This window comes from Neofelis nebulosa, chromosome X (assembly GCF_028018385.1).
Source record: "Neofelis nebulosa isolate mNeoNeb1 chromosome X, mNeoNeb1.pri, whole genome shotgun sequence".
NCBI lineage: Eukaryota > Metazoa > Chordata > Mammalia > Carnivora > Felidae > Neofelis > Neofelis nebulosa.
The window spans coordinates 41,897,159-42,030,688 of record NC_080800.1 but is presented as its reverse complement, the minus strand read 5'-3'; the positions used below and the strand labels follow the sequence as shown (position 1 = coordinate 42,030,688).

The 133,530-nt window shown below is 47.6% G+C and overlaps 4 protein-coding genes across 6 annotated transcripts; 2 read left to right on the top strand and 2 right to left on the bottom strand.

Moving 5' to 3' along the window:
• The first annotated feature begins 2,726 nt into the window (after window positions 1–2,726).
• On the top strand, window positions 2,727–8,143 carry CFP (complement factor properdin). The gene is made up of 9 exons (XM_058714860.1): window positions 2,727–2,886; window positions 2,965–3,115; window positions 4,346–4,521; window positions 4,956–5,126; window positions 5,263–5,454; window positions 5,650–5,823; window positions 6,063–6,254; window positions 6,411–6,522; window positions 7,912–8,143. Exons 1-9 carry the CDS (start codon window positions 2,808–2,810, stop codon window positions 8,075–8,077), a joined length of 1,413 nt encoding a protein of 470 aa, XP_058570843.1. The 5' UTR covers window positions 2,727–2,807; the 3' UTR covers window positions 8,078–8,143.
• A 4,315-nt stretch (window positions 8,144–12,458) lies between these two features.
• On the top strand, window positions 12,459–64,091 carry SYN1 (synapsin I). Of its 2 annotated transcripts, none has more exons than XM_058714647.1 (13): window positions 12,459–13,002; window positions 23,943–24,000; window positions 24,103–24,194; window positions 26,508–26,664; window positions 26,840–26,929; window positions 58,113–58,175; window positions 58,916–59,058; window positions 59,153–59,227; window positions 59,330–59,432; window positions 60,651–60,797; window positions 61,167–61,254; window positions 61,342–61,933; window positions 62,973–64,091. In XM_058714647.1, the coding sequence occupies exons 1-13, from the start codon at window positions 12,626–12,628 to the stop codon at window positions 63,106–63,108; spliced, it is 2,121 nt and encodes a 706-aa protein (XP_058570630.1). In that variant the 5' UTR covers window positions 12,459–12,625; the 3' UTR covers window positions 63,109–64,091. The 2 variants fall into 2 exon arrangements, with proteins under 2 accessions (XP_058570630.1, XP_058570631.1); XM_058714648.1 differs by having other exon boundaries at window positions 12,460–13,002; window positions 63,011–64,091.
• TIMP1 (TIMP metallopeptidase inhibitor 1) lies at window positions 49,748–53,814 on the bottom strand. The gene is made up of 6 exons (XM_058714652.1): window positions 53,660–53,814; window positions 52,683–52,811; window positions 51,592–51,671; window positions 51,281–51,407; window positions 50,870–50,994; window positions 49,748–50,022 (listed from the first exon to the last, which is right to left on the bottom strand). The coding sequence occupies exons 1-6, from the start codon at window positions 53,799–53,801 to the stop codon at window positions 49,852–49,854; spliced, it is 774 nt and encodes a 257-aa protein (XP_058570635.1). The 5' UTR covers window positions 53,802–53,814; the 3' UTR covers window positions 49,748–49,851.
• ARAF (A-Raf proto-oncogene, serine/threonine kinase) lies at window positions 64,083–75,385 on the bottom strand. Of its 2 annotated transcripts, none has more exons than XM_058714649.1 (16): window positions 75,255–75,385; window positions 73,805–73,999; window positions 73,531–73,634; window positions 72,443–72,545; window positions 72,195–72,349; window positions 71,990–72,088; window positions 69,707–69,848; window positions 69,576–69,603; window positions 69,334–69,485; window positions 69,039–69,241; window positions 67,109–67,285; window positions 66,946–67,006; window positions 66,352–66,456; window positions 65,982–66,113; window positions 64,861–64,995; window positions 64,083–64,663 (listed from the first exon to the last, which is right to left on the bottom strand). In XM_058714649.1, exons 2-16 carry the CDS (start codon window positions 73,898–73,900, stop codon window positions 64,529–64,531), a joined length of 1,827 nt encoding a protein of 608 aa, XP_058570632.1. In that variant the 5' UTR covers window positions 73,901–73,999; window positions 75,255–75,385; the 3' UTR covers window positions 64,083–64,528. The 2 variants fall into 2 exon arrangements, with proteins under 2 accessions (XP_058570632.1, XP_058570633.1); XM_058714650.1 differs by having other exon boundaries at window positions 73,805–73,959.
• Between the last annotated feature and the right edge of the window lie 58,145 nt (window positions 75,386–133,530).

Genomic DNA, 133,530 nt, shown 5'->3' with positions numbered 1-133,530 from the left:
TGTTTCATCGCACTTGTCAGAATCTCTAGAGTCTTGTTGATTTCACATATTTATTCATTCGGCGCCTGTTTATTGAGCCCTGCGGCCACAGCAGTTACCAAGCCAGGCACAAATCCCTGCCCTTTGGAGAGCAGGCATTTTAGTGACGGTGATGGTGATGGACAAGAAAGAAACAGATAAATACATCATATCAGGCGGCAGTGCAATAATGACAAGAATCTCTCACTCCGTTGAAATAATAAATCTGCAGAGCCATTTTATTGCCAAACGTGGGAGAAGATGGAAGCACCAACACCCCTCTTCCACAGGGAGTCCTAGGAGTATACAGTTTAGGCACAAAGGAACTATCAATTCTATCATTATTACCAGGGCAACGGGTGATTAGATAAAACAGCCAACCAGAATCACAGGTTTCTTGGGGAGTTTGTTTCTGCAGGATTAACACCTCGCTGATGTTTGAGTCTTGGAATCTTAACAAGATCCCTTTGTTCAAAGCATACTTTCAAAGACAGGCTTATGTTCTCAGGAAACAGTACATCTGTAACGGATACAAATGTCAACATATCACCCATAACACAAGACCAACATCCTTGCGAAAGTTCTCTTTTAACACCTGACCCGATCAAATTCTATTACCTAGTTTTAATTTGCAGAATGGTACCTCTCCCTCCGTGAATGCAGAGGAAATGACACCCGGCCTTCCTAATTTTCTTAGACTTTTTTTAATGTTGATGTATTTTTGAGAGAGAGAGACAGCACATTGTAGGGGAGGAGCAGAGAGAGGGAGACACAGAATCCAAAGCAGGCTCCAGGCTCTGAGCTGTCAGCACAGAGCCCAACGCAGGGCTCAAATTCACGAACCCTGGAGATCATGACCTGAGCCGAAGTCAGATGCTTTACTGACTGAGCCACCCAGGCACCCCAGACTCTTTTTTGTTAATTAAAGAACTTCCTGTTCTTAAAGTGGGCTCTGGAGTTTCACTCATCAGGGCTTATGAGAAAAAAGAAAAGAGCAGGTCCGTGGAGCTCAGTTTTACCTGCATCAACAAGGGGCTGAAGAGGACTTAATTATTAACAGTAAAAGAAGGAGCATGCAGAATTGTTTTTATAGATGAGACCTACAAAGAAAGAGGTTTCAGTGACTAGAATGGTTCTTAAAGTGTAGTCCCCAGACCAGCAGCATCAGTGTCACCTGGGAGCCTGGTAGAAATGCACATTCTTTTTGTTTTAATGTTTATTTATTTTGAGAGAGAGCGTGAGCAGGGGAGGGGCAAAGAAAGAGAGAATCCCAAGCAGACTCTGCACTGACAGTGCAAAGCCCAACACGGGGCTCAATCTCACAAATCATGAGATCATGACATGAGCTGAAATCAAGAATCGGATGTTTGACTGAGCCACCCAGGCATCCCTAGAAATCTATATTCTTTTTTTTTTAACCTTTTTTAAGTTTATTTATTTATTTTGAGAGAGACAGAAGGAGAGAGAGAATTCCAAGCAGGCCCTGCGCTATCAGTGTGGAGCCCAATGTGGGGCTTGAGCTCACGAACCACAAGATCATGACCTGAGCCAAAGTCGGATGCTTAACTGACTGAGCCACCCAGGCACCCCTAGAAATGTACATTCTTGAGTCCTACCCCACACCTACAGAATCAGAAACAGGTGGGGCCCAGCAATCTGTGATTCAACAGATCTTCCAGATAATTCTGATGCACACTAAGGTTTGAGAGCCCCTGGGCTACAGAGTGACAGGAGTGCCATACAAAAGGGTAGCTAGAGAAAGCCTCTGTGAGGGAGATGACCTTTTTTGTTTGTCTCCTCTTTTAGAGCGTAAGCCCCTAGAGGGCCAGGATTTGGGACCATCTTATGCTCTGCTCCATCGAGTGCCAAGAACAGCATCTGAGCCCCAATAGATGCTCAATACACGTTGAGTGAATGTATTTAACAAGCAGCACCTACTGTATGCCAGGCACTGTTCTAAGGACTTTTAAGAATCTGAAAGTCCCAGTCTTTGCAACAAACTCCGTGATACAGGCTCAGGGCGGGGCTTGTTACCCACCCCAGTTACTCGATGGATCGTGGTCAAGCTCGGTCCCTCCCATCCACCCCCTCCCCAGGCCCCAGCTGCCCCCACCTGGGACAGTGGATAGTCCCACTTCACTCCCACACCCTTTTTCCCATACTTTCACTTCCCCTTCTCACTTCCCTGTGCTGACCACCCTTCCCCATGCTGACCACAGGGAACCTCACTTTCAGGAAAGAGGAGGATGAAGCAATTACCTCGATCCAATGAGGAGGGACACACTGAGCACCCTACACTCATTTCCCGTCGTCCAACCCCCACTTGAGGTTGACACTATCGTTGTGGTACAGACTGCTTTTTACCGTTGGAGAAACTGAGGCTCGGAGAGGTTCAAGTGACTTACCCAAGGTCACCCAGATAACAAGTGTATGCTCCATTTCCTCTCAGTAAGGATGTGACCAGGGAGCACTGACTGAGTACTCAAGGGTTGCTGGGCAGGGTGCGGGTGCTGGGGATACAGTGAGGAGCAAAACCGGACCAAGAGTGAGGCAGGAAGTAGGGAGGGGAGAGCAGAGCAGGAGGCCTCCAGGGGAAGAGGTGACAGGAAAGAGGTTGAAGCTTCCGGGACCCTGCACGACACTCTCCCCTCCCCCCCCAACTGCCCTCCCCCTCCCAGTTCCTCCTGGCCCGGTTCCTCTTTCCCACTGATTCCAGAGCCGGGTCAGCCCATACAAAGCCAGGCCTCCTCTCTGGCGGAGGGCAGAGCTGCTGGGGTGCAGTGCTCAACATGCCCGCCCGAGCACAGGCCCCTCGGTTGCTACCACTGCTGCCACTGCCGCTGCTGCTCGCCCTGCTGCCAGCCACAGGTGAGTGGGTGAGGGCGCCCTGGGGTGCCCGGGGCCCATGACAGCCCTGACCGTGCCCCCCCCCCAACCCTGTTCCAGGCTCAGACCCCGTACTGTGCTTCACCCAGTATGAGGAAGCCACAGGCAAGTGCACGGGCCTCCTGGGGGGAGGTGTCAGTGTGAATGATTGCTGCCTCAACCCTGCCTACGCCTTCCAGAAGCCTGGCAGCAAGCTGTGCCAAGCATGCAGGTGAGGGGGCACGGGGGTTGCAGGAGAGGCCACCCACAACTGGGGCCTTTGCTCCTCTGGGATTTCCAAGGGCGACTCCAAGGCCCTGATCAGGACCACAGCCCAGAGGTTCTCAGCCTCTGTTGACATTTGGGGCCAGAACATTCTTTGTTGTAGGGAGCTGACCTGTGCATTGCAAAACCTGTACTCTGGAGCCTCCCTGTCCTCCCACTTGATGCCAGTAGCAACTCCCCCAGCCAATCGCGACAACCAAACTGTCTCCAGACATTGCCAATTGTCCCCCCACCCGGGGGCAAAACCACCCCGGGTTGAGAACCACTGCCATAGCTTGGTTATTGAGCACTTCCTGCATACTGGAAGCATCGTGGGTGGAGTACAGCTCAGGTATTCTGAAGGTAGCTCACATCCCCTAATTGTGATTTCAGCTCATACTGAATGCTTACTGTATACAGATGTGTCGTGGGGGTGGGAGAGTTTGGGGAATTGTGAGGGCAGCTCCAGGCTCCTGATTAGCCCCTAGTTATGATGACACTTCACGTTATTCGTTGAGTACTCCCAGCACACTGGATGCATTGCAGAGGTCATGGGTAGCTGGAGGATTTATGAGGGTGTCTCTAGTCTCCCAATCATGATGCCAGCCTACATGTATTGAACCCTTACTGTATGCCAAACATGTTTTCTAACAGTTTACTGTATATCCTAGATACACCCTATGGAAGGGGAGCTTGGGGAGTTTTGAAGGCAGCTCTGGGCCCCTAGTCGTGTCAGCAGTTCACATCAGTTTAGTATTATGCTGTGCAGGGAGTTGGGGATAGATCTGGGGTATTTCTGACCAGGTCTCTCTAAGCTCACTGGGTTAATAGCTCCTGTTTATGTAGCACTTCCTGTTTACCAGCTATCATGTACGGTGGTCACCTGGCAGGTTTCTGACAGCAGGTCTGGGCCCCTAGTCCTTATATTTGCTTACTGCATGCCTGGCACTATCCTTGGGGGACCTCAAAGGGTTCCAGGTCCCCGATCGTGAACGTCAATGATATCGTTAAGTGCTTACTGCGTGCCCTCCTCTTCCCATTTAATCCCTGACATCCCTAAAGAGGTAGGTACTCTGACCAATCCATTCCACATACACTCAGCCCGCACCCCTGCCCTGTGCCTGCCCACACTCTGTAGTCCAGTACATCATCCTTGCCAGCTCCAGCCAGGATGAGACATATGTGCTCCTCTCTGCAGGCCTCCACGATGGTCACCGTGGTCTGCGTGGGCCCCCTGCTCGGTGACCTGCACTAAGGGATCCCAGTTACGGCACCGGCGCTGCATAGGCTGGGATGGGCAGTGCTCTGAGAAGGTCGAGCCTGGGACCCTCGAGTGGGAGCTGCAGGCCTGTGAGGACCACCCGTGCTGTCCTGGTGAGGAGGATCCCCAAGGCAGGCGACCCTGGGAACAATCAGGACAGAGGCCCTAAGGGCAGGACTGTGCCTGATGTGTGTGAGGCACTAAGGAACAGGCCGGTGTGGCTGGAGGAGAGTTGTGGGAGGTGACATCAAAGGGGAACTGATCCTTGTGGGCTAGGCTAAGGATGCTGGCTTTTATTCTGTGGTCGTGGGCAGACGGGGAACGTGAGTGGACTTGGCTTGTGACATCCCTCTCACTGTCAGGAGGAGGGCAGATTGTATGTGGTGAGGGCTGAAGCAGAGGGGACCGGTGTGAAGGCTACTGCAAGAGTCTGGAGGAGCAATGATGTTGCACCAAGTGTGGCAGAGGATGTGGGGCACGTGAGGAAGCAAGGACCCCCGCATAATGCCCCCATTTCCATCCTGTCCCCCTCCCTTCTATCCCACAGAGATGGGTGGCTGGTCCAACTGGGGTGCCTGGACGGCTTGCTCTGTCACCTGTTCCAAAGGGACCCGGACCCGTCAGCGAACATGTGATCACCCCACCCCCAAGTGTGGGGGCCACTGCCCAGGAAAGCCACAGGAGTCAGAACCCTGCGACACCCAGAAGGCCTGCCCCAGTGAGTGAAGGCAACCACAGGGCACTGATGCAGGCACCCGGGGTGGGTCTGGGGGTTCCAGCAGGGAACTGCCAGGGCTGGAGGACTTCAGCATGCATGACCACACTTAGCATCCCCCCGCCCTGTCCCACCACAGTACACGGGGCCTGGGCTGCCTGGGGTCCCTGGGGCCCCTGCTCGGGTTCCTGCCACGGTGGACCCAGCAAACCTGTGGAGATACGAAGCCGCACGTGTTCTGCACCTAAGCCGTCCAAGGAGCCTCCTGGAAATCCCTGCCCGGGGCCAGACAGTGAACAGCAGACCTGCCCCGGCCTGCCACCCTGCCCAGGTACACAGGGATGAGGCCTCTGACACTCTGTTCTTGACTCGGGCACAGACACTCTGCCATTTCAGGGGATAGAGATCCTAGGCCACGTGACCATGGATCTCTTCACTGGGGCTTCGTTCGTCTGCCTCGAGGGTCTAGGGGCTGAGGGGAAGATTGAGGTGGACTTTCTTCTCACTTCATCCCCCACCCCAACAGTGGCTGGTGGCTGGGGACCATGGAGCCCTATAAGCCCCTGCCCTGTGACCTGTGGCCTGGGCCAGATCCTGGAACAACGGACATGTGATCACCCTAAGCCCCAGCATGGGGGCCCCTTCTGTGCTGGTGATAACGTCCGGACCTTAATCTGCAACACAGCCGAGCCCTGCCCAGGTCAGTACCTCAAGATGTATTGTCGCTATGCCTTAGCCCTCACCCATCTCTGCTGCCCAGTTCCTGCTACTAATGCCTTGTTCCTGCCTCTGACTCCCCCATTCCTGGCCCTGGTGCCTCAGTCCCACCCCTGATCCCCCATCCACACATCTGCTCACCCCCGCTCCTTCCCCCAGTCTTCATTCCTTCCTCTGGATCCCTTCACTGGCCCCCTTCTCTGGTTGCCCCTGTCTCTGCAGTGAACGGAGAGTGGGGGCCCTGGGGGCAGTGGAGCCCCTGCTCCCGTCGGAACATAAAAACTATCAGCTGTGAGGAGATCCCCGGCCAGCAGACACGCACTCGGAGCTGCAAGGGCCGCAAGTTTGACGGGCAGCGGTGCATCGGGGAACAACAAGACATCCGTCACTGCTATAACATCCAGCGCTGCCCCTGTGAGTGCCCCTGTGGACGAGCCTGTGAGGCTGGGGCCGCCCATGCAGTGAAGGGGGCGGTTCTGACTCTACCGTGGACCCCATGTCCCTGCCACCTCTCTCTCTCTCTCTCTCATTTCCCACCCCACTGAGACCTCTCATTCTGACTCCTTGCAGGGAAAGGCTCGTGGTCGGAGTGGAGTAGCTGGGGGCTGTGCATGCCCCCGTGTAAACCCAACCCTGTACAAACCCGCCAGCGCCTCTGCACAGCCCCGCTCCCCAAGTTCCGGTAAGTGAGGGGGCACAGTGTGCCCAGGAGGGGGCGGGAGAGTCTGCTCAGCTCCCTGCAACCAGGGCGTCCACTCCTGGGTCTAAGGTGCCTGCCCTGACAATTGCCACCTCTCACCTGCAGGAAGAGGAGAGAAACTAAGGAAGCAGCTGAGAAAGAGAATACTGAGGGGAGAATTGGTAGCCTCTGTGCCCTCTGAGCCTCTCATTCAGTCACTCAGCCATTCCCCCATTCCCCCAGTCCTTCCTGTGACCGTGTGCTCTCACTCTCTCGGTTACCCATGCTTCCATTTGCTCCTTCTGTCACTCAAGCCTTCATTCAGTTATTCATTCCTTCAGCCGCCCACATCTCACTCGACGTCTCACTGCCCCAAGGCACTCGAAGGCCTTTTCGGCAACAATCATAGGCCCACAGAACCCAGGTCCCTTGGGTCCCCCAAAGGATCCAGGTCAGCAGGGCCCTGACAGAAGGCAAATGTGGAACAGTTGGGGCATGGATAAGGGGCTGCCATCTTGACCCAGGCCCAGGAAGCTTATCGGGTCTCCCCTGGCAGGAGGGGCATTCCCAGTGTCAGGACTGTGTGAGCAGAGTCCTGGACATAGGTGACCAGCCGCCCGAAGTGTTTCCTGGTGGCCCAGGTGTTGGAGAGGGTTAAAACGCCCACTCATCCCTTCTGTATTTCCAGATACACCAAGCCACTAGATTGAGTGGGCCATTCTCAACTCATGGAAGACCTGCCATCTGGGAACTGGTCTCTGGCTCTGGGGTTTCTAGGGGATCTTGAAAAGGAGTTAGAGGTGTTGAGTGGAGGCAGAAAGCACTTGACAGAGTGGGGAAACGAATGGATTTGAATGAGGGGACTGGAGTGAGAGCAGATGAATGGAGTGCTTGCCTTGTGGGAGGAATAAGCCAGGCAAAGACCATTCTGGATGTGGGACTAAGTCCAGATGAAATGGAAGAGAGAGAGGTTGGCTTGGGGCAGGCATGTGGGCCCAAAAGCAAGGTCTCGAATACCAGGGCAAGGCATCTGGCGTCTTTTCCAGTGGGCAATAGAGAGAGACGTAAAGGATTTGGAAGGTAGGAGAGGGTAACTCTTGTCAATAAGGAACAATTACCAGCATTTATTGAGCGCTTACTGTGTACCAGACAGCACTCTGAGCATTTTATCTAAATTAACTCAGTTATCCTCACTCAGCCCAGTAAGGTGGGTATTATCATTATGCCAATTATTCCCATGTTTCAGATGAGCAGAGGGAAGATACAGAAATTGCCCAATATCTCATAGCCAGAAAATAGTGTTGGGCACACAGTAGGCACTCAATAAGAATTTGTTGAATGCATTCTTGCCTTCCTTGAGCTTCTCCCCTCCATTCCCCTCTAATGCCCCAGGCCCACCGTTACCGTGGTCGAAGGTCAGGGTGAGAAGAACGTGACCTTCTGGGGGAAGCCATCAACACTGTGCGAGATGCTGCAGGGGCAGAAGGCGGTGGTGGAGGAGAAACAGCCCTGTCTACACGTGCCTGAATGCATAGACCCTGAGGATGAGAAGCTCTAACACCTCTCTCTCCCACTCTGACCCCCGGACCTCCCAAACTTCAATAAACGGATCTCTTCCCCAGGAGTGGGGCAATACCATCTTCTAAGCCAAAGGGCACAGCACGGGCAGAGTAGCAGCGGCTTGTTGTGGAAAACAGTATTTTCCGCTCTGGCCATAGTTTGGCAGGAGCGAAGGCGAGTATCGGTCCCTTCGTGGCCGTCTTGATCCCAGCGTCTGCCCGCACCCCCCCCCTTCCGCCTTCTGCAGCGCCCTTGGCCAGTACAGCACGTTCCTCTGCAGAGCTCCGCGTTACGGGTTTCCTGGTTGGCTACTCGCCCTGGCAGGCACTTTCTGATTGGCCGACGTGCCCAGGTTTCTACCCGCCAGAGCCTCTCGGCTGGCGGTTCCGCGTTAATTCGGCGTTGAACCGCGGCAAAGGCGGCAGAGGCATGCCTGTGGTTGGCACCCCGCCGCTCGAACACCTGCACCCACCCACTCCCAACAGCCCTGCTCCAATGCCACAATTAGCAGAGACGAAATAGCTCCGCGAGACCGCAAGTGGGGGGATGGCCGGGGGTGGACCGAGGAAGTGCCTGTGAGGTGCTCTGAGCTGGGGCAGGAGCAAACAGAAGCTAGAGTCAGCATCTGCCAGAAGGAGCCCCCGGGACAAACCCAGACACAGATTCCTTTGGTATTTGTACATTCATTCAACACTTGATAGCGTCTACTGTATACTAGAACTAAGTCCGGGCATCTGGGGTGGAGGAGGGCTGGTAGAAGGAGAGGACATCTGAGCGAGGGAACAAAGTCAGAATATGTGATCCTTTCGTTTGAACATTTATTCAACACTTATCAACGCCTACTGTATACTAACAATAGCGCTGGACATCATGGAGAATAGAGGAGAGGAGTCAGAACGGCACGTGTCTCCACAATGAAGGGAACAAACCCAGGCACTAATACTGTTAACATTTGCTCATTCGATTTTGCACCAATTCGCATTTACTGAATTCTGAGCCCCTTGTGATGAGACAAATCCTAAGAATCATCATAACTGTGGAATTAGCTAATACCTAATGTGCCTGGTTAGTGTTTTAAGACTGCATAGCATCATGAATTCATTTAATCCACAACAAACCTAAGAGGGTCAATATTATCATCATTCCCATTTACAAAGGAGTAAACTGAAGCACAGAAAGAGAGTAGGCTGAACTTTTGAAGCCCCATGTGTGCTGTGAGTGGAGGGACCCCTCTGTGAAAGGGTTCAGATGAAAGATTCATGACACCTGGAGTCTGTCAGGGTGCTACTTTCTCTGGGTCGATTTCCCTCTGTAAAATAGGTCAGTTGATGGGTGGAAGTAAAGACAAAGTTGATGAATTTTTGGTCATCTTGGGAAGACTGAGCTGAAGTGAGTGATTCTGGTCGCTACCACAGGGTATGAGAGGTCTGTGTTTACAAGAAAGTGGAAGTTTGTGCATTATGAGACATATCTTTGTGTATGTATGATATGCAGACCTATGGGTCTGGGCAAGAATTAAGGATGTATTGAGTGTATGCAGAATGCATTTAAAGTTACAGCCATGTGTGCGCCATAACAATCTGAATTATAGATGTGTGTGTGTGTGTGTGTGTGCACATGCACGCATGTACATGTGCATTAATGTGCCATGGATATGTGCGAGTGTGCATTATAAACGCGGGTACGATACTGATTATGAACATATGTCAGGTGTGTGTGTCTCAGGGTCATTGCTCACCAATGCACAACAAAGAAAATCATTCCTGGAACCCCTTCGGTTCATTCATTCCTGCTGGAGAAGATGGAGACAGTGCAGTGGAGCTTTACCTCTGCCTCAGGGAGTTGAGACACTCTTGAGGGGAATCCTCATTCTTCTGTAAAACAATCTAGAAAACATGTATTTCTGGGAATCGAGCCACCTAGAGAAAGGGAATGATGCTGGGGGCCATGAATAGTAGAAACCTAGGAATGGGGGCCCCAGGAAGAGGCAGTCTGGAGACAGATTCCTAAGTTCCCCAACTTCTGGCCCTGAGATGAGCCAGAAAGATCTGTAGACCTGCACCTGCTCCTGTCCCCCGGAGAGGCCACCACGGGTCCAGCACACAGCCTGTTTACTTCAGTTATTGAGCAAAAAACTGGGAAACACATACCTCTACATGTTGGGAAATTACCTGACTAATGGGGAGTTCCCCATCTGGGGGACACTGGGAGATAGAATGCAGAGAGAGCATCCAGGAAAGAGAGGGAAGGAATAGCCAAAGAAAAGACCCAGGAGTGAGACTGAGGCTGCCTGGCACGGAGGAGGGAGTAGAAGAAGAAGAATTTGACCTGAAGACTGTGGGAGGCTGGGGGAAGAAGAGATGGAATCTGAGTCCTGGACGAGGGGACTTCCTGGAGACCTTGGCCAAAGATATCCTTGAGAGAGAGAGGTAAAGGACATTCCTGGCAGAAGCCACAGCACATGCGAAAATATAGAGGTCGTCTCCCACCAACACACACACCCTTACAGGTGGGTCAGTTGATCATTTTGACAGATGAGGAAACCAAGTCTCAGAGGGGTTAAGTCACTTTCCCAAGGGTATGGTGGAGGTCTAGTTTGAACTTCAAGCACTCTGACTCTAGGCTCCACCCCATCACTACCTTGTTTAAACAGGCCAAGGATTTAGTGAATAAAGAATGAACAAATGAAGAACGGGTGGATGATTCAACTGAAAATCCTGCAGGCAGAAGAGACTCCAAATCTGCCTATTTCTTACCATATCTTCTTCCACCTCACTTGGTCCACCCCCATCACTCCCTGCGGCCCACAAGAACCTGCTCAGTCTGGTCCCTGCTAAGCAGTCTGACGCCATCTCCTGCCACAAACTCCCTTGCTCACTTTGTTCCAGCCACACTGGCACCTCTTTCTAGCACATTCTATTTAAGAAATGCATGGATCACAAAGTCAACATGGCCCTTTGGGAATGAACTGGAGTTTTGGATTCCTTCATCTGTAAAGTAGCAATGTTTCCCACCCCACAGGATTGTTGTGAGGGTTGGATGAGACAATACATTAGTCAAGCATTGGGTGCTGTCAACAAATGATTGCTTTTAAATGGATTTGTGCTTTCACTGTAGTCAGGATCCTACAGGAGCTGACAGGATGGCTTCCACAGCCCACCTCTGCCTGGACTATAAAGGTCATTTGCTCATGTGGCAAACATTATTTGGCACCTACTGTGTGCATACCCTAGGAAAAGTCTGTGGAAAGTTCTCTGGTCCAGGGGAGACGATGGGCACCGATGATACCAGGTGGTTATGGTGGGTTTTGGCTTGTCCAGGGCAGAGGGATGGGGACATATAGACTGAGTGTGTGTGTGTGTGTGTGTGTGTGTGTGTGTGTGTGTGTGTAGGGCCACGGGGTGGGGAGCTAGAGCTTCAGGTGATGTGTCTGTGTGGCAGATCTAGGTTTATTACGATCATCTATGGGTATGTAATTTGTCTGGGTGTGCATGTTCGTGTGCATTTCTCTGGGTCTCTGTGTGTCAGTGTGGTGACTGTGTGTATAGGCGGATATGCGTGCATGTATGCATGCATGCACATGTGTGTTACCCTGGGCTTGTGTATGCCTACAGACCTAGATCGGTGGGTTCCCTGTACGTGCCTCCGTGTGTTTCTTTACTTTTGTGTGTGTCCATATGTTTCCCCACGTTTGTGTCATTCTTGTGTGCCTCCAGGCCCCTGCAAGGGTGTGTACCCCACCCAAGTGTCCAAGTCTGCCTATCTGATGCTGTCGATGCCGCCCCCGCATCCTCTGCCTGCCTAGCTGAGCCTGTATGGATATGGGAAGTTAATCTCCCCCCCACCTCCAAGGTACTGCGTGTGGCCCCCACCCGTCGCGGTGAGGTTATTTCTCTACTTTTGAGTCTCTGCGTGTTCTTCCATTCCCACCTCACCGCCCCCCCCCAACATGACTTGTGTAGTGAACATCAACACTGGAAATTGAGTATCTGCCGAGAATCCTGCGTGTGGCTGAGACTGGGTGCGAAGACCAGAATGAGGCGGGGTGGGGGGTCTTGCCAGGCCACTCACCCCCAATCCTCCTAACAAGTACCTACCCCGCCCCCACTCCCCAAATTGCGCATCCCCGTTCGGACGAGGGGGAGGGGAAACAGGTTGCGGCGTGGCGCGTGCGCACTGCCGCCTTCAGCACCACGGACAGCTCCTTCGCCCCCGCCTGCCGGCGCGCGCCACCGCCGCCCCAGCACTGAAGGCGCGCTGACGTCACTCGCCGCTCCTTCACAAACTCCCCTTCCTGGTCGCCTTGGTCGCGTCCGCGCCGCCGCTGGCCCAGCTGGACAGCACCATGCGGGGCGCGAGATAGGGGGGTACGGGCGCGACCATCCGCGCTGCGGCGGCGGCGACTCGGCGCTGCCTCAGTCTGCAGCGGGCAACCGAAGAGTCGCGTCGTGCCTGAGAGCGCAGCTGTGCTCCTGGGCCCCGCGCGGTCCGCCCCCGCGGCTCCTGACCAGACTGCTCCTAGGACCCCCTGCCCCGCGCCGCAGCCATGAACTACCTGCGGCGCCGCCTGTCGGACAGCAACTTCATGGCCAATCTGCCAAATGGGTACATGACAGACCTGCAGCGCCCGCAGCCACCCCCGCCGCCGCCTGCTGCCCCCAGCCCCGGAGCCACACCCGGTTCCGCGACTGCCACTGCCGAGAGAGCCTCCGTGTCTGCCCCTGTGGCCTCTCCGGCTGCCCCTAGCCCTGGGTCTTCGGGGGGTGGTGGCTTCTTCTCGTCGCTGTCCAACGCGGTCAAGCAGACCACGGCGGCCGCGGCTGCCACCTTCAGCGAGCAGGTGGGCGGCGGCTCTGGGGGCGCAGGTCGTGGGGGCGCTGCCGCCAGGGTGCTGCTGGTCATCGACGAGCCCCACACCGACTGGTAAGCCACTGCTGCGGACGTCTTCCCGCGGGCCTGGGTCCCCAGATCGTTCCACGATGAGCACTTAATCAAGCGCCGCTTGTGTGCCAGACATCTGGCCCCCTTGCCCAAACCTTCTTCGTTTAAATTATTATGCTGGGCGCTTCCTGTGTGCCCCATCCTTGCCCCCCACCCAGGCCTTCTCGCTCCATACAGGGAGCAGTTATCGGGCGCCTGCTGTGTACCTCCTTCCCAAAAGCCTTGGCTTGAATATATCCCGTGAGCATTCGAAAGCCAAATGTTCCCTGTCCCCCCAACCCTCACCCCAAAGGTCTTGTCCTTTAATGGACCCTGTGAGCATTTATCAAGTACCTGCAGTGTGCCTTATCGGGAGCGCTTCCCCAAAGCCTTTGGCTTCCATGAATTTTGTGAACGTACATTGAGAGCTTGCTATGTGTCTTGTCCCCCTCAAACCTTGCCTGAAGGACTTCTCTCTAATAGGTCTTGTGAACATGTATCCAGAATGTGGTATGTGCCCCACCTCAGCCCTCTCCCCAAAGACCTTTTAAGCTATTCAGTGAACATCGATTGCCTGCTGCGTATCCCATCCCATGGTCTCACGAAAAGTGTTGCCTTTAATGTGTCCTGTGAGCCTTTATTGAATGCCTTCTGTGTGTCCCAACTCCAAACCCCCTCTCCAAGGGCTTATTTCTCCCAAGGATCTAGGACGCATTTATTAAGTGCCTGATGTATGCCCTATCTCCAAACCCCTTTCTCGAACGTATTTTGCTCAAATGAGTCCCCTAAGCATTTTTAACCTTCTGTGTGTGACTCATCTTCAGACTCTCCCCTAAATCCTTTTCCTACGATGGATCTAGAAGGCATTGATTGAGTGCCTCATTTAGCTTCCATTCTCAGGCTACTTCAAAGACCTTTCCTTTGGTGAACCCACCTAGCATTTATCACCTGCCTGCTGTGTGAGCCTACTCTAAAGCTTTTTTCCTCCAGTATATTCAGCAAGCATTTATTGAGTGCCTACTGTTTACCCCATCCCCAAACCCTTTCCCCAGTGGCTTCAGTCTGCATGTGTTGAACACCTTCTGCATGGCCCAACCTTCTCCACAAAGGCTTACCTCCCATTAATACAGTGATCAGGTATCTAGCACTTGTTGTATGCATCATTTCAATCCTCTTTCCAGAGACCTTTTCTTTTTAATCACTCCTTGGAGCATTTGTGGAGCACCACTGTGTGCCTGATTCTGTGCCCTCTCCCCAAAAGCCTTTTATATCACAGATAAAGAATCAACATTACATGGACCAATCTTCTGCATCCCCATTCCCTTCCACAAAAGACTTTTCCTCCAGTGAATCCAATGATTGTATGCCCATCCCAACCCCCGCCCCCGCAAAGACCTTTTCTTTTCATGGATCCAGTGAGCATTTATTTATCCCCTGCCAGGTGCTCGATTCTAATCACCTTCCCCCAGGTGCCTTTTCCTCCAATGGCTCCTGTGAGCATTTATAGAGTGCCATCTGTGTGCTCTATGTTCACACCTTCTTCCCAGAATCTTTTTCTTTTAGTGGATCTGGTGAGCATATGTGCAGTTACTGTTTTGTGGAGGGAGTAGATACCCCTTCCTTACCCCTAGTAGAACCTGTGCCAGTCATAAAGCCTCTAGCTAGAGTTCTTTCTTTTGATAAATCTAGAGCCCAGTTTATAAGGATTACTCTTTTCCCACTCCCCTCGGGGTCCCTAGGATTCCCTCTCCCAATCTCAAGTCCATACCCCCAAAGGGTCTTTCTTCTATTTAAGCCAGTAAACACTTATTGAGTTCCTACTGTATAAGGGCCATTCTCAACATCCCCTTTCCAAGTCTGGAAGTTGCTGCCCCATCTCAAGAGCTCTCTCTCCAGGGGTCTACTTCAATATAAATTTATTGAGATCACCCCTCCACCCCAGGAGCCTTTACCCAGCAGCCTTTCTCTCTATTCAAAGCCATTTATTCATTCTACAGATATTTATTGCATACTTTCCATGTGTCAGAATGTGGGAGGCATTCATTTAGCATTACTATATACCAGGAAGAACTCTCCTTCAGTGCCATTTCCTTCTAACCCCAACCACCAGCTGTATTCTTTTTGCCTTTTTGTCCATTCAAGCCCACAATTGTTTAATGAGCACTTACTGTATAAGAACCCTATATTCAGTGCCTCTTTCCCTCCCCCCCTTGTACCCCCAATTCGCCCTTCAACAATCTCCATCCTGCCTTTGACATTAGGCAATCCTGAAAGCTCATAATGTGCACCTACTGTATTCTGGCTAGGTCCCTTCCCCCACTTAGTAGCCATCTTCCCACCTGCTCTTCCCCAACCAATTAATCCGAAAAGCATTTATTAATCTCTTACTGTATTCTTTTCAAACAACCACATCCTCTTTGCTCCATCAATCCATAAAGCAGTTCTTAAACACATGCTCTAATTCCTTCACCAACACCCACTCACACAGAAGCCATCTTCCTGGCTAACTTTGCTCCACTGAAGTCAACAAACCTTAATGGGACCCCTGCTGTATATTGATAACCACCGTCCTTTAGACTTCCCTTCTCCACTCCTACACTCCCAAGAAGGTTCTTTGCCATGTTTTCCTTCATCCAATTGAACATTTACCAATTGTCTCCTGGATACTGACAAGACCCTCCCCCTTTCCATAATCACAACTCCAACAAGCATTCATTGAGCACCTGCTGAATTCAGTGAAAGGTTCTTCCCTTCTCCTTCTGTGTCTCAGAACACCCCCAGCAGCTGCGCTAGTCTTTTCTTCCAGTCAATCTAGCAAATGTTTATTTAGTGTCTTCTATAGATAGGATGGGATGGACAAAGATCCCGTGTACATCAGGCTCCACGTGGCAAACAGAGACCTCTGCATCACCAACCTGCAGGCATAGCGAGTACCATCCGCACTCCAGCCTGGAATAAAGGAGGAGTTGTGCAAAGTCTGTAATGGATTGTACACTTAGATAGAGTCTGACAACTTTCCCACCAAACCTCACCCCTCTCATTCTCTCCTGGGTCTCAAATCCTCTGTGGCTTAAAGTTGCGAACTCTGAGTTGAGACTCATCTCCTCTTTTTAGAGATAATTTGGTTCAGTGTTTTTTCAAACTGTGGCTCACCTGTTGGCTTGTGACCAGCATTTCATTTTCTTCATGAATCAGTGTAAATGAAAATAGAACATAACAAGAATATGTTACACATTGTAAGTGCAATTATTATTATTTAGTGTAACTGTTACTCCAAGAAATATAATCAGTAATGTATACCATATATTATATGTGACATATACTATATAATACATTTGCTATATAATAGGTTTATAGTATATAATACATATATATATATGTATGTTTTTCTTCATGAAATGGAATAGAATAGAGTAGGAAATATCAGACTCCATTGCACACAGTAAAGGTAATTTACTAAAGCTTTCATTCCAATTATATATGTATATTTATATACTTTCTAGGTACATATACACATAGTATGTGATATGAAATATATTATATGTTATATATTATATAAGCCATACTATATTTGCTGTATAACATATTACAGATGTCATATAATATACATTACATATATAGGACAGGTTATTGTGTATCTATGTGTATAGTGGGTTATATAAACTATATCTCTTACTGTGGCTTCTTTTCTTAGACTTCCCTGGAAGCAGGCCCTGAGACTCTGGGGTTTGTGTGCAGTCTTCTTGGGGAGAGCTCTTGGGAACAACACCTGTTGCGGGGGAGGAGTGAGGGAACAGGATTTAGCAGAAGGAAAGGTTGAGCGATGATGCAGCCACAACAGAAGCCTCAGCCAATCCTCTGGGGGAGCTCTGCGGCTAGAATGACCCTTCAGAGTTACCCCAATTGGGGCGGGGTATCCAGGCTTTTGTATTCTTACATCAGTCAACCATTAGCCACAGGCTGCCCCCTGGAATGAGGCATAATCATGGGGAAGGCAAATCCCTCCTGCAGAGGCCAACTCCCAGTGAGGGACAGCACTGGGGGCCATCAGTAGCACATATTCCCAGAAGCCCGGAGAGAGATGAGTAGGCCTGAAGGTGCAGGTGGGAGGCGTGAGGTTCTGGGGGGAGCACAGAGTCTACTCCTTGCACTGCTCAGATTCACTTGCTTCTTAGAGTAAGTTTACCCTGTCTGGGAACAGCATTGCAGCCTGGGAACAGGACTGTAATTGGTCTTGTTTCCTGGGGGAAGCTTGAAAGAACACGGTTAGTGGGATGAACGACAGCCCCCACTGCTGCACGTGATAAAAGTGGCATAAATAAATGATATGCATTGGTCTCCTTCTTCTGCGACACATTCTAGGTTCCCCTCACCCCAAGCTAGCACCCCTCTTGGTCTCAGGGGCTTACCCGATGAGTGATTCATCCCTTCATCCTCGAGGGATCCCTGAGCCCTTGGTCCCCATGCCCTTCCAAGGCTGTGGCTGCTGTACTTGTTCATTTGCCATCAAAGTCATACAAGGAGTACCAACAGATGCCTAAGTGGATCACCTGGGTGCCATGCATATTCCTCCCTGCCCCCACTGTGCAATAGCAGCCCTACCTCCTCCTGATGTTCAAGGTCATGTACCCCTGCGAAGACAGTGATACATTCCTCTTCATATCCGTTTGGCATGTGAAACCTGAAGTGTCCAGGTGGCATCCATAGCTTAGAATGTAATAGAATTCTTGCCGTGTCCCCTGGTAGCATGTTACCCCTTGGAGAACCAGGACCTCTAACCTTGCAGAGCCTTGAGGTAACAGGAAGCACACATCCCAAAAGTGGATCACTGGGACTGATGGTAAGCTGGGCCTCTCCTACTTTCACCTCTGAGTTCCCGGACCCGCGTATTCTACCCATTGGGAACACAGCACAAACGATGGGTTGTCGATTTCGGGTGTTTTAGAGGATGGTGCCCCATTCTTTCGTGGTATCATTTCCAAGCTAGGATCTTAGCAGTGGCCGCAACAAGTTGTTTCAGGCCAGCACCTTCCAGGTGGTGTGGTATATAACGTCATTAGTTGATTCCACGGTCATGGGCCCATTTGGCACCTTTTTTGCTGTAAAGTGTGCCCTTCGGTTTGATGCAGTGTTATGAGAGATCTCATACTGGTGAATCAAACGTTGTGTAAGTCCTTGGACAGGGATACTGGCTATGGTCCTGCCGTCAGGAAAGGCAAACCCACATATAGAATATTCCAGTCCAAATGAATCATTAGTCTTTCCAGGGTGGAAGGCGCCCGAAGTAGTCGACTGGCCTCAATGTGACCAGTTGGTCTTCTTAAGGGAAGGCACCATGTCAGGGACTCAGTGGTGGTCTCTGTTGCTGGAAGATTGGACCCTTGGCAATAGCGCGGTAGGCCCCACTTATAGCCTCTATCTCTGCTAATGTTGCTACTTCATTCATGTGCCCATCTGCTAGCACTGCGGTGGCTGATTTGAGAGGCTGGCTGACATCATCTGGCTGACTCATTCTGTCTACCTGGTGGTTCAGTGCCACTTCCATTGTGGATGCCGTCTGGTGGGTGTTAACACACAATGCAAAGATCTTCACTCCTCACTTTTTGCCCCCTCCCATGTCCACCCCCATGTGTCCACCCACGTTTCTGTGTCCCAGACTTCTTTGTCCTGATCTTTTTTTTTTCAGTTTTTATTTAAATTACTTTCAGGTCTACAACGTAGTGATTCAATACTTCCATACATCACCCAGTGCTCATCACCTATTTCACCCATCCCCCCACCCACCTCCCTTCTGATAACCATCAGTTTGTTCTCTATAATTAAGAGTCTGTTTCTTGGTTTGCCCCCCCCTCTCCCCCCCCTTTTCTTCCCTCTGCTCGTTTGTTTTGTTTCCTAAACTCCACAGTATGAGTGAAATCACATATTTGTCTTTCTCTGACGGACTTATTTCACTTGGCTTGATACTCCTTGTCCTGATCTTCTAATATTTTTCCTTCAAGGCCTCTGATCAGCCAAGCCATCCTCCAGTGCCCATCAGCGAATATATATTCTAATCTTGGCCCACTTCTCTTTCCCTGTTAAGTAGACTACCGGGCGCACAGCCCAAAGCTCTGCCCACTGGGAGCTCTGCCACTGTCTTTCAGGACCACTCTTGAGTGGGGCTGTCGTACAGCCGCTGTCCATTTTGGGCTTCTCCCCACATACCAAGCCAGTCCGCCCGTGAACCAAGCTTAGGCTTTTTCTTCCTTCCTTCATCAGCTGGTCGTAAGGGGTTCCCTCATGAGCTGAGGGAGGCGCTAGATTACCTGCTCAGTCCTGCCTGAGCTTGATCCCAGCTGCTGGATCCACCTGACTTAATTACTTGGTGGGCCTGGCAAGACCCAGCCCTTAATGAGCACCTGGGTGCATAATCACCTGGTACCCCATAGTCAAGCATTCTGTCTCTACCAGGGCCCAGTACCGCACCCGGAACCGTTTCTCAAAAGTCACGTAATTCTGTGCTGCAGATGGCATGGCCTTGCTCCAGAACCCCAGGGGCCTCCCACTCAAACTTCCCAGAAGCTCCACACTGCATCTCTTCCCACCACCGACACCTCCAGTATGGTAGGATCTGCCAGATCATGTGGCCTAAGTGGAAGGACTGCTGGCACCTCAGCCTGGACCTGCCGCACAGCCCTTTCGGCTCCAGCCCCCATTCAAGGGAGGCAACCTTATGCTGCATCTGAAAAATGAATCAGAGCAGTATTTACAGGTGTGGGATATGCTGCCTCTAGAACCTGAAGAGACCTACTAAGTGTTGTGCTTTTTTTCCTTATGGTGGGAGGTGCAAGATGGTGTTCGCCCCATCATTTGGAGGGGCTGTCCTGGCAGGCCTTGGACCACTGTGTCCCTAAAAAGTTTTACTAAGGTGGCAGGCCCCTGGGTCTTTGTAGGGTTTATCCCCTACCCTCTGGAGTGCCTGTGTCTTGGCAAGACAGGGTGCTAATCATGCCTTGCTCATCTTGCCAAATCAATATGATGTAATTGATAGAGTAGTCCAGTGTGATATTCTGTGCGATGTCCAGACGGTCCAGTCCCTCTGGACTATATGACGATACAGGATGAGAAAGGTAGCAGAGCCCTATGGCGAGGCCAGAAACAAATATTGCTGTCAGTCCCATGTGAATGCGAAATGTTTCCGATCCTCTTTTCTGATCAGAATAGAAAAGAGTGCATTCACTAAGTCAATGGCCACCTGCCGCACTAGGACTAGTTTGCACCATCACCCTTAGGATAGATATAATATTATCTTTGGTTTGCTGATTTGATCAGGGGAGGGGTGTGTAGTTTCAGAGGCATCCATTTGGACTTCCCCACCACAATAGCTCTTACCCCACAAGCCAAGGAACCCATGAAGGGGTTCCAACAACTACAGATATGTCCATTTTATTTTATTTTTTTAAATGTTTGTTTACTGGGGCGCCTGGGTGGCGCAGTCGGTTAAGCGGCCGACTTCAGCCAGGTCACGATCTCGCGGTCCGTGAGTTCGAGCCCCGCGTCGGGCTCTGTGCTGACAGCTCGGAGCCTGGAGCCTGTTTCCAATTCTGTGTCTCCCTCTCTCTGCCCCTCCCCCGTTCATGCTCTGTCTCTCTCTGTCCCAAAAATAAAATAAAAAAAATAAAAAATAAAAAAAAAATAAATGTTTGTTTACTTATTTTGGGAGAGAGAGAGAGAGAGAGAGAGAGAGTGAGAAAAGAGGGGGGACAGGCAAAGAGAGGGAGAGAGACAGAGAATCCCAAGCAGGCTCCGCACTGCCAGTGCAGAGCCCGATGCGGGGCTCGATTTCACAAACTGTGAGATCATGATCTGAGCCAATATCAAAAGAGGTGGATGCTTAACCACATGAGCCACCCAGGAGCCCCAAGGACTGTCCATTTTAATTATGCATTTGTGAAGCGAAGAAGTGACCACTGGGTGGACCTGTGGACCCAGCGGACCCACTGTGAGCAGAACCTGAGACAGGTCCTCATTTATTACCTTAACGCTACCGTGCTTCTCAGTATGGGTCGTGCTACTCTCACTAGCATATTCCTTATTGATTTTTTAAGTTGGGTATATCCTCTGGGCCCTCCCATAGAACATAGTCAGTGGATGAGTTTTCTAGATTTACATAGTATATCTTCTCTAACATGTCTGCTTCTTTGAATCCTTTGATCCTTTCCTCCACAATCCTCCGTGGAAGATTTGGCATTTCTGCGTCACTTGGTGTGGACCATTGTTCTCTCCAGCCTTCCACAAGTCATCCAACAGTGTATCAGCAGCATCTCCTAGAGTCCTTGCTGGTCCTTTTAAGGACACAGTGGTCCTTTTAAGTTGTCCAACTTCATGTTCCACCTCTTTGGTCCATTGTCCTTACGACCCAGTGTCATGCACTTTTACTCCTGCCAACACATATTGGCCAGACTTTTCAGCCTCTAAGTATTATTTCTTTCCTTCCTTTGCAAGCTTAGAACTTCTCCATTCGGATGTGCTAGGACTTGACCCTGCTTATTGATCTGGTTGCTAAGAGGGGAAGGGGGTAGATTCTGAAAAGGGCAAGCTTTGTTTTATAAGGGACCTGCTTCATTTGAGGTCTCTGTATTATCTTCAAGTAGAAGGAAGGTTTATATTCTAACAAGGAGGAATGGGCTACTTCTGCAGGCCCAGTGGGCTCAGGTGAATCAATAAGTTCAAGGTGTTACATGCGTCTTCCCAGATAGCCCCACCTCAAGTTTCAGGGCTTCACTCTTGTCCCATTAGGACCCTGAACGTGGTATAGGAGGTGTCCTGGGCCTGAGAATTCAACCTTTTCTGAAGTTCTGCTACACTTATGATTATGTCCAAAGCCTGGTCTTCCCCTCTGTCTGCCCTCTAGTTGCAGAAGATTAGGGTCCCTTTAAATGTAGCCAAGGGGATCCTCGGGCTTTCACATTGTGCTTTGAATCAGTGATTATTCACCCTGAACATGTCAGATCTTTCTTCAACCGATCAATGGTGTTTAGCAAATCGTCACCCCAGCCTGGTTACCATCTCCCTCGCACCTCTCAAGTACCAGGGATATTTCGCCAACTGATAACATCCCCCTCCCCCAGTACCTCATTACAGTTCACCACCAGTAAAAGTCACTGCTACCCCCAAAGCCCAGGGGCCCACACTCATGAGAATAAACCCCACGCTGCATCTTTTCCCATTACTGACACCTCTGGCATCATGGGATCCGCCCGATCATATGGTTCAAGTGGCATCCTGCTTGCACCACAGCCCAGACCTGCTGCAGAGTCCTTTCTGTAGTTTCACATCTCTGGCCCACAGTCTTAGGTTGTGTTCTCTGGAAAGAGATTTCGAGGCAGGTATTTATATGCAGGAGGCTTACTGGAGAGTGCCTTTGGAAGCAATACCTGTGAGGAGGCAGGGTTGGGCAGAAGGAGAAGCTGGTCCACAATACAGCTGCGTCAGAGGCCTCAGCTGATCCTAGGGGGACCTCTGGGGCTGGGATGGTCCTTCAGAGTCAGCCTCTGTTGAGGCAAAGAGGCCAGCCTTTGTACTCACTCATAAACCAGATATAAGACACGGGCTGCCTGAAGTAGGTGTAACCTTGGCCAAGGCCAAGTTCCCTATGACAGAAGCCAGTTCTCAGCGGGACATAGCCATAAGCTGTTAGCAGCTGACATCCAGGGTGCATTGGCCCTGAAGAGGAGATCTGAGCAGAGTGCCACAGTATTCACTATGCTTATGGTCAAAACAAAGTTTGAAAGACAGTGATATAGTCTACGCTCATCATTATTTTATAAACGAAAAATGTGCAGGTCTCAGAGAAATTCTCTTCCAACACTTGCGAGGGGACAGTGTCAGTAATGGAGTGTGTGTGCGTGCGTGTGTGTGCGAGAGAGAGACAGAGGGAGAGAGAGGTTGGGAGGGAGGGAGAGGGAGAGGAGAAAACGGCCGTGCTTGGGGTCTTTGGGATATGTCAGTGAAGTCACTAGGGCCTGCTTGTGCTGTGCGTGTGTCAGAGACCCTGAATGTGTACACATAGGTAACCCCAAAAGTGGCTCCTTTCCTCATCCGTCTTGTATGACTGGAGATGAGCTTCCATGGGCAGAGAAGCCTGTCAAGCAGGAATCCTGGGCCTGGGCGAGGATGCCACTGGAAATCAAGCGCAGCTGAGGTTGGGCCCAGGGACAGTGACATGGCAGTTCATGATCCCTCTACTGCTGCTCCTACCCCTCTTCCCTCCTATGGCTTCCCCTTGTCCTCAGCTGCATCCCTCCCCACCCCCATCATTGCTGGCTCTGGCTTCTTAGAACCACCGCCAGCCTGCACCCTCAATCTGCTCCTCCTTTTTTGTATAGCTGCCCCCCACCGTTGCGTCCCTCATAGCACACAGCCACACGTGGCAAATGTGCCCCTCCGCAGGAAAGGACCAGAGAGCAGAGAGACGCTTCAGGCCACACGAGCAGACACAGGCGCTGAGACATAGCCTGGCACACTTCATGTATTATGCATTCTCTAAGGGTTTGTTTTTTTTTGTTTTTTTTGTTTTTTTTTTTTGCCATTTACGAACCTCCGTGCAAGTTCCAAGTGTGTTACAGCTTACAAAGCACTCCTCGTTTTGCAAAACTTTTCTCAAAAACACTTACGGTAGCAATGTGATGAGCAGACCATACTCTGAGGAGGGCCTGCCTGCCACTTGCAGTTTAAGGACTTATTTTTACAGTTCGCCTCGTCCTTTGACACTGACATACCTCCGTGAGGATTACCACACACTTTATCGTTCATAAAGCGCTGTTGAGCTTTTCAAAGTGTTTCAACAATCGTGAAGCACGTTATGGTTTCTCTAGTAGCACTGGAGGGGTAAAAGGGTCAAAGGACTGGCCTGGGTTTTGTCTTCCTGAGACTGACGGATGTGCTCTGCTTTTCCTCTCCAGGGCAAAATACTTCAAAGGGAAAAAGATCCATGGAGAAATTGACATTAAAGTAGAACAGGTTAGTTGGGGCGGATGGAGCTGGGGGTCAGCTGTAGATTGAAAACTGGATGGTCATTTTCATGTGACGTGGCTGAATCACCATTTTTTTTCTCTTTCCTAGGCTGAATTCTCTGATCTCAACCTCGTGGCTCACGCCAATGGTGGATTCTCTGTGGACATGGAAGTTCTTCGGAATGGGGTGAAGGTCGTGCGGTAAGTATAGAAAGGTTAATTTGGAGTTATGGGAGAAGAATAAGAACTCCCTTAGAGCTGAGGGAGAAGCCCCCACCTCCCCACCCATTTTTCTGTGAGCAAGAACTTAGCTATATTACAGTAGCCAAGATACGGAAACAACTTAAGTGCCCATTAGTGAATGAATGGATAAAGAAGATGTGGTCTGCATATACTATGAAATATTACTTACCCATGAGAAAGAAGGAAATCTTGCCATTTCAGCAACATGAATGGACCTCGGGGGCATTATGCTAAGTGAGATTAATCAGACAGAGAAAGACAAATACTGTATGATTACCTGTTGTCTGTGGAATCTAAAAAAGCCAAACTCATAAAAACAGGGAGTAAAGTAGTGGTTACCAGAGGCTGAGTGGAGGTAGAATAGGAGAGCTTTTTAAGGCTAGAAACTTGCAACTGGTAGATAAGCCCTGGCGATATAGTGCACAGTACAGTGAATAAAGATAACAATACTGTATCAAAATTATCAAAGTTACTAAGAAACTAGATCTTAATTATTCCCACCACAAAAAGGAAATGATAATTGTGTGACATGATGGAAGTGCTAAATAGCCCTACAATGGCAACCATATTACAATATATAAGCGTGTTGGGGCACCTGGGTGGCTCAGTTGGTTGAACGTCCAACTCCAGCTCAGGTCATGATCTCACAGCTGGTGGGTTCGAGCCCCGCATCAGGCTCTGTGCTGACAGCTTGGAGCATGGAGCCTGCTTCGGATTCTGTGTCTCCCCCCTCTCTCTTTCTGCCCTTCCCTGCTTGTGTTCTGTCTCTGTCTCTCAAAAATAAACATAATTATATAAATAAACATATATGTGTGCGTGTGTGTGTGTGTGTGTGTGAAACCTGTTTTATGCCTTAAACTTATACAATGTTATGGGGCGCCTGGGTGGCTCAGTCGGTTAAGCGTCTGACTTCAGCTCAGGTCACGATCTCGCAGTCCGTGAGTTCGAGCCCCGCGTCGGGCTCCGGGCTGAAGGCTCAGAGCCTGGAGCCTGCTTCCGATTCTGTGTCTCCCTCTCTCTCTGACCCTCCCCCATTCATGCTCTGTCTCTCTCTGTCTCAAAAATAAATAAACGTTAAAAAAAATTTAAAAAAAAAACTTATACAATGTTATATGTCAATTAAAAAAATTAGGTACAGAATGTGGGAAGATAACTTCTCTTCTGCAGAGCCAAGGATCCTAGCAGACCACAAGCCAAACGTTTTAGTTATTAAATCAGCAAATATTTCTCTTTCTTTCTTGAGGTTTATTTAGTTTTGAGAGAGGGAGAGAGAGCATGCGAGTTACGGAGAGAGGGGATCAGAAGAAGGTTCTGTGCCGATAGCAGAGAGCCCGAGGTGGGGTTCAAACCCACAAACTGTGAGATCATGACGTGAGCTGAAATCGGACACTTAACCAACTGAGCCACCCAGGCGCCCCTAAATCAGCAAATATTCCTTGAGCATGTACAGATCCCAAAAAAAGCGCCCCCCCCCAAAACCCTCTGCCCTCAGGAAGCTTATATTCGACTGTGGGATACGTACAATAAACAAATAAGAAAACGTAAAGGTGGGGAGCACCTGGTGGCTCAGTCGGTTGAGCTTCCAACTCCAGCTCAGCTCACAATCTTGCAGTTCGCAAGCTCTAGGCCCGCATCTATGCTGACGGCTTTGGATCCTCTGTCCCCCTCTCTCTGCCCCTTCCCTGCTTGCGCGCGCATGCTCTCTCTTAAAAATAAACAAACATGAAAATAAAAGAAAATGTAAAGGTGCTAAGAAAAAATATATAGCAGCAAAGGGATTGTTGGATGACAGAGGGGCTCTGCAATTTGGATAAGGCAGACCAATATTGTGAGAGACATTTGAGGAAAGACCCAAAGGAGGTGAAGGAGAGCTATGTGGGCGTATCTAGCGGGGAAATGTTTCAGGCAGAGGGAACAGCCAGTGTAGGGGCCCTGAGGCTGGAATTTATTCTGGGCAGCATCCTTTGAAGACAGCTAATAGTCTGAGAGATTGTGACCAGGGAGCTGTCAGAGCTGAGTGGGTAGGCTGCTAGGTGACCTTGGCAAGGAGAGGAGCAGGTAGGAAAGGCTTAACGGGGGGTCGCCAGATGGGGAAAGGGCAGAAAGGGTGCCTGTGCCAGAGAAAACAGCTTGTGCATGTGTGCTGGGGTGAGAAGGCACTTTTCCTTGCCATTTCTAGGAGCTGTGGAGATTTAGAAAGTTGGTTTTTGTTCTGAGGGTGATGGGAAGCTCTTGGGGGTACCCTGGACACTTCTACCCCTGCCACCCCAGGTCTCTGAAGCCGGACTTTGTGCTGATCCGCCAGCACGCCTTCAGCATGGCTCGGAACGGAGACTACCGCAGTTTGGTCATTGGGCTGCAGTACGCTGGAATCCCCAGCGTTAACTCTTTGCATTCTGTCTACAACTTCTGTGACAAGCCCTGGGTGGTAAGTGACAGATAGGGTGCTACTGGCAGAGGGACTGCCTCATGCATGCGTGCACGCAGGAGCTCAAAACCACCATGCGCTGGGGGTGCTGAGAAAGTTGGGAAGCTTGGAATCCCAGCTTGGCGACTGTCCAGGTGAAAGGTTTGCTGACCCATCTCTCCTGACTCTCTCATAGTTCGCCCAGATGGTTCGACTGCACAAGAAACTGGGGACAGAGGAATTCCCTCTAATCGATCAGACCTTCTACCCCAATCACAAGGAGATGGTGAGTCTGGGGGAGTAGGATGGGCAGGAGGGAGAAGCGTCATGTTACCAATGGCGTGCTGGCAGCCAGTGCGGCCAGTGTGTGCATGTGGAGAGTGAAGTTGCTTCGCAACAGGATTTATTAATACCACGAATTTACTTATGTGCTTACAAGGGCTATTTACATCATTGATCCTGTTACTTATAGTATCTCTTATCGCCAGTATTAAACATTGACTTCTAATGTAAATGGACAGATCTACTGCAATGAATCAGATTCTACTACGTATAGAAAGCAAGTCATTGTTACTAATATTGTCAAATGTGTTTCCTGATAGAAATGTGACCAATGTTCCAGATTAGGAGCGGCAATCAAATTATCGGTGGCATTGTTACAAATTAAATTGTTTACAAAGACCCAGGTGCCTGGTTGGCGCAGCCGGTTAAGTGTCCCACTTGGGCTCAGGTCATGATCTCATGGTTTGTGGTTCGTGAGTTCGAGCCCCACGTCGGGCCCTGTGCTGACAGCTCGGGGCCTGGAGCCTGCTTCGGATTCTGTGTCTCCCTCACTCTCTGCCCCTCCCCTGCTCACATGCAGTCTCTCTCTCTCTCTCAAAAATAAATAAACATTTAAAAAACTACTACTTAAATTGTTTACAAATAGCAATTGAATTGTTGGTTACTATTATCATAAAATATAATCATTAATATTACAACTCACTACAAATTATTATTATTGATGTAAATTCTGAGTACCAATGTTATGAATCAAATTATAGTTCTTAATGGAAATTGAATAATCATTACTGTGTCATCAGAGATTATAACTATTATTATAAATTATTGTCATATTAGAAGTTATGCTCTAATATAAATTATGTCTCTGTTTTGAATTATATTATACTTCATAGAAATTACATTATCATTAATAATATCAAATATTATAACTAATATTACAGTTTATTACCAGTGTTACAAATTAAGATTTTCATGTGAGAAATTAAACCATTAGTATGTTGTAAAATATTATTATAAATTATTGCCAATATTACACATTAAGATTACTAATAGAAATTACAAGTAACTATCTGATAGTTTCTAATAGAAATCATCATTAATATGGTTAACACTCCAGTTTATATTAGGAATATTTACTGATATTAAAGTAACAATTACTAATATAAATTGTGAGTGCCACAGTTATGGATCAGATTTTCATCACACATAGAAATTGAATCACCATTACTGATGCCATCAAATTTTACAACGAATTTTTCAAACTTTTAGCAGCATTATAAATTATGTTTGCTTATGCAAATAATTATCACCACTTTTGTGAATTAAATTTACAGTTAAATATCAATATTGACCCAACATTGGTTAAATAACCAACTTGGCTAAATAAACATTGGATTTACTATTTAAAATTCTTATTGGTATTACAAATTATGGTTACTGATATAAGTTAACAGTGTTATGAATTAAGTTTACTTACAGATGAAAATCAAATCATTAGTTGTCAGGAAACTCAATTTGTTTGTCATTATTATTATTCCACATTCTTTGAGAGACAGGATAGCTGACTGTGGGTGAGAGCATGGAGTCTAGCCAGAATTTCTATATTGGAATCCTAGATCTACAACTTACTAGCTTCCTAACATAGGAAATATTACTTAATGCTCTGTGCCTCAGTTTACCCATCTGCAAAATGTGGGTAATAATAGTTCCTGCCTCACAGAGTTGGCGTGAGAATTAAAATCGTTAGAACAGTGCATCCGGGGGCACTTGGGTGGCTCAGTCGGTTAAGCACTCGACTTCGGCTCAGGTCATGATCTTGTTTGTGGTCTAGGAGTTCAAACCCCACTGCCTGCTGAAGCCTGCTTCAGATTCTGTGTCTCCCTCTCTCTCTGCCCTTCCCCTGCTCACACTCTGTCCCTCTCCCTCTCTCTCTCTCAAAAATAAATAAACATTAAAAAATTTTTTAAAAAGAACAGTGCATCTGGTATATATTAACTGCTACCTAAGTGTTGACAAAGTTCCCTCCTATTCTTAGTTTGTTGAGTGTTTTTATCATGAAACGATGTTGAACTTTCTCAAATGTCTTTTCTCTATTTATTGATATGATCATGTAGGGTTTTTTTCCCCTTTATTCTATGAATATGGTGTATTACATGACTAGAGTTCCGTGCAAGTTGAGCCACATTTGCATACCTGGACCAAATCTCACTTGGTCTGGTGTATAATCCTTTTTAGGACTCAGTTTGTTAGTATGTTATTGAGAATTATGATATCTGTAATCATAAAGGATATTGATCCGTAGTTTTCTTATGACGTCTTTGTCTGGTTTGGGCATCAGGGTAATAGTAGCCTCACAGAATGAGATGGACAGTGTTCCCTTCTCTTCTATTTTGGGGAAGAGCTGTGAAAGATTGGTGTTAATTCTTTTTAAATATTTGTAGAATGCACCGGTGAAGACATCTAGTCCTGGGCATTTCTTTGTAGGCAGTTTCTTTATTACTCATTCAATCTCTTCATTTCTTATAGCATTATTCAGATTTTTCAGTTCCTCTTTAGTTTTGGTAGTTTGTGCCTTTCTAGGAATTTGTCCTCTTCATCTAGATTTTCTAATTTGTTGGCATATAATTATTCATAGTACTCTCTTCAAATTATTTTCATTTCTGTAAGGTTAGTAGTTATGTCCCTCTTTCATTCCTTATTTTTTTTTAAGTTTATTTAGTTATTTTGAGGAGTGGGGAGGGGCAGAGAGAGAGAGAGAGAGGGAGAGAGAGAATCCCAAGCAGGCTCCACACTGTCAGCACAGAGCATGATGTGGGGCTCAATCCCACGAACCATGAGATCATGCCCTGAGCCGACATCCAGAGTTGGATACTTAACCAGCTGAGCTACCCAGGAGGCGCCCCTCATTCCTTATTTAATAGTTTTCTCTCTTGTCCTTCTTAATCTAAAGGTTTGTCAGTTTTGTTGATCTTTTCAAAGAATCAGATTTTGGTTTCTGTATGGTTTTTCTATTCTCTATTTCAACTTATTTCCACTGTAATCTTTATTATTTATTTTTTATTGAAGTATAATTAACATAATGTTATATTAGTTTCAGGTGTACAATATAATGATTCAACAGTTCTATACCTTTCTCAGTACTCATCAAGATAAGTGTACTCTTAATCCCCTTTACCCATTTTACCCATTCCCCCACCCACCTCCCCTCTGGCAACTTACCAGTTTGTTCTGTATATTTAAGAGCCTAAGGGGTTTTTTTAGGAGCACCTGGGTGGCTCAGTCGGTCGAACACCCAACTCTTGGTTTTGGCTCAGGTCATGCTCTCACCGCTGGTGGGTTCAAGCCCCACATGGGGCTCCACGCTGGCGGCGCGGAGCCTGCTTGGGATTCTCTCTCTCACCCTCTCTCTCTGGCCCTCCCCTGCTTTCTCTCTCAAAATAAATAAACTTAAAAAAAATCAAAAAGAGTCTAGGTCTTTTTGTCTCTTTTATTCTTTGTTTTGTTTTTTAAATCCCACATATGAGTGAAATCATATGGTATTTGTCTTTCTCTGACTTATTTCACTTGGCATGATACTCTCTAGCTCCATCCATGTTGTTGCCAATGGCAAGATTTCATTATTTTCTATGGCCAAGTAGTATTCCATTGTGTATATATCCCACATCTTTATCCATTCATCAGTCGATGGGCGCTTGGGTTGCTTCTATATCTTGGTAGTGTAAATAATGGTACAATAAACATAGGGATGTGTATATCTTTTTGAATTAGCGTTTTCATTTTCTTTGGGTAAATACCCAGTAATGGAATTACTGAATCACATGATAATTCTACTTTTAATTTTTTGAAGAGCCTCCATACTGTTTTCAACAGTGGCTGCATCAATTTGCATTCCCACCGACAGTGCTTGAGGGTTTCTTTCTCTCCGTATCCTTGCCAACAATTGTTATTTCTTGTGTTTTTGATTTTAGCCATCTGACAGGTGTAGGGTGATACCTCATTCTGGTTTTAATTTGCACTTCCCTGATGATTAGTAATGTTGAGCATCTTTTCATGTGTCTGTTGGCCATCTGGATGTCTTCTTTGGAAAAATGTCTATTCAGGTCCTCTGCCGACTTTTAATTGGATTATTTGTGGGCTTTTTGGTGTTGAGTTGTATAAGTTCTTTACATATTTTGGACATAAACCCCTTATCAGATTAACCCCTACTCACTTGCAAGTATCTTCTCCCATTCAGTAGGTTGCTTATTTGTTTAATTGGTGGTTCCTTTTGCTATGCAAAAGCTTTTTATTTTGGTGTAGTCCCAATAGTTTAATTTTGCTTTTGTTTCTCTTGCCCAAGGAGACATATCTAGAAAATTTTTTCTATGGCTGATGTCAAAGGAATTATTGCCAATGTTTGCTTCTAGGAATTTTATGGTTTCAGGTCTCACATTTAGGTCTTTAATCCATTCTGGGTTTATTTTTGTACATGGTCTAAAAAAGTGGTCCAGTTTCATTCTTTTGCATATAGCTGTCCAGTTTGCCCAGCACCATTTGTTGAAGAAATTGTCTTTGGGGCGCCTGGGTGGCTCGGTCGGTTAAGCGTCCGACTTCGGCTCAGGTCATGATCTCATGGTCCGTGAGTTCGAGCCCCGCGTCGGGCTCTATGCTGACAGCTCAGAGCCTGGAGCCTGTTTCAGATTCTGTGTCTCCCTCTCTCTCTGCTCCTCACCTGTTCATGCTCTGTCTCTCTCTGTCTCAAAAATAAATAAACGTTAAAAAAAATTAAAAAAAAAAAGAAATTGTCTTTTCCCTGTTGTATATTCTTGCCTCCTTTCTCACAGATTAATTCATCATGTAAGCATGGGTTTATTTCTGGCCTCTATTCTGTCCCATTAACCTATGTGTCTATTTTGTGCCAGGACCATACTGTTTTCATTACTACAGCTTTGTAGTGTATCTTTAAATCTGAGATTGTGATTTTTCCAGTTTTGTTCTTCTTTTTCAAAGCCGCTTTGGCTATTTGGGGTCTTTTGTGGTTCCATACAAATTTGGGATTATTTGTTCTAATTCTGTGGAGAATGCTGTTGGTATTTTGATAAGGATTACATTAAATCTGTAGATTGCTTTGGGTAGTATGGACATTTTCACAATATCGGTTCTCCCAACCTATGAGCACAGAATATCTTTCCATTTGCTTGTGTCATTTTCAATTTCTTTCATCAGTGTTTTATAGTTTTCAGAGTGTAGGTCTTTCACTTCCTTGGGTAAGTTTATTCCTGGGTATTTTATTATTTTTGATGCAATTATAAATTGGATTATTAATCTCTCTTAATTTCTTTTTTCAATGTTTATTTTTGAGAGAGAGAGGGAGAGAAGAGAAGAGAGAGCATACAGGGGAGGGGCAGAGAGAGAGGGAGACAGAGGATCCGATGTGGACTCCGCACTGACAGTGCTCTGATAGCAGTGAGCCCTGACGCGTGGTTCAAATCACAAACTGGAGATCATGACCTGAGCCGAAGTCAGACGCTTAACCACCTGAGCCACCCGGGCACCTCTCTTAATTTCTTAATTTCTCTTTCTGCTACTTCATTGTTAGTGTGTAGAAATGCAACAGATTTTGGGGCGCCTGGGTGGCTCAGTCGGTTAAGCATCCGACTTCAGCTCAGGTCATGATCTCGCGGTCCGTGAGTTCGAGCCCCGCGTCGGGCTCTGTGCTGACAGCTCAGAGCCTGGAGCCTGTTTCAGATTCTGTGTCTCCCTCTCTCTGACCCTCCCCCATTCATGCTCTGTCTCTCTCTGTCTCAAAAATAAATAAACGTTAAAAAAAATTTTTTTTAATAAAAAATTAAAAAAAAAAAGAAATGCAACAGATTTCTATGTATTAATTTTGTATCCTGTGACTTTACTGGATTCAGCTATCAGTTCTAGTAGTTTTATTGGTGGAGTCTTGAAGGTTTTATTCTGTATAGTATCATGTCATCTGCAAACAGTGAAATTTTTACTTCTTCCTTACTAATTTGGATGCCTTTTTTTTTTTGTCTGATTACTGTGGCTAGCACTTCCAGTACTATGTTAAATAAAAGTGGTGAGAGTGGACATTCTTGTCTTGTTCCTGATCTTAGAGGAAAAGCTCTCAGTTTTTCCCCATTGAGTATGATGTGAGGTGTAGGTTTTTCATAGATGGCCTTTATTATGTTGAGGCATGTTCCCTCTAAACCTACTTTGGTGAGACTTGTTATCATGAATGGATGTTGTACTCGGTCAAATGCTTTTCATCCATTGAGATGATCATATGGTTTTTATCCTTTCTCTTGTTGATGTGATGTATCACATTGATTTGTGAATATTGAATTACCCTTGCATCCCTGGAATAAATCCCACTTGATTGTGGTAAATGAGTTTTTTAATGTATTGCTAGATTCGGTTTGCTAATATTTTGTTGAGAATTTTTGCATCTATGTTCATCGGAGATACTGGCCTATAGTTCTGTAGTTTATTGTGTCTTTGCCTGGTTTTGGTATCGGTAATGCTGGCCTCATAGAATGAATTTGGAAGCTTTCCCTCCTCTTCTATTTTTTAGAATAGCTTGACAAGAATAAGTATTAATCTTTATTACTTGTTTCCTTCTTCTTGCTCTGGGCTTAATTTATCTAATTTCTGAAGATAGAAGAATGGGTTATTGATTTGCTAGCTCTCTTCTTTTTAAATACACACATTTAGAACTATGAAATTCCCTTGGGAGGCCTGGGTGGCTCAGTTGGTTAAGTGTCTGACTCTTGATTTTGGCTCAGGTCATGATCTCATGTTTCAGGGGTTTGAGCCCCATGATGGGCTCTGCGCTGACAGAGTGGAGGCTGCTTGGCATTTTCTCTCCCTCTCTCTGTACCCCTCCCCTGCTCTCTCTCTCTCTCTCTCTCAAAATAAACAAACAAACAAACAAACATTTAAAAAGCTATGACATTCCCTATAAGCATCACTTTGGCCGCATACCTTAACTTTTGATACATTGTGTTTTTCTCATTCATCTCAAAGTCTCTTCTAATTCCCCCAGTGATTTCTTCCTTGACCCATTGGTTATTTAGGAACAGTTTACTTTCCACCTGTTTGTGGAATTCCCCAATATTTTTTTTTCTGTTAATAGTTTCTAATTTCATTCAGTTGTGGTCAGAGAACATATTTTGTATGATTCAGTACTTTTACATTTATTGAGACTTGTTTTCTGGTTTTGTGCACTTGAGAAGAACGTGTATTCTGCTGTTGTAGGGTGGAGTGTTCTTTAGATGTCCATTAGGTCTAGTTGGACCTTCTCTTTCTTTGTTGATTCTCTAGCTGTTTTCTCCATCATTTAAAGTGAAGCATTGAAAGGGCACCTGGGTGGCTCAGTTGGTTAAACATCCTCCTTCAGCTCAGGTCCTGATCTCATGGTTCATGAGTTTGAGCCCTGCGTCATGCTCTGTGCTGACAGCTCAGCGCCTGGAGCCTGCTTCGGATTCTGTCTGTCTCTCTCTCTCTTTCTCTCTCTCTCTCTCTCTCTCTCTCCCTCTCCCTGTCCCCCACTCACACTCTTTCTAAAAAATAAACATTAAAAATTTTTTTAATAAAAAATATTTTAAAAGTTTCCTCTTTATAGGTTTAGTCTCGGGGTGCCTGGGTGGCTCAGTCGGTTAAGCATCCGACTTCGGCTCAGGTCATGATCTCACGGTTGGTGGGTTCGAGCCCTGGGTCGGGCTCTGTGCTGACAGCTCAGAGCCTGGAGCCTGCTTCTCCCTTCTGTGTCTCCCTCTCTCTCTGCCCCTCCCCCACTCACGCTCTGTCTCTCTCAAAAATAAATAAACATTAAAAAAATTTTTTAAATAAGTTTAGTCTCTCACTCTTCCATTGTGCTAACATAAATTACATCTTTACACATCATGTGTCCACAAATACAGACTTACAATTATTGCTTGCCGCAGTTGTCTTTTAAATTAGATGGATGTTAAGTGTTACAAACAAAGCATGCATTCACACTGTCTTTTGTATTTACCTATGTACTTACCTTTACAGGTGCTCTTTATTTCATTTGGATTCAAGTTACTGCTTAGTGACATCTCACTGCAACCTGAAGGACCCTCTTAGTATTTCCTATAGAAGTGTCCTAGTAATGAACGATCTCACTTTTTGTTTATCTGCAAATGTCTTCATTTCTCCTTCATTTTTGAACTGTTGTTTGGGACAACATAGAATTCTTACATGATGGTCTTTTTCTTTCGGTGCTTTGCACATGTTGTCCCACCACCTTCTGGTTTCCAAGGTTTCTGATGAGAAATCGGCTGCTGATCTTACTGAGGGTCACCTGTATGGGATGGGTCACTTCCCTCTAACTACTTTCAAGATTCCCTCTTTGTCTTTGGCTTTCGTAAGTTTGTTTATGATGTGTCTAGATGTAGATCTCTATGATTCTATCCTACTTGAAGTTCAGTGAATTTTTTGGATATGTAGGTTAGTATTTTCCCTTAAATGTGGGAGGTTTTCAGCCATTATTCCTTTTAATATTCTTTATTGCACCTTTCTCTCTACTGTCTCCTTTTGGGACTCCCGTTAAGTGTGAGTTTATATGTTTGAAGGTGTTCCCCAGGCCCCTGAAGTGTTCGTTTTGTTTATTTTTTTTCTTTCAGTTCCTCAGATTGGATTATCTCAGTTGACCTACCTTCCGATTCATTGATTCTTCCCTCTGGCAGCTCGAATCTACCGTTGAGCCCCTCTAGTGAATTTTTTTTAAGTTTACTTTTGAGAGAGAGAGTTGGGGGGGGAGGGGCAGAGAGAGAGGGAAAGAAAGAGAAACCCAAGTCCAGAGCCCAACGCAGGGCTCAACCTCACAAACCGTGAAATCATGACCTGAGCCGAAACCAAGAGTTGGACACTCAACCGACTGAGCCACCCAGGCGCCCCTGTAGTGAATTTTTATTTCAGTTATTGTGTTTTTCACTTCTGGAATTCTATTATTTGATAAATTCTATCTTTTTACTGATAGTCTATTTGTTAGAACTTCATTCTCATACATTTATTTAGTTCTTTAGACATGATTCCTTTTAGTCTTTTGAAAATATTTTAATTGGTTGATTTATAGTCTGTCTATTAATTCCAATATCTGGGTTTCCGTAGGGACAATGTCTGTTGGATATTTTATCTTCCTCTGTTTGGGTCATACTTTATTGTTTCTTTGCACGTCTCATGAGTTTCTGTTGAAAATTAACATTATAAATAATATAGTATGGCAGCTCTGAAAATCAGATTCTCTCCCCAACTCCAGGGTTTGTTTTTCTTGCTCTTTGTTTTTTTAGTGACATTCCTGAACTGGTTCCATAAAGGTTGTATTCTTTGTCCTACATGGCCGAAGAAGTCTCTACTCCATTAGCTTAGGGGTCAGGTAATTAATAGCAGATATTTCTTTAAACACCTAGAGCCATCAGGGCGCCTGGGTGGCTCAGTCAGTTGAGGGTCCAACTTCAGCTCAGGTCATGATCTCGTGTCCCTGGCTTCAAGCTCCACGTCAGGCTCTGTGCTGACAGCTCAGAGCCTGAAGCCTGCTTCAGATTCTGTGTCTCCCTCTCTCTCTCTCTCTCTCTGCCCTTCCCTGCTCGTGCTCTGTCTCTCTCTGTCTTCCAAAAAATAAAACTAAAAAATGTTCAAAAAGTTAAAAAAAAAACACCTAGAACCATTAAGTCTCTGAGCTTTTGCCAATGGGTCCTGTGTGCATGTCAGAGCAGGCCTTCAACGCTCTGGCAGGCTATTTACAACCTTGCCTTAGCCTTTACTTCCTGATTTTGCAGAGCCTCAAGGTCAGTCAGAGATCCTGAGCCGGCACACAGCTTAGTCATATTTGTGGCTTTCTAGACTCCTAGGAATGTCAGAGCTTTTCAAAGCCTCTTATGGATATCTCATTACCCAACTTTTCCTGTTAGGTTTTTTTGGTCAGCTTGTTGTTTGTCCTAACTATAATCTCCGCCTTAAGCATTGCTGTGTTAAACAATTGCTACTCATTGTTTTTGAAAAGAACCCCCAGGGAAAGCTGTTCACACTAGGTGAACTCTGAGTCAAATCAAGTAGACAAGCCCCATGAATGGAGTTTTCTAGGAAAGTGCCAAGACAGGTTAAATGAAGATAGTTCTCTAGGAATGGAACTTGGGAGGAAGCTCCAACCCTGTTGTGCCTCCTCCTGTGTCTGCTAGGCTGCTGGTTTTCATCAGGATTGCAAGGCTGTTGATTTTCAAGGCCGTTGTGGAGGTGTGGAGAAGAGGATGGGAACAGGGAAAGTTCAGATGCTACAAAGCTTACTGTTCTTCCTGAGTTTCAGCCATTTTTCTTGACTAGGTGCCTCCTGAATTGTTATAAACCTTTGGTCACTTTCTAGAGTTCTGAAAAAAATAATTTTGACAATTTTTGCTACCATTCTCATTGCTTTTATGAAAGAGAGGATTTTTATAGGCCACTGATATCACCTCCAGACATACTTTTTTCTTTCCCAGCCCTAATATAATAGTATTTCAAAGCCAAGATATGGGAGCTAGATGTACTCATTGATATCGGAATATCTTTACTTCTAAGCCTTGTCATTAGATAGTGCTGGGAAATATATATGAATATATATATATATATATATATATATATATAATTTCATGTGTTCATACTGATACCTCCAATTCTAATCGAACACATCACAGGGTTCCTTTTAGCTTTCCCTCATTCTATATTTTTCTTCTATAACAGCATGAACCCTAGCCTCCAATATCATCAATGTGTCTACTCATTTGTTCAATCCTACAATATAGAGATGTATTTTTAGAATTTCAACATCCATACCACTATGAAAAACAAACAGTAAGGTAGAGCTTGAAATTTGTTGGCCCTTTTTAGGTCTTTAGATGAGGACATACAGTCAAAATACTGTATTCAAAAGTTTCTTCGTTTAGCTCATTTTATTGTTCATTCAGCATGATTCCATTATTCATTTTATTTCAAATATAATTTGTTTCTCCTTGTAGTAAATTTTAGGTTTTTTTCCCTATCTGTGGCTTAAATGTAAGACATTAGCATGATTCCAAAAGTCAAAATATAAAAAGGCATATAACAGATAAAATTTAAAATCTAAATGAAATGGATAATTTTCTAGGGATACACAGTTTACCAAAATTGACGCCATTAGAGCTTAACAGACCAATTTCTATAGAAGAAATAGAGAAACTGAGTAAGGAACTACTTCATAAGAAAGCATCAGGCCCAGATGGTTTCACAGGAGAATTCTACCAAACTGTTAAAGAGCAGTCAATCCCAAAGACAAATAAATTGTTCCAGAGAACAGAAGAGGAAAAGAAACTTCTACATGGTTTTTCTAAAACAATTATCACATTGACTGCACACAAAAAATCATGCACACATATTCACTCGTGAATATCAATGCAAAAATCCTAAATGAAATATTAGCAAATGAATTCAAAACTACATTAAGAAAATTATGTAGCATAACCAAGCAAGTGAGTTTCCTTCTGGCAATGCAAGGATGGTTCTTTATAGGTGATTTGTTAATATAATGCAACATATTAATAAATCTAATGAGAAAATCATACAATCATTTCCATAGATATTTTAAAAGGCTTTGACAAAATGATAAAATCATTCAAAAATAGAAATCAACTGATAACTCATTTTTTTAATGTTTATTTATTTATTTTTGAGAGAGTGAGAAAGGCAGAGAAAGAGGGAGACAGAGAATTCCCTGCAGGCCCTGTGCTGTCAGCACAGAGCCTGATGCGGGATTCAAACTCACGAATGGTGAAACCAGGACATGAGCCCAAAGCAAGAGTCGGACCCTTAACCGACTGAGCCACCCAGGTGCCATGACAACTTCTTAACATGATAAAATTTATATATGTCAGTCCTAAAGTTACCATCAACTGAATGGGACAACATGAAAGGCATTTCCACTAAGATCAGGAACAAGGCAGATGCCTGCTGTCTCCTCTCCTTTTCAACACTGTACTTGGAGGTATTAGACCAATGCAGTTAGGCTAGAAAAAATAATTATAGATGTAAGAATGGGTAAAAAGGGCACAAAAATATCTCTATTTATGACAATATCAATAGTATCCCTGGAAATCCCCAAGAGAACCAATAATAAACTAATTTAAACAATAGAGAATTCAGTAATATAATAGAATATAAAATCAACATATAGAAATTAGTTTTCAGGGGCGCCTGGGTGGCTCAGTCGGTTAAGCGTCCAACTTCAGCTCAGGTCATGATCTCATGGTTCATGAGTGGAGCCCCACGTAGGGCTCTCTGCTGTCAGCACAGAGCCCGCTTCAGATCCCCATCTCCCTCTTTTTGCCCCTCCCCCACTCACATGCGCGCGCGCGCGCGCACTCTCTCTCTCTCAAAAATAAATAAAAACATTAAAAACAGAAATTAGTTTCCATAGACACAACCAGATATAATGCATAATAGAAGAGAAAACCCCATTTATGATAACAAATGAAAGATAAAATACTTCAGGATAAAGTCAACAAGGGGTAATGCAAACTTACATGAAGAAAAGCTTAAAACACTCCTGAAAGACACAAAGGTAGACTTACACAAATGCAAAGACATTCCTTGTTCTTGGATAGGATGAATTAGTATCAGAAAGATGTCAGTTTCCCTTCTCAGGTGTTAATTCATAAATTCAATGTCATCCCCCAAAATATACCTATAAGCTTTTATCTGCAACTGATGAAAGTTGATAGTGAAGTTCATATGGAAATGCAAACATGCAAGAATATCCACGTAAAAAAAAAAAAAGAAAAGCTATGAGTTGGGGGTGGGGGGTTGTGGAATTAGACCTCACAGCCCACAGGGAGTCTAATGCCTCTGCCAGGAAACATTTTATGAAGGTTTTCTAATTTAAACAGTATGATGCTGACACATGAATAGACAGTCTGACAGACTAAAGGAAGAAAAATTAAAAGTCCATATATAGACCCATATACATATGGAAATGTGTGGATGGTAAAAGTGGCAAGCTTTGTTTTTGACATTCAAATTTTCCCTCGTTGTGAAATGGATTTTTCTCTTTTTTTTAGCACTTTTACAAACATCTTTATTCTGTGTGCTCTTTGGAATTTTCTCTTTTTTTAATGTTTATTTATTTTTGAGAGACAGAGATAGAGCGTGAGCCAGGGGAGGGGCAGAGAGACAGAGGGAGACACAGAATCTGAAGCAGGCTCCAGGCTCCCAGCCCTCAGCATAGAGCCCACCACGGGGCTCGAACTCATGAACCCTGAGATCGTGACCTGAGCCGAAGTCGGTTGCTGAACCGATTGAGCCACCCGGGTGCTCCTGGAACTGATTTTTGTATAAAGTATGAAGTAGGTTGAGATCCAGTTTCAAATTTCTCTGTCATACACTAAAATCTCATGTATTTCTGGGGCAGGTTCTGGACACCGTTCCAGTCCACCGGTCAATTTCTCTATACCTGTACCAATGCAGTACTATTTTAATAACTATATTTTCTCATTAACTACCGATGTCTAGTAGGGCAGTCACACCCCGTGGCTGTTCTGTGGCCGTGTAGAGGCTATTTTTGTCAGGGACAGAAAGAACATGACTTAAGAGGCCAGGAAGAAGACAGAGCTAATGGTGGGTGACGGTGGCGGGTGGGGGCACAGGCATTAGACTTCCCGCAGGCCAGCTTGCCGCTCACATTTCCTCGTTTGTCCCCCACCCCACTGTGCGGCATGAAGCCACAAACGCCACGCCTGGATTTGTGGCAGCTGTCTGCTCCCACCCTGTACTTCGAGGCACTGGTTGGAAGGTTACCCATCCTCTATCACGTGGTGGGAGGCACATATCGAGACTTTGGCTCTGCTACCCTGTCTCTTCCCATCCAGGCTGCAGGCCACCAGGAATCCTCAGGGCTGCTCAGCTCAGCATCTCTAAATAGTCACCTGTCAGGGATGGGGCACACGGGAGGACTCTGTTAAGCACAGCCCTGAGTTCTTTTAACCCCAGCTTCCCTATAGCGGAGTGATCTGATTTTTGGTCAAGCGGACCTAGCGGTGGGGGCTGCTGCAGGAATAGGGACCTCCCCTCCCTTGCTGCCTACACTCCAGCTGACTCAGGGCTCGGCAAGTATTTATAGAGGGCTCACAATGGAACAGATGAAGTCCTACCCCAAGACCTCTCTGGATCCAGTCCCTTCTCTGGGCTCAGGATTCATGGTCCCTGTGCAGTGGGGAAAGAGAGGGTGCTTGGGAGTGAGAATCAACAGTGTCAGGGATGGGGAGGTTGTGTGAAAGGGAGAGGGCATGAGGGAGTGAGGAAGTGAAGGGAGGGACACGGGAGATGTGTTAATAATGTGGGGAGTTTTCTTTTGAGGGGCCAATTTCACTGAGATATAACAAGTCCAGAAAAGCAGACACATCACAAGTGTGCAGCTCCTTAAACTGTCCCAAAGCGAACACGTTCCCATCGCCTGCATCCAGATCAAGAAACACTACATGACCAGGGGCACCTGGGTGGCTCAGTTGGTGAAGCATCCGACTTCGGCTCAGGTCATGAGCTCACAGTTCGTGAGTTCAAGCCCCGCGTCGGGCTCTGTGCTGACAGCTCGGAGCCTGGAGCCTGCTTCGAATTGTGTCTCCCTCTCTCTCTGCCCCTCCCCTGCTCACACTCTGCCTCTCCCTCTCTTTCAAAAATAAATAAACATAAAAACTTTTTTTAAAGAAACACTACATGACCAAATAGATCCCCAGCACAGTTGGAAGGTGACGGTCTTTTGGGGAGGCTTGAGGGGACAGTTGGGGGAAGCCGGTGGGACTTGAAGAGGCTTACAAGGTGGAGAGTCCCCAACTCACTGTGGCCGAGTAGAAGTCCAGGTCCAAGGCTACTGTGCTTGAGGGTTCAACAGCAGATACTGGGTCACCAGGGAAGGCAGCCAAGTTCCTGGCGTCATGTTCTTGCCCATGTTCAAATCAACAGGTGTCCCTCCATGGACACTGCACAAGGTTGGGATTTAGGTAGGGAGGCATGTAGATGTGGTTGGGCAGAACACTGCTCCCCATGCTTCTTCTCGTGGCTTTCGGTCTTGGGAGAGAAGAGTAGTAGGCACTAAGAATGGGCGGAGGGGCCGGGGAACAGTGAAAGGGAATAGCTCACGGTGAGGAAACAGGGGAGGAGCAGGGAGCAGGGTGGAAAGAAGAGAGCAAGGAGAGGGAGCAGGAACAGGGAGAGAGGGATAGGGAACATGGGGAAGGACCAGGGGGGCAGGGAATGGGGAACCTGGCAAAGGATCAGGGGATGGCAGAGGGGACGGAGAGCACCGAACAGGGAAGAGTGGGGCTATGGCTGCAGGCATCCGTGAGAGGCACACTCAGAGCCCAGTGACCCCCTTTCCTGCAGATATTCAGGAAGCCTCCCTGATATGCTCCCCTCTGAGCCCCTTCCAAGGATACACCACTCATTTCTTGAAGTGCAAGTTCCCATCCCTCAAAGAGCCTAGAGGGGACAGATGTCATGCCTGACTCTTGGGGGTCAGTAAAGTGTGACCAGATGTCCCTTGACTAGGACTAACTGTGACCCACAAGTGGTCAATCCTGAAGATTCAGGACAGTATGGGTTGAGGACAGAATTTGCTGTGATTGGCCTAAACGAGGATCACGGTATCCTGGGGAGGGGGGAGCACTTGTGAGAAAATACCCTGGGGAGGGGATACCTTGTTCCAGGGCTGATATGGGGAGAAGATTGAGGATGAGGAGTCCATGCAGGGTAGAGACTCATGAATATCCCCACAGCTGTTCTTGGTGGGCATGCAGATAGATATAAGCACATCGTTCTTTATATTCTGGTACTTCTGTGAAGCAGAGGTTCAAAATCTCTTTAGGAACCTTGATTGTGAAGTGAGGAAAGGGAGAGGGACACTGAAACTGAGGAGCATTTATGGGGTGAGGGGATGGGATCTTCGTATCATATCAGTAGCTTTTGGGTCTGAGAGACCCACCCCATTTCCTCAGCCAGAGCAGGGTCAGGGGCTTGTATTTTGGTGGGGAGACAGGTATGAGGAAGACGTGGGCAAAGTACCTACATGATTTGAACTCATGAGGCCTCATAGTCTCAATGAGGAGGATGAGCCCCAGGAATTAAGCCACGAGAATTAGGGATGGGAGAAATGTGTCAGGAAGCCCTTTGGGGTTCAGGTAAGATTTCCCCCATCCCTAAGATTCCTGAAAAAAAAATTTGCAGAGCAACTGCCCTGCAGGTTCTACCACCTCAGGGGTTTTTATCTACCCTTCTGGAACCTCGCTGTGAGCCCCTGGTTGGAAGCCTGCCTAGACTTATCCATGTCTGAGTTACAATAAATAGCAAGGGGGCGTGGCTGGTAGCATCTGAAGGCTTGCCCAAGGGTGGTCACAGACAGCCAGGAGCAAAGCAGTGGCCAGCAGGAAGGCAGGATTCATGGCAGGAGCTTGAGAAGCATACGTGGGGGGAGAGTTGAGGAGTGACCTTTAAAAAAAATGAACGAGGGGCACCTGGCTGGTTCAGCCAGTGGAGTGTGTGACCCTTGATCTCAGGGTTGTGAGTTCAAGCCCCATGTTGGGCATAGAGCTTACAAAAAACAAAGGAAAAAGAAAAAATATTGGGATGCCTGGGTGGCTCCATTGAGTGTCTGACTGGCTGAGGTCATGACCTCATGGTTCGTGAGTTCAAGCCCACATCAGGCTTCACGCTGACAGCACAGAGCCTGCTTGGGATTCTCTCTCACACCCTCTCTCTCTGCCCCTGCTCCCCCTCAAAAAAAATAAACTTTAAAAAGAAAGAATGATCTTTCTCTGGCCCAGCTCCCCCCAATCAGGAGAGGATTCGGGAAGCTCCTGTCTAACACTACTGCTTTCCAGGGGCCTGGGGTCATGGGGAGGCCCCCGATGTGGGAGGAAAGGACACTGAGTCTGGGCCGCTGGCCAATGGCCACCTCCATCCATCAGAGCTGTAGCTCTCCACAAAGGTTCAGCATGAGGCCCCCAGTGGTAGATAAATAGTCAACAACAGGTAGTACATACAGTCTGGGCATTCCTGCCCACATGAACCCTCTATTTTATTCTTTCAGTTCCTTCTACTGGAGTGGGGATTAGGAGTTCGGGAGTGTATCTGAGGTTCTAATGGCTTCTTATACAGACTTTCAACCTATCTTCCCTTTTTAAAAAAATCTCCGCCTTCATTCCCACGCTGAAAGGCAACTTGTGTCCTAATTGTTTCCTTTGGTGGGAGCTCTACAGTGTGATAAGAGGTGGTCTTCAGATTTCACCAGTACTGTATAGGAAGTGTCCAGGGCTGGACAGTGAGACATAGGTGTCAGTCACTATTGAGAAGAGAAAGGGCTGGTCTTATTATAGAAACCTACTTCTTCATTTGGGGCACCTGGCTGGCTCAGTCAGTGGAGCATGCAACTCTTAATCCCGGGGTTGTGAGTTCAAGCCCCACACTGAGTGTAGAGATTATTTAAAAAATTTTTTAAAAGCTTAAAAAAAAGGAAAAGGGGCGCCTGGGTGGCGCAGTCGGTTAAGCGTCCGACTTCAGCCAGGTCACGATCTCGCGGTCCGTGAGTTCGAGCCCCGCGTCAGGCTCTGGGCTGACGGCTCGGAGCCTGGAGCCTGTTTCCGATTCTGTGTCTCCCTCTCTCTCTGCCCCTCCCCCGTTCATGCTCTGTCTCTCTCTGTCCCAAAAATAAATAAAAAACGTTGAAAAAAAAAATTTAAAAAAAAAAAAAAAGCTTAAAAAAAAGGAAAAGAAATCTACCTCTTCATCTGTCACTGGGGGTGGGAAGAGATATGTGATCATATATGGTGATACCGTAATATAGTAATAGATTGGGAGCTGTTCCAGCAAGGGGATTTTCCAATGAGACATATCTAAGGATAGGGAAATTTCAATGGGGAGATTTCAATGAGGGTCGACCAATAGGAGCTATGTGGAGGGGTGTGTTTCAATGAATGGAAAGATTTTTAAATGGGCTTATCATTGATATCAATGGTGGGTATTTCTGAATGGGAAGATCTGACAAGGGAGTTTATCAATGGGGGAATTTCGATGCACATGTCTGAATGGGGAGATATGTCAGTGGGTCTAGATAAAGGAATAGGGAGATTTGTCAACAAAGATTGTCAATGGGAGGGGGGTGTCTGGCTGGCTCAATCAGTGGAGCATGCGACTCTTGATCTCTGGGTTGTAAGTTCAAGCCCCACGTTAGGCATAGAGATTAGTTAAAATAAAATCTTTTAAAAAAAGATTGTCAGTGGGAATTATGGCATAGAAAGACATTTATAAATAGATTTCTCAACTGAGTGGTCAGTAGGGGATATGCAAATGGTGGGTAATTATGAAGAGAGATACTTGTCAGTGGGATCCATCAGTGGGTGATAGATTGCCGCTAGGTATTTTTGAATGGGGAGATTTGTTAATGGAGACCATCCATGGGGATATGTCAATGGGATATTTATGAATAAGGTGGTAGGTAGTTCAACAGAGGTATTTGTTATGGGGTATTTGTGAAAGAGGGGACTTGTACAGTGAGGAGAGGGAACTCTTCCAAGGAAAGAGTTGACCTTAGAAATTTGTCACCTGCATTCTTGGGAACAGAAGAGATTTGTAAGTATGGTGATTTGTCATCCACAGTAAGGACTTCATAGTGGGGAACATTATCACTGGGGAAGAGGGGTTTTCTTAGAAATCTTTTAAAGCATCAGTATTTTTCAGTTGGGGAGACTTGTGCACCGGGAAGAAGTATATAAGCTTCAGAGTGATAAGAAAAACATTACAAATGAGCATATTAAATATTTGTAACATCTCTGGGGGGATTATCAGGATCACGAGTTAAACTAAGATTTCCAGAGTGCATTAAATTAGTATTACTGGTATTATACATTATTTCCAATATTGTAAATAATCAATACTGATACAAATTATCACTACTAAAGCTTTACATTAAATGACATTTATCATACTACTTACTACCAACTAATACTTGTAAGTGCTACGTGCCCAGTACATTTTACCTGTACTCCCTCATTTAACATTCACATTGTCCCTGCAAGTTAGGCATTCTTTTTATCCCTGTTTTACAGATGTGGAAACTGAGGCACAAAGACACAGACCCAGTACATGGAAGGGGCAGGATCTGAATTGCAAATGACCTGGCTCCAGCGTTCATGTTCTTAACCAGTACACGTGGCCCGGCTAGAAATGAAGTCACTGTTAGGAAGATTTCACATGAAGTTATTATTATGAGAGTTTCGTGTTTTGACCTGAAAAAGTACCCAAGGGGCAAACACACCCTTTAATCATCCTCCAAACCTAGCACAGTCCTCAGAAGGATTCTGGGTAGGGACTGTGAGGCCCATTTTTCACGGAGAAGTATTGAGCCTCAGGTGAGGGAAGGGCTGGTCCCCAGGCTACCCACTGAGCTGTACCACCCCCCGCCATGCTGCGACCCGCCCCCCCCCCAATGCTGCACGTGTCACAAGGCTATCACACTTCCCCCATGTGCTTTCTCTCAGCCATCAGTCTCTCCCAAGGGGAGATTCACACCCAGATACATGGAATGCTGGAGTGGGGGGGAGGGGGGTAACTCACTCACTTTAGTGAACTTTTTTAAAATCCTTTTTTTTTAAATTTTTTAATGTTTGTTTATTTTTGAGAGAGAGAGAGAGAGAGAGAGAGAGAGAATGAATGGGGGAAGGGCAGAGAGAGAGGGAGACACAGAATCTGAAGTAGGCTCCAGGCTCTGAGCTGTCAGCACAGAGCGCGACATGGGGCTTGAACTCGTGAACCGTGAGATCATGACCTGAGCCGAAGTCAGACGCTCAACCGACGGAGCCACCCAGGCTCCCCTTAAAATCTTTTTTTTTCAAATGTTCACTTATTTATTTTTGAAAGAGAGAGAGAGCACGAACGGGGTGGGGGGGGGGGCAGCGAGGGAGGGGGAGGGAGAGAGAGAGAGAGAGAGAGAGAGAGAGAGAGAGAGAGAGAGAGAGAATCTGAAGCAGGCTTCGCACTGTCAGCGCAGAGTCCGGCGCGAGGCTCAAACTCACAGTGTGAGATCATGACCTGAGCCAAAACCAAGAGTCGGACACTTAACCGACTGGGCCACCCAGGCGCCCCATAGTGCATTTTCTAGAAGAGTGAAGGGGGGATGTAGTGACCCCAGGACTACAGATATCCTGCCAGGAGCTCCTGCCAGGGTCTGGGGGAGGAGGCCTCATATGCTGTTCTGGCCTCAGTAGGGCCTGGTGGTCAGCCCTGTCCACAAAGCATTGATGTCTCTATCCAGGGCACCACCTGCAGGTGGGCAGGTGGGCAGGTGGGCAGGTGGGCAGGAGAATGGCCTCCACACTGGGCTCCTTTTCCACTGCCTCCTTCTGCTTCACCTTCCTCCCAGGGATTAAAATAGCTGAGGGCTCAGGAAATGGGTCCTGGGGTCAGGGAACAACAGCATAGCAATGCAGGGAGCTGATACCAGGATTTGGTAAACTGGTAGGAGCTGCTGAGCCAATAGCGACAAGGGCCACCAGGGCCCTTACAGTCAAACCCATCCGAGAAGGCTGCCATTTGCCCCTTTTAGCAGACAGGGTTTAGATCCTCCCAGGGCATACCCAAGATGTAGATGTTCAGGTAGAAATTGTCACTGCAGTGGGTGTCCCCTGCACAGGCAGATAGGCCCCGAGTGCTCAAAATCTACCCATCCTTTGTAAAAAATTTTTAAACATTTCTTCATATTTGAGAGTGAGAGAGACAGAGCGTGGGTGGGGGAGGGGCAGAGAGAAGGGGAGACACAGAATCTGAAACAAGTTCCAGGCTCCGAGTTGTCAGCACAGAGCCCGACGCAGGGCTCAAACCCACGAACCACGAGATTGTGACCTGAGCTGAAGTCGGATACTTAACCAACGGAGTCACCCAGGCACCCCAAAGTCTACCCATCCCGATCTAGGACATACTTGGGCCCTGGGGGAATCTCCCAGGAGTGCCAGAGGATCCGGGGGGCCAGCTTGCTGACCCAGAATTCCCTGGAGGAGACCTGGCTTCTTCTTGTTAGGAGCGGAGTGTAGTCTGACAGGAGGGAATTTGGGGGTCCTCTCCTTCACCAAAGATGCATTGGGATCTTTTTCAAGCAGATCGAGGCTGACAGGACACTTGAGTGTTCTGTTAAATGTTTGCACCAGTCTGAAATTGTGGTTCCCAGGGGCCTCACTTGAGTGAGGATCTTTGGAGTGGAGGGGACAGGAGCCAGGGACGGGGAAGGGCCCAGGGAGGCTTGGAAGCAGGAAGGCCTAAGACTTGGAATAGTCAGAAGGGCAACGTAACACAGCCTCATGTGGGGGGCAGTCAGAGCTGCAGAACAATAATCAGATGTGCTGGGGAAGAGTCCGTCACTCAGCTTTTATGGGGGAGGATGAACCAGAAAGGTGAGGTTTGGGTCTAGAGCCCCCAGCTTTGGTGAGGGAACAGCTGTGTAGGAGGAGGTACGTGGGGGGTGAGGGATGGGCTGACACATGTGGTTGGTCCCCATTTTGAACCCCACCTGCACTTCACTGCTGTCGGTATTTCCTTCAGAGGTGGTCAGAGTGAGGGGAGGAGAGGTAGGGGAAGGGGGAGAAGGACAGAGCTTGGGGATCTCCAGATCGCACCTTCTCCTCATCCCTCCTATTCCGCAAACAGCCACTTCCAAGGAATCTCCCACAGGCCATGGGGTGGTCGGGGGAAGGCAGAGCTACCCCTTCTTCCAGAGTCCCTGGCTGGGAGGGGTATTGTGGGGGCCCTGAGCCCCCCTGGAGGTTTCCTCTTTTACTCAAGTGAGACTCACAGTAAAAAGCCAAAGGTGTGGACAGTAACACCTACAGATCTGGATGGGACAGTACATCCTCCTCGATGACATCAGGACAGTGCCCAAGGGACGAGAGCCGTTCCGTTGGCCAATTGATAAGACATTTGTCAATGAGCTCGTCAACTGGAAGGGATTTGTGAATAGAGGAATTTGCCAGTGAGACGGTGATCTGTCAGTAGTGGGATAATTTTCTAGAGAGCCCTGTGCAAATAGGAAGTATAAATTAGTCTAGTAAAATGTTCCAAAGTACCGAGCAGAGAGATTGTCCAGTGAATTGTGGTTGATGATGCAGGCTGAATGGCCAGTACTGATGTTAAAGATTGCCAATGCTAATGCCAAGGTAGACGATTATTACCAGTACCTCAATTTTTTTTTATTTTATTTTTTTTAACGTTTATTTATTTTTGAGACAGAGAGAGACCGAGCATGAACGGGGGAGGGTCAGAGAGAGGGAGACACAGAATCTGAAACAGGCTCCAGGCTCTGAGCTGTCAGCACAGAGCCCGACGCGGGACTCGAACTCACGGACCGTGAGATCATGACCTGAGCCGAAGTCGGCCACTTAACCGACTGAGCCACCCAGGCGCCCCACCTCAATTTTTTTAAATGTTTTTTATTCTTGAGAAAGAGAGAGAGAGAGAGAGAGACAGAGCCTGAGTGGGAGAGGGGCAGAGAGAGAGGGAGACCCAGAATCCGAAGCAGGTTCCAGGCTCTGAGCTGTCAGCACAGAGCCCAACACGGGGCTCGAACCCACGAACCGTGAGATCGTGACCTGAGCCGAAGCCGGATGCCCAACTAAGTGAGCCACCCAGGCGCCCCATCAGTACCTCAAATTTTACGTACAAATATACAAAGCCGATTTCGCATCCCCCACTCCCTCGGCATTGGTCCCAGGGTGCTCCCACCGGGCCATCAGTGACATGGCTTTGTTCCCACACATTACACGGGGACACTGCCTGCTGGATGGTAGTTGTTTATTTCATTGTTTGGGATAAAGAAAGACAGGAGTGGGAAATGGGGTGAACACTGTGCAGGCTTCAGCTTCCACTGGGGGCCCGGATTCAGGCCATCCGGGTCCTCAGGGACTGCCAGGTGCATATCCCTGGCTCTCTTGGCAGGCAGGCAAGGTGGCGGCTCTGGAAACCCTTGTCAGTGCCTATGAGGAACTGGTCTGTCCACAAGCAGTGAGTGTCATTCTGCAGTTTGCAGGGGATGGATGAACAGGAAAATACCTAGAGGAGGGGAGGGAGGCACATCTCTGAGGGCTTCGCCTCCCGCCCCTACTCAGTTTTCAACACTGAGCTGCCTAGGGAGACCTGGTGTTGCCCCACCTGGGGAGAGACTTGAGAACAGCCCCTCCCATTGGAGGAACAGGCATTGGGCTTGGCAAGGTGATGGTAATCCAGGGAACTGATCAGTTTCCTGGAATGGCGGCTGGAGAACAGTTATGGGGGGGGGGCGGTCAGACAGTTTTCCAGGGAAACTATTCCATAGGATAGGGAACAAGCGGCACTAGTAGCGGGGAACAGGTGGCCAGTGGGGCACAGGCATAGGATAGAGCCATGGGGCTCAGACGCACAGTCACTGGGATCAGAGGACATTCAGGGCCACCAGAAAATAGTCTTGGAATGGTTGGAAGGGCAATGTAACACACCCTTGTGTACGGAGCAGTCAGAGCTACAGAGAAATAATCAGATGTGCTGGGGAGGAGTCAGTGGGTTGGGGGATCGGCGCTTTGGGTTCCTGGAGAACATTCTAGGGAACCAAGAAACAATCCCTGGGGGGTCAAGAATAGACAGAGGGACCAGAAAATAGTCCCAAGGGGGATTTAGAGGGACAGGAAGCAGCCAGAAAGTCCAGGGAACAGCGAATCCCCAGGTACGAGACACAGAGCAAAGAAGAACCAGAATTTCCAGTCTCAGGTTTCGGGGGACCAGCAAGAGAGATCAGGGACAGCACTAGGGTTTGGGGAGCAGCCATACGGACAAGGAATGGTCAGGAGGAGCAAGAAAGAAGCCAGGGTTTGGGTAAGAACCCAAGGACCGCTCTCCAGGTGGCGGGCAGGGCCCAGGTACTCACGGTGCATTCTTCGCAGCCAGCAGCATAGGTCTTGGTGAAGCCCCGGCGCTGAGAGGAACTCAGACTGTTCCAGGGAACCACGTAACTGCAGGTATTGATGTGCAGGTGTCCGTTCCGCAGTTTTCCTGGGGGGGCAGGGGGCAAGAGGCAGCAGCTGATCAGCTGGGCCGGCGTCGGGGGGGGGGGGGGGGGGGGAGGGGAGGGCGGCGCCTGATTGGCGTCCCGGGCGCACAGACCCCCGCTGGGCAAAAGCCCCCCCCCCCCCCCCCCCCCCCGCCTTCCGATAGGCTGAAATTGGGGCGGTTCCCATTTCAACTGGGACCAGTCCCTCCGAGCCTCGCCCCCTCGCGGCGCCAGGCGGCGTCAGAGGGACGGGCCGGCGTGGCACAGGACGAGGGGGCGGGGCCTCACCGGCGATGAGAAACTCCTCGCTGCGGTTCTGGGACCTGTGGAAGTATCCGCAGACGCTCTCCGCGGTGGGGGTGTAGACGAACCGGATGTCAGAGGCATCCCCCAAGGCGCTGAACCCTTTGAACATCTGTCGATAGGTGAGGGGAAGAATCTCTTTTACTGCTATAATCCTCCCCCTCCACGTTATTCCCTGAAGTGGTAGAGCATCCTGACATCACAGCCAACTTCCTCGACAAACCGGTGGCCCTTGGCTTTTACTTTGACGGGAAGGAAGAAGTTAGGAACTGCTGGGAAAAGGGCAGGAGGGATACCTTGGTCATCTTGATCTCATAACGCTGGCTTAAGGCAGTCTGGTTGACTTCTGCGGTCCCCACGAACTTGGCCCTGATGACTGCAGGAGAGGAGGGGGGAGAGACGAGTCAAATGGACTGCAGGAGCCAATAAAATAAAATAATCACAATACTAATACCGGCGAAGCACATACTTAAATAGGGATCGCTAGATGTCAGCTCACTAAGCTATTTACACACCGGTTAATTGATTTGATTGGTATATTGAGCGACTACTCTTTGCCAGGCGCTGCTTAAAATTAAGCCTTTTTCATATATTCATCATGTGTTCATTCACTCAACAAATATTCCAGAGCCTGCTGTGCGCCAGGCACTGCTCTGGGTGTTAGGAACACAACAGTGAACAAAACACAGAACCCACCCCCCCCCCCTTGTGGAGCTCACATTCCAGCCAGAAGGAGGCTAAACACAAGCGAAATAATACATACATGGAATGTTACAAAGTAGTGCTATGAGGAATTTCAGACATGGCGATCAGGGGGTACTAGGGGACAGGGGTTAAAATCCTGAACAGGGAGGGGGGCACCCGGGTGGCTCCGTTGGTTACGTGACTGGCTCTTGGTTTCGGCAAAGGTCATGATCTCACCATTGGTGAGTTCGAACCCTAGTCAGCCTCCGTGCTGGGATTCTCTCTCTCCCTCTTTCTCTGGCCCTCCCCCTCCTCCTCTCTCTCTCTCAAAATAAATAAACTTTATATATATGTGTGTGTGTGTGTGTATATATATATATATATATATATATACATATATATATACACACATACATATATATATAAATTTTGAACAGGGAAGGCCATCCTGACATCGGAGGCCGCCACCCATGTAGATACCTGGGGGGGGGGGGGGGAGGGTGTACCAGGCAGAGGAAGCTGCCAGTACAAAGGCCCCCGGAGGTGGGATTGGGCTCAGAGTAATCAAGGAAGCACAAGGATGCTGGTGTGGCTAAAGCAGAGTCAGTGCAGGGCTGAGTGGACTTGTTCCAGGGGTCGGCACCACTGTGAACCCCCCAAAAGCAAACGTACAGAGTGTGCAGGCAGAGTGGGGCACACTTACTGAAGTCCGAGCTGCAGAAGGCGGTCTGCGGGTGGAGTGGGGCACAGGTACAGGCCCGGCTGGGGGCTGCCAGCCACAGCAACAACAGGATGCAGGAGGCCAGGGGCGCCAAGGGTGCCATGGTGGGTTCTGCAGGGTGGGGAGGAGGGGTCAGCGGTCCTCTGCGAGGTGGGCAGCGCCCTCCCCAGCCTGGAACGGGATTAAGCCTCCGTACTCTGGGCTTGAGGGGTTGGGGGGGCAGTGGAGATTTTAAGGGGGGGTGGGGATCTTGGAGCCCAGAGGAGCCGAGAGGGCAGAGGGTCGGGGGTCGGGAGAGTCTAGGACTTGCGGAGCTCATGCAATTTCACAGATTGGGAGAGTCGGCGGGGGGGGGGGGGGGGCGGGGGGGGGGCGGGGGGGCGGGCTACAAGGCTGTGATGTTTGCAGAATAAGGGGGCAGAGGGTTTGCAGGATTTAGGGACGTTGGGAAGTCAGAAGGTCGAGAAGCTGGGGGTGAGGAATTTGGGGCTCAGGGAGCCAGGGGAGTTTGGGGTTTCAGGGTTGTGCATAGTGAGATGGGGGGAGTGGAGAGAAGCTGAGGAGTCCGGAGGAGGTTGGGGGTTCAGAGAGTTTGGAGGCTTCAGGGGTTGGGGTGCCTGAGGGATTTGGGAGCAGGGAAAGTCGTGGAGTTGGGGATTTAGGAGGGTTGGGGGGGCAGTGAGGGAATTTAGGGGAGTTGGCAGCCTGGGAGGCAGCTGTGATATTAGGGGGCTCATGGGTTTGGAGGAGTCGGGGATAGAGATCGGGGTTCCAAGGAGTCTGGAGTGTGGGAATTGGGGGAGAAGTTCCAGCACCACCACCACCCCCCCACTCCCGCCCTCCTCCCCTGAACCAGCCCAGAGTCCTGGTACCCGCCGGCCAGGCTGAGCGGCCAGACGTCCGGCAGGAAAGCTCCCGCCAAGCTTCAGGTTCCGAGGGCCTCCCGGGCCCCTGCCTACCTCTGGTGGATCTCTCCAGGCGCTGGGTCTGAGGCGACAGTGGCAGGGCCTGAGCAGCGGAGGATAAATGTCCACGCGAGGGGCGGGGGTGGCAGTGGTGCGGAAACCACAGGCCTCCAGGCTTCCTGGATGCATTACTCATCCGCCCACCCTCTGTGGAGGCCAAGGGGCGGGCCAAGCAAGGGCTGCCGAAAAGGAGATGCGCCCTCCTCCTCTCCCTCCCGCTGGGCCTCGCCCTGGCCACCCGCCCCCATCTCCACGCTTGTCCGTCTGTCAATCCATCCATCGTCCGACACTAGTCCTTCCAGGCAGCCTCTGGGGAGGGCTTAGAGGCAGGACTACTCCCTAGCCCCCACCCCAACACTCAGGGCAATTCCCTGAAGTCTCCAAAGTCTACCCCATCACCTATGTCCCCCAAAATCCCCGTGGCCGAAGCCTGAGTTAGTCCATCCTTTTAGTAAGCATGTCTTGTGCACCTACTGTGTGCCAGGCACACACACACAAATCCCTCTCTTTGGTAGTTCTGACAGTCTGGTGAAGGGTGAGGGAGGCAGAGAGGAAACAAATTAGGTAGAAGCAGTGGAGAGAGTAAGGCAAGTGAGAGGAGGAGGAATACAAGGGGGGCAACTGAGGCACTGAGAGGTTAAGTGACGTATCCAAGATCACAGTTAATAAGCAGCAGAACTGGCATTTGAACTCAGGTGGCCTGGAGCCAGAGCCTGGATGTTAACCCCTCGCAAAAAACACAGACTTGGGGCGCCTGGCTGGCTCAGTCGGTGGAGCCTGCAACTCTTAGTCGGGGTTGTGAGTTCAAGCCCCACGTTGGGTGTAGAGATTGCTTAAAAATAAAATCCTTGAAAAAATAAACACATAGGTAAATAAATAGCATTTATACAGCACCAACTGTGTCCCAGGCACTCAGCATATTTTTTCTCACTTAGAGCTCACAGTAAACCTCCGAGATGGGTACCGGTATTAGTCCCATTTTACAGATGAGGAACTATGAGGCATAGAGGGATTGAAGAACCTTCCGAGAATCACCGGGCATGGCTGGGATTTGAACCTAGGTTAACTGGTGCCAGGATCTCACCCCAGCCATGGCACGGCCCTGACCTGTGGGGAAAGTGCCAGTGAATTAGTGAGCATTACGGTGGGGGGGGGGGGGCGGCTCACTGGTGGTGAAAGAGGGCTGTGAGTCAGTAGAAAACGGATCCCCTCCCATCCTGCCCTGCCCCTTCCCCACCAGCCCTCCCACACCTCTTGGGCGGGGCGGGGGGTGGGGGGGTGGGGTGGTGAGGCAATCCCTGCCCACCAGCTTCCAGATGCTGCCTGAATCTTCCCTGGGGTCCTGGGAAAGGGCTCTAAGGGCTAATTAACATCCTTTGTTGGTTGAGGAAGGCAGACCAATGATAACAGTGATGGTGCTGTGTGCTGTGTCCTATATTCCTTGTGTAAATTCTTTCAGTCCTCATGGCCCCCTTGCTAACGAAGCTTGCTTAACCCAGGGAGGTTAGCCCAGTCACCAGCACCACCCCCACAAAAACGACACCCGCCCCCCCCCCCCAGTACTGTGGGTACCGAACAGCGTTCTGGAACCTTTGTGAGCACTTCATCTCAGTCAGTCCCGATTGCCACCTTGGTAATTCATGTCGGCTGGCCAAGGGATGCTGACCCAGTACCAATAGCAGTAGCCAACACTTTTTGAGGAGGGCGGCTTCCTGTGTGCCAGAAAACAGGGCTCAGCGCTTTTCCTGAAGTAAGCAATCTGTTCCTCACAATTTGCCTGTGACTTAGGGACTTGGCGTATCTCCTGATGCCGATGAGGAAACCCAGACACGCTGAGGGGTCGAGTGACCTACCCAGGAATGAGAATGAAGAAACGGCCCGTCCGGCACGGGCGGGGGCAGAGGGGGGAGGGGGAGTAAACCAGGAATTTGGAGCCGCCGGTTGTGAAAGTGGGGAGGGAGAGTGAACGAGGCAGGGGTTGAGTAAGTCAGAGCTCGGCCAGTGGGAGCCGTTTGGGAAGGGAAAACCCTGCTGCAGCCCCTCACTGACCCTGCTTCGGATGCCAGCTCTCTCAAGCCTGAGTCAGCAGCGAGTGTGGCCGACTGTCTACACGTGAGGGGTTCTGTGCATCCGGGTCATAGTGCGGGTTTTGAAACCGGTGGGGTTTCGCGGAGATGTATCCGGATGTGCAGCCCCTGGGGGACATTGCATGGGTGTGGGGGCCGTGGGGCCGGCTGGGTGTGCAGTGTGGATGCCCGGCCATCTCCACCACGTGCCAAGCGCTTGGGCCTCCTGGTGCCCTTTGTGCAGATCAGGAAACTGAGGCCCAGAGAAGGTTAGGCGACCTGACCCGGGCTTCCACATGGCTTTAGGAAGAGGCGAGGCCAAGATGCAAACCTAGGGCTCTCCAGGGGATCCTGGAGTGCAAAGCTCCCAGCATGCACGCTGTGCGGGCATAGTCGCGCACATACACACGGGGTTGCGTTCAGACTCAAGTCCAGAGGAAACAAGGAGGGTTTGTGAGAAGAGGGGCCTGGCCTGGGTGGCTCAGTCGGTGAAGCATTCGACTTCCACTCAGGTCATGATCCCTGGGTTCGTGAGTTCGAGCCCCGTGTGGGGCTCTGTGCTGACAGCTCAGAGCCTGGAGTCTGCTTTGGATTCTGTGTCTCCCTCTCTCTCTGCCCCTCCTTTGCTCACACACACTCTCTAAAAAATAAACATTAAAAAATTTAATAAAATTTAAAAACAAGAAAAGAGGGGCCTAGAGACCTCGAGGTGGGGGCCTGTGCGCGCGTGTGCACTTGCACGCAGCTCTGCTCTGTGTCTGCCTCTGAGAACTGTGTGTGCGCCCCTAATGTTGCGCACCTGTGTGTTTTGTGTCGCTCCTGGGAGTTGTACCTCTGCTTCTGCAGAGCGGGTCTAAGTTGCTCATGTAATTGTGGAGGTGGTGTTCCTGAGTTGTGTGTGTGCCCGAGTGTTAACGTCAAGCGCTGCCTCTGCGCTGCTGCCCCGGAACGCTAACGAGAGGATCCCCGCAGCCCCCTTCCCAACGCGGTGCCTCTCGGGGGACCCGTGATGACGCCAGTCATTTGGGAAATGAGGAAGGTGGGGGTGCGGAGAGAGGGTGAGGCCTGAAGGTCAATCGGTCACCCTGAGCCTGCGGGCTTCCTGTGCCTGTCGGGAACCGGGAACCGCCGCCGCCCGGGCAGCCCCTCCGGGAATGCCCTCTCTCTACCCCGCGGGACAGCGGAGGGGGCGGCGCGGCCGTGCGCGCGCAGCTTGCCCAACCCGAGCCCCTGCCCGCCCCCGGGGTCGCGGGAGGCCTGAGGCATCCCCACACCTGGACGTGTGAGTGTGCGTGTGCACGCACACACCCGGAAGTGCCTACACTTAGGAAGACTCTGGGTGTCCCTGGCTGTGTGTGCGCCTCTCCGTTTGTATGGGTGGCAAGGCGCGTTGTGTGTGCGCGTCCCTAGATGTACTTTGGGTGTGCCCCCCCCTCCCCGTCTGGTGCGGCTCTCTGTGCTGAGTCTTGGTGGTTATATGACGACCTAGGAGTGTGTACCTCTATATGTGGCGTGGGTCTTCCTCGTGCGTGTGCCCGGGAGTGTCGCGGGTGTGTGAGTGTTGGGTGTGAGTACGTGCCCAGTTCTGTCGTGTGTGCCTGTCGGGGTTGTGTGCCTGTGCGCTCCGTGGCTGTGCCTCTGAGGGTGGTCTCTGTACTGCATGGGCAATCCTTCATGCTGTGTGGGTCCCAGGAAAGGGGCTGTGTGTGTGTGCCCCAAAGCGTGTGCTGCTGGGCAGAGGCTGGCCAGAAGTGCCTGGCTGGCTGAATGTGTGGACCTCTGCAGCCGGAGAGCAAGGTGTGCTCTGACTGAGCCTGCGTTGGTTGTGTGTCTTTCCATCTCGTGGGTCTCAACCTACTTGGCAATCTCTGGGCTTGGTTGTGTAGATCTGAGTTCTGAGGGTTTGTGTGCGTGCCTCCGGGTCGCTTCTGTGCACGGACGATGCTTTCACACGAGGCCTGGCTGAGGGATCCGGTTACTACATGCTTGCCACCACACCCCCGTGCATGCACATGCACACACTCACTTCTCTATCATCCACTCATTATAAAAACAAACTTTCCCTTTTCCGGAAAAGTCCCCCACCCCCACCCCTATCACATGCCTCTGCCCGGGAAAGCAGAGGCGGGATGTCTGGGACTTGAGGGTAGTGGAGGGAGGGACAGGCAGGCAGGGCTCTGAGTTCGATTCCGGGCACAGAAACATGTGTGTGTATGTGTGTGTGTGTGACCCCCGCTGCTGACTGTCCCTGACTCGCCTCTTCTGGGAAATGGCTTCTAATGTGGCTCCCACAGAACGGGCTTCCCTCAGCCCCCCCCCCCCCCACCACCCCTCTGATGGCCCTCCTGCCCTGACCCTGCTCTGCCTTTCCGCCCTACCAGCTCAGCAGCACGACGTACCCTGTGGTTGTGAAGATGGGGCACGCACACTCCGGGATGGGCAAGGTGAGTCCCCAGATGGGGTGTGTAGGTGTGTGTGTTTGGAAATGGTGCGTGCTCCTGGCATGGTGCATACATATATTGTGTATTCAAAGCACTCCAGTAATTCTGTGTGATTGTGTATCCTGGGGTGTCTTTGTCTTTTTGGATTTTTTTCCCTCACATTCTTAGAGTTTGTCATACATTCAACCAGGTTTATGCGTCCTGTTACTTTGTTCATGTAACCAGCATTGTGTTTGTGTATACACATGCCCCTGTGTTGAACACACGCTATATAATCTTTTATGTTCAAGCGTCTTGGGGTCCTGTGTGCATTCCGTCCACCTTATTTTGTCTCTGTGTGCGTAGAAAGCAGACTTGTAATGTGTATGCTTGTATATCGTGTATACAACCGATTGTGTGTCGCGGTACCCGTACACATAGGCCATATATACACACAGTTTTTCCACAGATTTACTGGGATATAACCCACCTACCATACAACTTACCCATTTAAAGTGGACAACTCAATTGTTTTTAGTATGTTCAAAGTTGCATATCCCCACCTGTGTGTCTGCTGTGTACGTGTAAAAACTAGGACCCCCAGAATTATGCATGCCCGAGTGTCTTGGCGTATCCACTGAATTTGTACGTACTTGGCTCACCAGTGTCATTTACGTCCATGCCCCCGCCCCGGGACACCCCCCCCCCCCCGCCCGCTGCCACCTTGTCCTAATCAGGTCCTGATCCCCGCCCCACTCCTACAGGTCAAAGTGGACAACCAGCACGACTTCCAGGACATCGCGAGCGTCGTGGCACTGACCAAGACATATGCCACTGCTGAGCCCTTCATTGATGCCAAATATGACGTGCGCGTCCAGAAAATTGGGCAGAACTACAAAGCCTACATGTGAGTGGAGAGGCCGAGGCCTGGGTAGGGGTCCCCTGCCCTGTGCAACCTGGGCTTCCCTGAGCTTCTGTCCTCTCTCGTCTCGTCCCCCCAGGAGGACGTCAGTGTCAGGAAACTGGAAGACCAACACCGGCTCTGCCATGCTCGAGCAGATCGCCATGTCTGACAGGTGGGGGTGGCCTGGACTCAGAGGGAGGGGACGCTAGGGGGGAAGCATGGCTACGCAGGCCGGCCGGGCACTGACAGGCTTCCTTGCCCCACATCTCGGCAGGTACAAGCTGTGGGTGGATACGTGCTCCGAGATTTTTGGGGGACTGGACATCTGCGCAGTGGAAGCACTGCATGGCAAGGATGGAAGGGATCACATCATTGAGGTGGGAGCACCCAGGAATTGGTAGGGGTACGGGGTGGGGCAGGTGCATGGCAGCATCGTTCCATAAGCCATGAAGCTCTCCATGGCCCAGGTTGCTATAAAGGCACTCTGTGAACTGTAAAGTACCTCATAAATTAGGAGGTGCTTGAGGAACAGCCGAGTGCTTTACAAAGTATATTGGGGCGCCCACGTGACTCAGTCGGTTAAGTGTCCAACTTCGGCTCGGGTCATGATCTTGCAGTCTGTGAGTTCGAGCCCCACGTCGGACTCTGTGCTGACAGCTAAGAGCCTGGAGCGTGCTTCCGATTCTGTCTCCCTCTCTCTCTGCCCCTCCCTTCCTCCTGCTCTGTCTCTCAAAAATAAGAATAAACGTTAAAAAAAAAAATAAAACTATAAGAAAGGAGCTCTGTAAACTGGGAGGTCCTTGTTACTAAAGCAAAGCACTCGCAAAATTCTAAATCTGTTTGTACACAGCAGTGCCCCTGGCAAACAGTAAGGCAATTTGGAAACCATAAAATGCCTTGAAAATTGGAGCGCTTTCTACACGGTGAGGCATTTTGTAAACAGTGGCGCCCATGCAAAGCACTTTTCTAAAGTCTAAACATACCATATATCCCCTAGTCCCTTGAAAAGGACAAGGAGCTTTGTAAACTATAAAGTACTATAGCCACCACGAAGTTCTTTGTAAATGACAGAACACCTAGCAAACTGTAAAGCAGGGATTGGCAAATGTTTTCGGTCAAGGTCTAGACAGTGCACATTTTAGGCTGTGTGGGCCATACAGTCTCTGTTGCAGCTTCTCTGCAAAAGCAGCCGAAGACAATACGTACAAAACAAACGCTCCCCTAAAACTGTCGGGATATAAAAATTGAAATGTATATTTTCACATATCACAAAATCTTCTTTTGTTCTCTTACCTACCATCAAAAAATGTAAAACCCATCCTTGGCTCTAGGGGCCAAAGACAGGCGTCTGGGCTGGATTTGGCCCGTGGGCCCTAATTTGTGGAGCTGTGCTCTAAGCCGTAGGCTCCCTTCAGGAGCTGTCCTGTACCTTGTAAAAGACAAGCCTTCATCGCACTGCAAAGCTGGTGCTTCTCAAACTGAATCTTTCCTTGGCACCAGCCCGTGCCTTTCCCCAGCTTAAGGGTGCTCGGTGGCTGTCACCCTCCCATGCACTTCCTGCCGCTCTCCTCACCGGATCCGTTTCCCTCCCCCAGGTGGTGGGTTCCTCCATGCCACTCATCGGGGACCACCAAGATGAAGACAAGCAGCTCATCGTAGAGCTTGTGGTCAACAAGATGGCCCAGGCCCTGCCCAGGCAACGGCAGCGGGATGCCTCCCCCGGCAGGGGCTCCCACGGCCAGGTCAGGCCCCTGGTGCTGAGCGAGGGCGGAGCTGGCCAAAGGGGGGCTAGTGGCTGCCAGGCCAACCCTCGGTCATGCTGCCACAGAGCTGATAGTCAGCAGGCAAAGGGCACTGCCAGTGCGCATGTGTGGCGGCAATTACCAATTGCTCATAAAAATTGATAAAATGGCTGCTACCCTGACTTCCCCGAGTGCCTCCCAACCCTTCCCCCCCAAAGAGCTCCCCCCTCCCCAGCTTGATATCCCCTCAGCTCAGCCACAGACGAGTCAACACCCAGCACAGTGGGAGCCCGTGTCATTTTGATTGGCTGATGCTCTGGCTGGCCGGTAACTATTTTTAACCTCTCCTGCTCCACTCCTCTGCCGCAGACTCCGTCCCCAGGGGCCCCGCCCTTGGGCCGCCAGACCTCCCAGCAGCCCTCAGGACCTCCAGCTCAGCAACGACCCCCACCACAGGGTAAGTGAGGGGCCGGCTTCCTGGGCCCTGACTGTACTGGCAACCCCCACCCCCCACCTCTCACACTGCACTCTTTCTGTCCCTCAGGTGGCCCTCCACAGCCCGGCCCGGGCCCCCAACGCCAGGGACCCCCGTTGCAGCAGCGCCCGCCCCCGCAGGGCCAGCAGCACCTTTCGGGCCTCGGACCCCCAGCTGGCAGTCCCCTGCCCCAGCGCCTACCAAGTCCCACATCAGCACCCCAGCAGCCTGCGTCCCAGGCCCCACCACTGACCCAGGGTCAAGGCCGCCAATCTCGGCCAGTGGCAGGAGGCCCCGGGGCGCCTCCAGCAGCCCGCCCACCCGCCTCCCCATCTCCCCAGCGCCAGGCGGGCCCCCCACAGGCTACGCGTCAGACATCTGTCTCCGGTCAGGCTCCACCAAAGGCCTCAGGGGCCCCACCGAGTGGTCAGCAGCGCCAGGGCCCACCCCAGAAACCCCCAGGCCCTGCCGGCCCCACACGACAGGCCAGCCAGGCGGGTCCCATGCCCCGCACCGGGCCACCCACCACGCAGCAGCCTCGGCCCAGTGGCCCGGGCCCTGCTGGACGACCCACCAAGCCACAGCTGGCCCAGAAACCCAGCCAGGACGTGCCGCCACCCGCAACCGCCACTGCCGGGGGACCTCCGCACCCCCAGCTCAAGTAAGAGGACCCCACGGCAGCCCTCGCCTTGCTGCTCACAAAACAGGCTCCTGCACCAGAAGAGTGGCCCCAGCTCCCAGGCTCCTCGGACCCAGGTCCTATACAGGAGTCCCAAGAGTTCGATCTTCAGTCTGGACAGAACCTCATCCAACCTATACACACACACACACCCCACCGCCCCACTTCACGGAGGCTCCTGCCCTCCATCCCAGACATTTGTGGCAGAACCCCAGAAAAACCCCTTTTCAGTTCACAGTCTTCCTACTAGGCCCCTGGGAAAGCCCCCTCCCCCAGCCCCCCAGGCACCTTGCTGACTGACCCTGCCCATCAAATCCTCCACCCAGCCGCACTGCACTGGAGCCTTTGCAGAAAAACGCACCCTTCTCCTACCCAACTGGACTCCTCCCAGCCGAACCCCCAGACTCTTCCTGGCCTACTCACAGCCCCGCTCTATCACTTCCCGCTCTTTCTAGCTTGTCCTCATGCTTTTCCTACAGTCTAGCCTCCCTTCTGGGCCATTTCAGTCTCCTCCCAAATCATCACATGGTGCTCTCTGCCTCTTCTGGTCCACTCCAGACTGCCCCCACCCCAGCCTGAGCTCAGAAGTCCTCCCCACCACATCCAAATGCTCCCCCTTAGATTGCCCTCCACCCACACTAGCCTGTCCTCGGTGCAAACCCCACCGCACTCCCTCCCCGACTCCTCACGAAGACTGGGAGGCTCCCTGCCAATCTTCAGCTTTACATCCTCCCAGTCTAGTCTACAATTTGGAGAAGGTGCAGGCCAAGACTCCTCCCACTAAGCCCAGACTTCACCTTGGATCCAAGTCCTCCTAGTCTGGCCCAGGGCTCCCCCACTCCACCTGAGAATCCATCAGGGTCCAGGCCTGTGCTGGTGGGTGGGAGGGTCACAGGCACAGCCCCAGGACTAGAGGGGCAGGGCTGGGCCGGGCCTGGGGTAACATTGTGTTTCTCTCCCCTTCCTCCCCTCCTCCCCACCCCCCCCCTTCCTCCCATGCCTCCACCTTGTCTCTCTCTAGCAAATCCCAGTCTCTGACCAATGCCTTCAACCTTCCAGAGCCAGCCCCGCCCAGGCCCAGCCTTAGCCAGGACGAGGTGAAAGCTGAGACCATCCGCAGCCTGAGGAAGTCTTTCGCCAGCCTCTTCTCCGACTGACACCCCACCCTGAGAACCCTTAATTCCTCCTGGGCAACCCCTCTCTGGGCCCTGAATCCATTTCTCACTTTTGGAATCTCCAGATCCCTTGAGAAGTCCTCTCCTGGTCTGCCCAGACCCCTCTTCTCACTCTGCAGAATGCCCAAGTCCCTGGGGAGACCGCACTCCTGGTCCTACAACCAATTCTCACTTTGGAATTCCCGAGTCCCTATAAAAGGCCACTCTCGGCCACCTCAAGACTTTTTTTTCAGTTTTAGAGCCTCCAAATTCCTGAAAATCTCTACTCCTGACCTCCCCCCCCCCTTCCAGAGTGCACTTTCCTTCCCAGAAGCTCCCAAACACCAGGGAACACGTTCTGGCCCTAACACTACTGAGTCCCCTCCTGGAACCCTGAAATTCCTGGGAAACCATACTCCTGGTCCCAGATCTCTCAAGGACACCTTGTTCCCCATCAAGATTTCCTAGATCCCAAAGAAACCCCTACCTTGGAGCCCCTTTTCAGGGATCTCACATCTCTGGAGTTCCACCTCTTCAGATGCCATTCTCCAGCCCTGCAAGGATGTCTCTTAACCACCCCTCAACCCCACTAATCACATCGGGAGGTCCTCCCACTGCTAGGACCCTTCTGTTCCCCAGGGACCCACACTCCCACTTTCCTGCCTCTGACAGCTATCTCTAAATATGCAAACTCCACCCATCTTCCCAGAATCCTTTGCACATGGAGGGCCAGTGGTCCTCTGCTTCCCCACCTTTGCCGTGATGTCTGTGTCTGTGACTGACGTGGCCTCCTCTTGTGCCGTGCTTGGCATATGTGGTCCTCGTTCATCGTGCCGCCTGTGGTGATGCGTGCAGTGGCGCTGTTTGTGTGGTCCGCACTTCCCCCCTCAACCACTCCTTGCCTGGACTCACTCCCACCCTTCAGCGGCTCTGAACCCCATGAGAAGAGTCGGGAAGCAAAATAAACAAGCAAAGGCCCAGCAGAATTCTGTGCTTCTTGGTGAATAGGGGAGTCCTTGAATGGCGGGGAAGACACAGAGGGGACCCCCCAAATCCACATGGGGTGCTGGGGACCCCAAAATCCAGTGGAAGGCACATCAGGCACAAATTCCAGAGGTTCTGAGTGGAATCCCTGCCACAGATCCCAGCCATTGGATACAGAAGAGCTCCCAAATTTAGAAGTATCCCCAAAGCCAAGAGGAAACCAAATTATGGAGGAAGCAGGGGTCTCGGTCTTTGGTGGGGGGGGGGGGGGGCCCAATTCCAGAGGAACTGGAAAAGCACACGGGGACCCTCTCCTCTCCCAGGACGGGATGGGGGATCCTGAGGCAGTATCAGGGCAGAAACAACATTGATTGGCTGGTGGGCAGAGCTCCTTCGTGTGGCAGGCTGAGATTGGTTCCCTGGCGGCTGGGGGCAGGGCCTAAGGCACAAGGCGGGCCGCGCTGAGGAGGCAGGCAGGCAACTCATCAGCCTGGGTGCGGTGCAAGGAGGGTTCGGAGGCACTCCGCTCAATCTTGGGGAGTGACCGCTGCAGCAGCTCAATCGTGGCCAGGATCTGGGGGCAGGGGCAGGTTAGAGGAGGTGTCCAGAGCCACACGGGCACCCCGACACCCACAAACCCCGGCCTAATGGGGAAGTACACACATCATACACTCCTGACCCTTGAAGGTGCACCGTTCCCACTGACCCTGGGAGTCTTCCTCCTCCTCAGACTTGCCCTCCCCAGTGTGTCCGGCCGCCTACCCGGCCCACCTGGGGGAAGAGGGGACGTTCCTCTCGCTGGAACTTGAGGCAGTCAGACAGCAGGCGCCGCATGGCCTTAGGGCAGTTGCTGGAGATTTTGCTGAGGTCCGGGGACAGATAGCCACGGCCCACCATGAAGATAATCTGGGGGGGGGGGGCAGGAATGCGGTGATCTGGGGGTCTGAGCTGAGAGGCTGAGGGAATTCTGGGTCTCAAGGGGCTTTGGAGGCTCCTTTTTGGGAAACTAGGGTACTCTGGGTATTCGGGTCTGAGGACTGTGGGTATCTTGTAGATGCAAGGATTCTGGGTCTCTGAGGACTTGGGACTGTGTCTCTGAAGACAAGGATTCTCTGCTTGCAGAACAGAACTTACGCTCAGGAGAAGTCAAGAATTGTAGGTATCCCTTGGCTCACAGGTTTCTAGGGGGCTTAGAAGCCCAGAAAGTACTGGGTCAGGGGAAACATAAAGTTCTGGGTCTGGAGGGAGCTAAGTGACTCTAAATCTCAGGAGTTCGTATTTCTCTAGGTGTCTGGGTGCTAGAGGACTATGGGTCCATGCATCCTGTAGGACTGTGAGTGCTCAGGGCTTGGAACCTAGAGGATCCCCAATTTCAGAGGTCCTGGAAGATTCCACACTTTAGACCTGGGAAAACTGTGACAGTCCAGGCCTAAAACATCATGGGTTCCAGGGCCCCAAAGGCCTGCTAGATGCCCAAGGCCTGAATGACTGTGGGTATCTGTGAGCATTCCAAAAGCACAGATGGCTTCTGTGACAGGCAGAAACCGAATTCTGGGCTTTTTGGGACTTGGGGGATTTTGAGCACTGAGGCCAGAGGACTGTAGGTATCAGAGTTCCAGAGGGCTTCTGGGTACTTGGGGGCCCTGTGGGATCCTGGGTATAGGGGATTCAAGAGATTCTGGACTTCAAGGACCCAGAGGCTGATAGATGTATAGGGGAGGAGAGGATTCTGACTAGGGAAGACCAGAGAATTCTGGGAGTTCTCAGCCCAGAAGACTTTGGGTTTCTGGGGGAAGTGTGGCATTCTTGGTCTTTACAAGGAGGAAGTCTAAGGTTTGGAGGCTGAGGGGACTCCCTTCCCTGAGAGATTATGGGTAAGGTGTGGGGCTCACCTGGTCACGGCTGCCAATGTGGCTGTAAGGCAGCGAGCCTGTCATGAGCTCATAGAGCACAACCCCGTAGGCGTAGACATCCGACTGGAAGCTGTAGGGGTTCGGGTCCTGCATACGGATCACCTCAGCCGCCTTCGATAGGGCAGACCAGACCAGGCAGGGGGATCATGGAGGCCAGAAAATGGCTGGCCAGAGTCCCAGATCCCACTAGCCACACTGGGTACAACTGGGAACACCCTCACAAGGTAAAAACATGAGCAGTCTAGACACCACATCTGGCAAAAGTATCCCCGTTCCCACTCAGCTCCTCACATCGTGGCCCAGCAACCCATGTCCCTATATGGCCCCAGTCCAGCCTGGCCAAACTCACCATCCATAGCACAGAGCCTGAGGGCTGTTCCAAGGGCTGGGCCCCGCTCCACCGTGTCTTCACCGTGGCCAGGCCAAAGTCACCAATCTTCACTGTGAGCCCCTCGTGTAGGAAGATGTCCACCAGGGTCAAGGGCCACTACAGGAGCTCCCAATAGCCACATCTCTCATCCTGACTGGGAGGTTCCCACTGATGCCTCCACACTCGTGCCTCTGACCCTGACCAGAAGCCCCCCAATATCACACAAACTAGCCACAATCTTGACTCGGGCTGGGAACTCCAATTAGTGCTCCCTACTTTGGCCCCCCTGTGACTCCCGGCCAGGAAGCCCCTCGAGTGGCACCCATAACTGCCACTCCCATGACCCTGATCAGAACTCCCTGTAATGTCCTCCACAGCTGCCATACTTTAGACCCTGACCAAAGTCCCCAGGAACAGCACCCAAACCAGTCGCAACTTTGAACCCTGACCAAGAGAGCCCCATTAAAGCCCCTATTAAGCCACATGACACATGCCCCTCCCTATGCATCTCCAGAAGGCCCCCCAACAAGAGCCATCCCTCTAAGCCCCCACCCCACCCAAGCCCTTAGACAGGGACAGGCAGATACTGTTAGACTTGAGATCTCGGTGGATGATGTTCTTGGCATGGAGGTAGCTGTAGGGATGGAAGCAGGCGGCAAATTGGCTGGGGGTGACCTCATCTCCCCACCCCAAGCCTGCCAGCCCCCTCCCTTTGTCCCCAGGTCAAGAGGCTCACTCCATGCCCTGGGCAGTCTGCCGGGCCACGTCGATGAGCTGGACCATGTCGAAGCGTGTGTCGGCCACATGTAGGTGGTGGTACAGGCTGGAGCCCTCACACCACTGTGTGATGATGGCAAATCCCGGCCGGGTCATGAAGCCCATGAATAGCAAGATGTTGACATGACGCGTCTTCCTGCAGGCAGGGAAGGTGGTACCAGGACAGGAAGGAAAAAAGAGCAACTGTCACTCACTTTGTGAGCATCAGGAGTGGTGCTGTTCACTGCTGCCTTCTGTCATCATTTCCACCCTGTCTTTCAGGAGGCTCAGGGCCAGGCTGTGGCCAGGTTCAGTGCCTTTCTGACATATGTTTCATGGGCTACGATCCCACCCCAGGGGCTTACATCCCAAGCTTCCTCATCCAAGTCTCCCAACAAAAGCAGCAGGGAGCAATTACTGACCCCGCCCCTCTGCCGACCAGTGGCTCTCCATCATCAACACCTGCCAACCTCTGACCTTGACCATGACCTGGGCCTGTGACCACTCTACAGACAAGAAAGGGGAATGCCAACCTTCTTCATCGATGTATCGTCGTAATACCGATAAATGCCGGTAAAAATACCAGTGACATGTGACTATGTCCTGTTAATCACCACGAGAGGCTTCAAGGTAAAGAGCTTTGGGTTAGGACTCAGATCAGAGTCTGTGTTCCAATCCAGGCTCCCCCAGGTACTCACTGTGCAACCTCAGGGAGGACACTTAACCTCTCTGTGGTCATTTTCCTCAACTTCCAAACTGTGATAATTAGATTAGCTGCCTTATAGGGAAGCTGGGAAGAGTAATTAGTAAATAATCTGTAAGGCACTTCGAAGAGCACCTAATGCGTAAGCACCCTGAAAATGTCACTGTCCTTGTTGTTATTGCTACTGGGTACCTGAGTCTACCTCACAGAAGCTCTGTCACAGATGAACAGATCCCCTCTGATTTAGAAGAAAAACCATCATTCCTTATAGAAGTAAGTAGTAACCACAGTAGTAACAGTAACACAAACGCACACAACATCAACGATGCTCTGCCATTTTGCTCACGTCGCAGTGGATGATAGAGGACGTGAGCATTCCTCACAGTGGGCGGATTATGATTAAAATATTGACATAATGCAAATTTAGAGCGTGCTCAAGTAATTTCACAGGGAGGAACAGAGAATAAAAGTTTTCTTACTGCGGCATCTGTAATGAGGATAACTATTAAGATAGCACAAGAAATTCTGATAACGTCAACTCTGTGACACAGTTGTGCCCATTTGTCAGAGGGAAAGTCCACGCCAGCAACCCCAGGAGTGGTAGCAACTAGATAGGCAGAAAAGGAACCCCGGGGTTTCTCAGTGCCAATTAATTAATATCGCATTAAAGACAGATTAAGGAGAGCAACTACAATCGTTAATTACTCCACGATTAAATTACGGTCACCATTACAGTTAAATAATACTGCTCTTTCAATTACGGCATTGCTGTAATTAATAACAGGAACGCAACACGGTAAGCATCCCACAAACGATACAGCAGACACAGAGGGGAAGGAGGGACGCAAGCCTTCCTGGCAATGTGGTTGACACTATGCTATTAATGGAAGGGCACACAGTAAGGCCGAGGTCCTGGCCTGCTGCCACACCCATTTCACAGCAGGCGAATGACAAGACCCACGGTTTGCAGGCAGAGACGTTAATTAATATCAGTATCAACCCCAACACAAACAATACTATCTTCAGCTGTGCTCTACCCATACCCACTTCCCAGAGGGGAAAGGGACGGCCCGGATGAGAAACAACTTCCAATTATGGTTATAACACAACACAAACACGGGTGCTGTGCGGGAAGTGCCCCAAGCCCGGCCTTTCCCCAGGGAGGGGCCAGAGCTGCCCCGCCGCCCCCACACGAGTGCAATCTCACCTGAGCACCTGCATCTCGTTCTTGAAGGCCTGCGCCTGCTCCGCTGTAGGTTGGGCCACCTTGAGCACCTTCACGGCCACATCGCCATGCCACCGCCCGCGAAACACGGTGCCAAACGAGCCCGTCCCGATCCTCTTCAGCAGCTGCACCTCGCTGGGCGGCACCTCCCAGTAATAGCCCGAGTCCCGGTACCCCAGATTCTTCTGTGGGCCACACGGCGGCATCTCAGGGGCCTGCCCGCTTCCCTCAACACTCAGCCTGTGGCGCCCCCACCAAAGGTTCCCCGGGAGCTTACCACTTTCTTCTTGTCATCAGCCAAGGACTTCCGCTCCCGTGGCTCACGCTGCTCCGATGGGGATTTGGAATGTGGGGACTTCCTCCCCGAGGGCACGCTGGGGCTGGGGCTCCCCCGGGGGGCTCCATCGCCACCGCCTCTACTACCAGCAGCTGCGGTTGTGGAAGGGATGTGAGTGGAGGCATGTGGAGTGTGGTTGGGGGGGGGGCACAAGCGGAAGGGCTGTGGGGGGGCAGACTCACCATCGGTGCTGAAACTCTGGGCAGTGAGCTGGAGGAAGAGGGACGGGACTCAGAGAGGGGACAGGGGAGCCAACCGGAACAGCTCCCCCCTCTGCCCGGTGCCCTCCGTGACTGACACCCGCACCACCAACCTGGAGGAGGCCGGAGTCCATGGGGGCCGTGGTGCTGACCATGTGCACGTTGGGAGTGGATGTGGAGCGGATGCGCTGGAGTGGGGCGTTGGCAGGGGCGGGGAAGGGAAAGTGCTCAGGGTCGCGGTGCTGGGTGCGGGAGCTGGCAGGGGAAAGCCTGTGAAATCACTGTCGGCCCAACAAGGGAACAAGTAAAGCCGCCCCCCACCCCAGTAAAGGTAGGTCTAGCTCAGAGTAAGTCAACGTGATCACGATTCACTTCCTCAAGAAACACTTGTTGAATGCCTACCCTGTGCCAGATACCATTAGAGCTGGTGGAAGGAAAACTGTGGGCACAGCACGTAAAAGTTCTTGCCCTCGTGGGACTGATGTTCCAGTACGGACAGAGCGCCGTAACAACCCAAGAATATTTAATATGCCCACTGCTGACAGGGGCAGAAAAGAGAAAAATAAAGCAACATGAGGAGACAGAAAGTGGCCCTAGTAGGGTCTGGAAAGGCTTCTCTGACGTAACATCTGAGTAAAGACCTAAGGAGAGACAGCAAGCCACACAGATAGTGGGGGAAAGAGCAATATATAATATTTTATAACCATGCATACTATTCAAATATATCATTACATAATGCACAACACATTAGCTGTATTCAAAATGCCAATGTTTCCAAATATATATATTATAATAACGTCATACAGTTGACCCTTGAACAATGCAGAGGTTAGAGGCACCAGATCCCTGCCCAGGTGAACACCCACGTATAACCTCTGACTCCCCCAAAACTTAATTACTGAGAGCCTACCTTTGACCAGAAGCCTTACCGAGAACATAAACAGTCAATTAACACAAAGTGTGTATGTTCTATGTAGTATATCCTGTAGTCTTACAATAGATTTACAGAGCAAAGTAAGCTAAAGAAAAGAAAGTGTTTTGGGGGCACCTGGGTGGCTCAGCGGGTTAAGTGCCTGACTCGGGCTCGGGTCACAGTCTCACGGTTTGTGAGCTGGAGCCCTGCGTCAGGCTCTGCACTGACAGCGCAGAGCCTGCTTAAGGTTCTCTCTCTGCCCCTCCTGCACTCTCTCTCTCTCTCAAAATAAATAAATCAACATTTTTTTTAAAAGGAGAGAAAGAAAACGTTTTTAAGAAAATCATAAGAAGGGTGCCTGGGTGGCTCAGTCATTCATTAAGCATCTGACTTCGACTCAGGTCATGATCTCACAGTTTGTGAGTTTGAGCCCCATGTCGGGTGAGCTTGAGCCCCGCTTCAGGTGAGCCCCGCTTCTCTCTATCTTTCTCTCACTCTGCCCCTTCTGGGATTCTCTCTCTCTCTGCCCCTCACTCACTTGTACCCTTCTCTCTCTTTTAAAAAAAAAAAAGAAAAGAAAAGAAAAAAATCACAGGAAAGAGAAATGCATTTATAGTACTGTATGTAAAAAATCCACAAGTGGACCCACACAGTTCAAACCCATGTTGTTCAAGGGTCAGCTGTATATGTTATACATAGATGTGTGTCAACACATAAAGATGTATGTTATATATATATTGAAACATTACAAACACATTTTAAAATGTTCCTTTCACTATCCTGAAATGAAATTTATAGGCAATTAATCCACATATACCCATAATTAAAAATAACACAATGCCCTAACTTTACTATTTTATATTATGTAAAAATGTGTATTTTACATTATATGACGGTAGTGTAAGTAGCACACATGATGATGTATTTATAGCATACCGTACAAATACAGACATTCTAAAATACATAATCAAACAGATAAAATGCATGTTTTATGAACTTACACTATCTTAGAATAATATACTTTAATATAGAAATACTACAGTATTATAATACTTAACATAAAGGAGAAATAAAATGGAATTTATGGTAAAATAATATGTATTTCAAAATGGAAAGGCTTGAGAATGGTTATACTCCAAGAATTAACAAAATAGTTAGATGCTTCATATATGTATTTATAATTAATAAGGACTTCTTATTCTGTAGCAGATCTTGTCCTAAGCAGTGGATGTGTCTTAACATATTTAAATCCTCACCAGAACCCTATGTGGTAAAAAGTATTATTATCTCCTCTTTGTAGATGAGAAAACTAAGGCCCAGAGAGATTGGGTAACTTGCCCAAGGTCCATGCCCTTACTCACAGTTGTAAGTACTCAATAAATGTTTGTCAAATAAACAAATGAATGAAGCATGGCTTGTGGTCTACAAAGGACTCCAGATCTTTTTCTCCTGACAACAGGCGTTCAGCTATAGGCATCCCTACCTGGGACCCTGAGGGGTTAGCGGCTCATTCAGGGGGCGGTTCGAGGGAGCCTCGTGCTGTCTGGAGCCTCCGGACAAATCCTGGACACTGTGGTAGACCCTTGAGGGCATTAAGGGTGTACAGCAAGAGGACAAGGGTCAAATGTCTATAAGAGCTTGTGGCCTCTGTCCTCCCCATTCCCCAACCCAACCCAGGCCAGGCTCACTGTCGGCGGTTGGTACTCATGTCAACACAGACTGTGGGGACCTTGGAGGAACAGTGCTGGTGGAACTTGTAGCCACAGGTTTGGCAGCGGAAGCCATGGAACAGAAACTTAAGGCAGAAGTCACAGAATGCCAGGCTGAAGAACGTCTTCCGTACCTGCTGCCACAGAGCAGGGAAGGTTGAGGCCTGGTCAAGGACTCTCCCTGCCCCATGCCCACAGTCTTCCCCCACCATCCACTCCACACTCACAAAATTGTGCATGGTCAGTGGCACATCTTCAAGGACCTCTACGATGAGCTCCTCTCCATCCAGGGGGGCAATGGCTGTGTCCCAAGCAGTGACTGTCTTTCGCCTGCAGGGGGCATGGAAGGGAGTGAGAGGGTGGACAGGGACAGTGGAAGGCAGGGAACCCCCAAAAGTCCCTCCAAGCCTACCATCCATAGAGTAATATCTGACATGTTTAAATTTCATTGTGGCAACTCTAGGAGCTAGTTACTCTCCTAGTCCCCATTTTACATATGAGGAAACTGAGACTGAGAGGAAACAGTGACTTGCCCAAAGCCACAAAGGATTGTGAGTGGCAGGACAGTGTGAAGAACCCATGCTCTTTAAAGATTTTTTTTTAGAGAGAGTGTGTGCATGAGTGGGGGAGAGGGGCAGAGGAAGAGAGAGAGGATCTTAAGCAGTCTCCATGCTCAGCATGGAGCCCAACGTGGGGCTCGATCCCACAGCCCTGAAATCACGACCCGAGCCAAAATCAAGAGTCGGGACGCTCAACTGACTGAGCCACCCAGGTGCCCCAGAAGAGTCCATGCTCTCAACCACAAGGTGAGGAGCAAATAAGACAGTGAATAAACAGCAAATCTCAGAAGTGCTCAGCAAGCCCCTGAAAAAGTGGCTGATGAGGCACTGAAACAACAAATGAAAACCCATGTGTGAGTTGAATAACAAAAAAAAATTAAGGCACCCCAGGACACAGGGATAAACAGAAGGCCAGCACGGCCCCTCGCGGCAGACAGAGAGAGAACAGGGAAACGGAGGCAGCAGAGAGCTGACAAATGGATGAAATGGTGAAAGAACAAAACAGATGAATTCTGGGAGGAGGCATGGGAGCAGGGTGAGGACTTGGAGGCTAAGTCGAGAGGAGCTGCTCTGACTTTAAAGGCCAATGAACTAATGAAGGTATGAAACTGGAGCTGGAGGCACTCTTAGTGGACTCACTGAGCTAAGGGAAGACTAATGGGAACTGCAGGACGGAGGGAAGGAGTCAGGCGGCTCTCTGAAATGGGAGGCTGGGCGCCCAGCAGAGGGAGGTGAAGTGGGGGTGGCACACTTACCCCTCAATCAGCCGGTAGACCACACAGCAATCCTGATTAAGACCCCGTACCTTGAGGGCCTTGTCTAGAGAGTCGTAGACACTCATGCCATCCCGGACAGTCACCTGTGTGTTTGTGTGTGCAGATGGGCGGGTCAGTGCCCAACACGGGCCCTAGCCAACTTTCCCCCACGCCTCTGTTAAAGCCTCCTCCCATCCCGAGCCACCCTTCTGAACCAAGACTTACAACGGGGTCCATCCCCACCCCCTGCCAGCTTTGCCCCTGCCACACTCACCACCGTGCGTTGCTTGTTGGGCAGGTACACTTTGACAGTGCCCACTGCCCGGGACGGCTCGGCCCCGTTGGCAGGGGGGCCCCGTGGTGGCTCCATGGAGCCTAAGACTTTGTCAAGACGGACTGAGGCGGGGCTGGGCAGGTGCCATGGGGCTCCTAGAACACAGGAGGGATTCAGAGGTCCAGTAATGACAGTCTGGAAGCAAAGTGGCAGGGGAGGAAAAAAAATTTCAATCTCCAGGCTCCACATCACCCCCTGTTGCCTAATCACACAACAGCCCAAGGGATCCTATTAAACACCCTGAACTCATCCAGTCCCTCCTCTGCTCAGCCTCTCCTGTTGTTTGTCTCACTCTTAAGGGCCGAGGGTGGAGAGGAGGGGACAGTAAGGACACAATGAGAGGCAGCACACTCAGTCCTGGAGGGCACAGGAGTACCCAGTCTCTGCTGGGGGCCAACAATCAAGTCAAACCACACAGCAATGGGGCGTGTCAGGTACATAAAGGACTTGAACAGGCTGTCCTGACTTTTTAATGGACAAAGGGTGGTTACCAGATACTGTGATGACAGAGGCGATGGGAAACAAACAGAAGATCAGATACCGCCCTTAGCTTAGGGGCAATGGGAACTGCACCAAAAGAGTGTTCAAAAGGGCACTGCAGGAATCCCTGAGCCCCGGGCTGTAACGGAAGGTAGGCTCTCCAACACTGCATTATGTGGCTAATGGAAGTCACCAGACTGTGATGGGGAGTTCATAGGGACTCAGCAGACACTATGCTGCAGGGACGGTAAGGGGGAGAAGAACGGAAATGGAGGTCACCGGACATTGTCATGGGGTGAATGGAGGATAATGGTGCGTTACTCAACACGGTAAAGGTGAGATAAACAGGGGTAAAACGGGGGTGGGGGGCTCTAAAATCCCCCCTAATTAATGAAGGGGTCACAGACATATTACTGGTGATAATGGAAGGAGGCTGCGGTGGGTTTCAAGAGTAAAGGGGGAATCCTCAAACATTCTTCCAGTGGGTCAGACATTGATCCAGAATAAGGGGAGCGACTAGTGAACGACATCTCCAAGTACACCCCGTTGTCTGCAAGGAAGGGTCACCAAGAGACCTCAAGGAGGTTTAGAGGGAGTCCGGGCACCACGCCACAACCCAGGCCCCATTCAGCCCGGCCCCGCCTACCAAGGGCTTTCCAGCTCTGCGCAGGCGCGCTGCCACACGCGACGGGCGAAACCATCCCCCGCAGCCACACACCCCTATTCCTGTCTACCCCCCCCCCCCCGCTGTCGACGATGGTCTCGCCCCGGGTCAAACCACTCCTCCGGTTCCGGGCGTGGGGCGCCGGGGCCCAGGCGAAGCCATCCTGGAGCTGAGCCTTCGGTCCCGGCTCCCTGCCCGTGCCCGGCGGTCGCTCCAGAAACCTAACCCCACCGGGCCCGCCCTCACCTGTCACGCCGCTACGGCCACCGCCGCCTCCATCTTGGGCCTGTCTTCTTGTTTCCTCGAAGAGTCCGCCTCCACGGCCCCTCGGACTTTGGCCATTGGCTCCACAGGATTCAGCCCTCAATTCTTATTGGATTAGGGTCACGCCTGTCAAGGCAGGACCGGCGGAATGTGGGTCCTGTTCCGGATTAGGAGGGGCTGCCTGAAACGTCAGGGTCTGGGGCAAATTCACATGTCTGGGCTCGCGCAGGCGCAGTCGGGTGGGGATCTGCGTGTTGTGTACTTTAACCCCAATCGTGCCGTGGTGGAATAAAGCAGGAATTTTTTTTTTCTGCTTTGAGGGTTCCTGAATCTGGCCGGGCAATCCTTAAGTGCCTTTTTTTGGCCAGTGACTGGAGTCCTTGGTACCCATTTGGGATTTTCCTGTGTCTCAGTGTTGCCGTCTTTGAAATGAGTTGGAATCAGACCACTTAACTGCAACGTTTTCCAATTCTAAGACACTTGTAGTCACACCTTTTGATAACGGCGGGGCTCTAGTGTGGCCGGAGCTGCAGGGTCTGGCTCTAGGAGGAGCGGCCTGCTGTTTTGGGCGGCTTACTGTAGGAATGGAGTTGGTAAGGATTTTGAGAGATTAGTCATAGATAGCCAGGTGTAGAGGCGAAGGAAGTGTGGACCTGGAATGGGGTACAGAGCAGAGACACGTGAAGGTATTGTAGGGTAAAAAAAATTTTAAGAGTTGAATTTTTCCTGGTGTCAAAAGTGAACGAGGCTTTCCACCCTCCCCTTTCTTAGAGCATTTCCTTTAGAAAGTTTGTAAAATTGTTTCTCCGTCTCTTCCAAATGTTTGTAAATCTTTTAAAAAGCCACTTAGGCCTCTTGCCAACTTTACTACCCAGGAATGTTGTTCTTGAGGGCCTTGGAGCCATCTCTTTGAAATGTAAACATCAATGAGTCTAGCACCCTTATCTCCACGTCTCCGTCTCCGTAGGAATTTGACCTAGGCTCCTGGCTCAAACTTGTTACCTGCTTGTCAAAGAGATCTGTGTTTTATTTTTCCTTTGGGTAAAGGCAGATGGCTACCCCAAACTCCACATGAATTTGAGATGAACTATGTGTAGCAAATGGTGCTGTCAGTTCTCTTACTTGAGGACAAGTTATTGTCGTTTTGGGGAACATGTATGTAACGGGTTATATCTGCCTGGCTGTATAAAAGGATGAGGTTACTTTCTGTCTTCGCAAGCTCTTTAGCGCATCGCTGGAACTGCGCATCGCAGCCTGCTTTAATGTTTATTCGAAGCTTCCTATAACGTCAAACACAGACATACCATGCAGTCTAACAATCTCACTCCTAGGTACTTACTCCAAAGATATAAAAACATATGTCCAGTGATGTGCTGGTAAATGTTTAACAACCAGCTTTCCAGGAAAAGAAAAAAAAATCTCTAATTTGTAGCATTGCCAACTATGGTGTAAATAATCCCACCATGGCTTATTTCAAGCTACTAATAATGACCTCACCGAACAAGAGTTGAGAAGAGATTTACAAAATCGGCTCTAGTGAGCCGTCCACAGCATGCTATTGAAATATGTCCACACAAAAACTTGCACTCAGATGTTCACATTAGTTTGATTCATAATAACCAAAAAATGGAAACAGCCCAGGTGTCCCATAACAGAAGAATTGACAAGAAACACAACAATGGGATCATGGAATACTACTCAGCAATGAAAGGGAATCTCATAGACATAGGGTTAAGCGAAAGAATCCAGACTCGAAGGAGAAATACTGTTTGTTACTCCATTTGTATGAAATTCTAAGGCAAAACTAATCTATAATGAGGGAATTCAGGCTAGTTGTCTGGGGGAGAATCACTGGGAAGGGCATGAAGGAACTTTGGGAGGTGATTGGACTGTTCAGTATGCATTTGTTAAAACTCATTGAACTCTATACTGAAACTGGGGACATTTTATTGTGTGTAAAATAATACTTCATAAAAATGCATGGCAAAACAATGGCTTCAAACATAGTTCCAAACATCTTGATTTCTTACAAATTCTTATTGGTTAGAGAAAACATTTTTTAATTCTTGTTTCCAAAATTGAATCCCTGGACCCCAAATCTCCATTTCTCAGTGCAAGAGCCCTGGCGGCCACCTCAGAGCCACATGAGGTCAGGAACAACTGTAGGAGCTCAAGTGAAGGGCTCCAAACACTCACTCCAACTAAAAACAGTTTGAGCAGTTGGGGGAATACATTTTAAATTTCAATTAACTTAAATATTATTCAATTACATATTATTTTATTTGTTTAAAATTTTTTATTTCTAGGCAGTATTTGAAGACAGACTTCTGGCTGTGTTGCACAAGGTTTGCAAAAAAATGAACAAAATCCCGCTGCCATAAACTCACTGCACACGTGCCAGGTGGGGGCGGGGGGGGGGGGAGGGAGAAGGGGTGGATAGTGGAAGGGCAATCCTTTCTCTCCCAAGGACTTCACTTCAAACCCGTCCCAACTGGTATGACTTCAGCCAAGTACCTGACAAGCCATGAAGGCCTTTAAGGTGATTTGGGTTTTTAACATCCAGCATCATCACCGTATTAAAACCATCAGAGGGGCACCTGGGTGACTCAGTCGGTTAAGTGTCTAACTGGCTCAGGTCATGATCTCACGTTTCCTGGGTTCGAACCCCGCGTTGGGCTGTGCTGACAGCTCAGAGGCTGGAGACTACATCGGATTCTGTGTCTCCCTCTCTCTCTGCCCCTCCCCTGCTCATTCTTTCTCTGTCTCTCAAAAATAAATAAACATTAACAATTGTTTTTTTTTTTTTTTTAATTTTTTTTTTCAACGCTTTTTATTTATTTTTTGGGACAGAGAGAGACAGAGCATGAACGGGGGAGGGGCAGAGAGAGAGGGAGACACAGAATCGGAAACAGGCTCCAGGCTCCGAGCCATCAGCCCAGGGCCTGACGCGGGGCTCGAACTCACAGGCCGTGAGATCGTGACCTGGCTGAAGTCGGACGCTTAACCGACTGCGCCACCCAGGCGCCCCAACAATTGTTTTTAAATAAAAATAAAACCATCCGAAGCACCATGTATTAAAACAAAAATTAAAAGCTGAGCTAGCTGGTTATGGTTTTCTGACATTTCCCTCAAAATTACCCACCTAGAAATTTTTAAAAGATTCTAAAGTGGTTGTTGGTTTTCATTACTGTTGATTTTAAATTCTTAGAAACGTGTCTAAAAAATATCTAAAATCTTAAGGGTTCACCAACTGCGGTTGTAATGCTACCCATTTTCCAGCTAAGCAAACTGAGGTTCATGCTGCTCTAACTGGAGGGACTGAGAAGAACTCAGTCCAGGAATTCAAGTTTGATAAAAAAAAACTGCTGAACAGGGTGCAGGCCAAGGACACCTCCTTAAGGAATCTTGGATCCACCCCAGCAGTCCTGCATGCCTGAAGCCCACTCTAGAACCTGCCGCTCACATTTCCCAACGCCAACACCCTTGCCCCCTACCCCCCCACACCCCCGCAGCCGCCACCTGTTAAATGCCACCTCTGGGGCCCAATAGCAATGCCTCCCTCTCAGCTACCCATTTTGGAAGAGAAGACTGTGCATACACATTTCACTGAGGACCAAGACTTAGCAGGGCGCCCCACAAGCCTAACTCAGAACCTTCAACCCTCGGCTCTGCTGGGCCACGGGCGGTCTGCAAGGACCTACTCTGCGCTCCTGGCCCCAGGCGTCGAGATCTGCCAATGGCAATGCAGTGGAGGCAGGGTTTGGGGATGCCGCGAGCATTGATAGACTCTACCTCAACCCTGGCGTTTAGGAGCGAGAAGACAGGGGACTTCCAGACGCTGAGGAGCCACTGGCGAACCAATAGCTACTCACAGGGGGTGGGCTTTGGGCCATCCCAGCCAATGGGAGGTGATGCGAGCTAGTCTCTAGCTGCAAACCCGCAACTTAATGTTACTTTCAAATTAGGGGCAATGCGGCTGTAATCGTTCTATCTAAAGCAGAGTGTGGAAGTTTCCACTTCTGAACATTCCTTGAAGAGATTTTTAATATACAACCCAGGGGTAAGAAGTGTGGGAAATTCCATGGGAACCAAAACAGTATTTTATTTTATTTTTTTTAAATTTTTTTTTTCAACGTTTTTTATTTATTTTTGGGACAGAGAGAGACAGAGCATGAACGGGGGAGGGGCAGAGAGAGAGGGAGACACAGAATCGGAAACAGGCTCCAGGCTCCGAGCCATCAGCCCAGAGCCTGACGCGGGGCTCGAACTCACGGACCGCGAGATCGTGACCTGGCTGAAGTCGGACGCTTAACCGACTGCGCCACCCAGGCGCCCCCCAAAACAGTATTTTAACATGGATTTTCCTTATTAAAAAGTCTTTCCTAACAAAATGCATTGAGCAGTGATTTGAATTTGCTATCCCTATGATCCAAATTGATGAAAAACACACCGTTAAACCAACACAGGATTCTTTCGTTTAAAGAATTTAAGTTCATGATGTGCTACGTATGACATTTCCATGTTTTCATAAAATTAAACAAACATGCAAGTTTGCATATTTTCTATCTCCAAATCCAAGGATCAGATGAGGAAAAAAATAGTCAATTATTTCACGATAAAGGGGAAAAAATAATTAAACCAAGTAACAATCCTGTAATTGTTATTAAAATTTTATTCTGATGAGGAAATCCTTTGTTGAGTGTGCTTGTTTCTTAGAAATAAAACAAAACTCAGGTATGAAAATATTTAGGTCAGGTAAAAGGATCAATATAAGCCTACAAACTGAGCAATGGAACCACCTTCACGTGTCATGGACAGTGACATACACCTCTGGCCCTCCTTGGTATGGATCACAATTTAATATGGTCAGCAATTATTTTTAAATTTTTAATTAATTAACTGAACAAACAAACAAAAGTAATTTCCCCAAAGGAAGTGATTCTGATGTGTCTACTTTGGATTTCATCACAAACACATCCGCTAAAAATTTTCTCAAGGTTAACACATTTATTTCAAGCCCATATACACTGACTTAACAGGCCTATCATAGGTGGGGGGAAAAAAAGCTTAATACCTGTTGGTTTACGTCACACATATTTAATAAATTTCTAGTCAATTTATAAAACCTTTGTAGGGGCGCCTGGATGGTCGGGTCAGCTGGGCGTCTGACTTCGGCTCAGGTCATGACTTTGGGGTTCATTAGTTGGAGCCCTGCATCGGGCTCTGTACTGACAGTTCTGAGTCTGGAGCCTGCTTTGGATTCTGTCTCCCTCCCTCTCTGCCCCTTCCCCACTCACACTCTGTCTCTTTGTCTCTATAAATAAACATTTTTTTAAATTTTTTAAAATGTTTTTATTTATTTTTGAAGGAGAGAGAGACAGAGCGTGAGTGGGGGAGAAACAGAGAGAGAGAGAGACACAATTCGAAGAAGGCTCCAGGCTCTGAGCTGTCAGCACAGAGCCCGATGCAGGGCTCGAACCCACAAACTGTGAGATCATGACCTGAGCCAAAGCCAGATGCTCAACCAACTGAGCCACCCAGGCGCCCAGTGTAAATAAACATTTTTTAAAAAGCATTGCAGGGGCGCCTGGGTGGCTCAGTCCGTTAAGTGGCCGACTTCAGCTCAGGTCATGATCTGGCGGTCCGTGAGGGCTGTGAGTTCGAGCCCCGCGTTGGGCTCTGTGCTGACAGCTCAGAGCCTGGAGCCTGTTTCAGATTCTGTGTCTCCCTCTCTCTGACCCTCCCCTGTTCATGCTCTGTCTTTCTCTGTCTCAAAAATAAATAAATGTTAAAAAAATTTAAAAAAAAAAGCATTGTAAATGAGATTTCAGACAAATGTACTCCAAGTAAATTCTCATTATTTCATTAATTAAAATGACCCACATGTGGTCTTTGCTATATCATATATATATATGACTTAACAGGCCTAAAAATAAATATTAAAAAAATTATATATATATATATATAATTTTTTTAATATTTATTTTTGAGAGAGAAAAAGAGACAGAACGTGAGCAGGGGAGGGACAGAGAGAGAGGGAGACACAGAATCTGAAGCAGGCTCCAGGCTCTGGGCTGTCAGCACAGAGCCCGATGCAGGGTTTGAACCCATGAGCTGTGAGATCCTGATCTGAGCCGAAGTCAGCCACCCAACCGACCAAGCCACCCAAGCACCCCTTTACTATATCATTCTTGATACAATATGCATATTATATATAGCCCTTTGTAAATATAAAAGAATTCCTCATAGTTTTTATGCCACCTATGTAAATATTATGTATGGTCATGTGGTCTGAGAAAATCAATTCTAGAATTACCTAGAATGCCTTAGGACTTAACCACTTGTCTAGTTAGAGTGTGAGAGTATCCCCATGTCCTGCTATGTATCTGTGTGACCTTGGACAAGCTGTTTCCTCTCACCATGTGTCTCAGCCTTATCGTTAATATTTTTTAAGTGCTTCTGTCATAAGGTTGTAAGACTCTGTGAACTAATCTATATCAAACTTTACACAGTGCCCAATACATAATGACTAAGCAGTAATTACTAGCTATTCCAGTTATCACTATCATCATCACTGATAGTATTAAAGTATTAAAGCAAAGATCTTTGTCCCTTCGCAGAATTTGTATGACCCAAGTTCAAGGACGCTGACAGGAGAACAACAGATTAAACATACATTCCAAAGAATCCAATATGAAGGCTAGTTTCTTTTTTTCCCAATGTTTATTGATTTATTTTGCGCAAGTGCATGGGAGAGAGAGAGAGAGAATGCACGATCACGGGAGGGGCAGAGAGAGAGAGAGAGTGAATGGGAGGAGCAAAGAGAGAGAGAGAGGGAGAGCAAGAATCCCAAGCAGGCTCCACAGCTGTCAGCACAGAGTCCGAGCTCACAAACTGTGAGATGGTGACCTGAGCTGAAATCAAGAGTTGAAGTCACTCAGATGCCCTGGAGGCTAGTTTCATTTCAGAAGGCTCTGTCCCAGCACTGACAGATGGTTTAGCCATTCTGGGGGCCTGTAAGTAACCAACTCCACCAGTGCTATGGTCTACTCCTTTCCTTCTTTTCTTTTCCTTTTTGAAGATACCCATTAGGGGGTACCTGGGTGGCTCAGTTCATTGAGCATCCGACTTTGGCTTAGGTCATGATCTCACTGTTGGTGAGCTCGAGCCCCACTTTGGGTGAGCTTGAGCCTGCCCTGGCCTTTGCATTCTCTCTCCCTCTCTCTCTGCACCTCAGAGGAATTCTCTCTTTCTCCCCCTCACTCTTTCAAAAATAAATAAAAATAAATAAATAAATAAATAAATAAATGAAGGTACCCTTCAGAAGGTTGATAAAGTTCCCTTTTCTCCTAATTTTCTGAGAGTTTTTATCAAAATGGGTGTTAATTTTGTGAAATGATTTTCTGCATCTATTCAGATGACCATATGGTTTTCTCTTTTAGTTTGTTATTGTCGTTATTGTGATGAATTCCATTGACTGTCTTTTTTTTTAATGTCTAATATTTATTTTGAGAGAGAGAGAGAAAAGGCATGAGTGGGGGAGGGGCAGAGAGAGAGGGAGACAGATAATGCCAACCAGGCTCCAAGCTCAGCACAGAGCCCCATGCAGGGCTGGAACTCAAGAACCGGGAGATCACGACTGGAGCCAAAATTAAGAGCTGATTGCTTAACCAACTGAGCCACCCAGGTGCCCCCATTAATTGATTTTGAAATGCTAATCGAATTCTACATTTCTGGGATAAACCCCACATGGTTATAATGTATTATCATTTTAATATATTACAGAATTTGATTTGCCAAAATTTTGTTTAGAATTTTTGCATCTATTTAGAAGTGTGCTAGTTTGTTTCCAGATATTTGGGGATTTTCCAAGGATCTTTCTGTTACTGGTCTCTGTCCACTGGATCTGTTCATTTCTGAGAGAGGGTTGTTGAAGTCTCTGGCTATGATAGGGGATTCACCTGTTATTGGTTTTTAATCCAATTTCATTTTGGTCAGGGAGTATACTTTGTACGACTTTAATTCTTGTTTTATGGCCCAAAATATGTTCTATACATTGGTAATGTAATGTACATTTGAGAGGAATGTGTATTCTTCTGTTGTTGGCTGGACTATAAAGGTAAACCAGGTCAAATTGGTTAGTAGTGTTATTACAAACTGAATCATAGTCCCTCCCAAATCCTATGGAGAAGCCCTAACCACCAATGTGACTATATTTGCCGATAGGGCCTTTAAAGAGGTCATTAAGGTTCAATGAGGCCATAAGGGTGGGGCTGTAATCCAAAAAGACCAATGTCCTTGTAAGAAGAGGAAGAGATACCACAGAATGACCACACAAGGAAAAAAAGGCCGAGTGAGGACATAGTGATAAGGCAGCCATCCACAAGCCAAGGAGAGAAGCCACAGGCAAAGTCAACTCTGCCAACACCTTGATCTTGGACTTCCAGTCTCCAGAACTGTGGGAAAAGAAATTTCTGTTAAGTCACCCAGTCTGTGGTATTTTGTTGGCAGCCTGTGCTGACCATACAGTGTTGTTCACATCTACTATATCATTGCTGATTTTCTGCCTATCTGTTCTATCAGCTTTTGAAAGCGGGGTATTGAAATTTCCGATTTTCGGGGCGCCTGGGTGGCGCAGTCGGTTAAGCGTCCGACTTCAGCCAGGTCACGATCTCGCGGTCCGTGAGTTCGAGCCCCGCGTCAGGCTCTGGGCTGACAGCTCAGAGCCTGGAGCCTGTTTCCGATTCTGTGTCTCCCTCTCTCTCTGCCCCTCCCCCGTTCATGCTCTGTCTCTCTCTGTCCCAAAAATAAATAAAAAACATTAAAAAAATTAAAAAAAAAAAAAAAAAGAAATTTCCGATTTTCCTTGTGGTTAGACAAGTTTTGGTTTCATGTATTTTGATCCACAGTTATTGGGTGAATGAATGTTTAGGAGTGTTATGTTCTCTTGATTACTTGGCTACTTTATCATTATGTAATGACCTTTGCTGTGATATGTCCTTTGCTCTGGAATCTACACTGTGAGATTTTTAGATAGTCACTCTAGCTTTCTTTTCACTAGTGTTAGCACAGTGTATATGTTTCCATTCTTTTACTTTTAACCTGTTTCTGGTTTTATATTTAAAGTGTGTTTCTTGTAGGAAGCATACAGTAGTATCTTGTCTTTTCATCTAATCTGGCAATCTGTGCCCTTTAATTTGGGTGTTTAGGCCATTTATATTCAGTGTGATTATTGCCCTGGTCCAGTTCAAATCTATCATCTTGCTATTTATTTTCTTTTTGTACTATCTGTTCTTTGTGCCCTTTTTCTCTTTTTTCCTGCCATCTTTTGGATTGAGTATTGTTATGATTATTCTATGTTATCTCTTTTGTGGAACTCTGAGCTGTAACTCTGTTATTTTAGTGATTGCTTTAGGCTCTATAATAAACCTTTAACTTATCATAATCTACATCTGAGTGACAATATACCACTTCATATATAGTACAAGAACCTCACATAGTATACCTCTCTTTCTCCCCTCTTGAGATTTATGCTCTTGTCATGCATTATATTTTTACCTATGTTATAAACCCCAGAACATGTTATCATGATTATTTTTAAACAGGCAATTATCTTGTAAAGAGATTAAAGGAGGGGCACCTGGGTTGCTCAGTAGGTTAAGCATCTGACTTCGGCTTAGGTCATGATCTCACGGTTTGTGGGTTTGAGCCCTGTGTTGGACTCTGTGCTGACAGCTCAGAGCCTGAAGCCTGCTTCGGATTCTGTGTCTCCCTCTCTCTCTGCCCCTCCCCCACTTGCACTCTGTCTCTCTGTCTCTCGAAAGTAAATAAATGCTAAAAAAAAATTTAAAAAGCTTAAAGGAACATTTTAAAGAGATTTACCTATGCAAAATCTTGTTTATTTACCTATACAGTTATCGATTCCAGTGCTCTTCATTCCTTTGTGTGGGTCCTGATTTCTATCTGGTATCATTTGCCTTCTGTCTGAAGGACATCCATCCTTTAACATTTCTTGTACTGAAGGTCTGTTGGTGATGAATTTTTCCAGCTTTTGTATATCTGAAAGCAACTTTTTAATGCTTTCAGATCCTATTTTTTTTAATGTTTACTTGAGAGAGAGAGAGAGCAAGAGCACAAGTTTGGGAACGGCAGAAAGAGAGAGGGAGACAGAGAATTGCAAGCCAACTCCACACTATCAGTGCAGAGCCCAACGCAGGGCTCGAACCCACGAACTGTGAGATTATGATCTGAGCCGGTAACAAGAGTCAGACGCTTAACCAACTGAGCCACCCAGGTGCCCCTATTTCTCCTACTTTTAAAGTTAAGGTTTTTTTTAAGCTTTTCATTTTGAGATAATGGTAGATTCAAATGCAATTGTAAGAAATAATACAGAGAGATCCGTGTTCCCTTTTAAAAATTTCCCCCAATGGAAACATCTTGCAAAATTATAGTATACGGTCACAACCAGGAGATCCCTCAACTCAAGGAGCCCACTGGTCTCTATCTCATTCCCTGGCCTTTTACTGGGTCTGGAAACTCTTAAGACAGTAAGCCAGGGGCAATCACAGGGCTGTCCTTGTTTATTTCCTGTTTCTCAAGGATTACTGTCCTTCATTGCGTGATGTCCAGTATCTTAAAAACCATTGTTTTATTTATATTGCCTGGGATTTTTTGGTTCTTTCAGATGGGAGGTTATATTTATTCCCTGTTACTTCATCTTGGTTGGAAATAGAAGTGTCTGCTCCTTTTCTTAATGACTCCACACAATCCCCCAAACCAAGGACTTGGGTGCTTTTCCCAAAACAATGATATAACTCTGGCCAGAGCCTCTTTAAAAGCTGCTGTTTCCCTGAAACTGTGTCCCCCCCCCCCCACACACACACACACTGGCAATACTTTCTGTACAGAGAACATCCTTCCTCTTGAGAAGACCTGTCTGTCATCCCTGGATTGAATTCTGAGTGCACAGCTAAGGGCTTGACATAGAAACAGCCTAGGGGCGCCTGGCTGTCTCAGTCAGTAGAGTGTGTGACTTTTGATCTCGGGGTTGTGAGTTCAAGCCAGACGTTAGATACAGAGATTACTTAAAAATAAAATCTTTCTGTCAGCTATTTTATAGGAAATCGAAATCTTTAGGTGTAGAAGGAATATTCTCTGAACCTTCTGAAACCTTTTCCCCATATTGTGGAGTATTCCATCATCGGCTTTAATATTTAAAGAGATTTACCAATATATTTATAGAGAACAAGAACATCTAGGGGCACCTGGGTGGCTCAGTTGGTTAAGCATCTGACGTTGGCTCAGGTCATGATGTCACGGTTCCTTGTGGGTTCAAGGCCCACATCGGGCTCTGGGCTGGCAGCTCGGAGCCTGCTTCAGATTCTGTGTCTCCTTCTCTCTCTGCCCCTCCCCTTCTCACACTCTGTCTCTCTCAAAAATAAGTAAATAAACATTTAAAAAGAGAGAGGGAGAACAAGCACCTCTATTACATTCAACTTATTTACAGAAGAGAATGAAGGCATCTTCGCTGTATGTTATGGACTGAATGTTGTGTCCCCTCAAAATTTATGTGTTGAAACTGTAACCCCCAGTGTGGCTGTATTTAGAGATGGGGTCTATAACGGACTAACTAAGGTTAAATTAGGTCATAAGCATTGGGTCCTGACCTGATGGATTAGTGTTCTGATAGGAAGAAACACCAGAAAGTACTCATGCACTCATCCTCTCTCTTTCTCTCTCCCTCTCTCCCTCCCTCTCCCCATCACCCGACTCGACTCTTCTCCCTCTCCCTCCCTCCTTTCCAGCTTCCTTCTCTCCTCCTTCACAAAGAAGAGGTCATGTGAGCCCACAATGAGATGGCTGCCACCTACAAGCCAAGAGAAGAGGTCTCAGAATGAAACCTACCTTGATAGCACCTTGATCTTGGACTTCCAGCCTCCATAACTGTGAGAGATAAATTTCTGTTGTGTAAGCCACTCAGTCTGTGGTATTTTGTTATGGAAGCTCCAAAAGACTGATACACCATATTTCTCATCCACGAATGGGGATCTGGGAACATCTCTTTCCTTTAGATTACACATTTCTGTTTCAGATTCATGTTCTCAATAACTACACGAGCAAAGATGATATTATCAAAAGACACAGAAGGAAACTAGGCAAAATGCCTTTTTATCAGTGGTTGTTTCAGGAAATCGTTAAAAAAAAAAAAACCAACAAGTTTTTGGTGCTCACAAATGCATACTCATTTAGGGGCACCTGGGTGGCTCAGTCAGTTGAGCACCTGACATTGGCTCAGGTCATCATCTCGCAGTTCGTGAGTTCAAGCCCCACATCGGGCTCACAGATCCTCTGTCCCTCTCTCTCTGCCCTTTCCCCAGCTTGTGCTCTCTCAAAAATAATACAATATAAAAAAATGCACACTCACTTGAAAATCTTTACAATTTTATAGCTGATGCTTATTTTTCTAGTCTAAATATCATTCTCTCTCATGGGCACCCTTTTCCAACAGAGAAGGAAAAGAGGTGTCTTGTAGCATTAATGTAGTGAGATGTCCAAACTTGAGACCAGTCCAGGCAGAGGCTGGCAAAGAGGAGTGAGAAAATCACACCCCTTTCCTTCCCTCCTTGGTCCCACAGATGAGGAAGCTGAACTTGCCAGGGACAGAATGAGGAGACGTAGACATGCCTTTCTCAGCAGGGCCCAGCCTAGGTCTCTAAGCCCATGTCTACTCCTTTATGCCCAGTATTGCTCTTAACAGTGTAATTTGTATTGTAACATTAGAATAATTTTATTTTATTATTTTTTAAATGTTTATTTATTTTTGAAAGGGTGGGGAGAGGCAGAGAGAGAGGGAGACACAGAATCCGAAGCAGGCTCCAGGCTCTGAGCTGTCAGCACAGAGCCCGACGCGGGGCTCGAACTCACAAACTGTGAGATCATGACCTGAGCTGAAGTTGGATGCTTAACTGACTGAGCCACCCAGGCGCTCCAACATTAGAAGAATTTTAATTGATGCTAAAAACATATGGTGCCAAAGGTCTTGAGAATGCCACAGAAGGATGAGTTTCTCTTAACATTTTCTCTTTCAAAGTTTGACTTCCCCACTCATGCACTGTTGGTGGGAATGCAAACTGGTGCAGCCACTAAGGAAAACAGTATGGAGGTTCCTCAAAATGTTACAAGTAGAACTGCCCTATGATCGAACTACTAGGTATTTACCCAAAGAATACAAAAACACTAATTCAAAGGGATACACGCATCCCAATGTTTATAGCACCATTATTTATAATAGATATAGAAGCAGCCCAAGCATCTGTCGACTGATGAATGGATAAAGAGGTGGTGTGTATATATATATATATATATATATATATATATATAACAGAATACTATTCAGCCATAAAAAAGAATGAGATCTTGCCATTTGCAACAACATGGACGGAGCTAGACAGTATAAGGCTAAGAGAAATAAGTCAGGCAGAGAGAGACAAATACATGTGATTTTACTCATATGTGGAATTTAAGAAACAAAACAAATGAGCAAAGGGAAAAGAAAGAGAGAGAGGAAGACAAACCAGGAAACAGACTTTTAACTATAGAGAACAAACTGATGGTTACCAGAGGGGAGGTGGGTGGGGGGATGGGTTAAATAGGTGATTGGGATTAAAGAGTGCAGTTGTGACGAGCACTGGGTGATGTATGGAAGTGTTGAATCACTATATTGTACACTTGAAACTCATAACACCGTATGTTAACTACACTGTAATTAAAATAAAAAGTTAAAAAAAAATAGAGGTGCCTGGATGGTTCAGTTGGTTAAGCCATGGACTCTTTTTTTTTTTAATTAAAAAAAATTTACTAACATTTATTTATTTTTGAGAAAGAGAGAGAGAGACAGCATGAACAGGGGAGGGGCAGAGAGAGAGGGAGACACAGAATCCAAAGCAGGCTCCAGGCTCTGAGCTGTCAGCACAGAGCTCGACGTGGGACTCAAACTCAAGCACTGGAAGATCATGATCTGAGCCGAAGTCAGACGCTCAACTGCTCAACCGACAGAGCCACCCAGGTGCCCCTAGCCATGGACTCTTGATTTCAGTTCAGGTCATGATCTCTTCATATGATTGAGTCCCCCTGTGGTGGGGCTATCTCTCTCTGACTGGGATTCTCTCTCCCTCTCTCTGCCCCTCCTCTGCTCTTGCCTGCGTGCGTGCACAAGCATCCACATACACTCTCTCCCTCTATCAAAAAAAAAAAAAATAGGGGCGCCTGGGTGATTCACTCAGTTAAGCATCCAACTCTTGGTTTTGGCTCAGGCCATGATCACATGGTTCATGGGTCTGAGCTCTGTGTCATGCTCCATGCTGACAGCAGGGAGCCTGCTTGGGATTCTTTCTCTCCCTCTCTCTGCCTCTCCCCCACTCTCTCTGTCTCAAAATCAATAAGTAAACATTAAAAATAACAATAAAATAAACATTAAAAAGACTTTCTTAAATGTACTATTAGAAAAATTCAGGGGCACCTGGGTGGCTCAGTCGGTTGAGCGTCCAAGTTCGGCTCAGGTCATGATCTCTCGGTCTGTGAGTTCGAGCCCCGCATGGGGCTCTGTGCTAACAGCTCAGGGCCTGGAGACTGTTTCAGATTCTGTGTCTCCCTCTCTCTGACCCTCCCCCGCTCATGCTCTGTCTCTCTCTCTCTCTCTCTCTGTCAAAAATAAATAAACATAAAAAAAATTTTTTTAAAGAAAAATTCAGAAAGTATAGTAAAGTACAAGAGAGAAATAAAGATCATTGATATTCTCACTAAAAAAAAAGAAAAAAGAGGGGCGCCTGGGTGGCGCAGTCGGTTAAGCGTCCGATCTCAGCCAGGTCACGATCTCACGGTCTGTGAGTTCGAGCCCCGCGTCAGGCTCTGGGCTGATGGCTCGGAGCCTGGAGCCTGCTTCCGGTTCTGTGTCTCCCTCTCTCTCTGCCCCTCCCCCGTTCATGCTCTGTCTCTCTCTGTCCCAAAAATAAATAAAAAACGTTGAAAAAAAAATTAAAAAAAAAAGAAAAAAGAAAGAAGAATTTTGAGTTCCCATGGGAAATGGCACTTCATAATTCTGAAGAGCAATATGGGGACAGTTAGGCCCTAGGACATTTAAGATCCTTCCTGTAACCCATCATCGCCTCATGCTTCATTGTCACGGTCTGCCTTTCTACATCTCTCCCTCACTTCCTTGCTGTCTTCACGCTAGTTATTTTCTATTTTAAAGCTGTTGGGGTGCCTGGGTGGCTCAGTCAGTTAAGCGTCTGACTCTTGGTTTTGGCTCAGGTCATGATCTCACAGTTTGTGGGTTCGAGCCCCACATCAGGATTCACACTGACAGGAGCCTGCTTGGGATTCTCTCTCTCTCCCTCTCTCTGCCCCTTCCCCTCTTGTTCTCCCTCTCTCTCTCAAAATAAAAAAGTAATAAAAATTAAAAAAAAATTAAATATTAGGGTGGCTCAGTCGGTTAAGCATCCAACTTCGGCTCAGGTCATGATCTCACAGTCAGTGACTTCGAGCCCCCCATCGGGCTCTGTGCTGACAGCTCGAAGCCTGGAGCCTGTTTCGGATTCTGTGTCTCCCTCTCTCTCTGCCTTGACCCAGCTCACGCTGTGTTCTGTCTCTCAAAAATAAATAAACATTAAAAATTTTTTTGAATAAATAAATAAAAATAAAATATTTTTTAAAAAGCTGTTAAAGCTCTCAAAACCAGCAATTGCTAAACCTAGCAACCTTTATGGTATCAAGTGTTTCCTACAATGTAGGCCCTCTAGTGGCATTATTGAAAGATTTCAACAAAGACTTGTACTAAAAATTTATAAATATATGTATATATATATATTTTTTTTAATTTTTTTTTCAACGTTTTTTATTTTATTTTTGGGACAGAGAGACAGAGCATGAACGGGGGAGGGGCAGAGAGAGAGGGAGACACAGAATCGGAAGCAGGCTCCAGGCTCCGAGCCATCAGCCCAGAGCCTGACGCGGGGCTCGAACTCACGGACCGCGAGATCGTGACCTGGCTGAAGTCGGACGCTTAACCGACTGCGCCACCCAGGCGCCCCTATATTTTTTAAATGTTCATTTATTTTAGAGCGAGAGAGAGAGAAACAGAGGCAGAGAGAGAGGCAGAAAAAGAGTCCCAAGCGGGCTCTGCACTGTCAGCGTAGAACCCAACACGGGGTTCGAACTCACAAACCGTGAGGTCGTGAGTAAGATGCTTAACCGACTGAACCAACCAAGCACCCCCAAATTTATATATATATATATATATATTTTTTTTTTTTTTTTTGGGGGGGGGACAGAGAGAGACAGAGCATGAACGGGGGAGGGGCAGAGAGAGAGGGAGACACAGAATCGGAAACAGGCTCCAGGCTCCGAGCCATCAGCCCAGAGCCTGACGCGGGGCTCGAACTCACGGACCGCGAGATCGTGACCTGGCTGAAGTCGGACGCTTAACCGACTGCGCCACCCAGGCGCCCCTATATTTTTTAATATATATTTATATTGAACTAAATACGTATCATTTATATTGAATTTATATTGTACTAAAATTGTATTTCAAGAAGATGCAAATATTTTATTGATATAAAATGTTTCTATTCAGATTAAAACAATTTTTTTAATGTTTCTTTATTTTTCAGAGAGAGAGAGATAGAGCATGAGCAGGGGAGGGGCGGCAAGAGAGGGAGACACAGAATCAGAAGCAGGCTCCAGGCTCTGAGCTCTCAGCACAGAGCCAGATGCGGGGCTCAAACTCTTGAACAGCAAGATCATGACCTGAGCCTAAGTTGGATGCTAAACCGACTGAGCCACCCAGGCGCCCCAAAATGTTTCTATTCAGATTAATTTTAAGTTTTATGTGACACAAAAGAAAAAAAAAAGGGGGCACCTGGGAGGCTCAGTCGGTTAAGCACCTGACTTCGGCTCAGGTCATGATCTCGCGGTTCGCGAGAGCCCCACATCAGGCTCTGTGCTGACAACTCAGCCTGGAGCTTGCTTCCAATTCTATCTCCCTCTTTCTCTGCCCCTCCCCCACTCACGCTCTGTCTCTGTCGCTCAAAAATAAACATTGAAAAAAAATTTTAGAAAAAGAAACGAAAAAGGCCAGGATGGTGAAAGACATTTTTATCATTAATATGAGGGTTATCGCTTAAGGATTTTAAGTCATCTCTACACTCAACGTGGGGCTCGAACTCACAACCCTGATATCAAGAGTCACATGCTCTACCGACTGAGACAGCCAGGTGCCCCTCAATATGAAGTTTTAATTCAGATAAAATCCTTACATTTCTAGAGCACTAATTTTTTTTTTTCACAATTAGGAGACAGATTTTCATGTTGAATCCAACAGTCTCTGTGCCTTAGGATTTGTACACACTAATAAAAATCTAAACTGGGTTAATGGATTTTTTTCCATTTACATCTTCGTTCAAAAGGCACACATTTCACAGCAGGCTGAAGCTTTGCAGCTTGAGGTGCAATCTAGACACATAATATTAACTATATCATACACAGAAGTTTGTTGAAACCATATACCTTGCAGCCAAAGACTCATCCATATGACCAGATAGTCACAATGTTTGTCATTTCCTTTAAAATCTGACAGTGTAGGCTACAAGGTAGAAAGGTGATATTGCAGATCAGGTTTTCTAATACGCAGGCCCTGCAATGGAGTTTAGTGTTCAGAGTGTTTATTCGGGAATGTTCTTGGCATCAGTGCACATGGAAGCAATGGGGGAGAGGCCAGATTGGACAAAAGGGCAAGTCGAGATGTTATGTGCAGCCTTTGGACAGCCTTGGCTGATCATGTAGGAAAGCTCTGGATGGAGGGTGGCCAATCAGAGATTTCCAGAGCTGGGCTGAAGATAGCCAGGGCTTTCTACCTCCTCATCAGTCAGTGACTGGGTGTGGACCGAGAGAGAGCATGGCCTCGTGCTAGGTGTCCCTCTGCAACTGTGGCCACCCTTGCAAGGGCTGGTGGCTAAAGATTATGCTCCCAGTGCTCCCAGCAGCTGGGGCCACAAGTTATTGCTTAAAGGAACATCTAGACACCACATCAGAGTATCCACCGTTAGGTGAGTTGGGGATTTTTTTCTAGCCTTATTGAGGTATAATTGACCATAAAAATCACATATATTTAAAATGTACAATATAATGATTTGATATACCTATACATTATGACATGATTACAACAATGAAGCTATTGGACATATCCATCACCTTCCATAATTATCATCTTTTTGTAGTGAGAACACTTCAGATTTATTCTTTTAGCAAATTTCAGGTATATAATACAGTATTATTAACCATAATCAGCATGCTGTATGTTACATCCGCAGAAATTATTCATCTTATAACTGAAAGTGTGTACCTTTGGACCAACATAGGTGGGTTGATTTAAAATTTTTTTAATGTTTATTTAGTTTTGAGAGAGAGAGAGAGAGAGAGAGCACAAGCAGAGGAGGGGCAGAGAAAGAGGGAGACACAGTATCTGAAGCAGGCTCCAGGCTCTGAGCTGTCAGCACAGAGCCCGACGCAGGGCTCGATCTCACCATGAGATCATGACCTGAGCTGAAGCCAGACGCTTAACCGACTGAGCCACCCAGCACCCCTGAAATAGGTGTACAGGGTTTTAACATATTCTGTCACAATATAAATAAAATGATAATGGAATAAAAGTGTTTACATTTAAAATGATTTGCTTCAAAAATACTCAATATTGGGGTGCCTGAGTGGCTCAGTTGGTTAAGCGTCCAACTCTTGATTTTGGATCAGGTCACAACCTCATGGCTCATGAGTTTGAGCCCCACATCAGGCTCTGCACTGTCAGTGTGGAGCCTGCTTGGGATTCTCTCTCTCCCTCTCTCTCTGCCCTTCCCCTGCTTGTGCTCTCTCTCTCTCTCTCAAAAATAAACTTAAAAAAATAAAAAATTTTAAAAAAGGAAAATAATACTCAATATTAACTGTTAAAAGGAAAATGTAAGTTATAATTGACCATAAATGAAAAACTTTAAAATGCAGACAAATCTTGGTTTTTAAATTTTATTCCCCATTAGAAGGAATCGGGGCAGGGAAAACACATGAACTTGGAACACATTTTTGTGCAATTAAGTAAGGATGTGCTCACTGATGGAGACATGTCAAAAGGACACAAAAGCCAGCTTGCAGGGGCTACCACTGGCCAAAAATGAGATCATTGGAGTATCAAAATAAATGCTTAGTAACAGATTATAACCATTTTAATAAGAATCCATGAACCTGTACTCATAATAAGTGCATACACACACATGTACAACATACAGGCACAAATGGATAAATAAGGTGCTATGTTAGTTTGTTTGGGCTGCGATTACAAAATACCACAGAACGGGTGGCTTAGAAACAACAGAAATTTATTTCTCACACTTCTAGAGGCAGAAAGTCTAAGATCAGGGTGCCTGCATGGTGCGGTTCTGGTGAAGGCCTTCTTCCAGGATGCAAACTGCCAACTTATCACTGTCTTCACTTGGTAGAAGGGGAGAGGGAGCTATCTGGGTCGCTTGTATCCCATTCATGAGGGCTCCACCATCATGACCTAATCCCTTACCAAAGGCCCCACCTTCTAACACCGTCACCTTGGTTATTAGATTTTCAACATAGGAATTTTGGAAGGATGCAAACTTTTTAATCTATACCAGGTGCCTTACAGTAGAATACAATTAGTAAATGTAGAAAAAAAATTGATAGAGTTAGAAAATCACCACTTTCAGGGGCGCCTGGGTGGCTCAGTTGGTTATAACAGCATTCAACTTCGGCTCAGGTCATGATCTCACAACTTGTGGGTTCAAGCCCCGAGTCAGGCTCTGTGCTGACAGCTCAGAGCCTACAACCTGCTTCAGATTCTCTGTATCCCTCTCTCTCTGCCCCTCCCCTATTTGTGTGCTCTCTCATGCTCTCTCTCCCCAAAATAAATAAATAAACATTTTAAAAAAGAAAGAAAATCTCCGCTTTCAATCATTCTTAATTTAGGCAAGAGTAATCAACGAATATTAAATGGATGGGAGGGGTTTGACTCTACAAAATATCCTATTCATCATAAAAGTGTCTATGTACTATTCTTGCAAGTTTTCTGTTAAGATTAAAATCATTTCCGAGTAGGGGCACCTGGGTGGCTCAGTCGATTAAGCTTCCGACTTCGGCTCAGGTCATGATTTCATCATGAGTTGAGCCCTGCATTGGGCTCTCAGCTCTCAGTGGAGAGCCTGATTCATTCAGATCCTCTATCTCCCTCTCTGCCCCTCCCCTGCTCGCACTCTGTCTGTCTCAAAAATAAATAAAACATTAAAAAGTAAACAAATAAAATCATTTCGAAATAAACATTTAAAAATGTAAAATAAAATATGATGGGAAAGAGGAAATACCCTGGCTTGAAACTAGAGAATGTTTACAAACCTACTTAATCTTTAAGTACAGTCCACTTCTGCATACAGGGGACTTCCATGTCAGCAGATTTGGCTCAGGGGTTTCCTGGCCTTCCTTCCTGGTCCCCACAGTTAAGCGGAAAACCTGGTGTCTGCAAGAGTCTGATGAAGGCGCCCATCCAGGGGTCCTGAGGATGGGACTGCCCCACAGGCAGAAGCCAGTTGTGGTGGGAGGACGAGAAGTTCTCCATGAAAAATACTTGAAGAACTAAGGAAATAAGGGGCCTTACCCAAGTGACAGGTGGGGTTGGGGAGACAAAGATCTACCAGACGGAATGAAAATAGTAACCATGCTAGTTTCCTAATGAGAAGGGCTTGTGATCTAGATTAGGCAGGAAAACCTATTGGGGGTGGGGGTGGGGAGGAAGTTTATGGAATGAAAAATGCCTGGTACATAAAAGTAATCTCTCAATATTTGTGGAATAAATACACAAATGACCCTTTAATTCAAAATATACTTGAATGACAGAAAGTCATCACAGACAGTTTTTTCCTCCTTGAGATCAAGATAAAATTTGTTTCTGGAAACATGATCCGTGCCTTCTTCACATAAGTCGATTCTTCCACTTTTTTTGCTGAAAGGATAAAAATGACCAATTAGATAAAGGTTAAATGGGTCATTCTCATGTATGTTACTTAAAATTTTGTTCAATGTTTATTTATTTTTGAGAGAGAGACAGAGCCAGGGGAGGGGCAGAAAGAGAGAAGGAGACACAGAATCCGAAGCAGGCTCCAGGCTCTGAGCTGTCATCACAGAGCCTGATGTGGGGCTAGAACTCACAGACTGCGAGATCATGACCTGAGCCAAAGTCAGACAATTAGCCGACTGAGCCACCCAGGTGCCCCTACGTTATTTTATACTGTTCTAAAAATGCTTTTAATAAGTTTTTTAAAAAGTGGGTCTAAATGTTTTGAATCTTTTTGATAAGCATATATTTACTTCCTGTCTCTTGTTTTTTCTTTCTTCTGTATTTTCTTTTTGAAAGTGGAATATTCAAAACAAAATACATGTGCTACCATTAAAATCAGAAAAATAAAAGAATGTGGCAAAATCAGCCATCATCTTGTCAGTAATAACCATCCTTTACCATTGTGATGTATTCCTTTTGAATGTGTTTCTCCCAAGCTCTTATATTACATGCCTGAACAGCTGTAAATGGAAACTGATAGCCCTGTGGGTGGAATGTGGGAGGTTAGAAGCCCTCATTCCTGATTTCCGTCCTAACTGGGTCTGCAGTGTCTCCTACATATGCCTGATTGTGGCTCAGAACACAGGGCCCTCTACCGGGCTATGTGCAAAATCCTGTCCACGGAATTTTCTGGAAAGAAACAGGCCACGGAGGGTGTAAGGGAAAATTTCTTATTTTGTTGTTGTTGTTGTTTTTAATTTATTTTTGAGAGTGAGAGAGACAGAGTGCAAGCAGGGGAGGGGCAGAGAGAGAGAGAGACACACAGAATCCGAAGCAGGCTCCAGGCTCTGAGCTGTCAGTACAGAGCCCGACGAGAGGCTCGAACCCACAACCCTGGGATCCAGACCTGAGCCAAAATCAGGAGCTGGATGCTCAACTGACTGAGCTACCCACGCGCCCCTATTTTTTAAAGTTAATAACTAAAATGGCACATCTTTATCATCGCTCTGGAAAGCAAAACTGATGAAATTTAAAGTGGGGTTCATGAGCAAACGGATAAGAAAGAATTCTTGAGCCGTTTTTGGTGCAAAAAGTGATTTTATTATATCACAGGGACAGGACCCCGTGGGCAGAAATAGCTGCACTGCAGTTGTGAGGAGTGACTGATGGTGTAATTTTAAGTTTGTGGAGGGAGGGGGAATAGTGATCAAGTAAGTCTCCAAGGAATTTTGATGCAAGGCTTTCAGCTGTTAAGCTAAAGTTACTTTTAGTTGTTAATAAAATATAAACATTAAGGCACTAAGGCAGCCATGAGTTCCTCTAGGAAGGTCACGCTCTGCACATTTCCAGTGTCTCTCAGTGGGCTGCAAGCTGTGAGGAGATTTTAATTTAATCTACAATGCCTTTGTTTCCCTCATCAAAAACGATTCAATTTTCCAACATCCATAACTTTATTGTCTTCAGAATCTTAATTACTATTGTTTTTTTTTAATATTAAGATTCATGTCCACCTGGGAGTGGTGAAAAAAAATATATGTCCTGTGACTCACCATTTTTTTTTCCAGAATCACTTATGTCCAGTCACACACTGGAACAGAGGATGTCACAAAAAAACATTGGATTAGGTGCTTTGAAACCCTTTGAAAAGAATCTCTAGGCATTATAAATATTGGTGTAGGCTTATTCTTTGCTTCTCCTATAACCTAGTCAGTTAAGACATTTACAAAAGAGAAGAATATGAAAGAGAATACATTCTCGATTTCAATATAATGAGATACTTATACACCCATTAAAACAAAGGCACTACTTTGGAAAGACACCATTATTTTATTGCCAAGTGAATAAAAATAAATTGCAAAGCAATAAGCATTCACTGAACTCATTTTTGGTAAAAAAAAAATATGTTGGTATAAGAATAGCAAAATGTTCAGAAGCATACACAATTATATTTTTAGGAGGTTTAATTTGTCAATTCTTTTTCTTTCATGACATCTGATTTGTCAGTTATAAAAATATTCACCTTTGGGGTGCCTGGCTGACTCAGTCGGTTGAGCATCCGACTTCGGCTCAGGTCATGATTTCATGATTCGTGAGTTCGAGCCCCACATGGGGCTCTGCGCTAACAGTGGGATTCTCTCTCTTTCCCTCTCTCTGTGCCCCTCCCCCATTTGTGTTTTTTCTCTCTCAAAATAAATAAATAAACTTAAAAAAAAGAACCTGGATTCAAACCTGAGTTTTATTTTTTTTTTTTTATTTTTTTTTTTCAACGTTTTTTATTTTTTATTTTTGGGACAGAGAGAGACAGAGCATGAACGGGGGAGGGGCAGAGAGAGAGGGAGACACAGAATCGGAAACAGGCTCCAGGCTCCGAGCCATCAGCCCAGAGCCCGACGCGGGGCTCGAACTCACGGACCGCGAGATCGTGACCTGGCTGAAGTCGGACGCTTAACCGACTGCGCCACCCAGGCGCCCCAAACCTGAGTTTTAAAAACATATATTTGCCTTTGTTTTAATTTAATACTCCCAATGTCTTTTTTTTTTTCTTTAGGTTTGTCTGGGTTTGTATTGTGTTGTTTTGTTTTTAGCATTTAAAGCTTCTATCCAGAAGGAATTTCTTGTGGCATAAGGAGTAAGATAGATAACAAATGTTTGTTTTTTCCCCAAATAACTACTAGATACCCTAGAAATATCTGAAACTTATCGGAATTTGTCAAAAATAGCATATAGAAAAAATAGTGAAAACTTTTAATCGAGGGAAAAATCTCAGAACCCTTTAAATATCTTAAGTTTTTTTTTAATGTTTATTTATTTTTGAGAGAGAGAGAGACAGAGCATGAATGGGGGAGGGTCAGAGAGAGAGGGGACACAGAATCCGAAACAGACTCCAGGCTCTGAGCGGTCAGCACAGAGCCCGACGTGGGGCTCGAACTCACAGACCGTGAGATCATGACCTGAGCCAAAGTCGGAAGCTCCACTGACTGAGCCACCCAGGCGCCCCAAATGTCTTCAGTTTTAAAAGCAGTGAGACGTAGAGGAAGAAAATGCCATACAAGAAGCAATTAAACTAATCACCACCCAAACCAGAACCATGCCAGGGCATTAATTGAATAGGGGGAAGCCACAGCACCTGGAAATACATGCTATTTTGGCATCAAAACTTCCAAGTTGGTAAGGGAGAAAAAGGCTTTCATTGTCTTCATCTTTAGTCTATAAGAGTTATTAAAAAAATTGGGGGGGGGGGGCACACCTGGGTGGTTCAGTCGGTTAAGCGGCCGACTTCGGCTCAGGTCATGATCTCACAGTTCATGGGTTCGAGCCCCTCATCGGGCTCTGTGCTGACAGCTCAGAGCCTGGAGCCCGCTTCGGATTCTGTGTGTCCCCCTGTCTCTCTGCCCCTCCCCCGCTCATACCGCCTCTCTCTCTCAAAAATAAATAAACATTAAACAAAATAAAAAACTTTTTTTGACATTTATTCAGTTTTAAAAGACAGAGACACAGAGCGCAAGCAGGGGAGGGGCAGAGAGAGAGAGAGGGAGACACAGAATCCGAAGCGGGCTCCAGGCTCTGAGCCGTCAGCACAGAGTCCGACGTGGGGCTCGAACTCACCAACTGTGAGATCGTAACCTGAGCCGAAGTTGGACACCTAACTGACTGAGCCACCCAGGTGCCCCAGTGTTTTTGTATTTTGGGGGTAAATACCCAGTAGTGTGATTGCAGGATGGTAGAGTAGTTCTGTTTTTAACTTTTTCAGGAACCTCCATACTCTTTTCCACAGTAGATGCACCAGTTTGCATGCCCAACAGTTCAGGAGGGGGTCCCTTTCTCCAGGTACTCGCTAACACCTGTTGTTTCCTGTGTGTTTGATCGTGGCCATTCTGACAGGTGTGCAGTGATAGCTCTTTGTGGTTTCAATATTAATTTCCCTAATGGACGATGGGGCTGAACATCTCGTGGCTTATCTGCCACTGCATATCCCATTCAGTGAAATGTCTCTTCATACCTTTTGCCCATTTTCTAATGGGATTGCTTGTTTTTTTTATTGTTGACTTTTGGGAGTTCTTTATTCTAGCATGTTATTTGTTGTTGTTTTTTTAAGTTTTTCTTACTGATTTATTTTGAGAGAGAGCACATGAGCATAAGTGTGAGTGGGGGAAGGGCAGAAAGAGAAGGAGAGAGAATCCTAAGCAGGCTTCGAGCAGTCAGCACAGAGCCCGACGTGGCTCTCGATCTCACAAACCATGAGCTCATGATTTGAGCTGAAACCAAGAGTTGGTAGCTTACCTAACTGAGCCACCCAAGTGCCCCTCTAGCATGGTATTTGCTCATGTTTTTAATCCACTCTGCCAATGTGTCTTAATTGATGAATTTAGATCATTTACATTTAAGATCATTATTGATATGTTAGAGTGTAAGTCTGCCATGCTAATGTGTTTTTTGTTTGTTTTCTCTGTTTCTGTTTTTTTTTTTTAACGTTTATTTATTTTTGAGACAGAGAGAGACAGAGCATGAATGGGGGAGGGTCAGAGAGAGAAGGAGACCCAGAATCTGAAACAGGCTCCAGGCTCTGAGCTGTCAGCACAGAGCCCGACGCGGGGCTCGAACTCACAGATCGTGAGATCATGACCTGAGCCGAAGTCGGACGCTCAACTGACTGAGCCACCCAGGCGCCCCTGTTTTCTCTGTTTCTTATTCCTTTCTCTTTTCTTACTTTCCTGTGGGGTCCTTGAAGATGTTTTAGGATTCCATCTTGACTTATTTATAGTGTTTTGAGTGTGGAGCTTTGTATAAATTTCTTAGTGGTTGCCTTCCGTAACCAGTAGATAATGTAACTTATTTATTGGTATCAGCGTTTGCTACTTTGAATGAGGTCTAGAAACCTTACTTCCTTTACCCTTCCCACTTTTTAAATGTAATTGTCTTAAATCTTTTCTCCACATATATTTAACACCATATCAGATAAAGTAGACTTCAGAACAAAAAACAAAAACAAAAACAAAAAGAACCCAAAAAACAAAACAAAACAAAACAAAACTTTAGTAAAAACAAAGAGGGACATTGCATAATGATAAAAGGATCAACGTACCAGGAAGATATAACAATCCTAAATGTGCAGGTACCAGACAAAAGAGCTTCAAAATACGTAAACCAAAAACTGATGCACACCAGTCAGAATGACTAGTATCAAAAACACAAGAAATAATGAGTATTGCCATACGCTGTCAGTAGGAACGTAAATTGGTGCAGTGACTATGGAGAACAGTATGGAGGTTGTTTTTAAATATAAAAATAGAAATACCATACGGTCCAGTAGTTCCACTACTGGGTATTTACCCAAAGAAAACAAAAACACTAGTTCAAAAAGACACATGCACCCCTATGTTCGTTGCAGCGTTGTTTACAACAGCGAAGATACGGAAGTCACCCAAGTGTGGGTCCATAGATGAATGGATAAAGCAGATGTGGTATATATACATACAATGGGATATTACTCAGCCATAAAAGAGAATGAAATCTTGCCGCTCACAAGATGGACGGACCCAGAGGGTATCATGCTAAGTAAAATACATCAGGCAGAGAAAACCAAATGCCATATGATTTCATTTATATGTGGAATCTAAAAAACTAAAACAAAATAAAACAACAACAAACAGAAACAGACTGATAAATACAAAGAAGAAATTGGTGGTGGCCAGAGGGGAGAAGGGATGGGGAGATGACTGAAATAGGTGAAGGGGATTAAGAGGTGCAAACCTCCAGTTATAAAATAAATAAGTCATGGGGATGAAAAAAGTACAGCCGAGGGAGCAGGGTCAACAATACTGTAGGGGCGCCTGGGTGGCGCAGTCGGTTAAGCGTCCGACTTCAGCCAGGTCACGATCTCGCGGTCCGTGAGTTCGAGCCCCGCGTCAGGCTCTGGGCTGATGGCTCGGAGCCTGGAGCCTGTTTCCGCTTCTGTGTCTCCCTCTCTCTCTGCCCCTCCCCCGTTCATGCTCTGTCTCTCTCTGTCCCAAAAATAAAATAAAAAACGTTAAAAAAAAAAAAAAACAATACTGTAATAATGTTACATGGTGACAGTAGCTATGCTTATTGTGGTGAGCACACTGCATAATGCATAGAATTGTCAAATCACGATGTCGTACACCTGAAACTAATATAACCCTGCACGTCAACTATACGTCAATAATGTTTTCTAAGTAGGCTTCATGCCCAGCGTGGAGCCCAAAGAGGGGCCTGAACCCACAACCCTGAGATCGAGGCCCGAGCTGAGATCAACACTGGGACACTCAACCAACCAAGCCACCCACGCACGCCATTCAATAATAATAATATTAAAAAAAAAAAAAACCTTAATGGAGCTGAAAGGAGAAATAAACAGACGCACTGAGTTGAAGACTTCAACACCCACTCTTATCAACCGATAAAACTACTAAACAAAACTCGGCAAATATATGGGAGATGCGACCCATCCAACACCACTTACACTGCCCAGAAACTCGCCTCCTCCCTCAGCAGGAAATGTGTCCCCAGCAAAATTAGGGCACAGGCTTGCATCATCTCCTCGTCTCTGTGTGGGATTGTAAAGTCACCTGCTTGCTGGGCCCTGCTGACCCGAGAAGTGAGGAGAATGTGCAATTCCGGATTAGATCCCCTCTCTCGCTGCCTGGTGTAATCTGTTCAAGTGAGTGGGGGTGAATTTTCCATTGGTACCCGGCTGCTGCGGGGCTGGTATTACCTAAAAAGTTTCCTGTTGTTAGTCCACCTGTATTTTGGCACCTTTGGCCAAGGGGAGCAGACTTTCCCCGTGGCTTTTTATTTTTCTTCCGCTCCTGTGGGCGGTTCTGGATGGGCCCCCATTCAGGGCTTACAGGTGGCAGTGAGGCAGCTGAGGAAATTCACTGCTCTGTTATTTCTCAAATCCTGGGGGTCCCTAGGAAGTTTGTTTTCTTTCCACCTTTCAGAACTTCCTGTTTGTTGTGCTACAGGAATCTTTAGTTGCAAGAGGGAGGGTTTGGGAGGAATGGGGCTACTCCAACTTGGTGGGAACTAGAAGTCCTAATATTATTTATTTTGGTGCTTCAATTGTCCAGATTTGACCCAGTGAGACCCCCTTCAGGCTGCCTCCCGTATCATTCTGATATGTCCCCAGCATCCTCTGGGCACCCCCTTACTTTCTGGCACAAGATGTTCCAAGCTCATCTTGTACTTTCCTGGCTCAGCCCTAGAAAAAGCGATTTCTGGGGCGCCTGGGTGGCTCAGTTGGTTGAGCGGCCGACTTCGGCTCAGGTCACGATCTCGCAGTCCGTGAGTTCGAGCCCCACATCAGGCTCTGTGCTGACAGCTCGGAGCCTGGAGCCTGTTTCAGATTCTGTGTCTCCCTCTCTCTGACCCTCCCCCGTTCATGCTGTCTCTCTCTGTCTCAAAAATAAATAAACGTTAAAAAAAATTTAAAAAAAAGAAAAAGAAAAAGCGATTTCTTCAAAGAGCCCTGAATCTTCTCGTGGTGAGTGGTATTTAGAAGCCACTAATAAGGGGGGCTAGCAGATATCCCCCCTTCATCCCCCTGGTGCTCCGACGCAGCTTTTCCAGACATAAGGTGTGTGAAGGCCGACAGTAAATACTCCTCTTCCAGCACCTGAGGCCCCCAACGGCTCTCCATCGCCAGTCACCCTGGCATTGGTCGCTAAGGAGCTATGGTTTGGCTCTGGCAGCGAGCTTGCATTTGGCCAGCCCCCAACAGAGCTGGAAGGTTCGAGAAAGATCTCAGGGTTGAAGCAATTAACTCCTTGGTTTGCAGGGGTGGAGGTGGGGGCGGTTAGGTTACGCGATGAGCGAGGAGCCTGGCGGATCCAGCGATGGGTGGGTGCCTGTTTCGCCCGGTGGGGAGCCGGCGTTCTGCCAAGTCACTGCGGGTGTCGGGCCCCCTTAATCTGACCTGGAGCACCCAGGCGCCCCCGCCTGGAACCGGCTCCTGCCGTGGGGCCACATCGCCCCTCCAGCATCTCCCCCTTCTCTCCCCGCCTCTCACGTCTCCTTGGGCACCTCGGCGGGCTTTTCACATCCCACTCCAGCCCCTCCCTTCTAGGTCTCCCCCAGCCCTCCCTAGGTTCCCCGTCCTTTGGGGCTGTGCGTGCCTCTGGTTGGTGCCGCCGCACAGGCTGCTCAGGCACCTGTGAACTTGGCGACAGGGACGGGGCTTGTCGGGGGCTTCAGGAAGCTGCGCGGAGGGAGCGTTAACCCCTATCCCCAGTTAATACACAAGACAGTATCGATGACTTATGGAGTGCCCGCCACCACGTAAGCAGCAGATAAAAGTCCTGTCCGTTAAGACCTCACGAAATCTCATAGAATTACCTGTATTTTCTTTTTTAAAAAAATGTTTGTTTTTGAGAGAGAGATAGCGGGGGGGGGGGCGGGGGGGACTGCAGAGAGACAGGAGGACAGAGGATCTGAACTGGGCTCTGCGCTGGCAGCAGATACCCGGATGCAGGGCTCGAAACCCACCCCCCCCCCAAACCTGTGCGATCTTACGTGTAAGTCTTTAATCCATTTTGAGTTGATTTTCACGTATGGTGCTCACATACGCAAGGGACCTAATTCCATTCTTTTGCATGTGGCATTTATTTTGAAGTGAGGAGACAGGGGGCGCCTGGGTGGCTCAGTCGGTTAAGCGCCCAGCTTCTGCTCAGGTCATGATCTTGTGGTTCATGGATTCAAGCCCTGTGTTGGGCTCTGTGCTGACAGCTCAGAGCCTGGAGCTTGCTTCGGATTCTGTGTCTCCCTCTGCCCCTCCCCTGCTCACACTGTCTCTCTGTGTCTCTCAAAAATGAATAAACATTAAAAAATTATTCTTTATCTTTAAAAAAAATTTTTTACATTTATTTATTTTTGAGAGACAGAGAACAAGTGGGAGAGGGGCAGAGAGAGAACGAGACACGGAATCCGAAGCAGGCTCCAGGCCCTGAGCTGTCAGCACAGAGCCCAACTCAGGGCTCGAACCCACAAACCGCGAGATCATGACCGGAGCTGAAGTCGGACGCCCAACTGACAGAGCCACCCAGGCGCCCCCCCAAAAAAATTTTTTTTAAAGAAGAATGTGTGGTTGTACTAGCTTTGGGCATGGCAGACAAGGTGGGGGAACAGGATAATGAGTTAGAGGACTTTTTTTTTTTTTTAAGTAATCTGTACATCCAATGTAGGGCTCAAACTCACGACCCTGAGATCAAAAGTCACACGCTCCACCCAATGAGCCAGCCAGGCACCCCAAGTTAGAGGTCTTATAGCGTGACATTTGGCAAAGCTAGGAGAGCCTAAAATGCCTCAGATTAAGATCCGAGCATTTGTGACAAAGCCTGATTAGGATGCGAAGAGGTGGAATCTCTGAGAAAGTGAGGAAAGAGAAGAGGAGGATGTTAGGTTTCATGAAGAAATGTACAAAATGCCTCATGCTTTCTGACCCCTTATACTGAGAAAAAAAGAAATTTTCAAGTAGGCTCCACACCCAACATGGGCTTGAACTCATGACCCTGAGATCGAGAGTCACATGCTCTACCAACTGAGCCAACCTGGCGCCTAAGGAAAATTTTCCATAGCAATTACCTCAACACTCTGAGGAGAAAACTTGCATTCTTTCTCTGTCCCGGGAAGTTGTAAATTGTATCATGCCTTTGAAACATAAACACTCCAGGAAATAAATGAAACATTGACCAAAGAGACCAAAGGGGAAAAGGGGGAGGCTTTTAAAAAGACAGACTGCTGCACCAGTTCCCGTGCCCCAATTCTAGTCCACAGCCTCCGTAAGATCACAAATATCAGTAAAAAGCTTTAGCTGTGTGAGTGGATACCTGATTCACAGTTTTGGGATAAAGGCTGAATGGGCAGAAAGTTGTGGAAGGTCTATGGAAAAGGTAGTCAAGCTAAGAGATTGGAATGGACTTACATAAGTGAAAAAGAGAAAAATAAGGGGGCTCTTGGGTGGCTCAGTAGGTTGAGCGTCCGACTTTGGCTCAGGTCATGATCTTTCGGTTCTTGGGTTCGAGCCCTGCATTGGGCTCTCTGCTGACAGCTCGGAGCCTGGAGCCTGCTTCCGATTCTGCGTCTCCCTCTCTCTCTCTGCCCCTCCCGCACTCACGCTCTGTCTCTGTCTCTTTCAACAATAAAAAAAACATTAAAAACAATTTTTTAAAAACTGGAAAAAAAAGAAAAAATAAGGAGAATTTTAATATCAAAAAGTACACTCGTGCTAAATTAGAATTTGGTTTTCTCTCTGTTAAGAGGACAAAGTTTTCTTAGATATTGGCCTGCTCTTAATAAGAAATTGTAAACAACAGTATCTCTTTCCCTCTAATGTAATCTGTCTAAAAAACAAAGATTCTGTTTTGTCTTTACTGGGTCTTTGATTGCTTAAAAAACTGAGTCGTCTCTATTCAAAGAGCTATGTTTTTTTCCAATGTAATTTTTGTATATGTTACATTTCATGGGAAGCATGTCAAAAAAAAATGATGCTAAACTTCTTTAAAGGATATATTTATATGAAATTCCTAAAGCCTGATGTCCTGCTATAGTGTTATCAGTCATGATTTTAAAATGTATGTCACAGGGGTGCCTGGTGGCTCAGTCGGTTAAGCGTCTGACTCTCGATTTCGGCTCAGATCATGATCTCACAGTTCATGAGATCGAGCCCCTACTCGTTCTCTCTCTCTCTCTCTCTCTCTCTCTCTCTCTCTCTCTCAAAAATAAATAAACTTAAAAAAACCGTTAAAATAAAAATTGAATAGGGGCGCCTGGGTGGCGCAGTTGGTTAAGCGTCCGACTTCAGCCAGGTCACGATCTCGCGGTCCGTGAGTTCGAGCCCCGCGTCAGGCTCTGGGCTGATGGCTCGGAGCCTGGAGCCTGTTTCCGATTCTGTGTCTCCCTCTCTCTCTGCCCCTCCCCCGTTCATGCTCTGTCTCTCTCTGTCCAAAAATAAATAAAAAACGTTGAAAAAATAAATAAATAAAATAAAATAAAATAAAAATTGAATAAATAAATAAGTAAATAAAATGTGTGTCACAGAAATAACCAAATTCTTTTGTCAGTTGCCTTATTGTGAGCTCTTATCAGATCTTTAACTCTTTTAAGCCTTTTGTCACCTGCAGATTCTACTCTGCCGCTTTGGCAGGAAGTGTTTTTTGCAAAAGTGCTTCATCTTAAAGGAAATTCACGGAAAAGACTCTGACAAGTTTCTGGTAACTAAACTCAACTTGTCTTCACGTGGGAGGGATAATAATAAAAGGCGCCTTCCAAGTGCCTCCCCAAGGTTACCTGCATAGCCCCACAATATGTCATAAGATGGTAGCCGGAGACGTATTCTTGTCCTTCCCCACACCAGTAAAATGGGCCCATTGTGTGGATGACATAATGTTAGCCTGTGAATGTTGCCTCTGCTGCAGGAGACCCTGAAGGCATTGCTGGCGCTTCTGCCACGGAGAGGATGGGCAGTGAACCCACAGAAAATTCAAGGCCCAGACACTACTCGAGGCCCAACAGCTCTTCCTTATCTCCAAAAAGTGGTCCAAACTCCGTCAAGTAGAGTTCAAGGCCATTCGTATTCTGGCCCCTTCTAGCCCCAACTGCCTCATCTTTCAAACCCTCCTGCTCTCCCACCTCCACCCACGGCTGCTGGGCTCTTCACTACCTAGTGCTGCTTTGTGCCCCTGGGCCTTTATTCCTGCTGTCCTTTTTTTTTTTTAATTTTTTTAATGTTTATTTATTTTTGAGAGAAAGACAGATCATAAATGGGGGAGGGGCAGAGAGAGAGGGAGACAGAATCCAAAGCAGGTTCCAGGCTCTGAGCTGTCAGCACAGAGCGGGACTCGAGGCTCGAACTCATGAACCGTGAGATCATGACCTGAGCTGAAGTCGGACGCTTAACCGACTAAGCCACCCAGGCACCCCTCCTGCCGTCCTTTCTATCTGTGTTTTCCTCTGTTAGTTCATTCTTATATTGCCACTACCCGGTTCCAGTATTTTCTTTCAGCAGAAAACACTCCCCTTCCATGTGCCTGATGCAAATATCTTACTATGGTATGAAAAATGATCTCATTAGGAGCCCTGCTCTCCCATGAAGACTGTCATATGAAGGGTCAGGCATGTGTTCGCTTCATCTCTATACTCTAATGGCCTTGCATAGTTCTCGCATGACACAAAGTAGGAACTCATTAAAAGTTAATTTAACAGAACAACAACAACAACAAAAATACCAGAGGCGCCTGGGTGGCTCAGTCGGTTGAGCGACCAACTTCGGCTCAGGTCATGATCTCACAGTCTGTGAGTTCGAGCCCCATGTCGGGCTCTGTGCTGACAGCTCAGAGCCTGGAGCCTGCTTCCGATTCTGTGTCTCCCTTTCAATCTGCCCCTCCCTCATTCATGCTCTTTGTCAAAAATGAATAAACATTAAAAAAAAATTTTTTAAACACCAGTAGGTACCCCAAATATAAAGTGACAAAGGACCTGAGCAAACTGTGAGAATATAGTCATCTTATGAGTGAAAAAAGAAATGGAAATGAACACAACCACAACCACAACCACACACACAAAAAAGTCATTTTCAGATATCAAAGTGGCAATAATTAAAAATAATGAAGATGGGGTATCATGCAGGCAAGGGGTATAAAACAACTCGTTTAGAAAGAGATGAATATTCTCTGGCAGGTACATAAGAAACCTTAAGGGAGGGGGCACCTGGGTGGCTCCATCAGTTAAGCGTCTGACTCTTCATTTCATCTCAGGTCATGAGCTCATGCTTCCTGGCTTTGAGCCCTGCATCGGGCTTGTGCTGACAGCATACAGCCTTCTTGGGATTCTCTCTCTCTCTCTCTCTCTCTCTCTGCCGCTCCCCTGTCTGCTCTCTCTGTCTTTCTCTCAAAATAAGTAAATAAACCTAAAAGACAAGAAAAAGAAACTTGAAAGGAGGTTATGCCCTTGGGCCCAGTAATCCTTCTGTGGCCATAAAGCTAAAGGGAAAGATGGGGAAACAGGAAAATCCTTCCACATGAAAGTGATTCGCTCCTACCCTTCACAGCAACATCTTGTTTCATCCTAAGCCTGGCCCCGGGCACCCTGACACAGGGCCTCAGGCACCAAGAAACTGAGGAGCTGTTCCTTCCCCGTGATTCCGAGAGGTGGAGGGCAGAGCCCCAGAGGCAGGTATGGGACTGAGCCCTGGGATGGAAGAGCCTGACCTGGGGGCGAAGGAGTGGAGCACAGGGGTGATGACCGCAGAGCAGATGGCCCGGAGATGGACTGTCTTGTCTGCAGGCCAGGGGGAGAGCTCCTGGAATGGGAATCACACCAAATGTTCCCTCAGCCTTCTCCCTTAGACGGTGGGCTGGGGAATCTATGTGGGGTGGGTGGAGAGCCTTTCTTTTTGGGTGTGGGGGCTGAGTAGGGAAGAACTGAAGAGAGATGCCCAGGATGTAGCAGTGTGGGTTGCCACACCAAGCCAACTGGGCTGGTGAGAGCTAGAGAGGTAGGGAGAGGCCCCAAGTAGCAGCCTGCCCCGCGGGCTGTGGGGGCCATGGTCACTCACAAGGTGGCCAGGAACTACCTTAGAGTAGTGCGGTTTCTGTCAGAGATGGGGGGGTAGGGTCAGACCCAAGTCTCCTCTAAGCCATGCTAGGCTATGAACTCTGGGTACACCAGTGCCAGAAGCTTCCAGTTGAATGAGACTTGCTCTCCTAGCCTGGGGCAGTCTGCTAGACTATGAGGGAAGAAAGCCATTGATTTATGGGGACTCTCCCCCTCCTTGCAGAGACATCTGGTTTCCAAGAGTGGGTTCTCAGAGCGGGCATGTGCTGACTTTGGAGCCTGAATCCCCCAACTGCCCCAGACAAGACCAGACTCTTTCCATGCAATTCTCACCCATGCTCTCCTCGGAGGCCCTGGCTGCCTGCCGCATGGGACACTGACTCCATTAAACTGCCAGCTCCTTGAGGATAAGACTGTTCTTGTTGCTGGAATAGGCTTCTGGAACAAGTCACGCTGGCCTACGTGCAATAGACGCTGATGCTAAGGAAATGCGTCTAGGATGTGCACCATGATTTCGCAGTGGAAGTTTCCCTAGACTGGAAAGTGCGTGTGGTGGTGGGGGTGGACGGCAGATCATGGCAGGTCTCAGAATGCTGATACTTCACTGAAGAGATGCTGAGGTCACTGAGGCATCGTGGGTGAGTCCAGAAAGAGAGCCGGGCTAGAGGCCTTAAGAATCTCCTTCAGCCTCCCTCTCTCCCGGGGACCCCCTGAGAGATCTCGCCTCCCTTTATCTTCCCTCCTCCTTGTCTGGTGCCTCCTCTCCCTCCGTCTTTCTCCTTCCCTCCCTCCCTCCCTCTCTTTATACTCTCTCTCACCCCCACCTCTCTTCAGTCCTTCCACACTTTTTCTCTAGACCTCATTCTTTCTCCTCCATCGCTTCCTCCCACCCATCCATCCATCCATCCACCCATCCATTTAGTCCTTTCTAAATGAAAGGAGACAGCACTCTATATGCCCCATAGGTGGCGTTGGTGTGTGAAAGACCATGGTCAAGTTGAAAGCACGACACTTGAGTTGTGGGATATCATGGCCCCTGCCTCCTGTTTCCTGACATCCCCTTCACTCCCTGTGTTGTAAATCCTCAGGCCAGAGTGAGACTTTTTCTGGGAAGAGTAGGTGGCCGGTTGGTTGAATTAGAGATTCAACAGGTGGTTGAACCTCCTAACGGGCGGTTAGGAGGCTGCCAAGGTAGGGTGAGGGGTCATTGGGCCAGGATGGTGGGACTCTGAGAATGTCTCACGGAGCAGGCAGAGGCCCCCACAGCAACCCCCACCCTTGGATGGAGCCCTGAAGGGCAGGAGGCAAATCACATCACTAGCTTGAAAGGAAGGCTTCTTGGGAAGGGTGTGTGGGCCTGGCTAACTGGGTCAGCTCCTGCACTACTTAACTTCTAGAAGTCCTTCCTCCTGGCCTACACCCACTGAAAGCAGCCCACGGGCTTGCTTTCCGACAGAACTTGTCCCAGGGAGAAGAAGGGTGGCAACCTAGCCCTTATTTGACATCCATGGGATGCCAGACACCCTGCTGGCTGCTGTTCTCTAGGCCCACCTGATTTCAAGTTCACAAGACATTTGCAAGGGGAGTATGTATATCTGCTTCCCCACACTTCCTGCCTTCCTTCCTTCATCCCTTCTCACCTGGGTTATGATTTTTATTTCCCTTTTTTTTAAAGTTTATTTATTTTGAGGAGGGGAGGGGCAGAGAGAGAGAGACAATCCCAAGCAGGCTCCACACTGTCAGCGCAGAGCCCGACGCAGGGCTCGAACCCACAAACCATGAGATCATGACCCCCAGCAGAAATCAAGTCTGACGCTTAACTGACTGAGCCACCCAGGCGTCCCATGATTTTTATTTCCTACTGTTGCCTTTGCTTCCAGACTTTTGTTTTTTACCAAAAAAAAAAAAAAAAAAAAAAAAAGGTTGTTACAACATTTCTAACTTTATTCAAACACACCAGGGGTGGCAAAGAGTGCCGACAAGTGACAGGCATGGAACCTAACACCTGGATCAAAGACCATGAAGGAGTCCGTGAGTGTCTATCAGTCCCTGCCCCTTCGGTATTGCTATTCCTTTCACTCTTATGCCTGTTGTCACCTTTGAGATTGATTGAATGTGTGCAGGAAACAAAGTCACTTTCTTTTTTTTTTTTTTTTTTTTTTTTTTTTAATTTTTTTTTTCAACGTTTTTTATTTATTTTTGAGACAGAGAGAGACAGAGCATGAACGGGGGAGGGGCAGAGAGAGAGGGAGACACAGAATCGGAAACAGGCTCCAGGCTCCGAGCCATCAGCCCAGAGCCTGACGCGGGGCTCGAACTCACGGACCGCGAGATCGTGACCTGGCTGAAGTCGGACGCTTAACCGACTGCGCCACCCAGGCGCCCCAACAAAGTCACTTTCAAGGAGCTTGGGCTGCACCCCATTATCAAGAAGTACCTCAGGCTCTGAGAAAAAGCAGCAACTAGAGATGACAATTTGCTTCTGCCCCACGTGGGACTCGAGCCGACCACCCCGGGATCAAGAGTCATATGCTCTCCCGACTGAGCCAGCCAGCCCCCCACCCCTTTTTGGAGGATGGGGAGGAAATCTTTAAGGAGAGAACACTAACTTGATTCACTAATGGCTTGGGTCAAATACTTTTGCAGAAATCCCAACAAATGGCTCATCCTCAGATTCCTGGCATGGTGGGATATTTTTAAAATTTTTATTTACTTTTGAGAGAGAGAGAGAGGGAGAGAGAGAGAGAGAGAGCGCACAGGGGAGGGACAGAGAGAGAGAGAGAGGGAGACACAGAACCTGAAGTGGGCTCCAGGCTCCGAGCTCTGAGTTGTCAGCACAGAGCCTGACATGGGGCTCAAACCCATGAACCATGAGATCATGACCTGAGCCGAAGTTGGCCGCTTAACCGATTAAGCCACCCAGCGCCCCTGGCACAGTGGGATATTCAGAGGTTGTCACTGGTGGCTTTTTTCACCAGGCGCTAATGTTTGCTTTTTCCCTTCAAAGTGTTAAAACCATTGACCATGTTATCAAAATGCTACCTGACTGCCTGCGAAAAACAATCAACATAAGTCTTTACGCTTATAATCTGTAAGTTGCCTTTGGACAGAACCAATAGAGCTTGAAATACTCTGAAAAAATAAATAAATCAGATGTTGTCACTGGGCTGCAGTGAGGAGGGAAATTTGGTGCCTCTCAGGGCAGAAAGAGGATCTATGTCTATCTATCCGGATGCTGAGATCAAAGCTCAACACCAGTCCCCAAGATGGCGCCCTCCACATCGCCAGTGGCCAACCTGCCAAACCCAAGTCCAACATACTTCCTCTACTCCTCATGCTGTCCTCTATGTTCTGGCTATTGCCCGCCTTGCCCACCTCCTCTGCTCCGGGGCAGCCTAGGTTGTGTGAAGAAGAACCTGGGGTCACTGCACACCTACTTCCTTTGCCAAGAGAGCCCAGCCTTTCTTTGTCTACTTGGCAAATCCCTGCTCACAGCGTCGTTCTGAAGTGACTTCTTGAGAGCTGCAATTTCTGGTCCCCTCCTGACCAGTTCTTCCCTGCTTCCCCTGCGCATGCTCTCTGACTCCACTTGGCTGTAACACCATCTGCCTTCCTTCCTCCTCTAAGCAACTTCTTTGCATCTCAAGCACCTGGGAGCTCTACAAATACTTGGTGAATGTGTGGATAGAAGAATAAATGGGGAGGGGCGCCTGGGTGGTTCAGTTGGTTGAGCGTCTGACTTCGGTTCAGGTCATGATCTCTTGGTTCATGAGTTCAAGCCCCATGTCAGGCTCTGTGCTGTCAGTATGGAGCCCACTTCAGATCCTCTGCCCTCTTCTCTCTCTCTTCTCCTTCCCCACTCACACACTTGTGCTCTCTCTCTTTCTCTCTCTCTCTCTCTCTCAAAAATAAACATTAAAAATTTTTAAAAGAAATGGGGAAAGATGTGAAGATCCTGAGTCTTTGTAAGGCTGGGTCACATGTCTAAGCTCTGAGCTCTAAGCTGTGTGAACGGATCAGTGTCCAGGCTGGAATCCTGGGCTCTAGTGTTTGCAACTCTCCTCCTCCACCAAGCAGTCTTCCTGGTGAACCGTCTCTGCTTGGGAGGTCTATGGGGACCCTGGGGCAGCAGCTGGGTGGGTTCTGGAATCAACCTTCATGTCTGACTACTGGGAGTCATCCCCTGCCTACAAACCATGCCGAAGTGGCTTGGGTCTGGCCATCCAATCCCTGGTCTGGGACAGCAGGAGGGATAACCTGGTCCAAACACAAGAGACACAAAGGGGGCACCTGGCTGGCTCCGTTGGTACAGCCTGTGACTCTTGATCTCAGGGTTGTGAATTCGAGCCCCACATTGGGTGTAGAGATCACTTAAAACTGAAATCTTAAAAAAAAAAAAAAAAAAAGGAGGCACAGAGAGGCATATATATATAGGGGTTCCAGGTGAGATGAGATACTAATTGAACCTCACTTGGGGTGACTTGACGCTGGGTTTGTGGAGGGTCACTAAGGTCCCTTCTGGCCCCATGTGGATTAACTTAGCCTGGCAGCTGGACCATGAGAAGTCCCTCAGGCCAGGAGCCTGGTTGGAATCTGAGACTACTCTGAATCAGTGATAGTGAAATGTCAATCCCCAGCAGGCTGAGCTCTAGAGATCTACAAAAGGGGTGGAGAGGTGGCTTCCTCATGTCCACCACAAGCCCCTCCACTCATTCCTGATCAGTCATCCTGCTCTCTAAAGTACCACCATCGAGGGGCGCTTCTGTGGCTCAGTCAGTTAGGCATCCGACTTTGGCTCTGGTCACCATCTCACAGTTTATGAGTTCAAGCCCCACATCGGGCTCTGTGCTGACAGCTCAGAGCCTGGAGCCTGCTTCGGATTCTGTGTCTCTGTCTGTCTGCCCCTTCCCTGTTCACACTCTGTCTCTCTCTCTCTCACACACACAAAAATAAACAAACATTAAAGTGCCAGCATTGGTCATTTCCAGGGTCGTGGGCCAAGAAGTGGTGACAAAAATTCTCTTTGACCAAACTCTACTCAGCCTCCCCTGAACTTTTCAACTAAGTCTTCTGTGCTCATCACTGCATTGTCCAATTTTGTTTTACTTATATATGTTTTAAGTAGGCTTCATGCACAGCATGGAGCCCAACACAGAGCTTGAACTCATGACCCTGAGGTCAAGACCTGAGCTGAGATCAAGAGTTTGATGCTTAACAGACTGAGCCACCCAGGCCCCCCTGCATTGTCCAATCTTTAATCAGAAACCTGCTAAGTCAGTTTAGCCAAAATCCCCATCCTCCATAGCAGATCACCATCAATACATGATGGGGTTCCTTATCCACCACCCCTCCCCCAGTGATGTCTGATCACCTTAGCCTGCCATCAGTAAGAATCCTGATAGGTTGCTTTAGCCACAATTCCTCTGACCCGTGACATTTCTTCTTAGTAATTTTCCATTCCCGGTCTCTCTGCTCCTCGGCTGTAAATTCCCACTTGTCTGTGCCATATTCAGAACTGAACCTGGTTCTATACTGAAAGTTCTTTTCCCCTGTTGCAATAGTCCTGAATAAAATCTGTTTTTACCATTTTACTATCGCGCTCTGGTTTTTCTTTGACAATGGCAGGTGCGGGCCTCAGAAACCCCAGCCCTCTGGCTTTCCTGTCCCATTTCCTCTGCCTCCCCCCGAAGCGGGGGACCTATTGGGGGCGAGGGTGTGCAGTCCCCACCACAGCCAGGGTCGGTCCCTTCCAGCACCTGCTTCCACGGAGATTGAGAGACCAGGATCTGCAAGGAGGGGCCCCGGGCCTTGGCAGCTAGGTACGACCACTCAAGATCAGCCGCCACGCCAGGAGGGGGACCTGGACTCTGGCCAAGTCTCCCGCCCCCCCACCCCCTCCCGGGCCCTCTCTGGGCCTGCTCGTTCCCCTGGGTCTAACGACAGCAGCCGCCTCCTCCAGGGGCTCCTCGGGCTGGAACCCCGAAATTAACAAGCGGGCAGCTGGAGAGAGAGGAGGCAGAGGTGGGCGAAAAGCTGTAGCAAAATGGAGGAGGCGGCGGCGATGGGGAGAGGACGAAGAGCTGCCGCCCCTTCCAGGTTTATAGTGAGAACGGCAGGGGGCGCCAGAGACCGCCGAGGCCAAGGCCAAGCGCCACTGCGGCAAGTGAGCCCGCCCGGTTCTCCGCAGTGTGGAGGGCTGGCCTCCGGCTTCGGGCTCCGGCAGCTCCGCCCCGTTCCGCAGCCTTGGCAGGGTGACGATCGTGCCCGCTCCTGGCTCCGCTCCCCAGGACCAGGATTCCTAACGTGAGGCAATAGCCCTCCTCCCTTCGTCTTCCCTCTCCTCCCCCGCCTCCTCCATCTTTTCCTCCATCTTTTCGTCTATCTTCTCCATCTTCTCCCCCGTGTTCACCTTCCTTTGATAGATGATAGATACATAGAGATGGTGTGTGTGTGTGTGTGTGTGTGTGTGTGTGTACAGGTATCTATTCAGGCTTTGTTTGTAAAAAGGGGAAACATTTGTAATCACTGCAGTTGGAGGGTAAGAAATTAACAAAACCAAGGTAGACGGTCTCTCTAAAGATATTATGAAACCATTTAAAATATTGTTTCTCAAGACCAGGTAACGTCACTGGAAAAGGATTTTTCATGTAATATTAAAGCAAAAAAAAAATACAAAATGTACATGGATCTCCATGTGAAAAAAAGGTTAACTATGCACAGAAAAGGAATGACAACAAATGCTCTCCCCCCCCCAAATATGAATAATGCATTTCTAGAGGCATAGTAATGGTTTTCTAGACCTTTCACATTTATAGCGTAGGTATGAATTCATACTAAAATAAAATGAAGCCTTCTCTGTTTGCAAATAGAGAAAGCAAGCTGCATCAGGGCTGTGGCTGGGCAGGAGGGGGAGCCTGGGCAGGGTTTGAGTTGGACAGCAGGTCTCCCTACACACCCCTGAAACCCACAGTTCTTTGTTCCCCTTCCTCTCTACCTACATATCTCTTAGCCTTAAGATCCCCACCCCACATGCCCCAACCCACCCCCACAACCCCCAAATCTCACTCCTTAGGCTTCTTGAAGTAATCTCCTGTTTACATTTCTGTGCTGAAAATATTTTAAAATCTTTCCATTGGTCTAATGAATTAAAGAAGCCTACCCACCTCTGGCATTAGAAGCATGCAGGCTTTGGCCCTGATTTACAGTTTCCCCGTAACTGCAGTTTTCCCCCTAGGTATATGAATCAGACAAAGGAGACAGCTTGCCAATTCCCAAATCCTCCCCACCTTGCTGATGGTGCCCAGAGCCCGAATGGGGAGGGTAGAGTGCCCAGATGTGTTGATCTGGACCCAGGGGCTTTTAGTGTAACGGATGGGATCCAAGTAAAAAGACACACAGGTCACATCCCAGGTACGCATCTGGTGTTTAACCCATCTTTGTGGAATAAGGAATGCATTCAATGCCCACCAGTAAAGTTAAAATATTGGCAAACAGAGAAGCAAGATTTAAATTTTTTAATGTTTATTTATTTTTGAGAGAGAGAGCGAGGGAGGGAGAGACAGAGCACAAACGGGGGAGGGGCAAAGAGAGTCAGAGACAAAGAATCCGAAGCAGGCTTCAGCCTCCAGCCTCGGAGCTGTCAGCACAGAGCCCAACGCGGGCCTCGAACTCAGGAGCCGTGTGATTATGACCTGAGCCAAAGTCAGAAGCTTAACCGACTTGAGCCACCCAGGCGCCCCAAGAAGCAAGATTTTAAAATATGCGTTTAATTTCAAAGTGTGTAATACCTTTTATAGTCATTTTCAGGCCCTGCCCAGGCTATGGCTCCTAAAAGTAATTTTCGCCTGAGTATATTGGGCCCTTGATGGCAGGTAAGAAATTTGAATTGAGCCCTGACCTGGTGCTTCCCGCGCAGGTGCAGGACTTAACTTGACATTTTCTGTCTAGTTATGAAGGGGCTCTGTGTCTTCAGCTGTCTAACTCACCGGGACAGGCAAAGGGTGGTTTCATGCTGTTCACGGGATCTGATTTACAACTCTGGCTACAGTGGGGTGGAGACGTAGCTCCTGACTGAGCTGCTGGAAGAGCTGTCCCTTTGCCCACAGCGCACCTGCCTTCCAGGCTGGGCTCCCTGGGGGATGGGGCAGAAGTGGTTGCAAAATAAACTGGGGGAAGCAGCTTGAGAAACAGGAGCCACTCCTATTCAATCCCCTCCCACCCCCCTTCTCCCTAGTCAGACCTTCCCTTCCTGTGTTCTCGGCACCTGACTTGTCCCTTCTCTCCCAGCTTGTCACTGTGACTGGAATAAATGGAAGGATGAGTCAGGACCTGGCAGCAATGGAGGAGCTGGAGGGGAGGGGCTGGTCCTCTGGCTCTAACACTTCCTGTTACAAATTTGACCCCTGCCTTCAGCTGCTGGACAGGTGGCTGGGAGGAGGGGACCGATGCACCAAGAGTCAACACTGGTCATTTTTTCTCCTCCTCCCAACTTTCCTATGGCTGTTATTTCTGCCTTATGTCCCAGGCCGACCTGACACTCAGTCCCACTGCCCCAGCCACCCCCCTCCCAGGACCTCTGTCCCCACCCCATTCACTGTCCATCAAATTCTGATCCGCAATATTATTAGGATGTGAAACACAGGTACCTCAGAAACAAGAACACATGGTATTTCTCTAGTTGTCAAAATGAAGATTGAAATGGCATTTTTGAGTCCCATCTATTTCTTTTAATTTTTTTTTTTTTAAATTTTTTTTTTCAACGTTTTTTATTTATTTTTGGGACAGAGAGAGACATAGCATGAACGGGGGAGGGGCAGAGAGAGAGGGAGACACAGAATCGGAAACAGGCTCCAGGCTCTGAGCCATCAGCCCAGAGCCTGACGCGGGGCTCGAACTCACTGACCGTGAGATCGTGACCTGGCTGAAGTCGGACGCTTAACCGACTGCGCCACCCAGGCGCCCCAATTTCTTTTAATTTTTTAAAAATGTTTATTTAATTTTGAGAGAGAGAGACAGAGAGACAGAGTGCAGGCAGGGGAGGGGCAGAGAGAAAGGGAGACACAGAATCCGAAGCAGGCTCCAGGCTCCGAGCTGTCAGCACAGAGCGCGATGCAGGGCTCAGACTCACAAACCGAGAGATCGTGACCTGAGCTGAAGTCAGACGCTTATCCAACTGAGCCACCCAGGAGCCTCAGAGTCCCGTTTATTTAAGAGAAAGAATCTAATATACATCTGATCATTGTTATGCCCTTCCCCATTCTTGTTTTTTATTGTTTTTAATATAATTTAGGGGCTATAGCTCATATAGTTATCAATGTGCTATTTTATAGAATAATCTTTTGGCCATATTTTGACATTCAGTTTTCTAATCAGATTTAGAATCTTATAAACTATGATTATGTCTAACCAAACTCAGGCATCACTGGCCAGGTCCTGCCAGGACCAGCACCTTCTCCAATAGGAATACAATGTATGCCACATAAGTAACTTTAAATTCTCTTTATAAAAAGTAAAAAGATACAAATAAAATTAACTTTAAGAACATATCCCATTTGGGCACCTGGGTGGCTCAGTCAGTTAAGCGTCCAACTTCGGCTCAGGTCATGATCTCACAATTCATGGGTTCGAACCCCACCTGGGTCTCTGCGCTGGCAGCTCGAAGCCTGGAGCCTGCTTTGGATTCTGTCTCTCCCTCTTTCTCTCCACCCCACCCCCACTCACGCATGCTCTCTCTCTCTCTCTCTCTCAAAAATAAATAAACATTAAAAAAAGAATATATCTAATTTAACCCAATGTATCCTAAGTTATGTCATTTCAAGATGTAAGCAATATGAGAATATTAATCAGATAGTGTACATTTTTTCATTCTAAATCACTGAAATCCCACATGTATTTTGCACATCTCAATTCCTGTAGCTAGCGGCTACTGTATTGGACAGTGCAAGTCTATGAATTCTCCACCCTTGTATAGGCAGGATGAGGAATCCAATGAACTGAATTTGAAGATGAAATACTGGCAAATCCGTTTCGACTATGTCCCAGCAGCGAATAAGAACTCCCGGTCACTGTCCAAACAGTTGCAATCTTTCTTTATTTCATAGATTTCGCATGTTGAAACAAAAAGAAAAGTAGCAGAGATTTATGAACTGTGTCAACTATATCTAATTGTCTTATTACTCATTTTAATAACAATGACCATTTATTAAGCACCCACCTCATGCCAGCTCAGGTGTTTTACGAGCCTTCTGGAAGCACGCAGTGAAGCACATGGGACTTTGGAGGCAGACTGCCTACAGATTAATCTCGATTTGATCCTTCATTAGCTGCGCTACTTTGTACAAGGACATCGAGTAGGGGTAATCTTGTTTTCTCACTTGTGATATGGAGATGATAATAATGCCTAATGCGTGGTTGCCATAAGGATTAAATGAGGTAATTCTTGGGGCTCCTGGTTGGCTCAGTCAATTAAGCGTCCAACTTTGGCTGGGGCCATGATCTCACCGTTCGTGGCTTTGAGCCCTGCATCTGGCTCTCTGCTGTCAGTGCAGAACCTGCTTCGGATCCTCTGTCTCCCTCTCTCTCTGCCCCTCCCCAATTTGCGTGCACACACTCTCTCAAAAAAAAATAAATAAATAAACATTTTTTTTTAAATGAGGTAATTCTTGTTAAGACCTTATCCCAATGCCTGGCTCATAGGAGCCCCCCAGTGAATGTTCACTTGCTACTATTCGTGTCCTACTCGACCCTTACCACAATCATGTCTGTTTGAGAAGTGAGGAAACTGGGGTTCAGTGGCTTTTCCAAGGCTATGGGAGCTGTTAGACAATGATGGAACTGGTCTTGAAACCTTTGTTACCCGGCCTCAGATTCCAGGGTTTTAACTCCCACGGTTCTCCCTTATTTGTCTCCATTCTCACCATCAGCTTCATAAGAAGAGGAAATGGTGACATGTGATTTGGAGTCTATTCAATACAGAGGCTTCTTACGGGATTTTAATGGGAAAATAAAGATACATAATTGCAGAACCTTTGGGGAGCAACTGACTCCAGAAATTAAATAAAACAATTCTGTAGAAGTAATTTTTACGGGCAGGACTTTGGGATACATTTTTTTTCCCTAAAGGTGAATAGCCATATAACTTTTTCTATTCATAGATCACTGTCCGTTCATTATGAATATTCAGACTAAAAAGAACAACGGAACACATTTTTAAAAGGAATCTGTGGGAGGGCGCCTGGGTGTCTCAGTTGAGCTCTTGACTTTGGCTTAGGTTGTGATCTCACAGTTCGTGAGTTCGAGCCTCACATCGGGCTCTGTGCTGACGGCACGGAGCCTGCTTAGGATTCTCTGGCTCCCTCCCTCTCTGCTCTTCCGCCACCCTTGTGCGCACGCGCTCTCTCTCTCTCTCGAAATAAATAAACTTAAAAAACATTTTAAAAATTTTTTTTAATGTTTATTTTTGAGATAGAGAGAGACAGAGCATGGACGGGGGAGGGTCAGAGAGAGAGGGAGACACAGAATCCGAAGCAGGCTCCAGGCTCTGAGCCATCAGCACAGAGCCCGACGCGGGGCTCGAACCCACAGACCGTGAGATCGTGACCTGAGCCGAAGTCATACGCTTAACCGACTGAGCCACCCAGGCGCCCCCCAAAAAAAATTTTTTTAAAGGAATCTGTGGGGCATCTGCATGGCTCAGTCAGTTAAGCATCAGACTCTTGATTTTGGCTCAGGTCATGATCTCAGGGTTTGTGAGATGGAGCCCTGCCTCAGGCTCATGCCAAGAGCGAGGAGCCTGCTTGGGATTCTCTCTCTCCCTCTCTCTCTCTGCCCCTCCCCCCCAACCTTCTCAAAAAATAAAAACAAAAACAACTTTCAAAGGAATCGGTATTCCCATTACCACAATAAAGCCACCAGGCTTCTTTTTTCTATGTGTTTGTTAAGCCAACCACAGAGACCAGCACACAGAGACGGAACTAGAGAGATGAAGTTGGTGTGGGTGTGGGCGTGGGCGTGGGTGTGGGTGTGTGCGTGTTCTGTGTACTCTTGCGTGTTGCCGCACCTGGCACTGACCTGACCGGCTTTGGGGTTAAGTTAAACAGCAGGAGATGCTGCTGTCTGGGGACGTGAGGTCCCTGTGGAGTGACCCATGCTTCGTGTGTTCACATTCCCAGCTCCTGGCAAGTGGCCTTTGGCTCTATGTGTCTTTCTCCCGTCCCTGCTACGCTCCATCAGCTGGTCCTTCAGGGTTCTGAGTTTTCAGATCCCCGGTACTACATACCCTCTTGTGGCTTCTTACCCCTGCCCACACTTCTGCCCTTCTCTTAGACCCCTCGAATTACCCAGTTTGAGGGTGCCATCTGTTTTCTGCCAGGACCCTGATGGGCAGGATAGAAATATCCTAAAAGTATTTTGGTTATTTATCCTCCCTCCTCATTTGCATTGCACATACTTATTTTGATATGCTCTGTCGTCAGGATACAACTTTTTTCTTTCAGGTTCTACATTTTGTACTGCATTGTTTACCATACGCATTCTGAGAATGTGCCATGCGTCAATAACGTGCACCATCCCCCCCTGTCTGGAGACTGCTGTCTGGAGACTGCTGTCCCTATGGCCTTGGCCTTTGAAGAAGTACTTGAGTCCTGGCATGCTGAGAGCAATTGCCACCCATAGAGGGCCATCTGCTGGGACACCTCCTAGGAGAACCACGACATCATGGCCTCTTGTGCAGACCAGCTTTGGGCTGATAGTTGAGAATTTTAGCGTAAAAATGAGGTGACATCATCACCTTCCATGTTTTAATCGGCATCTCTATACCAGACAACCCAAGATTTAAAAACAAAAAAAAAAATAGCTGTTATTTATTTATTTAAAAAAATTTTTTTTAATGTTTATTTGTTTTTGACAGAGAGAGAGAGAGACAGAGCATGAGTGGTGGAGGGGCAGAGAGGGAGGGAGACACAGAATCCGAAGCAGGCTCCAGGCTCTGAGCTGTCAGCACAGAGCCCGACGCGGGGCTCGAGCTCACAGACCGCGAGATCATGACCTGAGCCGAAGTCAGCCACTTAGCGGACTGAGCCACCCAGGAGCCAGAAGAATTAATATTCTTAAAATGTCCATATTACCCAAAGTAATCTACAAATGCAATGTAATCCCTATCAAAATTCCAATGGTATTTTTCCCAGAATTAGAAAAAACAATCCTAAAATTTGTGTGGACCCAGAAAAGCCAAAGCAATCCTGAGAAAGAAGAACAAAGCTGGAGGCATCATACTTCCTGGTTTCAAACTATGCTACAAGGCTATGAGAATCAAAACAGCATGGTACTGGCATAACAATAGACACATAGACCAATGGAATAGAATAGAGACCCCAGAAATAAGCCTATGCATAAACAATCAGTTAAGATTTGACAAGGGAACTGATAATACTCAAGGGAGAAGAATGGTCTCTTCAATAAAGGGTGCTAAGAAAACTGGGTATCTACATGGAGAAGAATGAAATTGGACCCCTGTCTTACACCATCACAATAATTAACTTGAAATGAATTAAAGACTTAAATTTAAGACCTGAAACTGGGTCGGCAGCAATTTTCTGGATATAACAGCAAAAGTGCGAGCAAAATAAATAAGTAAATAGTGCTATATCACACTAAAAATCTTCTGCACAGCAAAGAAAACAGTCAAAGGAAATGAAAAGGCAACCTATAAAATGGAAGAAAATGTTTGCAAATCATATATCTGAGAAGGGGTTAATATCAAACCATATACAGAATTCATACAACTCAATAGCAAAACAAAACCTAACATCCCAGTTAAAAAATTGGACGGAGGAACCGGGGAGAAGGTTTTCCACAGAAGACATCCAGATGGCCAACGGGTACCTGAAAAGGTGCTTGACATCACTAATCATCAGGGAAATGCAAATGAAAACCACAAAGAGATATCACCTCACACTAGTTAGAATGGTTGTCATCAAGAAGACAAGAGATAAGGGCAACTGGGTGGCTCAAGCATTTGACTCTTGATTTCAGCACAGATATTGATCCCAGGGTGCTGGGATTGAGCCCTGGGTGGGGTTTCATGCTGAGCCTGGAGCCTGCTTGGGATTCTCTCTCTCCTCCTCCTCTGCCTCTCTTCTGCTTGCTCTCTCTCCCTCTCCCTCTCTCTCTCAGAAGAAGAAGAAGACGACGACTACAAGGCATAATAAGTGTGGGTGAGGATGTGGCAAAAAGGGAAACCTTTTTGTAGACTCCTCAAAAAATAAAAAACAGAACTACCATATGATCCAGCAATCTCACTTCTGGGTAATAAGGAATTGAAATCCGGATCTTGTAGAGAGACATCTGCTCTCCCATATGCATTGCCACATCATCCACAATAGCCAAGATATGGAAACAACGTAAGTGTCCATCAACAGATGAATGGATAAAGAAAATAAAGGAATCTGATACATAAAGGAATATCACTTACCAATAAGAAAGAAGGAAATCTTGCCGTCTGCAACAACATGGATGAAATTTAAAGGCATTATGCTAAGACAGAGGAAGACAGCTGGTGTATGATCTCACTTGTATGAGGAATCTTAAAAAGCTGAACTCATAGAACCAGAGAGTAGAATGGTGGTTACCAGAGGCTGGAGGGGTGGAGGAAATGGGGTGATGTTGGCCAAAAGGTACAAACTCGTAGTTGGAAGGTTAACAACGTCTGAGGATACAATGTACAGCATGGAGATTGTAGGTAATGATACTGTTTCGTATACTTCAGTGTTGCTAAGATCATAGATCTTAAACGTTCTCACCACACAAAAAAGAAATGGTAACTATGTGACCGGATGGAAGTGCTAGCGAATACTATGGCCCTGATCATTGTGCAATATATAAATGTATCAAAGCATGTTGTACACTCTAAACTTACTGCTATGCGTCAGTTATATCTCAGTAAAGCTTAGGATGGGTAAAGAGTTGCTTAAAGAAAACCACAGAAGTACAGTTTACAAGGCAAACATTTGGTAAATGTCATTATATTTCAGAAGAATGTCTGCTCAGGTAAGCGACCCACACACAACGTTAACAGACATATGAAAACTTGGGAGAAGATATTTAATTGCCTGACACCAACCAAGGCCAATGTCTAGTATATATAAGGAACTTCTGCACATCAGCAAACCACGACAAAAAGGAAAGGATCCCAACCGAAAAATAGGCAAAGTATATGACAAACAGTTCACAAGCGAGATACCAAGAAACAGATGAAGAGATATTTGAACTTTTTAATAGTTAGAGAAGTGTAAGTTAAAACAACTATGATATGGTATTTATATCCATGAGGTTATCGTCAGTTGGAGAGCTGGATCATGCCATGCTTTGGCAGGGATGAGCAGACAGCAGCCCTTTAAGAGTGCTATCTGGCCTTGCTTATTGAGGTCTAATTAAGTCCTGTGACTTAGAAATCTGAGACGTAGGCAGATATCCCTGGGCAAATCCTGTCCTCATGGTGGACACGGATGAGGACATAGATTGTTTGGAAGCAGCCTTGGGTGTGCGACACGAGTGGATGAACACTGCAAGGGACTAAGTAACGTTGGTGAACCTTGAAAACGCATGCTTCATGAAAGAGAAATAATCCAACTAACTGTATGACCAGTACCTTTCGCATAATTTTTTTAACTTACTAAACTTTATTTTTTTAATGTTTATTAATTTTTGAAGGGGTGGGTGGAGACAGCAAGACAGAGGATCTGAAGCAAGCACTGCAGTGTAAGTCCAGAATCTGATGGGGGCTCGAACTCACAAACCATGAGATCATGACCTGAGCTGAAGTCAGACTCAACCAACTGAGCCACCCAGATGTCCCACTAAACTTTATTTTTTAGAGCAGGTTTTAAAAAATGTTTATTTATTTTGAGAGAGACAAAGAGTGTGTGAACAGGGGAGGCACAGAGAGAGAGGGAGAGAAAGAATCCCAAGCAGGCTCCATGCTGTCAGCGCAGAGCCCAAAGAGGGGCTCAAACTCACAAACCATGAGATCATGACCTGAGCTGAAGTCAAGAGCCAGACACCCAACTGACTGAGCCATCCAGGCGCCACAGTTTTGTTTTGTTTTGTTTTGTTTTGTTTTGTTTTGTTTTGTTTTGTTTTGTTTGAGAGACAGTGTGTGTGTGTGTGTGTGTGTGTGTGTGCGCGCGCACACGCGCTCACAAGCCAGGGATGGGCAGAGAAAGAGAATCCCAAGGAGGCTACACGCTCAACACTGAGCTCGACACAGGGCTCCATCCCACGACCTTGGGATCATGACCTAAGCCAAAATCAAGAGTCAGGTACTCAACCCACTGAGCCACCCAGGAGCCCCTATTTTTTTAGAGCAGTTTTAAGGTTGCATAAAATTGGTCAGATAGTACAGAGTTCCCATGTACCCCTCTCTCCATGGCTGTTTTCTCTTGTTAGTAATATCTTGTGTTTACATGATGTATTTGTTACAATGCATAAGTTAATGTTGATACCTGATTATTAATTGAAGTCCATGGTTTACATTATGTTTTACTCTTGGTTTTGTACAGTTCCAGGAGTTTTGACATGAAACTCTGGAAACCACTGATCTTTTTACTGTCTATAATTTTTTTAAATGTGGTAAAAAAAAAACACATAACATAAAATTTACCGTCCTAACCACTTTAAGTGCACAGTTCAGTCGTGCTAAGTATATCCACATTGTTGTGCAACAGGTCTCAAGAACTTTTTCATCTTGCAAAACTGAAACTGTCCTCATGAGACAACAACTCCTCATTCCCCCTTCCCCCCAGGCTTCTGGTAACCACCATTCTACTTTCTGGTTTTATGAATTTGACTACTGTAAATACTTCATAAGAGTGGAATCATACAGTATTTGTATTTTTGCAACCGATTAATTTCACTTAGCATAATGTCCTCAGGGTTCCTCCTTGTTGTAGCATGCGTCAGAATTCCCTTCCTTGTTTAGTAAAAAAAATTTCTTAAGTGTTTATTTATTTATTTTGAGAGAGCAAGAAGGGGAGGGACAGAGAGGGAGAGAGAGAATCCCAAGCAGGTCCTGCTGTCAGCGCAGAACCTGACTTGGGGCTGGATCCCAAGAACTGTGACATCATGACCTGAGCCGAAATCGAGTTGGACCCTTAACTAACTGAGCCATCCAGGTGCCCCAGAACTCCATTCCTTTTTAAAGCTGAATAATATTCCATTATACGTATATATCACATTTTGTTTATCCATTCCTCCATCCGTGGGCATTTGGGTTGTTTCTACCTCTTAGCTATTGTGAATAGTGCTGCTATGTTTTGCTTTTTCCAGAATGTCATGTATTTGGAGTCATACAGTATGTAGCCTTTTCAGATTGGCTTCTTTCACTAATATGTATCTAAAGTTCCTACATGTCTTTTCCTGGCTTGATAGCTTGTTTCTGTTTTAAAGAATTGAATAATAGTCCATTGTGTGGGCGCACCATGGTTTGTTTTTTACCTTTGCCCTTTGAAGGACATTTTGGGGGGCGCCTGGGTGGCTCAGTCGGTTGAGCGTCCGGCTTTGGCTCAGGTCATGATCTCACACTCCGTGAGTTCGAGCCCCGCGTCCGGCTCTGTGCTGATAGCGCAAAGCCTGGAGCCTGCTTCAGATTCTGTGTCTCCCTGTCTCTCTGCCCATCCCCTGCTCATGCTCTGCCTCTCTCTGTCTCAAAAATAAATAAAAACATTAAAAAAAAAATGAAGTACATTTTGGTTGCTTCCACTTTTAAGCAATCATGATTGAAGCTATTGGAAGCATTCCTTTCTTGGTTTTAGTGTGGACACAAGTTTTCAATTCATTTGGGTTAATACCTGGGAGCACAGTGCCTGGGTCATATGGGAGCACTATATTTAGCTTTATAACAAAGTGCCAAATTCTTCCGATAAGAAGGCTGTGCCATTTTGCATTCCTGTCAGCAGTGAATGAGAACTGTTGCTCCATATCCTCATCAGCCTTTGCTGTTGTCGGTTTTTTTTGGATTTTAGACATTCTCATAGGTATGTAATGGAATTTCAGTGTTTAAAAAAATTTTTTTAATGTTTATTTATTTTTGAGAGAGACACAGAGCATGAGCGGGGGAGGGGCAGAGAGAGAGGGAGACACAGAATCTGAAGCAGGCTCCAGGCTGAGCTGTCAGCACAGACCCCGACGCGGGGCTGGAACCCACAAACTGGGAGATCATGACCTGAGCCGAAGTTGGTCACTTAACCGACTGAATCACCCAGGCGCCCTTCAGTGTGGTTTTAATTTGCATTTCCCTGACGACATATGACATGGAGCATCTTTTCATGTGCTTATCTGCCATCTGTATATCTTCCTTGGTGGTTAATTTCCTGTGGTTATCAGTGATGGGAATCTGTAGCAATCAGTGATTAGTGGACTTCGGAGGACACAGGGCAAGAATCTATGCAGCTGTTTGCTGTCTGTTGAGTCTGGGGTAGAAGTCCCTGGATGTCAGGTTTTACTGTCTACTGGATCAGTGATTTGGGATCTGTTGATGTCAAGGGTTGGAGATCTGTGAGGGTCAAGAAAATGGAGTTCTGATGCTTAACGCAACTGAGGGCCCGTGAGAACTGTTGATTGGGGGAAATGTGTAGGTGAATGATTGGGAGGCCTATGGGTTAGGGATTGTGGTTGTCTGCAAGGCAGCGATTGGGGACATCTGGGGTGTAGGTGTTCTAGAGGATTGTTAGGGACTATATGACTAGTGACTGTGGGTGGCTTATGTTCTGTGTGGTCTCTGTGAGGCCTTAAGTCTTATGAAATCTATGCCTTTTAGTGATTGAGAGTCTGCAATTAAGGGGTTTGAGGGTCAAGCCAATGGGTTTCCTGGGGGACACAGATGGAGGCAATTCTAGACCAGTATTTTTTAACCAGCACCAGATTCTTGAGTCAGTGATGCTGAGCGTATGAGCTTTGGAAGTCAGCAAATGGAGTATTCTTGGTGGTCATTTACTGGATGTGTAATGGGCCAGTGATTCACAGCCCAGTAATGGCAATGATTGCTTCTCTAGAATATAATTACTGAGAAATAAAATATATAACCCCCAAACATCTAGAACAACGTCTTTGTTGTGGGGGCGGGGCATACGGTGCTTTGTGGGCTGTTTTAGCACCATCAGTGTCTCCAGACATTTCTAAATGTCCTTGGTGGGGTGCGTATGGCAAAACCTCCCCCTGCTGAGCATTACTGGTCTAGAAATAAGGCCAAAGAGTCACACTGAATATAAATGATTACACTCACCCCTAATAAACATAGAGAATCTCACAGTTGGATATATGAATGAAATACAGCTATGGTCAATGTCGAGTGGAAACGAAATGGAAAAGTTGGAAATAATAAAATGGAAGACCGTGTTTCGTAAGCATGTTGGGTCTGGTGATACAGTTCACTGTGGGTCTGCACGTTCCAGTATGGGGAAGTGACTGGGTTTCTAGAGGTTAAAGGTCATGGAAACTCAGTTCTGAAATACAGAGGAAGATGACAGGGGGGTGAAGTTGTATTCAGAAGGAGTGTGTGGTGGAAGGAAAAGTGTGGGGTCTTGATCTTGCCATTAGCAGGCAGTAGAGGTTTCGCTTTGAGGATGTCAGAAAGCACAAGCTTCCTGCCCCTGTGGACTCTCTTGATTATAATTTGAGATTTTGATCTGGTGGCAGGCATGTTACCTCCTTCTATTATTTTTGCTCGTGTAAAACTTAAGGGAGATGTCCGCTTCTGGAATGATCCAGTTGATGCATTCTCTTCCCAGAAAGCAACTCTAAAGGCTGGAAAGGGGCGCCTGGTGACTCAGTCAGTTAAGGGTCCGACTCTTGATTTTGGCTCAAGTCATGATCTCACGGTTCATGAGTTCGAACCCCACGGTTCGAACCCCAAGTCATGAACCCACGGTTCATGGTTCTGCGCTGAGAGTGAAGGCTGCTTGGGGTTCTCTCTCTCTCCCTCTCTCTCTCTGCCCCTCCCCAACCCGTGCTTGCTCTCTCTCTCTCTCTCTCTCTCTGCCCATCCCTCTGCTCTCTTGCATGCACTTTCTCTCAAAATAAATAAACTTAATGGGGCGTCTGGGTGGCTCAGTCGGTTAAGCGTCTGACTTCAGCTAAGGTCATGATCTTGGGGTTTGTGGTTTCGAGCCCCGCATCGGGCTTTGGGCTGACAGCTCAGAGCCTGGAGCCTGCTTCAGATTCTGTGTCTCCGTCTCTCTCTCTCTCTGCCCCTCCCCCACTCATGCTCTGTCTCTCTCTCTCTCAAAAATAAATAAACATTAAAAAAAATTTTTTTTTAAAAAGAATTGACAGACGTCTGTTTCAGACTGCGTCTCCCTCACTTTGCCCCTCCCCCGCTAACACTGTGTTTCTCTCAAAAATAAGCATTGAAAAGAAAAAAAGGGGGCGCCTGGGCGGCTCAGTTGGTTAAGCGCCGACCCTGGCTCAGGTCATGATCTCACTATTCCTGAGTTTGAGCCCTGCGTAGGGCTCTGTGCTGACAGCTCAGAGCCTGAGCCTGCTTCTGATTCTCTCTCCCTCTCTCTGTGCCCCTCCCCTGCTCATGCTCTGTCTCTCAAAAATAAACATTTAAAAAAATTTTTTAATGAATAAACTTAAAAAAAAAAAGAAGAAGAAGGGCCGCCTGCATGGCTCAGTCAGTTAAGCTTCCAGCTTCAGCTCAGGCCATGATCTCACAGTTCATGAGTTCGAGCCTGCATCGGGTTCTGTGCTGACAGCTCAGAGCCTGGATCCTGTTTCGGATTCTGTGTCTCCCCTTCTCTCTCTGCCCCTCCCCTGCTCGTGCTCTCTCTCTCTCTTTCTCTCTCTCTCAAAAATAAATAAACATTAAACTGTGGCTCAGACCAGGGGAGTTCGTGGTGGTTTTTTTCCAGTGGGGGTCCCATCCCTCCTCCAGTGCTGTTGGTACAGTAGTTCAACCAGGACAGAGCAGGCCAGGAAAACAATCTTCATTGCAGCTGCTGGAGACGGCTAACATGATTTGGAGCATGGGTTTAAGTGACTCTCTCAGCAGCAAGCAAATGGAGGGGACCAACAGTGCCATTTGCCGGACCTGGCAGCCTATCGGGAGCAAGCGATGGACTGGTCCGCTGAGAATCTAACATGGAGGTCTGGGAGGTGACACATCCCTAGGAGACCAAATAAACTCTATGTCTTGGGCAGACTGGAGCCTATGCACCTGCGTAGTAGAGATCAGAATAGACCCAAATCACCCCACATATCTCTGGCTTACTGAGCCTGCGTATGCACAGGAGGAGACACGAGCACGTCTCGTGAAAAAAATATGGGGCGCCTGGGTGGCTCAGTCACTTACGCGTCTGACTTCTGCTCAGGTCATGATCTTGGGGTTTGTGGGTTTGAGCCCCGCATTGGGCTCTGTGCTGACAGCTCGGAGCCTGGAGCCTGCTTCAGATTCTGTGTCCCATTCTCTCTCTGACCCTCCCCCACTTGTGCTCTATCTCTCTCTGCCTCTCAAAAGTAAATAAATGTTAAAAAAAAACTTTAGGGGTGCCTGGGTGGCTCAGTCGGTTAAGCGTCCAACTTCGGCTCAGGTCATGATCTCACGGCTCTTGAGTTCAAGCCCCGAGTCGGGCTCTGTGCTGACAGGTCAGAGCCTGGAGCCTGCTTCGGATTCTGTGTCTCCCTCTCTCTCTGCTCCTTCCCCACTCATGCCCTGTCTCTCTCCCTCTCAAAAATAAATAAACATGAAAAAATTATTTAAAAACAGTTTTTTAAATAAATAAATGAAAAATAAAAGGCAGGGCAGACTTGCAAAAGGCCTGGGGTTTGAATGTACTCTCCAGCAGTAAAGCAAGTTAAACGTGGTTTGCCATGTTTTCACACAACCTCTGATCAATCTTTTTGGCTGAACATGAAACTATACAGACAGGGGTGACCCCTCAAAAGCCACCTTAAGTACAAACAAAAACAAAACCAAAAACCGAGCAGAGACGTCAGTCTCTGGACATTGCAGGGGAGACAGACTTTGCAGATTTAGCTCAGCTATAAAACCTGAGCAAAATGCATGGACCAGCTCTTAGAGAGTTCTCAAAAGTAAATAGAGACAGAAGGATGAGGAAAAGAAACCCGAATTCAAGCTACCGCTGAAATGGCGGTGAGGTTAATATTTTTTTTTCCCCTCCAGAGCATTCTCCAACCTGAACTAAATGCAGTTGAAATCAGAAGTGAGGACTGGGGTGCAGAAAGAAATCGGGGAGAAGCCCTTTAGTTCTGGCTTGAGGAAAAGAAAAGAGAATGCCTAATGCTCAGAGAGAGTGTGGAAATCCCCCTGCCCTTTTATTTCTATTTTAATTTTTATTTTCTCTGGTCTCCTGTGCTCAGGTCTTTAAGCAATATCATGGTGGCATCAGCAGGGGCCAAAGGACACCTCAGAGGAGCTAGAACTCTGAGGGAGGGGAACCTTCCTTTCCAGTAGGTGGAGCTGTGGGCCCAGGAGGGTGGGGCCTCCCTCGCTCCCTCCCTAGGGTGAAGAACTTGGTAAAAGCAACCCTATAAAATTATTTATGAACTCCAGAGGTCAGTAAATTTGTCCTGTAAAGGGCCAGCCAGTAACCATTTTAGACCCGGTGCCCCGTGCAGGCTCTGTCACAACTACCCAACTCGGCCGTTGTAGCAGAAAGGCAACCAATACATGAACAAATGAGTGTGTCTGGTTCCAATAAAACTTTATTTACAAAAACAGGCGTTGGACTGGTTTTGGCTCACAGGCTATAGTTTGCTGGCCTGTGCCATGGAGGAATGAAAACTGTGCACGCCAAAACCAGTACGTGAAGGTTGATCGCAGCCCTGTTCATCACTGCCCCAAACTGGAAACGACCCAAATGACCTTCAGTGAGTAAATGTATAAACAAACTGTGATACATTCGTACAATAGAACATACAGGCTATGCTGAGTATACTCAGCAATAAAAAGGAATGAACCATTGATCCATGCATCAACATGGATGAATTTTAAAGCATTATGTTGAGTGAAAGAAGCCAGTATGTTACATAATGTAACCCGAACAAAAAGGTCCTGATGATTCCATTTATATGGCATTCTGGTAAAAACAAAACTACAGGGATCGAGACAGATCAGTGGTGGCCAAGGGCTGGGATGAGAGGGAGGTTTGACCATAAAGGCACAGCAGGAGGGAATTTTTTAAGATAGGAAACTGTCGGGGCACCTGGGTGGTTCAGTCGGTTAAGCGTCTGACTCTTGATTTTGGCTCAGGTCACGATCTCATGGTTCGTGGGTTCGAGCCCCACATTGGGCTCTGTGCTGGCAGCTCAAAGCCTGCTTGGGATTCTCTCTCTCTCTGCCCCTGCCCTGTTTGTGCGTGTGCTTTTTCTCTCTCAAAGTCAATAAATAAACTTAAAAAAAAAAAGATAGGAAACTGTTTCGTATACCAATTTCAGTAGTAGTTACGTGAATCAATGTATGTGTTAAAACTCATTGAACTGTAAGCTAAAAGAAGTCAATTTTACTGTATGAAAATTTTAAATTAACAATATAAAATGTAAAAGCCTGGGGTGCCTGTGTGG

What these genes read in the sequence shown, in the direction of transcription:
- CFP (XM_058714860.1), top strand. Translation starts at nt 2,808, where the DNA reads ATGCCCGCCCGAGCACAGGCCCCTCGGTTGCTACCACTGCTGCCACTG. An exon ending in CGCCCTGCTGCCAGCCACAG is followed by an intron (nt 2,887 to 2,964) that starts GTGAGTGGGTGA and finishes ACCCTGTTCCAG; the next exon opens with GCTCAGACCCCGTACTGTGC. An exon ending in AAGCTGTGCCAAGCATGCAG is followed by an intron (nt 3,116 to 4,345) that starts GTGAGGGGGCAC and finishes TCCTCTCTGCAG; the next exon opens with GCCTCCACGATGGTCACCGT.
- SYN1 (XM_058714647.1), top strand. Translation starts at nt 12,626, where the DNA reads ATGAACTACCTGCGGCGCCGCCTGTCGGACAGCAACTTCATGGCCAAT. An exon ending in TCTGTGACAAGCCCTGGGTG is followed by an intron (nt 26,665 to 26,839) that starts GTAAGTGACAGA and finishes ACTCTCTCATAG; the next exon opens with TTCGCCCAGATGGTTCGACT. An exon ending in GCAGGGGCTCCCACGGCCAG is followed by an intron (nt 60,798 to 61,166) that starts GTCAGGCCCCTG and finishes CCTCTGCCGCAG; the next exon opens with ACTCCGTCCCCAGGGGCCCC.
- TIMP1 (XM_058714652.1), bottom strand. Translation starts at nt 53,801, where the DNA reads ATGAGTAATGCATCCAGGAAGCCTGGAGGCCTGTGGTTTCCGCACCAC. An exon ending in CCTGGAGAGATCCACCAGAG is followed by an intron (nt 52,812 to 53,659) that starts GTAGGCAGGGGC and finishes CCCACCCTGCAG; the next exon opens with AACCCACCATGGCACCCTTG. An exon ending in ATGAGATCAAGATGACCAAG is followed by an intron (nt 51,408 to 51,591) that starts GTATCCCTCCTG and finishes ACCTATCGACAG; the next exon opens with ATGTTCAAAGGGTTCAGCGC.
- ARAF (XM_058714649.1), bottom strand. Translation starts at nt 73,900, where the DNA reads ATGGAGCCACCACGGGGCCCCCCTGCCAACGGGGCCGAGCCGTCCCGG. An exon ending in CCAGAGTTTCAGCACCGATG is followed by an intron (nt 69,486 to 69,575) that starts GTGAGTCTGCCC and finishes CCACAACCGCAG; the next exon opens with CTGCTGGTAGTAGAGGCGGT. An exon ending in ACATTGGCAGCCGTGACCAG is followed by an intron (nt 64,996 to 65,981) that starts GTGAGCCCCACA and finishes CCCCCCCCCCAG; the next exon opens with ATTATCTTCATGGTGGGCCG.